Source organism: Lontra canadensis, unplaced genomic scaffold, assembly GCF_010015895.1.
Source record: "Lontra canadensis isolate GAN:19392208 unplaced genomic scaffold, GSC_riverotter_1.0 scaffold122, whole genome shotgun sequence".
Lineage (NCBI taxonomy): Eukaryota > Metazoa > Chordata > Mammalia > Carnivora > Mustelidae > Lontra > Lontra canadensis.
This window is the reverse complement of record NW_022631116.1, coordinates 120911-265089: the sequence shown is the minus strand read 5'-3', so window position 1 is coordinate 265089 and position 144179 is coordinate 120911. Positions and strand designations below refer to the sequence as shown.

The window sequence follows — 144179 nt, the reverse complement described above, 5'->3', positions numbered from 1 at the left end:
ATCTCTGTCAGCTGTCTTTTCTTTGGAGAATGGGTTGCATTTCCTTGTTTAATCATATGTTCAGTAATTTTGGATTGTGTCCTAGACATTGTGACTGATCTGTTGTAGGGAGGGCGAATCCTGTTGTATTGCTCTAAAGAGTTGTTTTGTTTTGTTTTGTTTTTAGGTTTAAATCAGGCAATTCATTTGGCTAACTTTAACTGTAAACTCCCACCCCTGGGATGGGCCCAAGTTTAAGTATCAGTTCAACTTTTTTCATTTTAGCTGAACTTCTTGGAGTCTGTTCTCCATGTTAGTGGCTCAGGACTCAAATTAAGATTAGAGTTTATACACAAAATATGGGACATTATCCCTAGGGAACCTTTAATTTCTGGGATTTCCATCCTGCTTTCTAATGGTTGCAATTGCTCTGAACTCTGTTCGTAAAACTTCTACCTAGTAATGATTACTATTAATACCTCACTTTACTTTCTTCTGCCCTTCCTGCATTCCTCCCTTGCTCTCTCTCTATATAAATGCCATACATTTTAAATTGAAATTGGGTTCATATTACAGATATATGTTTTATTTCTTGCTTTTATTAGTTACCAGTGTATTTTGAGCATTTTCTCATATCCTTCTATTCTTCAAATATTTCAATGTAGATATTTCCATAATTTGTCCATATTTTTTAATTGTCATGAGTTACAATGCAACCAATTTACTGCACATGAAGTTTGTCCATATCTCTGAGTATTACCTTAGTTCATACTTCTGGCAGTAGAATTATTCAGACTCGGGCTCACTAGCTATCTAGTCACTGCATAACATTGAAGCTGCTGTGTTCATCCTCCTAGAAAAGAGGAAGTACTAATACGAATAAATGTGGGACATTTATTGGGTCAAATTTACTATTATCTAGGTCCCAAAGTTTTAAAATGTTCGATATGTGCAATCCTTTCTTTAGAAGCTTTCTGTATCCTGGAAATTCCTAACCCACCGTTTTGCTCATCTTTCCTCTCTGCTTTGCATCCATTTCTAATTTTCCTTGTTCTTGCTTTGAATTGCTGTACCATATGGATTGCCAGAGGGTGGTAGAATGTTAATATCTGTAAATATAAAACTTAAGGGGCTAAGAGATGTCTTTGAGGCATTGAATCTGAACCACAAACTCTAAACCATCCCTTTGAGGGTTTCATAGGAGGTTCCTGGCTCCCAACTAATAATAAAATGGTACATAACATCTTTGACTAAAGGGCTTTGACTTATGAAGTTTCATAAATACAACCAAAACCGCTTCGAGAGCAAAAGCATGTCAACTCTACCCATCACCAACAGGTATTATCTTGTCATGAACTTGTCTCAGCTGTACCCATGGGAATTTAATTTGTGGAGGTGACTGAGTGACAACATGGAGGGCGAATGCCATTGAAAAAAGAATTTATTACTTATATTCCTTGAGAGGAGGAGATGTGATATGCCGAATGAGAGGCCATATGGGGAAGCACCAGTTTTGGCCAGAAGGCAGGAAGGAGGAGTGAGGGAAGAGCCCAAGCCAGAGCTTTAAAGAGTATGGTGTTGAGAAATTGTAAAGTGGGACGCCCCCTATTGGGCAGGAAGTAAAACACAAGTGTGGGGGTTCGAGGTTAGAGAACTTGTAACATGATTTGCATCCTATGAAAGCTGGATGGAAATGTATGTGTAAAGAATTTTGGTTGTTTGCGTCTGTGGTTATCAGATGCCAAATAGATAAGGACAGAATCTAAGAAAAACACAGAACACTTTTTTATAATGAAAAGGAAGCCAATAAAATGCAAACACATTTAGGTAAAGAAATGTGCCTTTGAGGGAATTAATACTTAGGATTGCAGGAATTAACATTATGTTTAAGGGAACTGAAAAGAAGCAAGAAGACCTTACATGACCTGCCTCCTCCCAGTCTGACCACATGTCCCACAACTCTGTAGCTTGTTCACACTTCCCCGGCCATGGACATGTTGGAGACTCTGGAACAAACTAGGTATGCTTCTGCCTCAGGGCCTTTGCATTTACTGTTCCTTCTACCTGGAATGTTCTTTCCCAGATACCAGCGTGTCCCCTCTTGAAGGCCTTATTCAAAAATTACCTTCTTCACCAATCCTTCTAAAATGAACCCCACATGACATTGCTAATACCCTTTCCCACTTTTTTTTTTCCTTTTGCCTTTATCAATGTTTAACTGGCTATATATTTCACTTTTCTTTCTTCCTTTTCTTCTTCCTTCCTTCCTTCCTTCCCTCCTTCCTTCTTTTTTTTCTTTTCTTTCCTTTCCCTTCTTTTCTTTTCTTTTCCATTTTCTTTCTCTCTCTCTCTCCCTTTCTTTCTTTCTTCCTTTCTTTCTTGTCTACCCTCCACTAGAATGCATGCTCTCTGAGGGCAGGGAATTTTTTGCCTTTTTCACTGATGTACCCTCAGTCCCTGTGTCCTCCAGTCTAGTATTAAGGGGGAAATGTTGTGGGATGGGAAACACAATGTTAATAGGGAGTAGAAAAATAGAAAGCTTCCCCTGTACAAAGAAGTTTGTAGGTTTTACCATAAGTTTATACAGTTATGCAGAGAGATAGATATATAGATAAAAAGAAGAATTTGGATATAAATCTATTTCTGCTTAAAATTATATACATATATAACATAGTAATACATGTAATATATATATATACTTTCTTTAATTGTTAAACCTATAAACTTCATTACATAGGATAAGCTTCCCAAGCTTCTTTTTAGATTTATTTATTTTAGGGGTACCTGTGTGGCTTAGTCATTAAGCCTCTGCCTTCAGGTCAGATCATGATCCCACAGTCCTGGGATTGAGCCCCATATCGGGCTCCCTGCTCAGCAGGAAGCCTGCTTCTCCCTCTCCCACTCCCCCTGCTTGTGTCCCCTCTCTTGCTGTGTCTCTCTCTGTCAAATACATAACTAAAATATTTTTTAAAGATTCATTTATTTTATTTTAGAGAAAGAGAGAGCACAAGTGGGGAAGGAACACAGGGCTCAATCCCAGGACCCTGAGATCATGACCTGAGTCATGATTTAAGACGCTTCACCAACTGAGCTGCCCAGGTGCCCCTCCAGAGCTGTTTCATTCCTAAAAGACATATCATCATTTGCATCATATATATCCAAACCTGAACAGCATTTCTTTCTTCTGATTTAATGTCTACCTCAAAGTCTGACATCTTGGAATTATTAAATATTCTGAATCTCAGTAATATTTGCTAATACCGAAGTAACTTGTAAACCTGTATATCCTAATATCACCAAGAAGGCCTAATCCCAAATGTGATTCCATGGCTCCACATTTAATGTAGGTGATAACAAGAACTTGAGTGTTAATTAAATGTCTATACATTAATGTTCATAACACCATTATTCAAAATAATCAAAAGATGGAAACAACCCAAATGCCCTTTGACAGACGAATGGATGAACCAAATGTAGTGCATACACACCATGAAATATTATTCAGCCTTAAAAAAGAACATTCTGATATATGCTACAACATAGGTGAACCTTGAAAACATTAAGCTAAGAAAAATAACCCGGTCATGGGAAAGAGAAATACTTCATGAATTCATTAATGGGAGATACCTAGAATAATCAGTTTCATAGACAGAGAGCAGAATAAAGTTGAGCAGGGCCTGGAGGAGGGGAGAAAGGGGGAGGTTGATGTTTCATGTTACCTTTCAGGCTGTTTCTGTTGATATTATGAGAAAGTTCTAGAAACAGATGGTGATGATGGTTGAACAACTATAAGAATGTACTTTGCCCCATGGAATTGTGCACTTAAACATTGTTCAAATGGTAAATTTTATGTCATATATATTTTATTTAAAAAATTATTTATGGGAGCACCTGGGTGGCTCAGTGGGTTAAAACCTCTGCCTTCGGCTCAGGTCATGATCTCAGGGTCCTGGGATCGAGCTCCGCATGGGGCTCTCTGCTCAGCAGGGAGCCTGCTTCCCCCCTCTGTCTCTGCCTGCCTCTCAGCCTACTTGTGCTCTCTGTCTCTATCAAATAAACAAATAAAATCTTTAAAAAATTATTAATGGATTAAATTCTGTACCTGGTTCACAAACATTATATCTCTTTGCTTCTTTCTGGTTAAATGGTAATATCTTAATGAACTAAAGAGATAGGGTGACCATCATTGGACAGGGTATCTTAAATGTCTATGAGAACAAAGCTTGCAATGCAGTCTCTATTATCACCTGATTTCACTGCTTTCCCTTCAGTTTTACTGAAGGAAACATGGTCTTCTCTTCCCTGAGGCTGGCTTCTTAAAATTTCCTTTGCTTAAAAAAATTCAAAGTTTTAATATATGTCACCAGGGACCATCAGAAGTGTAGGTTCCACAAATTTCTATCTTGTATTGTGTTTTGAATAAAGTAAAACTTGAAAATTCTTTTTTTTTTTTTCTTTAGAGAGAGAGAAAGCATAAGCAAGGTAGAGAGGGTCAGAGAGAGAAGGAGAGAGAGAAAATCTTAAGCAGGCTCTATGCCCAGTGTAGAGTCTAATGTAGAGCTCCATCTTGCCACCGTGAGATCATGACCTGAGCTGAAATCAAGAGTCGGATGCTTATGGTTCAGCCACTCTGGAAAACAGTATGGAGGTTCCTCAAAAAATTGAAAATAGAGCTACCCTACCACCCAGCAATTGCACTACTGGGTATTTACCTTAAAGATACAAATGTAGTGACCCAAAGGGACACCTGCACCGGAATGTTTATAGCAGCAACGTTCACAATAGCCAAACTATGGAAAGAGCCTAGATGTCCATCGACAGATGAATGGAGAAAGAAGATGTGGTATATATATATATATATATATATATATATATATATATATATATATACACATACACACACACACACACACACACACACACACACACACAAAATATACACAATGGAAAACTATGCAGCCATCAAAAAGCGAAATCTTGCCATTTGCAACGAGGTGGATGGAACTAAAGGGTATTATGCTGAGCAAGATAAGTCAATCAGAGAAAGACAATTATCATATGATCTCCCTGATATGAGGAATTTAAGAGGCGGGGTGAGGGCTCATGGGGGGAAGGGAGGGAAAAATGGAACAAGATGGGACCAGGGAGGGAGACAAACTATAAGAGACTCTTAATCTCAGGAAACAAACTGAGGGCTACTGGGCATGGAGGAGGGATATGGTGGCTGGGTGATGGACATTGGGGAGGGAATGTGCTATGGTGAGTGCTGTGAATTGTGTAAGACTGATGATGCACAGACCTGTACCCCTGAAACAAATAATACATTATACGTTAATAAAAATTAAAAAAAAAAAATTCGGCCGCTTAACCAACTGAGCCACCCAGGCACCCCCTAACTTGAAAATTCTTAAGTTTATTTACCATCACTTTACAACAATACTCTGAATAGCCAGTTCCTTAATATGTAATAGCTACACATGAAAACACATTTTAAATAACTCCAGATGTGGGCGCCTGGGTAGCTCAGTGGGTTAAGTCTCTGCCTTTGGCTCAGGTCATGATCCTGGGATCGAGCCCCGCATCGGGATCTCTGCTCAGCAGGGAGCCTGCTTCCTCCTCTTTCTCTCTGCCTGTCTGCCTACTTGTGATATCTGTCTGTCAAATAAATTAATAAAATCTTAAAAAAAAAAGAATAGTCCGTAATTGATATGATGGGTCAGAACACTGCCTTCTTCATAAAAACTCTTAAGTCCAAGCATACCAAGCAGTATTATTAACATACATATATTTCCCTTTACTCCTTTTTTTTTTTCTTTCCCCTGAACGGGGCATAAGGAAATAGTCTTTTCACATGCAGAAAATATAAAACATTTTAAAAAATAAGGAATCTGTAGAACTAAATGATCAGGTTCCATAGGTTGATCTTAGAATTATGGGTATTTGGAGAGGGAGAGGAAATTCTTTCATTTAGTGGTTTCTGCATCACTTATCTGGACCAGATCTCTGGAGTGTCATCTTTACAACTCTTCAGAACATAAATCACACCAAATGGATAGTAAAAAATGATAGAAGCTATTAGGCTGATTTGTACCATTCTCCTTTCTTTCTTTCTCTCTTTCTTTCTCTCTTTCTAAGACTTTAATTATTTATTTGAGAGAGAGGGAAAGAAAGTGAGCACAAGCAGGGAGAGGGACAGAGGCAGAAAAAGAAGCAGGTTTAACTGACTGAGCTGGGACTTGGCCGGGGGTTGGGGTGGGGGTGGGGGTCCAACCCAGGACTCCAAGATTGTGACCTGCCCAAGGCAGATGCTTAACTGACTGAGCCACCCAGGCACCCCAACCCTTCTTCTTTCTGACCCTTCTTTACTAAGTCTTGCACTGTGATGGCTGTAATTTGGAGTCCTGGTTCAGCCAAGAGCACTTGTCACATACACTCCTAGTTGTGCAAAAGGGCACATCGGGGCCCACCAGAAGGCAGAGAGAACCGTAAGGCAGAGGACAGGGTGGCTGGGGTGCTGTCGGTGAAAGAGCCCCTCTCCTATCCGTGTGAGCCCCTCCAAAGTACTGCTTGAGCATCTTCAAGGCCCGGGAATTAGTTTCCCCCAGAGACAGTTTAAGAGAGCCAAGGTAGAAGCTGTAATCCCCCTTCTTATAGTCTTGGAAATCACACATGCTCATTGCCACCTGTTGGGTCTCTGTTCCGCACTACAGTATGAATGTCAGGAAGTGTAGGTCATTAGGGGCCACGCTGGATGGAGCCTGGTTTACACTCAGGGCACAGCCATACACTACTTCCTACTGGGGTCTCGGTTGAGCTGCCCCACAATTTCTTTCCTCCTCCTGCCCAAGAGAGTCTCTTAGGCTAAGGCAGGGCCAGTAGGGAAGTCCCACATTTTCTGCTCTGATACAATTGTCTACTGTACCCAAATACTGACTCATAAGTACTCTACATTCCCAAAGCACAGGTTTTCAAATTTGGCTGTTATGTAGAATTACCTGAGAAGGGGCCCCTGGGTGGCTCAGTCCGCAAAGTGCCTGCCTTCAGCTCAGGTCATGATCTCAGGGTCTTGGGATGGAGCACCATGTTGGGCTCTCTGCTCAGTGGGGAGCCTGCTTCTCTCTCTCCCTCTGCCCCTCCCCCTGCTCATGCTGCTCTCACTCTCTCAAATAAATAAAAATCTTAAAAAAAAAAAATCACCTGAGGAGTGTTTGCATGTGCGTGTTTTATATATATTTTTATATTACATATATGTATTTTATGTTCATATTTACATATATTATATATAATATACACAAAAGACACACACACACGTAATATCCTAACAGCGGTTTTGCCCCATCAGAAACTAGTGCTTCACCTCTACTGTTCCTATAGGTTCTGATTTCATTGGTTTGGAAGGGATCCTACCAACAGTAAATTTTCGAAGTGTGCCTCCATGATTCTAACATGTGGGTCAAAGACCACTATTTTATGTTTTTCAAACACAAAAGCCAGAGAGACTGTCGCAGGTAAAGGACACAAATCTCATTTACAAATCCAGTGCAGCCTCTGCCCTCCAACCAAAGGAAGAAAAGACAAGAAGAGTAAATATCACAGATGATCAGAACTGCCCTAGCCCGCAGGTGCCCGGCCAAACCTCACATCCCCATGGACGAAAGGGAAGCAAGACACCTAATTCGTGGGACAGTCCTGATTTGGTCCCAGGACTCATGCCTTCCAGTTCACAGACCCTTCCAGTATCTCAAAGCCTCCTGGAAAACCCCAGGGGCTATTTTTGAAGAATCCACGTGAATTTCCCCTTCCATTTCTTCAGTGTTGACTCAGCATGTAAGCAAAAGAGGATGTAGGTTTCTTATGATTTCTCTCTGTTGAATTACCAAGAGCCTTAGAGAAACTGAAACATGGTAAACTTCCGGGTGGGTTGGTGGGAGGGTGCGTAGGGGATGAAGAGCTGAGAGAAATAAAAAAAAGATGAACTTGGGTCAACATGACCTTGGCTTCAAGGCCCTCATGTTCAACACCAGTTTTGCAAAGGCCCCCAGTTCCTTCTGGGCGATCTGTGTTAGCTCCCACTTGATTCCTCTGCTGCCCCTTCCTTCAGGCCAGGTAACAGATCCATGAAGATCTCTGATTATGGACACATTTGCTTTTTATTTCCTTCAGGCAAAAGCATTTGTTTAAAGCAGAGGTTTCAAATCCCATGGGCTGGATGAGGTCCTATGTATGTTTTCTTTAAGTTTCACTGGGGGTGGGGTGGGGGGTGGGGAACAACCTTCACGTTCTCTGGAGCAATCAAGATAAATAACAATCTTGGGTTTGCTTTTCAGTTTGGCAACAATGTGTTAGGGTCATATCCCTTTCTTCTTTCCTCCCCAGCTTCATGCATTTTTTTTCTTTTCTTTTTTTTTTTTTTAAGATTTTATTTATTTATTTGACAGACAGTGATCACAAGTAGGCAGAGAGGCAGGCAGAGAGAGAGGAGGAAGCAGGCTCCCCGCTGAGCAGAGAGCCCAATGCGGGGCCCAATCCCAGGACCCCGAGATCATGACCTAAGCCAAAGGCAGAGGCTTTAAGCCACTGAGCCACCCAGGCACCCCGAGAGCAGACTCTTACTACAACTTAGAACACATTCCTTGACAGTCCTTTATCTGGAAGGTTCTGAAATTTTATTATTATTAGAAAACAAACAAATACTTTTTTTCTTTTGTGAGAAAACAAGATTGACCTAATGCTTCTACATCCATTCTCACCCTGGGGCAGGAGTGGGCTGGGGTGGGGTGGGGTTGGGTGGGTTGGAGGGGGAAATATATTGTTTGAAGGTTTTTACTTTTTGGAGCTCATTCCGCGGATGCAATGAACAAGGCTCAATTTTGCGGCTGTACTTCATGAAGTGTCATTATCCTTCTGCGACAGCAAACTAATGGATGGCTGGGAGGAAAGATACAATTTGGAGGCAATTAATTCTGCTTCGAGTCCCAATTCACCCAATGCTAAATAGCACTTGAATCCTGATTCAAGATTTAGAGCCCAGCGGCCGGTGGAAGTCGGCTGGGGCTGCTCTTCCAGGCTCCATTCTGCAAAAAGCCTGCCTTTTGTTTTACTTCCTCTTGGCCCTGTGCGTGCGGGCAATTAGATCGGTGATGGGGCTGGACCTTGTTCAGTCTGCTGGGGCCTCAGGCTGCTTTATGCCCTGATTTACAGCAGGAGCGAAACCTCTGGTTAGTCGATGCTTGGTACTTGCTCAACTTGTCCCAGCCACAACAGGACCCATGCTGCCATCTGCTTGCAACACTGGGGACAAAAACACACAAGGCAGGAGCCTGTTTTTTTTTTTTTTGTTCCCCTCAGTGATGCTGCAGCTCCGTACATACTCCACACTGAAAATGGAATACATGAGCCAAAGATGCTTCATGCCTCCCAGAATCATCTCAAATGGGAGCCATGGCCGGCAGCTGGCCCGCAGATACCGCAGCCGGGACTCCAAAAACATCCCTCCATTTATGATTTATAAACCCCAGGGTAAATGGTTGTTAAGGAAATAACTGCTGAGAGATTAGCCCTCTCCCCCTAGGAGAGAGGGGGCTGCAAGCAGCTCTCTGGGAGCAGCGGAGTCTGATGATAAGAAACCAACCCCAGGTCACCTGGACTCCCTTTCCATCAGCGCCTTCTAAACCCCTTGGCTCAGGAAACCTCTGCTTGCTCTGCCTCTATGGTCTCACACCAGGCACCTCGGGCAACTTAGTCAGCATCTCGGTGCCTCTGGCTTCTCATCCTCATGCTAGGGACGTTGTGAGCATTATGATGGGAAGGTCATAAACAGTACCTGGCCAATCCTAAAAGCCCAATGTTAATTATCACTGCCGTTGTGGTGTCTCTGCTTACTCTGAGTAAGCAGAACTAGAAGCGGGGAATCAAGCCAATCCAGGTCACAGAGCCCTGAGTTGGGGGCTTAAACCCAGAGACCATTGCTTTGCAACCCCGGACTGAGCTCAGGAGGAGATGGACCGTCTTCACCGTGCAGGGACGAAGGCTGACGCTTGGTACCCTGAGTGCCTGGCACGGTACATAGCATTGCTTGTATGAACCCTTCCCAGATGCCAGATGCCGCAGAAACTCTGGGAGGTCTGCTGCTATTTTGATCACTATCTCTGTTTCACTAATGAGAAAACTGGGACATGCAAACACCAAGTAACCTCCCCAAAGTCGCTTGGCTAAGAGCCAGGATTCTAAGGCTGACAGACCAGCTCTGCTCCCAGCGCCTGCTCTTAACTACACCTCTATCCACCACTCAGAACTAGGGAAATGTATACAGCCCCGGACCACAGATGGTCTGACTCCACCTTCTGGAGCTCCTAGCACCCAACTCCTTCATTTTGCAAAGGAGGAACTGAAGGTGAAGTAGGGTATTTTTGGATAAGGCAGTGCAATAGGGCAGCCTGGAATTAGAGTCTGGGAGTCCCAGCGGTGTCACCAAGCAGCTCATGTAGCCTTTCTAAGTCGTATCTTGCCCTGCTCCCACATCCTGGTGTCCTACACGTGCCTGCCTCCCAGACCTGCAGACAAGGTCATCGGGGATGACAGGCTTGGGCACAGGGAGCGCTCTCTGGATGATGGTGAGGGCAGCTGTCCTTGCCTCCTCTCAGGCAACTTAAGTGGTGACACCTAGGGACCCACCCTGTGCCTGCCTCCAGCTTCAGGATTCTTCCCACAGCATTCACCGGTAGAAGGAGCGACACCTGGAGGAAGAACGCTCACCTGTATGGAGAGCCCCACCTGGAGGGAGGGCACTAACCCATAGGAAGGGCGCCACCTGTAGGAGGAGCTCTCCCTGATGGCCCAGTCCAGAGTCCTGCCCCCTTGCCACCTGTTGTGCCTGCGACTTGTAAGAGCAATCAGTGAGCCTCTGGGCGCTCACTGACCTGCCTTTCCCAGATCCAGGGCTCAGGTCAAATCGGTCCTGGTCATTACCAGATGTCCATTCTCTTAAGGCTCAGTTCAACTCAGAGTTCATTGCCAGATGCCAGGCTGGGGATACACAGATGCACCATGGGATTTTTTTTTTTAAGATTTTATTATCTATTTGACAGAGAGAGACACAGTGAGAGAGGGAACACAAGCAGGGGAGTGGGAGAGGGAGAAGCAGGCTTCCCGCTGAACAGGGACCCCGATGCGGGGCTTGATCTCAGGACCCTGGGATCATGACCTGAGCCAAAGGCAAGTGCTTAATGACTGAGCCACCCAAACGCCGTGCACAGAGGGAATTGAGAGGGAAATGGAGAGGCTGGCAAGTATACAGTGATCGCTCATGGCGGTTGGTGCGGAATTTCAAGCCCAGCGATGTGGGAATTCAGACAATAGTGTGGTTAGGACAGTCTGGGGAAGGGGGAATGATGGCCAGCAAAGTGTTGAGCACTTCATGTATATAATGCCGTGTAATTCTTAAACCATTCTCAAAGAGATAAATACATGTAAATTAATTTCAAAAATGGAGCTTAAATGAAGAAAGTCATGTACTCAGAAGGCTGGAAGTAGAAACTGGGTCTCTGTGGAAGCAAGAATCCAGACCTTTACTACTATATTCACATTGCTTCTAAGCATTTATGAAGCGCTAGCTGTGTACCAAGTACTCTGTGACGCTTGCTGAGCATGCTACCTTATGCAAGCCTCAAAGAATCCTTTTGAAATAGATGTTATTAGTCCGATTTCTAATAAAAGGAAGCTCAAGTAACTTGCCCAAGATCATATAATAAGTAAAAGGGCAAGATTTGAACCTGACTTTGCCTAGCCCCAAAACTTGGTCTCCTTTTACTGCACCCTGATTTTTCCCTCTTTCCCCTATAATTTTTTAACAAAACATTTCCAAATTTGACCAGGAGTTTAATGATGCATTGCCATCTATGCAAATTAGCATATTTCTCAAAGTCATTACCAGACTTTTCCTTCTTGGGAAACAAATACTACCTCTCTAACCCATTACAGATGCCTGATCACATCACTTCCTGGGATAGCAGACTCCTGGGTCAAGTAGCTCCGCGATGCCGTGACCTTCACATAGCTTTCTCATAACCACCCCCTCCAGTCCAGAGTGAGACTAACCTCCCCTCCACCTGTATCCCACAACCCATTAGCTAACAGATCCCTGACTTTCAAAGGCAAGTCTTCTCTTTTCAGATACTATCTCAGTTTCAGGAACTCCCCCAAACTATATCTCTGTCTCCAATCTCTCCTTTGACCCTAAGATCCATATATATAACGTCCTATGGAGCGGCACAGGAGATAAATCTGGACAAAGCAGCACGGTGCCCTAACTGAAATATGTAGAGTGCAGACGTGTAGACTTAACTGCTTTAGTGATTCTCTGCTGAGGTTAGAGAAAGGTGACAAGGAATGTACAGTCTCATGCTGAGTCTGGAAAGAAGCTTCTGGGTCTTTTCTTTAAAGGCAGAAAACACTTATTTGTCAAAGGAGACTTTTTTAAAAAATGCAAAATCCTTGGGACTCTTCAAAGTTGCTGTGTTTTTTTTTTTTTATCTCTCTCTTTTTTTCTTTTTTTAATGGGTTTTTTGTTTGTTTGTTTGTTTTGTAGCTCTCTGTTGTATTTGCATGATTAAAACTCTCTCCTTTGGCACTCTCTCTCTCTCTTTTCCTCAACCCAGTAGGTGTTGGGACATCAAGAACAAGGCCAGCCAGATAAGAAGAAAAGCAGATCAGTCCAGAATATCCAAATTGGCCCCACACCTCAGTTAGGGTGACCCGTTTGTCCCAGTTTGCCTCTGGGAAAATTTCTCAGTTTTAGAATTATGGGACCTGCTCCCTGGGAAACTCAAGACAGTGACATCAAGACAGTTGGTCGCCCTATCTTACTGAGATGATAACATACAAGGATCTGGATGCAGAATTTGTGTGAAAACTCAAAGCCCTTTGCCTAGATTTCCTTCTGAATGAGGAGAGCAACTCCGGATCAGAATGCCCCGGGAAGCGTATCAAAGACACCGATGACTGAGCCCACTCCAAAGTCTGGATTCAGGAGGTCAGGGTAGAGCAGAGAACCGACATTCCTGACAAGGCGTCCTCCAAGGCTGATGCTGCTGGTCCAGGCGCCAGGCTCTGCGAACCCTCACTCCCCAGTTCCCAGCACTTTCCTGCAGAAAGTGCAGGACTCCTCCAACTGGGATAACGCCGGAACCATCTTGCCACTAAGCCTGACCTTGTACATGCCCACCGAGCCATTTTATTCTTGCTAAAGTCTTTATTGTTCGCAGACAGAAGAGTGAGAGCTAGACCCGCAACACGGCCACCATTGATTAATGAGCCCCCTGCCGCCCTTGTGGCTTTGGGAGGCTCTGGCATGAAGCTTTTGCCCTCAGAGCCCTGCATTTGGGGGGAAAGAAAGAAGAGGTCTCTTTAGAAAGGCTTGGGGGTGAAGGCCGGAGGGGCTGGGCAGGGCTACAGCTCACTGGAGAAATACCAACCTGACCCTCTCCAAACCCACAACAAAACCTTCTCTTGAGTGATTAGCCCCAGAGAAAGGTGATTTGTTAAAGCCCTGGGTTCACCGCTTTTGTGTCCTGGGCTTAGGACATCTGGCAGGAGCCAGAGAGCTCTCTGATACTGGGCTCCATCTCCATTCTCATCCACTGGACTGTGCATCATTGAAACACTGGCTACTCATTCTCATGCTAATCCATGAACCCGGAGAGCAGATGTGAAACATTTCATTCTGTTTCTGCTCACTTGTAAAGAACTAATGCCACTTTTTTTTTTCTTTTTTTTAAAGGCAAGGGCCCGAGTTGGGCTGAGAGAGGGGTGAAGGTGAAGGGGGGAGAGGGAAAGGAGGGGACCGGGGTGAATTCCAGAAAGGCATAAAAGTTTCCTTTAAATGATGGTCTCTCCTGGTGGGCAAAGTGCTACAGTTTGTGAACTCGGGGCCAGATCCACAGAAGACGGGAAATGCAAACTCATATTCAAGGAGTGGGTACCTCCATCTTGCAATGAGGGTAATGGTTATAGGATGCAGAGACAGAAAGACTTCGAAAGTTCTCTGCAATGGGCTCCCATGAGTCTTTGCCTCCCTGCCTTGTCCCAGAGCTTTATCTTGTGGGGCACGGAGACATCATTGCCTCCCCCAAAGATTTGCTTGACAAAATACTGGCTCATTTCAACTCTTTCTATTTCGAGTGCCATTGGAGAATGGAGGCAAGTTTAAGGGCAAGGGGGGAGTGGTTCAAAGGAATATATCTATATTTCTCTTTGTCTTTCCTCTTCTCTATGGATAGAAAAACATGTATAGATTTATAGAGAGAGGAACAGATAAATAACTCCTTAAGCTGTCAAGCATTTCATACTGTTACTCCTATGCGCTCCATTGGACTGAAGTGCCTATACTATTGATTACATTGTAAATCTGGTAATGACAACATTGATTCAGTGGAATATCTAGATTTGTTTCCAACACTGTCATCAGAAAAATTCTCGCGGAGAAAGACTTATGATACATTTGCTGATGGCAGACTGTCCCTCTTGCCCAGGATTTGTGGCCTGTTTAATGCATGCCACAGACACAGGCTGACATCTGCACAGCATTGCCAACTCAGAATTGTTTACAGCTCTCACCCGAATGTCCTCTGCATGCCACCCCTTGCATCACTCACTTGAACAGATCCGCTGTGTCAGGAGCCTCTCTGCATGCTAAGCGACCAGACCTCCACCTTCCACCCTTTCACCTTTTGAGAAATCCCTTAAATCAGTGTTGTCCTAACTTCCTTGGGGATAAAAGTAACCCAGAGGGCTTGTGAATCAAAGACCTTCCACTGGACATTCTTAGTGGACGTGGGCAGGCAGGGGTTCTAGCTCGTCTAATGAGCGTCCCAGGGGAGTCTGATCGACAGAAAGTTCTGGGTCACATTGTCCACGCTCTTCAAGTGCATTTGTGGACAGCCTCTGGAGTGAGCAGGGTTCTAAGCTCCAACCTGAGATGCTTACCCTCTGCCCCTTCTCTCGTGCTGTCTGTCTACCTTGGCAGGTCAGGTGTTTTGGGGATCGCCTTTGACCTTGGATACCTTGGGATGCCCGTTTCTGCTGTAGGGTCCTTCCCTGCCCTTCTTGGCTTCTTGTCTCCTGGTACTTGGCGCTCTGTTCTTTTTCCTATAGGAGGCTCTATGATGAGAAGGGGAGGCACAAGGACATTTGATGATTACGTTGTTTCTTCTGCTCCGAAGATTTGCTTTTGTTTGTTTCGCGTCATTAAACTCCCGAAAGGTCTCAGGTGGTTTAGGCTGATTCTGTTCTGGATGTATCCATTCTAGAGAAGACCTTGAGAACACTAAAGATAGACATGATCAGTCTTTCCATTCTTTCTTCTCTGTTTCTTTCGTCTTCTTTCTCATATTCTCAATTATCCTTCTTTTTTCTTCCTGCCACCTTGGAATCACTTCTTGACTTTACTCTTAATTTTCTAATTCTATCTTCTTGAGGGATGAATTTCAGGGTTTTGTTTTTTTTTTTTCACTTCTGGGAAGCAATGTCCCAAGGAAAGTTACCACCCAGGGAGACCCCAAGAAGAGGGTAATTGGATCACAGTGGGACACAGTTGTTGGAGTCACCACCTCGTGATTGCTCTGTCCCCGAGTGGGGCCCACACATCAGAGTCCTTCTTCCCTCATGGTGATTGTCTCTCACTAGCCTCCTTCATCTGTACCTGTAAACTAGGTACACAGACACACACAGACCCCTTCCAAAATTCCAGAATTCTCAGACATTTATAAACAGTTAGCCTTACCCCTGGAACAGGTGTATGCTACTTCTCAAAATGGCTCATCTAAACCGGAGGATGTAAGGAGGCACCTGTTTAGGGGACCCCAAACATCCATACATAGATAAGGAGACCTCTTCTCCATCCCGGACTCAAAGAAGATCTCAAAAAAGGGTGTCTGCAAACTTTACCCGCTAGGACAGGCAACTCAGCCAAGGTGCTCTGTGCCACACCCATTATGACAGTTGTCTTTTCTTCCTGGACCCTATTCATCAATATTTCTGCCCACATTTATTCCTACCTGGATGTCATTACCCATGTCATTCCCCTTGCTTGGAAGGCCCCTCTTCTCCCTTCCACCTATCCAGACCCTAAACTTTAAAAAACAAACAAACAAACAAACAAACAAACAAAAAACTATTCAACCTTCAGATTCTTCCAGACCTCAGAAAGCAAATTCCCTGCATTTCTAATCCTGCATACTTTTATCACGTAATTTGTATTTAATTACATATAGTTGGTATCATAAACTATCAGTTCAGGTACATACTTACATTAGATTCACGAACACTAGAAATTCCATTTTGGCATTCCTTTCACCAAATTTCATTGCTTTGATGGGCATTTATGTTCTTACTTTAGTTGTTCTGTATCTTTTAAAATTATTTATTTATTTGAGAGACAGAGAGAGAGAGCATGTGAGCAGAGAGAGAGCAGGCAGAGGGAGAGGGAGAGAGAATTCCTCAAGCAGACTCCCAGCTGATCATGGAGTCTGATGTGGGGCTTGATCCCAGGACCCTGAGATCGTGACCTGAGCTGAAATCAAGAGTCAGCCCCCCACTTCAACCGATAAAGCTGCCCAGGTGTCTCTATTCTGTATTTTTTAATTAACATATAATGTATTATTTGCTTCAGGGGTACAGATCTGTGAATCATCAGTCTTACACATTTCACAGCACTCACCATAGCACATACCCTCCCCCATGTCCATCACCAGCCACCCTATCCCTACCCCAATCCCCCAGCAACCCTCAGTTTGTTTCCTGAGATTAAGAGTCTCTTATGGTTTGTCTCCCTCCCCGGTCCCATCTTGTCTGCTCTGTATTTTTTTTTTTTTTAAGTCACTTCTAAACCCAACATGGGGCTCAAACTCAGGATCCCAAGTTCAAGAGTCCCACACTCCACTGGCTGAGCCAGCGAGGCACCCTCTTCCTTTCATTGCCAATGAGCTTTTCAAGTGTCCGTCTTCTGGCCCAGCTTGATTGTGGGTTAGTACATCATGTAGCAAAGACTCACTGAACACCAGCCATGTGTTGGGGAAGCACGGTTAGTGGGGCAAACTTATTATCACTGTCATGGGGCACATGATCTTCCACTTCTCTCCAACCAAAAACCATTGTTTTTTCAAGTATCACCACATGCTTTCAAGTCTGGTATTTCTGTTGCTAAGACAGCCTTGAAACAAGATATAAAACACACATACCGTGAGTTTGGCTAGAGGGTGTTCCCATTGCCCTACCTAAAGAGTAAGTAGAGTGAAATGATACTGGTTACAATATTTACCATTTACTGAGTACTTGCTGTGAGTCAGGTGCCTTATGAAGTTCTTTATATGTATAAACTCATTGATTGCTCACAATGACTCACTGAGCTGTTAACACCCAGACGCATGAAGAGGTCTCTTCTTTCCTTCTCTCTAAATGCATATGTTAGAACTTCGAAGCCTTGATAGGCTTCCCGAATATAACTTTTTGATTATTTCCCTTATCCTAAGAACCTGCTCTGACTCTTGTTCGGAGTACAGGACATGGATTTAAGAAATATCTTTCCCCTCCAAAGAAGTACAGAAAATGTTATCTCAAAGAACAAAAAGATGCCCGAATTTCAAACACATTTTCAAACAATAAAGAGACTTTCCAGGTTAGCAGCATTATAATTTCTCCCGTTTTCTTCCTTCCTTGTTTAAAAGGGTAACACACACAAGTCAGGGTACTGTTAACGGCAGGAAGGGGGAAAAGAGGAAAGGTGGTGTGAAAAGCTCACCACCATGAATGGTTATTTCCACTTTGCAGGTATGGAGAAGGCAGTGTAATATCATGGAGTGTTTAAGGACATGACCCTGGAGCCAGACCGTGGGGTTCAAACCCTGACTGTCTCCCCATCACTTACCTGCTTGCACCTCCGTGGTCCTATCTCAAAATGGGAATGATGATTATTTCACAAACATCGTTAATAAAGATCAAAAGACTTGGTATGTGTGAACAATCTAGAACAGCCTTAGGTAAAAGTAAGTTATTCCTTTATATAACTCCTCAGTTCCTCATCTGTAAAATGGGAATGTTAGATTCAACCCGATATACCCAAGTTTATTTCTCCCATGGGCAGGTGATCAGAAATTCACCTGTGTCTAAGTGCCAAGGATTTTTTTTTTTGTTTTAATTATAACTTTACCAAATTGAGAGTGTCTACACTTAGGAATTGAGTATTCACTATGGCTGAACCATGATTAAAGTGCACGGGAAGGTATACTTTATACCTATTTTCCTTCTGCCCGCCATCCTCATTATGTCAGTTTGATGATGTCAGTTGAATGGAGTTAGACTTCAGCAGCTTAAAATTCTTTGAGGAATGACATTGCACTTCCGTTATAATTGCTACCTGATCCAAGTCTGCTAGAGGCGCATGTAGCAAGGTCAAGCTCTGCACAGGAGGTGTGGGCCAGTGGCACATGCTTCCTGCCCTGTGGACTCAAATGCAGTGGCCAAATGCGTAAAGAACATTTGCTAACAGGTCTTCTGGGACACCTCTGTGGCCCTCGGTCTACCGCAGGTGCAGTAGAGGGGAAAGAGCATAGCCAGAAAGACCTGGAACGCATCCCAGCTCACCCTGGTTCTACTTTCTGGCCCTGGTCTAGCATTTCCAAGATTCCCGTAGAAGAGCTGTGAGGTTGAGAGTTGGCAAAGAGAGAGAACCTAGCATACAGCTAATACCTAGTGCATGCTCAGTGCATGGTCCTAGCGTGTGTTAAAGTTAAATGTAATCATGAATAAATATTAATAACAACAGGAGGTGGGGATCGTGTAGACTTGAGTTTTCGAGTTATTCAACCGGAGGTATGTGTTCACCTCCACCATTTTCTAGGTCGGTGACTTTGGACAAGTTACGCTAGATAACGAGCCCTCGGTATTCTCATCTGCAGACTGGGAATAATCCCTGGAGGGTTTACGGTGAAAAAAAAAAAGTTGGAAATAATACATGTAGCATGATTAGCTGAATGTGTGTCATAATCAATGTTCAGTAGAAAGAGATGGTCATCTTTGACTCTTCTATCTTGCATTGTCCTTTCCCCTCCAACCTCTGCATATCACTGGTCTATATTATTTTTATTCATAGAACCCATTCAATATTTGAACTTATTTATTTCTTGTCTTGTATCTTTCTTCATGCCACCTCTTTGATGAGAGCCAGATTTGTCCATCATATTCATCATTACTCCATCCTGAGCACCTCACATGTGTAAGACACATGATAAATCCTGGCTAAATAAACAAAATAATAATAATAATAATAATAATAACTATTGTTACCAATATAGATACACAAGACTAAAAGAATCCTGAAGATTTTCATATATTTAACTGTTTTTTGTATTAGGAGTTTTTGACATTTCCACGAGGATGATTATCTCAAATATTTTACACTCTAGCACAATGTTGGCATGCCCTTTTGCCTAAAATTCAGCAATTCATAATGTATGCATTCTTCTGTAAATAGGTCTTATTAACATAAAATACACTTAAACATCTGTTCTCATACCTTTGTACTTAAATAATAGTGATCTGCTTTTAATCATTGAGTGTTGATGACAAAGGGACTCATGAAGGGGGACTTAATCATGGTCATGGATAGATAGGATTAAGTAGAAAAATCTAGCTTTGCTTTCAAGAGATTATTGGGCCAGTCATCATACCCACCAAGAAATTTAAGTGGAAGTCTTCCTTAAAAGACTCCTGACTTCTGACTTTGGCAGAGTCGCTAAGAAGCAGAGGACCATGGGAAGGTGAGAATGTACAAAGAAAATGAATGGAAGACATTCCAGTTTTAAATTTATTCCCTGCAGAGAAAATACTATTTGGCATTGAACAGCGTCGATTCAGTGACAGTTTGTTTCATTGACCCTTTTTTTGGTCTTGTTATGCCCCAAATTTCTATAAGGTCACATTGAATTTGACCAATAGTAGCATTTGAGCTAATTGACCCCAGCAATTGTCCTTAAAACAAGCTCTTTCTCCACCTTATCATGCTAAGCTCATTTTCCTCCAACCCCACTGGTTCTTTCTTCTCACATTTCTTTTCTGACTCACCTTCCTTTACACAGTCTTTATGGGAAACACCATATGGAACATCAAAGGTCTCAGAGCCTGGTATTCTTCATTGTTTTAATTTATGCTCTTTCTTCAGGCCCTGATTAAATATACTTCCATAGTTTTAAGTATATTCCATAAGCTAGTGGCTTCCATATTTATGCCTTCTGTCCCAACTTCTCCATTGAGTTCCAGGTGTGTGTCTGCTTCACATCTCCTTGCGAATGTCCAATGAGCATCTCAAACTTGGCAAGACCAAAACTCTACTCTTGATTCTTGCTTCCAGGCCATTGTGGAATCCTTGTTTCCCCATTTATGTAAGTAAAACAATCACTCTCTGAGTTGCTTAGGCCAAAGACCTAGAAGCCAACCTTGATTCCCCCCTTTCCTTTGTGCCCCACATCAAATCCATCAGGAGATCCCATTGGCTCTACCTCCAAAATACATTTCAATATCTTCTCTTATTAGTACCTTCACCAGTAATACTCCACTCCGCAGAACATGATTTATGTCCTGGAAAACGATAAGAGTCTCCTCAATGGTATTCATGTGATTTCTCTTGTCCCCCAGATTTTATTCACCAGGCATCACTAGAGTAATTAAGTATGTAAATAGTATCATATTACTTTTACTGAAAATCCTCAATGGTTTTCCTATCACACCTAGAATGAGCTCCATATTCCTCTCCCTGTCTTAAAAGATGCTAAATGATCTAATCCATATCTCTTCAATGTCGTATGTGTTCAATGAATGAATGAGTAGGTAAATAAATAAATGAATAAATAAAAGGAAAAGAGTTGGTGGTTATGAGTGTGGCCTCTGGTGTTAGATTACCCGTGGTTGTATCTTGGACCCATCAACTAATAGTTATGGGGTCTGTGAGATTTAACTCTCTAAGGACTGTTTCTGATTTTAAGTGATAGAAACTAGCTGAAATCACAAAAGAGAATTTATTAGCTTGCTAAATCAGGAAATTCAAGGGGTTCTTCTGGCTTCGGGTATATTTGGTTATAGGTACTCAGATGCTATCATTAGGAATTTGTCTCTTCTTTGCCATAAACCACCACTGATACCTCATTATTGTCTTCAAACTTGGGCAAAATCTACCCACAATGTGGCAGAGATATCTCTGTTTTCATTTTGTCATGTAGCTGACAATTCTATAGGAAAGAACATTTTTTATTTTGGGGGAGTTTTAGCAAGTCTCTAGAGTTTTAGAAAAACTCTAATTGGTTTTGGGTAATTTCTTAATCCTGAATCAATGACTATGGCTAAGGGATGACTAGTGTTGGCTCCTGTACCTATCCCTCAAAGTTAGGCTGGATCCATTCTTCCTAAGGATATAAAGGAGCGTCAGCTCCCCAAAGAACAGCTTTGGGTCCTTCACATGCAAAATAAGGCAAGAGTTCCTCCCTTGTATATATAAGGCTCATAACACAATGCCCCGCATGCAGTAAGTAATCCATTAGCCAGATACAAACACCACATAGAAAAACTTTGGGGTGTGGACCAAGTTCTACTTAGATAAAATATTATCGTCCTAAAAACTCCTACCACTGAGCAAGAAAGACATGAAAATGAATAAATATGATTTCTGTGTTTGCTCCATGTTCTAGAACATCACCACAAAATGTACCTAAGGAAAGAAGAAAGGAAAAAACAAAGTTACAAGCAAAAATCAATGAGTCAGAAAACAGAAAATGGTAGTTGTACTTCTCAGTTGCCTTTCTGAACAAAAGAAATAAATGCACAGAACTCCAGCACACTTAATAAAAGGAGGGGGGAGAAACAGGGGTGCACTAAGTAAGAATTAGAATTATAATGTAAAGAGATACCATGTTTTTTAAAATTAAAATTTCATGTATATACAATTTGAATAACTTGATAAATAGAATAATTTTAGCCTGTTCTTCATGTTTATTACACAAATATCGTACCGATAAAGCATGAATACATTATCACAAAAGAAATCATTAAGTACAGCAAGAAAAAGAATGTCTCATTTTTACATTTCTTTGCTTGCTTTCTTCTTAAAAATAATCACTTTCAGGAGTTGGGTGTTCATTCGTTTTCCCCATGGATCCATTTACAAATGTATGGATTTATGCCTTCTGTGTTATATGGAAAAAATCCACATGTGAGTTAATATTATCCATACCACTCTGAAACGTACTTTTTCGCTTAAGCAAATGAGTTGGTGATAAATCTAGTGCTGACATATGGGTCTATCTCATCCAACGTCCCAGCCTTAGAGCGCTTCTCAGGAAGGTCTGCCTGTAAATTATTTAACTGCTTCTTTGTTGATGGACATTTCGGATGTTAACAATTTTGTTATTACAAATATGGAAATCGAGCATCTCTGTGCATCTCTGGGTATAAGTGCAAATACTTATTTAGCATAAATTCCTGGAAGGATTTATCATTTCTATTTTGACAGAGGGTGGCAACTTGCCTTCGTAGAAATCAACACCAATACAGTTTTCATAGAACTGTTTCAGATTTTCTATTTTCCGCTCATTCTTGAAAACACTTTCTATCACCGATGTTTTTTCTCTGCTAATTGGATGAGGCCACCCCATAATTCATTCCGTGCATTTCCCTGCTCCCCAACAGCAATCTCTACTCCTCATTGATCAGAAGAGACAGGGGGAGAAAGGTGCTCTCCTCCGTTGTATTCCCTCCTGACTTGGGAATATTTGTAAAAATTCTCAGGATTATGTCTGTTCACCAGGATGGGTTCTGGGGATTGAAAGGCAGAGACAGGAGCAGAATCAAGCTTTATTATCCTGTGCTGTTCTGAATGAATCAGATTTTCTCTTTCTTTCTTTCTTTCTTTCTTTCTTTCTTTCTTTCTTTCTCTTTCTCTCTTTCTTTCTTTCCTTCCTTCCTTCCTTCCTTCCTTCCTTTCTTTTTTAATTGATGAAGTTTGGAATGGGAGAGAGGTAGGTTATTTCTTCATTTTTTATTCATTTCTGCAGGTATTGGGAAACAGATTTTCTGTGAAGACATTTCACTTTTTTAAAAAGATTTTTTTATTTTCCTTATTTGAGAGAGAGAGCAAGAGCGAGAGAGAAGCAGATTCCCCGCGGAGCAGGGAGCTCGATGCTGGCCTTGATCCCAGGACCCCGGGATGATGACTTGAGCAGAAGACAGACACTTAATGGACTGAGCCACCCAGGGACCCAAGACACTTCAATTTTAAGGCAGAAATCTAGTTGATTTTTTTTCTATGAATGCAATAGTCTCTTGATCTTCACCGATGGTATTAATTTCCTTTTTAAAAAAAAAGATTTTATTTATTCATTTATTTATTAGAGAGAGAGAGAGCACAAGCAAGGGGTATGGGCAGAGAGAGAAGCAAGCCCCCCACCAAGCAGGGATCCCAATGCAGGACTGGATCCCAGGACTCTGGGATCATGACCTGAGCCAAAGGCAGACATCCAACCAACTGGGCCACACAGGCACCCCTTAATTTTAGTTTTTAAAGTGTTTTTCAGGGGCGCCTGGGGTAGCTTAGTTAGTAAAGGGACTGACTCTTGATTTCGGCTCAAGTTATGACCTCAGGGTCCTGGGATGGAGCCCTGAGTTGGGCTCCTGCTCTGTGTGGAGTCTGTTTGAGACTCTCTCTCTCTCCCTCCTCCCCCTCCTCCACCGCAAATAAATAAACCAAGTCTTAAAAAAAAGTAAGAATGGTCTTTGTAGATATTTCCTTGGTCCACCATTTTACCTACAGATATTGTTTCTTCTTTTAATGTGATTAAGTATTGATCTGTCCCAATGGTTCAAAGCAGGTTAAACCAAATGTCATTACTGATATTCAGCTGTTTTGTAACCTACAAAAATAGCAATTTATATCTGGCTTATCTTTAAGAATCACTGTTTTTCCACCTAAGCTTTTCTCTGTGGTTTGGCCACTGACGGGGGTCAGGAGCTGTTTTCCAGGTGAGGTGGGCTGGTCCTTTTGTGAACCAGAGCCTCTGAGGGTATCCCCACGGCTGGGCCACACAGCAAGCAGTGTGGGTGGAAGAGGCAGAGGAAGAGGGTTGAACGTCATTTCCCATTTCATCCCCCTGATGAATTGCCCTTTGCTTTTTGAACCTACTTGTTGCCTGTGACATTGGGACTACGTGGGACCATTCTCATCTCCGAAACTATTCTTCCTACAATATTTCGGACTGGCTTGGCTCCACGTAACTAATCTATTTTTCTGTCTTGCTTTCATCCATTCGGCAACATTTCCAGTCTCCTTGTTACATTTTTTCCTTTTCAGGGTGGGGTGGAGTGGGGAGGGTGGGGTGGAGTGGGGAGGGTGGGGCGGGGGTGGGGCTTAAGGTAATTGATTCACTTTGGGTGAAAACATGGATGAGCCTGCTGTTTACCATCTTGATCTCATTTCTCATGAATGACTTTAAGGAATAATTACTGATTCAAAAAATGCTAGAAATTCGGAATATAACAGCCATGAGGAAAAGTTTGAATCATCACTGAGTACCTTTTCTATTAGGCTCTCGATCTGAATTGTCATAGGGATAATTTTGATATTACTGTCAGGAAATATCTAATCTCTAAATGATTTATACTCTCGCAGACCACTTAAAAAATATAGAAAGTTTTCATGTCATTTTAGAAATCCAGCTTACTCACACTAGAAAACACCTGACAAAAATGGAACACAATAAAAGGCTGGCCCATTTTTTTAATTTATTTTTTAAAAGATACTATTTATTGGGGCACCTGGACAGCTCAGGCCATTAAGCAACTGCCTTCGGCTCAGATCATGATCTCAGGGTCCTGGGATCAAGTCCCTGCTGGACCCTCCTTGTTCAGGGGGGAAGCCTGCTTCTGCTTCTCCCTCTCCCTTTGTCCTTTTCCCCCACTTGTGCTCACTTGTTCTCTCTCTCTCTGTGTGTGTGTATCTCAAATAAATAATATAATCTTTAAAAGAAAAAAAAAAAGAACTAAAACTGTCTTTAGGAAAAAAAAGATCTAGGCGCACCTGGGTGGCTCAGTCTATTAAGTGTCTGCCTTCAGCTCAGGTCTTGATCCACAGTCTCTGGATCCAGACCCACATGGGGCTTCCTGCCCAGTGGGGAGTCTGCTTCTCCCTCTGCCCTCACCCTGTTCGTGTTCCCATTCTCTCTCCTTCAAATAAATAAATAAAATCTTTAAAAGGAAAGAAAAAAAGAACTAAAATTGCCTTTAAAAAGTTTCTTTATTCATTTTAGAGAGAGAGCATGCACACGAGGAGACGGGGACAGAGGAAGTGGGAGAGGGAGAAAGAAATCAAAAGCCGATGCCACACTGAGTGTGAAGCCCAACCCCGGTCTCGATCTCACAACAGCGAGATCATGACCTGAGCCAAAACCAAGAGCCTTCACCTACTTAGCCATCCAGGTGCCCCAAAGGGCTGGACTTTTAAATGACTACAGATGCAAGAAAATAAAACCTTAGCAAAAAACACGCAATAGCAAAACAAAATAAAATAAAATAAAAATACCACCACCACCAAAGAGGCAAATGTGAGTACACTTCAACATTAAAACAAATAATGTACCATAAATATTGCTCGATCACACAAAAATAAATAAATGAACCAAAGCAAGACATTCCCCGCCCCCCACCCAAGTATCTTAGTATCTATATCTTAGTATTAGTATCTGCAAAGGGCCCTAAATAAAATCCAAACCAATTTATAATGAATGTGTATTTTTAATAATAGAAATAAAGTTAGCTAATTCTTTAATGAGAGGAAGAATTCATTGTGGGAAAAAAGACAAATGCCATATTTAATGATCAAAGTATAGAAGCATTTCATTAATAACATAAGCAGAAGAAAGATACATGATTTTTTACTATTATTTCCCATTATTCTTAACAGTTTTTTAAAAATTTTAAAAAGACTTACTTAGTTAATTCATTTAGTGAGAGAAAGAGAAAGAGAGAGATCAAGCAGAGGGCAGAGGGTGAGGGAGAGAATCTCAAGCAGACTCCAGGCTGAGTGTGGTCAGGCATCCCATGACCCATGAGTTCATGACCTGAGCTGAAATTGGGAATCAGACACTCAATCGAATGAGCCACCCAGATGCATTGTGTTCTTAGAGTTTGAACCAATGCAACATGGCAAGAAAAATGAATGAGTTAGATTTTTGGGAAAAAGGATTTAAACATTTTTACCAACTAGAAATTAGGTCATTGTCTACTGAGAACATTGAAAGTAATAGGTGTGCCCAGTAAAGATGCAAGTTACTGGAAGTATTTAGAAAAGTTCATAGCCTGCTTAGATTCAGGGGGGAAAAATCATGAAAATATCATGGGGGAAAGATTCATCCCCAGAAGAGTCATTCATCTAAATCACTTAGGAACAACCGCAGCAAACAATGCAAGGAATTTTATAAAGGCAATGAAAAATTGTCCTGTGTCATACAATAGAATAAAGTGTTCCATGTTCCTTGAAGGGGTCAGAATATATTATATTATAAATAGGTGAATTCCATCCTCTTCCCCCGCTCCAAGCAATCAATAAATGTAATGATAGACCAATAAAAATGTTAACAGTCTGTTTTGGGAATGACTGACCTAAGAAGCCTAAAACTGGGGGGAGAATAAATATGTGAGAATAATCAAGACACCTGAAATGATAGTATTTGGAGTCTTCGAGTGAAAGTATATAATAAATACCAATATTGTGTAGTTCTGATGACAGTGACAGATCCATGGACCGAAATAAAATGTCCCAGCACAGATTCAAGTACATACCAATTTAAATACAAGATAAATGTGTCATTTAAAGTCAGCTGAGGAAAAGAATGGGTATTAGGAAAACTAGTTCATCATTTGGGAAAAAAAAAAAAAGTTAGATGGTTATGTTATTAAAGACAGAGAAACATATTAGTTTAGAAGCTCCCTCAGAGGATCTCTTTCTTGGCAACTCTCCCTAGCCTTGCCCTTACTCCCCATTTAGGAACAAAAACAAAGAGATCTAATCATATACAAGCAAAGAAGGACTGTTTCGGAAATGACTATACAGCCCTGTCTAAAAACATTGTTTTGTCCTGTATAAAGGGTCTTTAAAAGTCACATTCTTATATAGGCTGGGATATGGGTTCTTCTAAGTCCTTTAACAGAGGGACACCTGTGTCATAGGTCGAGCTATAAAAAGTGTAGAGGTGAGCTTGGACATCCAGTGTTTTAACTAGTAAAAATAAGCAACTTCTTTGCAGTTTCAGCTTATATGATTCCCACAGTTAAAGGACAGAATGCTAATGGAGAAGAGGCGATCAGATTGGACGCGATGCTCCTTTACCCCCCAGAGAAGTGACATTGGCAAAATCTGTTTCTGTTTCTCATCTTCTCTCTCTCTCTCTCTCTCTCCCTCTTCCACCTCCCTTCTTTCCTTCTCTCTCTCTTTCCCTTCCTCTTTCCCTCCCTGTCCCCATTCTTGTCCTGGGAAGACTGCAAAAATTACGGAGGTGATCAGGGACACAAGAAGATAATCTTCCGGTCCTAGGAAATGAAAAAGGTAAGAATGATCAGAAGCTCCCAGAGGAGAAAGCCTGTAGGAGTTCTAACACCCGAGGACTTTTCTAGAACACCTACTGGTGTGAACAAGACACAACAACGCCCTTCTGAGCTACACAACTTAGGGCATGTTTCCTCATCTTCCTCAAGCCTCAACCTTTCCATCTGTCAAATAGGACTAATAAAACCTACTCTCTTGGGAGAACCAAGGGAAATGCGGTTGCGAGTCACTTAACACAGGGTAAGAGCTCATCAGTATTAGCTATTATCAGTAAGCCAATTGCGTCGACGCATGTCTGTTGTGGTTTAATTGCATCCTCCCAAAAGTCATGTTCAAGTCCTAATCCTTAATACCTGTGGACGTGATCTTTTCTAAAAATAGGGTCTTTACAGCTGTAATTAATATTTTGGAGGGAGTATGGCTCTGCTGACACCTTGATTTCGGACTTTTAATCTCCAGAATGAGGAGAAAATAACTTTCTGTTAGTGAAAACCACCCAGTTTATGGCCATTTGTTATGGTAGCACTAGAAAAATCATAGTGTACGGTAATTAATCTTGTGCTTTTTAATTAATCTCAATGAATGAAGAAGCTATGTTATTGTGTAGAAAATAATAATCAGGACTAAAAAGAAGAGGAAAAACCATCTGCGGAAAGATGTGCCATCCATGGGTGTTTGAAGGCATGCCTTCTAGGGTCTCATGAGAAAACCGCAGGTAGGGATCTATACCTACCTACGTGAGTGCTTCAGGGACAAAAATCTCTGGCTGGGAAGTCAGGTGTGCCAAGGAGAACTTTTCTTTGCTTTTGAAAACTGAATTGAGTTTCCATTCAAGCATTTCTAAGTGGTAGAAATGTACTCTCAGTCCATTCTTAATAATCTCAGGGTCACTTCCTGTTCCCTTGTCCCCAAAACCCTTGTCAATCTCTCAGCTCCCACCCAGTGTCTCCTGTTTGGTCTTGGAGAGCCCCCAAGATGTCATAAAGAATAGGGGCTTTGGCCATCCTTACCCATTCATGGGGCAACTGATGAGCTGCCCTTTTGCCCTATCCCTCACTAGCCCCTCCCATCAAGGTCATGTTTTATGCCTTGTTCTAGAAGGCCAGCCTTCTCAGTTATTCTGGGTCCTTCTCTAAGCCTCTAGAGCTCCAAGGGACCCCCAAAGAGTTGTTGTGGGTGCTTTGTGAAAAGGAGCACCAAAGCTTTTCTGAACTCTCCTTTGCTCTCAGATTCTCAGGCTCAGTCCATGTCTCTCCTCCAGGTCCTACTGAATGGGCACCTTGGAGTGGAAGGGACAGGACATTGGCTCTTGCTCAAAAAGCACCAGCATGTCACTCTCTTCCTTTCCCTCTGATTTATCCCCCTGTAAGGCGCAAAGAAAAATTTTGAATCTCCTATAAAGGTGGGGAACCAGGGAAACTCATTCAGAACCCCCATTACATTTCAGTTGTACTATTTATATCCTACATCCTTCTCAAGTTCACTCAAAAGATTAACTTAATTTTACCTGCTATGAAAAGTGAATATTATCTTTAAAATAGAAGAAAGCGGAGCACCTCTGTGGCTCAATGGGTCAAAGCCTCTGCCTTCAGCTCAGGTCATGATCTCAGGGTCCTGGGATCGAGCCCCGCATCGGGCTCTCTGCTCAGCAGGGAGCCTGCTTCCCCCCTCTCTCTTCCTGCCTCTCTGCCTGCTTGTGATCTCTCTCTCTCTGTCAAATAAATAAATAAAATCTTTAAAATAAAATAAAATAAAGCACCGGTATTACCATCAAACAAACAAAAAGTTATGGACTCAGTGTCTTCCATGTTGAGAAAAGAAACTGAGGATGAATAAAATAATCACATAACCCTCCATGAGCCAAATTTTAGCTCCATGTCATTTATTTAAATAGGTCCCGTTTTTCAACAAACAGTTGTTTCTTCTGATGCTTTAGCGGGATGGTCAGCCTATAGCACAAATGTCTCCTGACGCTTTTGCATGCTAATTCAATTTTTGGTAGGGCGTATTTTGAAACCTGCACCCCTTTCTTTCCATCTGGGAGAGAATCTGAAATAATTGAGCCAGAACAGAAGCAAGAAGCAGCTCGGGGAAATCTTTATGTAATGATCAATCTTCCCTGTTATTTTTGGCCAAATCAATAATTCATGAAAATTACCATTTGTCAAGTCCTTAGATAAAATCCCATCCCCTAGGGGTGGTGGGCCCCTGGAGAAATTACAGAACAAAGGAAATCCCAGATACTTGGGGAAAGGTCCTCCACCTGGTCTCGAAGTAAACCAGGCTCTCACTATAGGCAGCTGAGACCCCACCATGTTCACAAAACATGTGTCCTCTGAGGTTCCTAACAATATCAGGCTCCATACAGTTTAGGATTAGGTTTTCGGATCCGTGTTCCTCAGAACAATGAATGTCACTAGATAGGACATGGGTAAAGGGAATCGCGGTCCTAAAGGCTTGAAAACATGGGATTAAGCGCAATCTGTCTTCTTTACTGAAAAGTCATCTCAGAAACTATAATATGCTAATATTTAACAGGAATCCCCCAGACTTCTTCATAGTGCCCTGTAATAATTTTTGTTTATTTCTCAATCTGGAACAACCACTGCGGTCCTCTCCCGTTGCAAATTCATACTCCTTCTTCAACAAGGACCTTCTAAATTCCACCTACTTTGGGAATTCCTGGTCATCTCTCTATCTGATTTGAACTCTCAATAACTCACAGCATGGAAATCACAAATCGTTAGTCATCGTCTCACTCGCAATTGGGAAAACCAGTTTTCCCCCGGTGTGAGATGAGTGAGGACCACATCTGACTTAGAGGACAATCGAGAGTCCCTGTGACCTCGTTTCCAGCCTGCCTCATCCTTTGCTGAGAATTGACTCGACACCAAGGCTGTATTATCAATTCTGAACAGGACTTGACCCAGCTTCCTTTCTGGATTATCCCTTTGACCGCTACCTCTCCCACCCCATCTCTCCAGTCCTGCTGGCACATCTCCAGGTCAATTTAGAGTGAGGAACCAGCCTACATGACTGCAGAGATAGAGAGAAAAGCCAACTGGCAAACAAACACCAGACCAGCCAGGGATGGAACAATTCAATGGCAATACTTCGGATCGATTCTGACTTCTGTTTCTCCTTCATCTGCTGTATCTACTCTATCACGTTTCTTGCTTTATGAGATATTTCAGATTTTCTCTTCCTCTTTGTGCCCCCTGCAGACACTGTATTTTGGGATTCTATGATTTTACGATAAGTATTTATTTAATTTTAGCTTCTTCGCTGGCTTGTCTGCTTCAAGCTTTTCTACCTTATCCAGCATTCAGATCTCAAAGTCATTTTCTAAAATGCTACCTTGATGAGTCCTGGGGCTGCGAACAAGAAATCAGGCACTTGAATTTGAGGTCTGAAGATCCTGGACCTTCTTTTTTTTTTTTTTGCCTCTTTGTTTTTCTCTGTTTTGATTAGAAGTAAGCCCAAGTATATGGGACCAGGTAGTTTTATGTCCAAGCAGGGATGTATCAACCTTCTATTCTCTTAATATTGTTGTGATTGAAATCAGTTCTGAGAAGCAAAAGGTTTCCATTCATGAATGATAAAACTTTTAAAAACTATATTGGAATGATGCCCACATAAAAGTCAGAACGATCCATATATTTGTTGCATAAGAGTCATTGATTATTGGGTTTCGATAGCAAGCATTTCTATAGCACAGTAAAAAAAAAAAAAAAAAAGCAGTAATGTGTCAAACCTCTCATCAGGCAAATACGAAGATGACTTAAAATATCCAGATTAGCCTACGTGTCAGAGCTACACTTTCTGGAATCAGGCTAGGTGGTGAACAGTTGAGGCCTGGCTGGTGTGTGGGGGCAGAAGATGAGGGACAATCCGACACCTGGTAGGTCTCACCTGGCAAGCACTCTAGGTACAGGCCGGGGTCATTAATAAGATCACCAGCGGGACTGTCTGGTCAAATGGCAAGAAATTCTGTACGGTGGAATAGGAAACGAGATCTGATTCTCTTGAGGCAAGACATTCTGCCTAAAATCTCAAAGAACATTGGACAGAACAGAATTTACTCCAGTGTGGAGATGAATCAGGACTCAGACCAATTCTCCCGGAACTGATCTCTCTCCCTGGCTCATCTTTGTTTCCAGTGATAATTTCTTCCTCAGGCAGGTTCTTCCCTCCCGGAATAAAGGATGGTGGCCAGATTATCTCCTGCCCACCTAGGGCAAGGGCATAGATTTCCAGGAATCCCACCCAAGTCCTGTCCTTGAACCTCTGGGTCTGGCTTATTTACTTACATTTTGGAAAACCAGGTGCTGCCCAGACCGGAAGACAGATTGCTCTGACATCGAGAAAGTTGCAAGGGGTGAGTTTAGCGGTATTGAGATTTTCATGGCATGAGTGTAAGAAGGAGTTTTTGCCAGGAGGACAACCCAGATGCCAGTTTTAGAAAAAGGGCAGACAAACATCATAGGTGACCACTGCCCTCCTACCTCTGGTCTGAATGGTCAGAGGTGCTTTCTGGTCCTTCCCAGGACCTTGTACGTGTCACAGGCAAACTTCATCCTGGAGACTTCCAGCACCCATCTAAGTGCCCATTCACATTGATCAAGGTGCTTTGTCCCCAAAACACTGTCCCGCCTTCTGACAGGAAATTGTCACCATGAGTTACAAAGCGGCAATGACTACTATGCTGATGATGTCTCCTGGGATGAGTCAAGGTGGGTCAGACCTATACACCCCAAGTGTGGCCCATTGCTAACAGTCCTTCAGTCCTCACGTTCCCCTTTCTGATGAACAGTGCATCTTTTAAAAAAGATTTTATTTATTTATTTGACACAGACACAGTGAGAGAGGGAACACAAGCAGAGGTGGTGGGAGAAGGAGCTGAGCAGGGAGCCCGATGTGGGGCTCGATAGCAGGACCCTGGGATCAGGACCCGAGCCGAAGGCAGATGCTTAACGACTGAGCCACCCAGGTGCCCCATAACAGGGACATTTTTTGAGGCTATTTTGACCAAAGTTGATCCTGAGGGGACTTTAAGATAATTCCTGGATGCAAAATGTCTGAGGCAAGTGTTGAGAGGGAGACAACTGAGGGTAACAGCAATGCTGGGTGAGACCATGATAAAAGGAACATGGCCTCTTATCTGGTGACGTCATTCTCAGGAAGGGTGAGTCCCCCAGAGAAAAGACAAGAGATGCGTAGTTAAACAGAGACTAGCGTAATTCAGAAGCCCAAGTGGAGTCGTGAGGCTACCAAAATCACGCTTCTGCTTCTAGGAAACTTTTCTTAAGTGAAGAGATGAATAGAAATGCTTTCTTGGGGGCTAAAATCAGTCTAAATAAAGATTTGGTCCGTTATTAATTCAACATTTATTACCACCATTGGTTGTGACCACACTTGTACTTAATGCTCTGCGATCCCCGCTCCCAACAAATTCCTCAGGACCCATTTTGAAATCCACCACCTTCCCCAAGCCCCGCTCCTAATTTCCAGCTAATTGTGGACTGTCACAATGGCTCTGTTCTAGGAGGGTTCAGTGACTGGGCTGGCGCAGCCCGCCCTCCGGTCTTGACCCTGCTGAGAAAGCTTTTATGGGAAGAAGTCTTCCTAAGAAAGCAAGTGTTTCCCTGTTGATCTCCACAAATGTCTGATAAAAGTAGACTCTTGAGAAAATCACACAAGGCCCTCAGCATCTGGCTGCTGCTTTCTTCTCTGTCATCATTTCTGGATCACTTCTGGCTCCCTCCAACGGCTTCCCCAGGCCAAGCCCACACTTCATTCATGCTGAAACACAGTTAACCACACACAGTGCCCTGTCTTGACTTGACCTTTCTGTGAGGTGCTCTCAGACAGGAATGCCCAGCTCCATATTTTCCTGGGGTCCTTAGTTCGCCCACATACCTTTCCTGGGCATCTCCTTGTAGCAGGAGATACTACAAAGGAATGGTTCAGGCTCTGTGGGGTGCTTACATTCTCAGGGGTAGACGTAGCACAAGTGCTCTCTGATAACATTACAAAGCCTCATAAAATCTGTAGGGAAACTACTGGGGACTGGGGAATCTGCCCTGGGAGATTTGCTCAAAGCAGGGGCGGGGGATGGACACGAAGGGATCCTTGAAGATGTGTTGTTCCAGCTGATAGCTGAAGGGTGGAGGGGATGCGTATTATAGGAAGAGACACCGGTGGATCTTGAGACAGTAAGGGGAGGGCGTAACCAAGCACTGACAATGAATTTGGTGAACACAATGTCTTAAAAGCTGAGTTGAACACAATGCCAATTTGCATTCTAAGGACTGTGTGTTTGTGTTTCGTCTCATTCAGGTTATAAGCTCCTAAGGCTCCTGTTTCCCCATTTGTGGGACATACTCTGCTCTCTCGGATGCGTTTTACCCCCTCTTCCTGCACCTGTTATGTCAGTGGGCTCCCGGCCTCTCTGGCTTCCATCCTGGTGTGATGAGCGGGGTTGGAAGGACATGGCAGGAGGGCTGGCAGTAAGGGACAGACAGGAAAGGAATAGGACAATGGAGGGCCATAGGAATGTCTTCTGGGGTAAGGGGAGGTTAAAAAAAAAAAAAGGTCCAAATGAGGCACCCAGGTTGAGCAGGACCGTTCATGGGTCTGTTATTTCAGGCTAAAGGATGCTCTCTGTATTGTCCACACTGCTAGAAAGTCTTAGTATTTAAAAAAATTTTTTTAAAGATTTTATTTATTTGTCAGAGAGAGAGCGTGAGAGACCATGAGCAGGGGGAGGGATTGAGGGAAAAGCAGTCTCCCCACTTAGCAAGGAACCTGATGCAGAACTCGATCCCAGGACCCCAGGATCATGACCTGAGCCAAAGGCAGACGCTTCACCAACTGAGCCACCCAGGTTCCCCAAAAGTCTCAGTATTTTTAAAGAATTATGTTTAATTGGATGCCTGGGTGGCTCATTGGTTAGGCGGCTGCCTTCAGCTCAGGTCATGATTCTGGAGTCCCAGGTTCGAGTTCTGCATTGGGCTCCCCGCTGGGTGGGGAGTCTGCTTCTCCCTCTGACCTTCCCCCTCTTGTGCTCTCTCTCTCTCTCTCATTTTCTCTTTCTCAAATAAATAAACAAAATTTTTTAAAAAATAATTGTTTATTTATCTCAGACATACCTACATCTACCTCTCTCTATATACATTTATCTCTACACAGAAAAAACTTATGTATATAACATTTTATAGAAATGCATATAAATAATGTATATGACATAGAAATAACTAGCCAATATATTAATCATGGTCATCTCTGGGCAATAAAAATGGAAATTGGGGATATGATTTGTTTTATTCTTGATACTTTTTTATGTACCGCATTTTTAAAATAGCACACATTCTTGCTTCTGGGGCAGGTAGGAGAAAGGCATTTGTAAAGATATTCTTCATTCTAAAGTGTAAACCCTCTGTGGGTGGGGCATGAGAGAAGATAAGAGGGGGTCCTCTGTACAGTAGAGCGAATGGGTTTATGGGATCCAGGGCTGGGGGAGGCCTGAGGGTAGGACACTGGGTGAGGATGCTGACGCAGGGGTGGGTACCCACTAGGGAGAGAAAAAAGGAGGCTAGAAGTCAACCTCACCTATTCAACCCTGAATACAGGATCAGCTTCTATGGTAACAAAAGCTTTTCCTAGCAGAACCCTATCACTTTTTTTTTTTTTAAAGATTTTATTTATTTGACAGACACAGAGAGAGAGATCACAAGCAGGCAGAGAGAGGGAGGTAAGCAGGCTCCCTTCTGAGTAGAGAGCCTGATGCGGGGCTCTATCCCAGGACCCTGAGATTATGACCTGAGCCGAAAGCAGAGGCTTAACCCACTGAGCCACCCAGGCGCCCCCACCTTGTCACTTTTATGGAGTAGCTATGCACGCTAACAAGGAGGGATGGAAGAAAGGGAGAAGTAAGGAGAAATTGCAACACAGTCCATTGTGCTCCTTGGTATTTTCATGGCCGTTGTTCCTCTTGGAAAGCGCCCGTTTAATAATGATGAGCTGGAATTGTTTTCCACTCTAGTAAATGCATCGAGTGGATCAAAGACAAAGCATATTATAATGAGTCGTAGGGGACTATGATTCTCAGTAATGTTATCCAGAGACTTTAATCAGTCTTCTCTATGTCTTTCTCATGATCAGACATAATGCCACATTCTTTTCCCCTGATGTTTTGTCAAGAATCTTTCTTTCCCTCTTTCCCTGAGACATTGTACTTCTTTTGCAAATACTCCCCTCCCACCCCGAGTTATCCTGATTTGAACGTGCTGTTTTCCGTTTAGATGCTGAGAGATACATGTCTTTCACCAAAAATAACATCCCCGTTGATGTTGCCCAGCATGGCAGCTAGTAGCCACCTGTGGATATTGAGTATCTGAAATGTGGCCAGTCCCCATAAAGATGTGCTGTGAAGGTAAAATACAGACTAGATTTCGAAGCCTTGATAAGAAAAGAAAGAACGTAAAATGATCTCAATCATTTTGTATTGGCTACAGGTTGAAGTCATGTTTTTAGATGTGCCGGAGACATTATTAATATTGACTTCACCTGTTTCTTTTTTTACTTTTTTCAAGGTGGCTGGTAGAAATTTCAAAGTTGCCTTTAAGACTTGTATTTGTGGCTCAGAATTTATTTGAGAGGCACAGTGCTGCCTTAGACTTTGTGCGTGATCCTGAAACCGTGTCTCCTCAACACTGTAGGTCTTCAACGTTCCCGTAAAGAAAATACCTGTTTGAAATGGGAAAGCATAAATGCATGATCTTGTATCCTGTTGGAGCTTTGGAAGAGAACGTGGAGACCATCATTTTCCCAAGGAGGAAACCAAGGCATGTTTGTTGGCACCTACGAGACTCTATAGGCTTTCAGCTTCATTTTAAACGGGTCTTTGTTTTTATGTCTTCCTTCTGCAAATCAGACTGAAATATCTAGAGAAAAACTTCACAATATATGACAGCACAAGACCGTATTAACACAGAACTGGTTTGTCGATATCCAATTTTAGGACACAAAGAGACAGCAGACCCTGGCAGTTTGTTCATCCTTGTAAAAGTTCATTGCTTTAAGGCATCGGAAGCTAATAAGCTCTTGGCTGCTTTGTAGAATACGGTGGGATTGGTACTTCATAAACATAGAACCACGTCTGGCAAAGGCACAAATACACCAGCGCCACCCGCCCACAGAGTTAAAATCACTGGATGTTCTTTAGAAGGGTCGGTAGGACCCCCCTGACTTCCACTTCCATGGTGAAATAGAGCACAGGGCGCAGGAAGGCAGGCGAGAACAAGGCTGGGAAGTCTCAGCAGCGGGCAGCTTAATTCCCTGTGAGGCTCAGGACGCGGTGCCTGCTGCGGGGGGGGGGGGGGGGGGGGGGGGGGGGGGAGTGGTCAGCGTCTACACTGGGCCCAGAAAGCTGCCAGTGTAACTTACACGGGTTGGTGCCCAGCTGTCAGGCTACCGCCCACATTGCCGGGCGTCCTGCTGAGACAAGGAAGCTAAGAAATCAGTAACAAATGGAAATGGAATAAAAAACCACCCCATGCAGGGTCCACGGGCCACCTCCCTCCATTAAACAGCAAGGTGATTTGTATCCCTTCCTGACCTACTCTCCGAGGAGTGCGTGAAGAGGATATAGGGTCAGGGGAGGCAAGAGAAAGAGGAAACCGCTGTTTGGGAAAGGATATTTAACTCCTTTACTCGGACGCGTGCGCACACGCCCGCGCGCGCGTCCACACACACCCCTACAAACACACACGCTAGTACACACAACATAAACAAATTCCTTCATCAAAAGGCATATGGATGTGAAATCGGAGCTATTTTTTTTTTTCTAAAACTCTTGATTTCTCTCCTCGATTCGTTTATTGGTTCGTTTCCTAAGAGGTTGTTCCTTTCCAGGTCCTGGGGAAACTCTCGATCATCCTGAACTAATACAAGGCAAGACCGGCAGAAGGAAAGACAAAATAAAATACTGCCGAGAGGCTAAAAGGCTTGCCTCCCGGCCCGCTGCCGACAGTTGGGAGTAGGTGCAAGCCGGAGCAGCCGGGAGGAATTCAGTGCGCCCCAGACAAACGGGGGCGTGGCGTGCCTCGGGGACTGGCAAAGGCAGCACAAAACTTCCAAAGGGCCCGGGAGGTGGCAGGGGGCGGGGCAGGGGGGGGTAGGATGGAGCGACAGAGGCGGGAGCAGGGACTCCGAGGGAGTCAGGGCTGAGCGGAGGCTGCGGGGTGGGTCGGGTGGAAGTCAGGCCCCGGGGATCCGGCCGGCCCTAGCTGTCACTCAGACTACCCCGGAGCCCCCGCAGACGCCCCGCTCGCCGGAAAGGGGGCGAGGCAGCTGCGGTGCGGGGAGGGCGGAGTGGGGAAGGGGCGTCGCCCCGGTCGCCCCCGCCCTCTCCGATGTCATTGGGCCGACGCTGCGGGGTCCGCGCCACCTTTTCTCCATCCCACCCCGTCCGCTCGGCTGCGCTCGTCCGGGGGCCGGTGCGGCCCGGGCCGTTGACGTCACCGCCAAGTTTGCTGCCCTCCGCGCCCCACGTGTGGTGGCGGCGACGGTCGGGAGGCGGCGGGGGAGCGTCTGCGAGCACAGTGGCGCGGCCGCTGACAGGTCCCGCGCAGCCCGGCTCCGGCTCGCCGCTCCCAGGTGGGGACCGAAGGCAGTTTGGAGCAGCCGGGCGCGCGCAAAGAGGGGTGCACGGCCCGCCGCGGGCCTCGGGTTCCCGCTGGGGCAGAGAGAGTCGGTGGGACCTCGCAGCGGGGCGCAGAGGGCGCGCCCGGGCGGCCACGGGCACGAAGGAAGGGACTATCGCTCGCAGCTGTCTGCAGCGCACGGAGCTCCGCGGCCCGGGAGCCTTGAGTGCCCTCCCCGGGACCGAGCGAGGGATGCAGGATCGCTGAGCGGGGGACCCGCGCCGAGAGGCCGCTCGGGGCCGGCGCTGAGACGCACGCCTTTTTCGCCGCCGCCAGGACCCCGGCGACTCTCAGAGAACCCGGGCGTCGAGCGCGACCCCAAGGCTCGGGACTCGGGCGAGTCTAAGACGATGGTTTCTTAAGCACCGCACCACGATCCCCTCCCGCCCCCTCGACCGGAGGCAGGGATCCCGCGCGGGGCGCCCGGGGCTCAGTCCCCCTGGGGCAGCTTGCACGGCTGCAGGGACGCACGGGCGATGCGGGGCCCCCCGCAGGAGGTCGCGGCACCCGGCGGAGTCCCGGCCTAGCATGGCCCGCGCGCGGCCCGACGTCGCCTCCGGCTAGGATGGCCCCTCCGGGCCCGGCCGGCGCCCACCCCGCCTCCGCCGAGCCGCTGTCCCGCAGCATCTTCCGGAAGTTCTTGCTCATGCTCTGCTCCCTGCTCACGTCCCTGTACGTCTTCTACTGCCTGGCCGAGCGCTGCCAGAGCCTGGCGGGCCCCGCGGTGCGGCCGTCGGGCGGCGGCGACGAGGCGGGGGCGCCGGGACGCGGCGCCCTGGCGGGAGGCCCGAGGGAGCTGGCGGTGTGGCCGGCGGCGGCGCACAGGAAGCGCCTCCTGCAGCTGCGGCAGTGGCGGGGACGCCGGCCGCCCGCGCCGCGCGACGACGGCGAGGAGGAGGCCTGGGCAGAGGAGCCCCCCGGGCTGGCCGGAGGTCCCGGCGGCTCCGGGGCCGGGAGCAGCGTGGCCGAGGCCCCGCCGGGGACCCTGGCCCTGCTGCTGGACGAAGGCAGCAAGCAGCTGCCGCAGGCCATCATCATCGGCGTGAAGAAGGGCGGCACGCGGGCGCTGCTCGAGTTCCTGCGCGTGCACCCCGATGTGCGCGCCGTGGGCGCCGAGCCCCACTTCTTCGACCGCAGCTACGACAAGGGCCTCGCCTGGTACCGGTGAGCTGGCGCGGGGCACAGCCGGGGGAGGGGTGGGGCGCAGCCGAAGCGCGGGGTGGGGGAACCCCGCTCCCTTCCCTCCGGGTTTCCTGCAGAGGGCAAAGGGTCCTCAGTGGTTGCTTTTGAGTTGAGGGGTCTCGTCCCCCGCCCCCGTGCCTTCTGCTTCCAGGGAGGTGGGTGTCGAGGAAGGCGGTGGGAGGGAAATTCTGGCCTTCGTGATTTTTTCTTTAGTCCTGGGGACTTCCTTTCCGTCACGCAGCCAATGCCATCTTTTCCTCCTGCTCCCTGAAAGTGACCCTGTTGTTAGCTAAAGGGGGGGGGGAGGAACTTCCTAAGTGAGAAACCTGTTCCTCAATCATTAGCCTTGCAGTCTACTCCATGCGCTCCCCAGAACGCCTAGTTTTTATTTCTTACTTATCTGCGGAACTAGCCCCTGGGGCTCCCGCAGCCTTTGCCCTCACGTCTTCATTTACCTTGACCCTTGGCCAGATCATTGTCCTGGGTGGTAAGTAATATCGAGACTTAGTAAAAATGTCAAGAACTCGGTAGAGTCTCGGTAGTTGGGAAATATATGTTCGCGCAAGTGCCAACAGCCAGTCAGGGGCTGTAAGGAGGGGCTCCTGGATGAAATAACTTTTGTTTGTGGTGAGGAAATGAGTTTTGGAAAATGTTCTCTAAATTTAAAGGGAATGCTACCTTGTGTTTTTGGCCTGGCTGAAACTTTCCTAAAGATCTTCAAATAATTCTTTTTACACAAGAGGTAGCCATTTATTTTTTTCCTTAGAAGAAGAAAAGGGGGAAAAATAAGGATACTGGTTACATTGTGAAAAAGCCTCCTAATAAAAGTTTAGGAAACAAGTGTGATTCGGATCTTAATCTTAAATTTGCCAGTCTTCTCAAATTTAGACCACCTTTAGTAATGGAATCAGCCAAACGCCAATAAATCCTGGTGTCACCTGGATTTTATTTGCCATAAAATATTGGCCTGTTTCTTTCCTCTGAGAACAACCAAAAATCACGTGGCCGGAAATTTCATTTTACGAAGTTTCATCTTGTTCATTAAGCATGCATTCTCTGTTATTTTAACTGAAAGAACATTGCGAAAGTGACAGCACAATTTAGATATATTTCAAAAGTCCACTAAACAAATAATTCATCTCCCAAACAGAAATGGACATGATCTGACAAGCTTATTTACTTGAGTCTGGTCAGGCCCACCCCCAGGTTGATTTCGGGAGCCGAATTTACAGTAACCCAACTTAGGAGAAAACATTGGGTCCTAAAAGTCAAGTTCAAACATTAAATACTTTTAAAACAGTAACTTTCCATTTGTTGGAAAGAAAAACAAACAACCTTCCCTCAATATAGAATATATATCATTTAAAATCATCAGGCACTTAAAAAATCCCCCTGTGTTTCTATCATTTATGTTGTATCCTCTGGGAAGTTCTTATAAAAATGACCTGTTGAGTCTGAAAACAACAGGTCCTTCTTTTTAGCACAAAGGCAGCTCTGTTTTTTCCATCAAGGACACAAGAAAGAAGTGATTAAAGACCCCTAAAACTCTTATCTATAGTCGTTTGCATTGAATTGGGCCTCGCATAGTGCTGGAAAGAACACATTTCAAGTCAGTTTCACGAAAGGTCTAAGACAATGTTTGGCTGTGAGGTGCCATTAAATGCGGTGAAATATTTAGTACTAAAACCCTTTATTTTCGTTTTGCCATATCGACCCTATTTCCATAAAGTAGGATTGTTTCTTCTTATTCCAGAAATGAGTATTTGAGGGCACAGGATATCTACAGACCTGGATCTTATTTTCTGTGAGCCTTCCTAATAAGCTCACGTAAGAGAAGGAAGGTTTCAAGGTAACTAGAAACACAAGTACTAACCAAAAAAAAAAAAAAAAAAAGGAAGAAGATGAAGAAAGGAAAGAGTTATAAACTTTTAGGTCACTCTCTCTTTTGGAAACTAGATGCACGCTGTAAAGTAAATCTCTCCTTGGATTGTTTCTGCTGGATTCCAACAGAGGAGTGTTATAAAGCAATTTATGGTAGTTACAAAAATAACTGTACGGTAGACTTCATGGTTTGCTGAATTTAATTTTCTAAGTGTCGGAGCAATGTCTTTGTTTTACCATTTGCAATGGTTTTTATTGGATGCATAAATTTAAGTTTAACTCAATTACATATAAAACTCTTACTTAAAAAAAAAAAACCCTCCACCTATGCAGCCTGGATTATGCAATTATTTAATGAAATTTTGCCACAGTTCTCTTTCATCTTGGCTCTGAACTTGGGAGTTTGACGTTTGTGAGAGAAACTGAAGACTAACTATGAAAAAAAAATCTCTTGCACGGAATACTACTTAACCTATATTAATCGCATGTTACTGCTTGCGTTTAGCTGGTGTTTACAGTTAGGGATTTGGTGAGGCCTTCCTGAGTCAGCCCCAAATTTGTAGTATGGGATTTTGACCACATACTGCTGACTCCCTGTCCCCGCCCCCCCAACCAACAACATGAACAGAAAGAAAACTGCAGCATTTGCACCCTGAAGTGAATTATGGAGGGAAAAAAATGTGTAAAATATTTTGTAGATGCTCATTGACATGGGACAGTCCTATATGTCCACTCGTGCGTTTTTTTCCCCTGGTGACATCTCACAGTTGGCTGTAATAGTTCGTTGTGGCAGTGCCCCCTACTGTCCAGACAGAGGGAGAAGTGTGTTGTTAGGAAGGCAGAGGGAAAAGCCATGGAGAATGAGTTTGAGAATGAAAACAAGGAGGACACCATGGCTGGGATGTTTTGGTAAATTTCCCTCATCAATTTCCACTGGGAGAAAACCTAAAGGACTTTGCAAATTGCACTGGGAGACCAGTATAATCAATTTCTTTCTTCCAGCAGGTTGGTAGTAAAGGCAAGAAAGTGAGTTTTTTTCAAAATCCCTTAAGAAAGGAAGTTACTCTGAATTGGTTTAAGATGTCCTAATGTTATTCTAGAACAAATGAAAACAGGCCGATATTTATATGCCAGGAAGTTTGTTAACGATCACAGGGGATGCTTCACCCCAGTCTTCTGCATGTGAATGAAACTCCACCCTGATAGGGTTTTAAAAAACATTCCACATTACTTAATTTAGCAGACATGATACCAGTGCAACAAATGTTTGTGGCTTGCATGTCATGGGAAAGCAATGCTTTGCAGTGAACAATCTGCATTTCCATTGTATGGGTGGCTGGTTCATAAAGGAACGTAGGGGATTGTTGCATTTGCTTTAAAACTCTGGATCCTTTTCTGGAATGTCAAATGCCTCTATGGTAGTTCAAAAGCAGGTTAGAAGTCAATAAGAAGGCCTCCCTCTCCCTGTGTATTTCTGCGCCAGCAAGGTGTGTTGTGTTGGGTTTTTTTTTGTTGTTGTTAGACCAACGACACCTATTTATAAAGTATTAAAGGTATGTGTGTACCCACACATATATGTGTATATATAAATAACGCTATTATTTTCTGTAACGTTTCCATCTCGTCTCGAATTTGGGGGCAAGATAGTGTTCCGTGTTTCTGAAAGTGCTAGTACTTTATGTGTTCATGTGTTTTCTTTAGGAATATTGGATAATTTGAGTGGAGAAGAATATCACTAAAATATTTTACTCTATAGCATCCGGGAAGATCAAAGATCACTCAACTTGGGGTTTAGGAGTTGGTTCTTTTCTCCCCCATGTCCACCCCAACTTCATCATAATTTTAAAATTTTCTGGCCTCTAACGATCATTGCCTTGTTTTCCAAATCCATTGAGGAGGCAGATGGAACGGAGGAACTTTCGGTTCCTATCAGGAGAAACCAGCCTTTCTTAGCAGCTGGGAGCAGCTGCAAAGTACCTCCATGTACAGTTTCCCACCCTCCCGAGCGATGAGCCCCTTCTGCACGAAGGGGTGGAAATGAAATTCGAGCCAAGGGAGCTGCAGAGTCTGGCCACCCATGCAAGGTCATAGGGACTGAAGTCCAAAGAGAGCTCTTCTGTCCTTAGAGCAGCATTAAGAACAGTGGGATGGGATGTGGGGTGAGGAGGAAAGCGGGCAGAAGTTGCTTTGGACTGCGGGTCTAGGGTGCTCATCTACAGGGGGAGAGGGTGCAGTTTCACTTGGGCGTAAGAGTTCCCAGGAGCTCTCAGGGACGATACACTCTCTATCCCCCCAGAGGCTGCAAACAGCCCCTTTGAGAAGCCGCCGTGCTGTCATTTTGTTAGCTGAATGTCTCCCTTCTGGGCTTAGCATCCCAGTAGACGACTCCCTGTCGTCTGTCCCAGTTCAGACAGCCCAGTTCCCGTGAGTATGTGTGTGTGTCCAAGTGTGCGGGTAAGAACAGGCACCGCATAGGTGTGTAAAGTGATGGAATTAGAAACAGGCAAGTTACTAAGTTACTGTCAAACTCCCGAGCACTATCAGCACTCAGGATATGCAACAGGCATATGCAAACAGCAACAACAAAAACCATGTTTGTTATGGCCTGGAACGGGGAATACCTCGCGTGCTCCAATATTCCTTTATAACAATGAGATTTATCGTGTGTGGATACGTTTCATGTGAAAGGCATAACTGTCTTGGAGCAAAAAACCCTCCATAATATGGTCCGCTGCCCTCCCCTTGAAAAGAGAACCCTCTGGGCAAAATATGTGTCTCGTATACATAAGTCTGTTGATTGGCCAGCAAGGCATACATGCTGGAACTGTGTTTCGGAGGGGGTCATGGGAATAAAATAATAAGCCTGTGCAATTAATGACACCAGGGGGCTAACCTTACATAGACCAGATGCTCACATTGCGAGGGGAAGAGTGTCACAGAGCAAACAAACCTCCTTGATATAAACAACGAAAGGGCCTCCCATCTCTAAGGGGGGAACCATGTGAACAACTGCAAATTGCAATTAACCATCAGTCCAACTGCCGGGTCCCGCTGGGAACTTTACGCACTTAGCACTTTTCCTTAGGGGGAGGACGTCTTCCTCCCCCACGTAATAGCAACTTGGCTGATAAAAAGTGTCCTTTCGGGGCGCCTGGGTGGCTCAGTGGTTTAAAAAGTGTCCTTTCTTGGTACATTTCCCGGTGATCCTAGACTCCCTGCTTTTCGCAAATTGGTTTCTGCTGGGGTGATGAGTTACAATTGTGAAAAGATTTCTTTCTGAAGCTATGCCTTTAATAGGGAATCAAAGTGGTACTGTAACTACATAATGTTGTAACTCCCTGCACCTCGCATTTGTGACAGTGTCTTAAGGTGCTGCACAGCACCTTTGCTAATTTGATACAGTTTTAAGAATCTCTGTGTTAGATCATGATACAGTTAACAGATAAACCTGTGTGAAACCAGAACTGAGAAATTGAGGAAATGCAGAGTTCAGTGACCTGACCTGAAGCATCTTCCCAGTTGCTGGTCTCTGGTGATGCAACACTTGATTTTTTTTTTTTTTGCATTAGTCAGAAAGGTCATGACCACTCTGCTGCCCCGTGATCCCTTGAGGATAGTATCCCAAAAGTCCAGGCTTGACCTGTTTCAGAAGCTGTCAGATGACAGTGAATGTTAAAAAAAGAAAAAAAGAAAAAAAAGAGGGAGTGTTCATTATGAATGAAATCTAGTACTTGCCACGAGCTGTGTGATTTTCTTGCATAGTTGAAAAATAGAATCCTTTTCTGCAGATGGTGGAGGGCAGCCCACTGTGGAGGTGACATGTAGCGCCACCTAGTGGGAGGGAGAGTCAGCAAGGGACCCAGGCCACCGCTTGAACTTGGAAAAACCTCAGTTATCAGAGAGAAAGTGCTGTCTTAATTAGGGAAAATGGGACAGGTCACCTTGGGAAGCACCTGGAGTGTGGATTGCCTGTCTAGCGTGGCTGAGCTGTGCTTTGCCTGTTTGAGCTCACTCCTTCTAGGCAGAGTTTATTCTTTGGAGAGTAATAAAAGAGACTTGCCTTCACCATAAACCTGAGAAACAAGAAATAAATGATTAGGAGATTTTTATTAGAAATGCGCATGAGTGAAAAGGAATGCCAGATGCCCCAGATTAGTTTTGTTAGTGTATCTTGCCTCTGTTTCTGAAAGCCGGCCTCAAATGAAAATACTTCCAGATGATTTTATTTTGACAGCCTAATGCAGCCTTATTCCTTCCCCTGTGGTGTACAGGCCCTAGAGGAGGGTCCCCAGATTCCTAACAGGCACCACATAGAAGCATGTTTAATCCCGAATGCACGGAGACACACTATGAAGATCCCATGCACAGGGGATGGTGTCACAGGAGGTTGCTTTCAGAGTCCCAAAGAGAGAATCCTTCCCGGGACTGCAGCTCCTCTGTGCCCGGGGAGGGCAGGTTGGGGGGCAGGGGCAGTGGTCAGGTGAAAGTTACGCAGGGAGGAGTGGAAAAATAGGAACACTACAGAGGAGACCCTGGCAGACCCCATTATAGCCAGGTGTTAAGGTTAATACCGCCTTGTTATCACACGGAGATCGTGCATATCAGAGACAAGAGACTAACCACTAGTGACCAAACACTGTGCGGCACCCTTGATTAGATCCCGATGGAAGAATGGGAATTACAGGGCTAGTCTGTTCATGGAATGATACCAAGATCAGTTCTGGGGTTTGATCATGGTACGAGAATAATGTGAGATGCTAACTTTAGGGGAGTCTGGGTGGAGGGGTATCTGAGAATTTTCTGCACTTTTTTTTTTTTTTTGTAGAGAGAGAGCGTGCGCGTGAGCAGGGGGGAGGGGCAGAGGGAAGATGCCCAACAGTCAGGGGGCTCAATCCCAAGACCCCGGGATCATGACCTGAGCCAAAGGCAGACGTTTCACCAACTGAGCCACCCAGGCACCCTGGTGCTATTTTTTTTTAAAACAGTCTTACTATCTAATGCTACTTTAAAACCAAAGGAAAAATAGCCACATCCACAAAGGGAGGAGATGCCTTATGGCATCACGGGCGAGGGCTCTGATCGCGGGACTCCTCTGCTCTGCCCGCCGGCTCCAGTCTCCGCCCTGTCCCTTCTTTCCTTCTGAAGGCCCCCCCCCCCCCCCCCCCGGCGTGGGCCTACTGGCGTCCCCTGCCCCTGCCAACACCTGTCGCTTCCAGACAGGTGCTGATCCTTCCCTCAGCTCATTCCCCAGTAGAACCGGCTCACGGCTCCCCTCCTAGTCTCCTGTCCCTGAAACAAACACAGAAACTGTTTCGTGTTTCCTTGCTTCTCTTCTCTTAGGGCTGGTGCATGTTATAGTGAAGGCAAAATAAAAAGTCACCCACCCCTGACCAAATCCTGCTTGTTCTAAAACTTTGGTGATGTCCAGGACAGGTTTGGAGAGCACAGAGAACGGCAGTTAGGGGTCACAGGCAAATCCGTCGTGGGCGTCTGGCTGTTTGGCTGCAACATAGGAGAAGCAGTTGTTGGGTAGGGAAGCTGGTCATGGGGCTGAATGATTGCTCTCGTGGCTGAGGTCCGGCACATCTCAGATCTTCTTGCCAGCTTCCCTTTTCTGTCCGCTCACTTGACCTGGTGCCTTTGGTTTACACACTGTGGCTTAGGAGACCGGGCGTGGGAGCAACACAGACATGGAGTGATCCCAGGGTTCAAGGACAAGGAAGGACCGGAGAAAATCCAGCTTCTAGAACACTGGAGAGCCAGGACCTGGGCACCCAGGGGGGTTCTTCCCGCTGGGACTACTGAGCCTGGATGTCCCGCGTCATGAGATTCAAACGTTCCGCCTGGGGGACACCCTGGCATTTTCTGCTTCTGGTTTTAAACACACAGTTGTGCATTGGAGATTCTGGTTTACCAGAGTAATGAAAATCTCCCTTGAAACATTGCCTTTGATGTTTTTAACAACTGTAAAAATAGTGTTATCCACATTACATCTTTACTTAAGCAAAACAAAACCGGGCGCACTGACTCTTGAGACACGAAAAACCTAGTGTTTCCTTTTAGTCGTTATTCTCTTTCTTGATTGGATCAGTTTTTTTTATTTTTAGAGACTGAGAGAGTGGTGGGAGGGGCAGAGGGAGAGGGAGGGGGAAACTCCTATTAAACAGACTCCACAGAGCCCAGCACAGAGCCCCATGCAAGGCTTGATCTCAAGACCCTGTGACCATGACCTGAGCCAAAATCAAGTGTCAGGAGGCTTAACCAACTGAGCCACCCCGGTCCCCCACCGATTGGATTAGTTTTATGAACCCGTTTTGTGCAAAGAGCAGGCTACTAATGCTTGTGTAGATAAGACAGTTTCTGTGATTTAATACCATTCTCTACTTGGTGTTTGGCATTTTTCCATCTTAGTCGCTCTATACTTTTCTTCGTGCGTTTTGAACATTTCTTAAAAATAGCAAAATATTTGAACCTTGAAATGGACATTTGATGAAATATAGCCTCCTAGTCTCTATTCCATTGATTTCTGCTCTGCTTTTTGTTTCCTTTCTTCTGCTAACTTTGGGTGTGGAGCTTCTTTTCCTGGTTTCTTGAGATATCACGTTAGGTTGCTCATATGAGAACTTTCTTTCCTCTTGACGTAGGCACTCGTTGCTCTAAACTTTGTCTTAAAACTGCCTTAAGAGCACGGTGTTCTATCTCTCCATATCCATGATATTTCCAGTTTTCCCCTTGTTATTGATCGCTAGTTTCACACCATTTGGTTGGAAAAGATACTTGACATGGCTTCAGTCTTCTTAAGTTTGTGAATACTTGTGTCGCGGACCAGCACGTGATGCACCCTGGAGAACATTCTGCGTGTGCTGGAGATGAATGTGTATTTTTGCTACTCTGGTTGGGATGATCTGTGTATGTCTTTGAGGTCCAGCTGGTCTAAAGGATCATCAAGGTCAGTGTTTCCTTTTTGATCTTCTGTTTGGAAGGACGATCTTTTATATTAAATGGACAGGAACGATTTAGTGACGTTTGGTGAGGCCTTACCTTGTGCTGGATGTTACCGCATGTAGTCTGGATATCTTATTAATATGATGACTGTTATTAGATAAATCCTATCACTTTTTGCCTTCTAGAGATCAGGAAAGAGAGGCCCAGAAAGGTGAAGTAATTTGTCCAAGGTCATATAGCCAAGTCAATGGTAGGGCTGTGCGGGATCCTGGGCCAGCCCCTCCCCACCAGAGTATTTTGTTGGGTTCTCAGAATTACCCCTGTGTGGTTCTGCCAGTGGCTCCAAGATTGTGGGGATGGAAAGGCTGCCCATGGGATGGGACATGTCTGATCCTGGTCTTGGACCTTTCGTTAGAAAATTGGGCAATGTACTGATACATGGTTGGAAAAATAAATTTTTCAAGGTAGTTCTAGACCTTTGTGAATCTTTTAATCCATATGGAAAAACTAAACCACTTGCGTGTTTGCTCAACTTCTCTCTCTCCATCTCTTTTTTTACAAAAGTAATCTGATGACAAAATCCATCTTCCTGAGCGTAGCAAAATCCTGGCCGTTCACTTGGTCCCCCTCTGCCACCCGTTAAATACAAACAATTTAACTCTGAAAAAAAACCAAAAAAACAAAAACAAAACACAAAACCTCTTAACTATGAAGTGGTCCACATGAGTAAGTTTCCTCCTAAACTGCTGTATGGGAAAGCCAAGATGGTGTTGGACAAGCAGTCGGAAGGCTGGGAAGGCTGCTTGCTGCTCCTGGCAGTTGGGGCCTGGTAAGCTGGGGGCTGTGTCTCGTGGCTCCCCTCATCCCGTCATTACGTCCCGTCATTGCCTGTAAGAATCCACTGAACACGTGCCTGATCCTCCTGAGTACGGCTGAGTCACTGCCAACGTCCTGTTTTCTCACTCTTCCCTGTGTGTGTACATTTTTTTCTCCCTCCCTCCCTCCTCCTTCCTTCCTTCCTCCCCCCTCCCTTCCTTCCTCCCCCCTCCCTTCCTTCCTCCCCCCTCCCTTCCTTCCTCCCCCCTCCCTTCCTTCCTCCCTCCCTCCCTTCCTTCCTTTCTTCCTTCCTTCCTTGATTTTATTTATTTGAGAGAGAGGCAGAGAGAGCAGGAGTGAGGAGCACGGGGAGAGGGAGAAGCAGACTCCCCATGGAGCAGGGAGCCCAATGATGCCGATGATGCCGGGGCTTGATCCCAGGACCCTGAGATCATGACCTGAGCTGAAGGCAGATTAACCAACGGAGCCCCCCAGGAGAACCCCCTTGTGTACACCTTTTGATTGACGTTTCTTTTTTTTTTTTTATTAATTGAGGTATGCTAATAATGTCCATTAGGGCACAGCCTAATTGTCACCCCAAAGCATGATTCTGTCTATCTTCATTATTATTTTATTAATCACATCATCTAATTGCTTCACTGGCAGCCGGTCATCATGAGCGCCAAGCCCTTTACTCTAGTGGTCAGGTCATTGCTATGTAAGACATCGCTGGTGATGTGAATTTCCTTTGGTTCCAGCCAGATAGGATCATAGACTCTAAAGGTTGCTGGAGTCAGAGGGTATCTGGGAGATAAAGACTGTCTTGCTTACAAAGGGTCTGCCATGCCTTGCTCAATGTTCAGCTAAAAGACAAGAAGGGGCTTCTAATTCTGCAGTACTGTTCTGGAGAGTACAATTAAGGAACAATTCCGGGGCGCCTTGGTGACTCAGTGGGTTAAAGCCTCTGCCTTAGGCTCAGGTCATGATCCCAGGATTCTGGGATCAAGCCCCACATCCGGCTCTCTACTCAGCGGGGAGCCTGCTTCCCTTCCTCTCTGCCTGCCTCTCTGCTTACTTGTGATCTCTGTCAAATAAATAAAGAAAATCTTTAAAAAAAAAAAAAAAGAAAGAAAGAAAGAAACAATTCCGTATCCAGAAGATACAAATTCGCTTTTGGAGACTTGGCAACTATGACAGAAACGTTCCAAAGAATGGAACAAGTTATAGCATTACATTTTGCTCTTTCCAGAATGCATGATTTAAAGCATTGAATTGAATTGAGTCAACGGTCAATTTGTCTTTCAGCGGCTGGTTTTCATCTCAGATGACTTACTTCCCCAATATTTCGGTGCGTATAGATTTGGGGACCCAGCTAGCATGATTGGCCTGTGGATCCTCATCAGTAATTTGTATTTTATGGTTGGTGCCTGCTTGGTAAAGATTAGTAGGGGAAATCCCAGTACAGACAGGAAGAAGTTTGCTTTTTCTTTCTTCTTCTTCTTCTTTTTTTTAAGTTTGCTTTTTCTCTCTTGAGTGTTCAGAGTAGGAAGTAATCAATCAAATTATGGGAATAAAATTCCTTTACCCCTTTTCAGTGTTCTTACTTGGATTAGATCTCTCCTTTCGATAAGAAATATCAAAGTTGCCAGGCAGGTTTGAAGGACAAAGTCAAAAACGATGGATGTGTTTGGTATGGTCATAAATCTTTGCAGATTCTTACGAAGTTCATGAAGTTTAAAAAAAGAAAACCAAACAAAAAAAAGGGTTAAGCTATAACCAAAGCTAACTGTGTGCCTCATCATCTTTCCAAACAGGAGCCTCATCTGTTCTACCTTGATAGTTTAGAAGGTTGTGGCTCTAGGAAAATGCTGCAGAGATGACATTATTTCATTTCCCAAACAAAGCTTTTGAGTAAACAAAATCTGGCCTCTGTTTCTTTTTCTTTCTTTCTTTCTTTCTTTCTTTCTTTCTTTCTTTCTTTCTTTCTTTTTTTTTTTAACTTCCTGGTGGACTCTTAATTATTCTTGTTCTTTGATCAAATGCTATGGGTTTTTCTTTGCTTTCTTTCTTCTTCTTCTTTTTTTTTTTTTTTTTTAGAAGAAGTAAAAGCTACTTGTTTTTCTTTCTAATGAGATCTCACTCTTTCTTCTTGGTGTGGAAGGACTTGGGATACAAAAGTATCTGTTAAAAAACTCTCCCCAATGCCTGAGGGTTACTAGAAAGCCCTGCTAGGGTTTAATGATGGAAACAAAACAAATTGGATCTGTTTTATATTTATCTTGGGGGGGAGGTCATGGGGAGCTAATGCCTGTGATGAAAATTCTTGGGATTTTCAGGTGCATTTGCCCTGTGGCAGAGGGTGGCGAGTTGGCAGCAAGCGGGGGAGAAATCGCTTCTCAGCTCTAGCTGGTGGTTACCAAGTAAGAAAGTAGACTCATTATTTCCATGCCCTCTGATTTTTCAAAATAATCTCAGAATACTGGCTTTTTAAAAAACATAATTGAGAAATGATATAATGATCATGAGAAACCCAAAACAATGCTAAAAACAAAATTGTGCGTCGTGGGGGGAGCTGACCAGTCTCATCTGAAGGTGAATGGTGGCTAGTTTATAACCTTCGGTCTGCGGTGAAGATGGAAGGAAGACAATCAAAAAAGCTGGGGTTAAACCAAAAGTTTCCTAAACTGTGAATCATAAGACATGAATTTATAATGAAATCCGTAATTATTTTTTAATTTTTTTTTTAAGATTTTATTTATTTGACAGAGAGACACAGCCAGAGAGGGAACACAAGCTGAGGAAGTGGGAGAGGGAGAAGCAGGCTCCCCACTGAACAGGGAGCCCGATGTAGGGCTCAATTCCAGGACCCTGGGATCATGACCTGACCTGAAGGCAGGTGCCCAATGACTGAGCCATCCAGGCACCCCCATTGTTAATTTTTAAATGAAAGCCACTACGATAGGATGAAATAGGAGTGTTGATCCCATGTAGTAATAAGCAAGACAAGGATTATCTTGACAAAGTTGGTTCCGATGTTTACATAGGCATAGATGAGTGGGCGCAGAGAGGGTTAGTTGTAAAATGTATTTGTTACAGTGGCTCTTGATGGGGAAAAAAGTTCGGAAGACGCTGGCTATTGTGAACAGAAGTCCTGTTAGAGAAATCCAAAATGCATGTGCTTCCAGGTCTCTCGAGAAACTAAGTGGGAGTCGTGCTCCAAGCTGTGGAATCACCACCTTAGTCTTCTTCAACCTTGTATCTCCAGGGTGTGAATCTCTCTGCCTGCCTCAAGAGAGACTGACTGCTAATTTAATGAAAAACTGGCCCTTGGGTCAGAGGTCAGCAATATACTATCAGAGGGCCTGATAGTAAATATTTTAGGTCCCCGCGGGCCTCCCCCCACCAACACCATGCCGGGGTGGAAGGTCTCAACCCTTGAGCCATGCTTTTGTCGTGGAAAAGCACCCTTAGTTAGTGTGTAAATGAACAGGCTGGGCTGTGTTCCGATAAAACTTTATTTGCCAAAACAGACCTTTGGCTCACTGCCAATAGTTTGCAACCTTCTAGGGTGGGCACAAGGCTTCGAACTGGTTGATTTCCCTTTCTTTACTTAATCTTGTTACTGGCTGGTGAGTGGCCTCCACCGACCTTCATGGCCGCCGTGTACGCGTGGTGTAGAAGTAACCCTGCAGAGCTCCTACCTGCAGAGCCGTGAACTGCGGAAAGTTGGGTGAGATCTGCAGGTTTAGGATGGTGGCATTTCACGTCAACGGAGTTGATCATACACTCACCTACACACATTTTTTTTGGAAGAGAGACCACATGAACAAAAATCAAAGGGAACCTTTGGTCGTTTTCCCAAAAAGCTTAAGAATCTGTTCTGATGTTTCCTTGACCTTGTACTTGAGTGCATTTTCGGTTGATAGATCTACCCCTGTGTCTCCATTTTCTCTTTAGTCTTCTGGGTGCCCGGTGCATCCTGCAAAGCCTTTAAAGGGAGGACGCCAGGAGGTCATACTTCCCCAGCCGTGTGGTTGAATTCAGTATTGTCTTTACAGATGAGGGGTGAGACATCACGGCTGGAATCAAGCATGGGGAAAGAGTTGTGAGGATTAGTAATTGGCGTGTGGGGAGATGGGCTTTCTTCTAGATCAGCGCTAACAGAAATAATGGGAGGGGTGCTTGGGTGGCTTTGTTGGTTAAGCCTCCGATGCTTGACCTCAGCTCAGGTCTTGATCTCAGAGTCATGAGTTCAAGCCCCACACTGGGCTCCGTGCTGGGTGTGGAGTCTACTTAAAAATATATGTAATATATTTATAATAATAATATCAAATTAAGTATTAATTTATCATTTAATTAGAAATATTAATATTAGTGATCATTGGTTGATTGTTAAATTATTGAGAGCAATTAATATAAATGCTTATTAATATTATAATGAATATTATACATAATATTATATATATATAAATGGGAACCACATTGGGCATATTAAATTTTTTCAGGGCCACCTTATAAGTAAGACGGAAGAGGTGAAATTAATTTCAATAATTCATTGAAAGCTGAGACGTCAGAAATATGATAATTTCAACAGGTGATCAAAAACGAAGTCTTCTAGATGAGATATTTTGCATTTTTCCTGTGGAGTCTTCCAAATCTACTGTGTGTTTGATGCTTGCAACATGTTTTCCTGAGCCCCATGAGGCTGGTGGCTGCCATATTGGACACTACAGCTCAGGAGGTGGGATTGGGAGAGTAGGTAGTGGGGGCTTCTAGCGGAGGACTGAACAGATGGCCTCAGGTTCTGCTGTGGACACCAAATCCCAGGTGGCGTAAGAAAAAGGGGGAAGATGCAGATGGAGCTGGGTGGCTGTCTCAGAATCCAGAGGACAATGACGGAGGCTTGATCTGGAGCTGGGCAGTGGGTATGGGAAACGGGAGAAAGATTTGCCAGAAATTTTGGTAGTAGGGATTAGAAAACTTGGTATGGACTACAAGGCATGAGGGAAGGAGGAGAAACTGGAGGGTATTTGAAGATTTCTGGCTCAGCTGTATTCCTGAGGACCTGCGACAATGGTAAGGAGCTTGGAAAGAAGTAACGGGCACCAATGAGAGCAAACATCTGTGTGTTAAGCCCTACCCCGAACGGGAAGGGCTTCAGGGTAATAAGCAGGAGCTCAGGAGTGAGGTCGGACTTGGGAGCTACGTAAGGCATGACTGCTGAGGTTTTGTCAGCCGTCACACAGCCGAGAGGTGAAAATGTGCAGCAGAACACAAGGAGTGGGGCAAAGAGAACAGGACCAGGAAAACGTGTTTATATTTTTAAATTTTTTTTAAAGATTTTATTTATTTATTTGACAGACAGAGATCACAAGCAGGCAGAGAGGCAGGCAGAGAGAGAGGGAGAAGAAGGCTCACCGCCGAGCAGAGAGCCGATGTGGGGCTGGATCCCAGGACCCTGAGATCATGACCTGAGCCGAAGGCAGAGGCTTTAACCCACTGAGCCACCCAGGCTCCCTCGTGTTTATATTTTTATCCCAAGGGCATATAGTTTCTATCATTTATGCCGTGCATGCAGAAAGTGTAGAGTGGGAACCGTGCTGATGTCTATTAATTTCCTTTGAAACACATTAAAAAAGATACAAGCGTGGATGGATAAGGTGATGATACAAATAGAGATTTTTAAGGAAAATACATATTTAGAATTCAGTTGGAAGGCAGAGGGCGTTTGCTGCAGCATTCCTTCCAGTTTTTGGGGTGTCGAAAATTTTCCCAACAAAGTGTTAGCAGTGGAGGGGGTGCGTTTTACAATCAGCGGTATCAGATGCTGTGAAAAGGGGGCAATAGAGGTTTGGGATGATGGAGGAGTGTTTGTCTCGTCGGGTAGGAAGTTACTGGTGACCCTGCCCCTGCGACCTGGTGGGTGGCTGTCACATGACAGACGACAGCCAGCGGTGGGTTGATGAGTACATGGAAATGTGCCACAAGACGCAAGGTAGGTAATGAACTTGGCCCCTGTGTCTGTCTCCCTCTTCTTGTCTGGAATGGAGTCAGCTAGTGGGGTCTTCCTACAAGGCTTTCTGGCCATGACAGAGAGTCCTCATGTAGCTAAAACTGACCTTTGTGAAAGGAGGGCTTAAAACGTGCTCTGTGGGCTTTTCCTTTGGTGGTTGTATTTGTACATCCTGCTTTCTGCCTGGGGTTACTTAGGTGTGGTGACCTGATCATGACTTTCTTTTATCAGAGGCTCTTAGCTAAGACTTTTTTTTTTTTTTTAAATGGATGCTTAAGGCTCTCAGCATTGATTATGGAACACAAGCAGTGTTGATATGCCTGTTTTCTTGGAAATCTTGGTAACTTTCCAAGGCAGTGCTGCACCAGCCTATTCGAAACTCCATAGCAAGTGTGGAAGGGAAAATGGACTTGCTTTACGAGCCTCCTTTTGCACACTCGCTTGAAAGTTCCGTGAGAGAAGCAAGACATTTAACTTCTTCGTGTTTCCTTGCTCTCTCATCAACGCTGAATTTTTTTTTTAAGTTTCAGCCATCGAATAGTCTTCCCCATCAATGACATCATCTCATTTTTTCACTGTGCACACCAGGTAACAGACGAGTCGTGTCCCGTTCCTAATACTGTCTCCATGGTCAGATGATGATTCTTTAAGCCAGGGGTTTCCAGGAAATTTCCTGAGACCCTCAATTTACTCCCCTTTCAGTTTCCCCCATAACTGTTGTCCACTCGATCTTTTTCGAAGAGAAACATTGCCCCTGTTTCTGGATACTGAATGGCTACACTGTCTTCATAGGATCTCATGAACTGTGTCATCTATGTACACATTATCAAAGTCGGTGCCCAGGGTTATTCTGTGTGGTGATGCTAGTTTAAACATAAGGCGTTCGGAAAGATAGGTGGTATTTCAAATATGGTTTCTTATAATGATTGATTTCTCAGGGAGAGGAAACATGAAAATTACTAATCAAATCATACGATGTATGAGTCATGCACTGCAAATGTTAAAAGGTGATGTTTATGAAATGCTTAGAAATCCGCTGGACATTAACCTTCTCATTCACAGGCATCCCCTTGATCGTGTAGCAGACTGCATCAGATGGATACATTGTAGTTTGGCTCTATTTTTAAAATAAATATATATAAATATATAAAATAAATATTTATAATAAAAAAATACAGAAACAAAAACAAACAAACAATAGTTCATTTAAAGGACTCTCTCCCCATATATCGGCTTGAACATATGAATTGTTTGTGCCTGTTACCATAACCGTTGGAAAGGTTGGGTGAAATCATTGCCCTTCAAAACAGGAAGTTCTTAAAAAATTGAAAAGTAGTGAGCTATGGAAGCAATTTCGGTATATTGATTTGGACATCTGACTTATGTATGCCTGTTATCAGCATGTTGTAGAATATGCTAGCTTTGTTTTGAAGGGTTGGGCAAAATCATTTTCCTTGAAAACAGAAAGTTCTTTTTCTTCCTCCCCAAGGCCTCTAAAAATCTGAACTATTGAACTCAGATTTGAGTAATGATGTACGATACTTTGCCAAATGAGTCTCTTCCCTTTTTATAACATCCATCAGGAAAACGAGGAAGTGTCTCGCCGGACAGACTGTTTCCCAGGAAAGGCCTTTTTGTGTGTTTGCTTAAGTCAAGGTAACTTTTTTAAAATCAAAGGAAAACTTGATATGGTTCTCGGGTGACATTTACGGAGCAAAAAGGCTGGAGTTTCTGGCTTCTCTTCTGTAGCCACAGAGAAAGTAAGACAGTAGTTAAAGGAAATTAGTGTTGTCTGTAATCAAAAGAAAGCAATTTGCACTGTTTCACAGCATGTGTTCATATAAAAATGACAGAGATAAGAGATATTTCACATATTTGTGGTTGTTTAAAATGCTACTTCAACAAAACATCAAATGTATTTTAAATATTTTTGTGTGTGTGAAAAATCTGAAATATTTAGGCTCAGAATGGCATGACTGGACTTGACCGTTATTATACTCAGTTCCTGTTTGGAATGCATGGAGCTCGCTAGTACTAAATTGCCACCCCCTGGAACGTGAGCTTGTTTATTCTTGGTGCCCAAATAAATACCTTGTTATTAAGAAAAAAAGCGTCCTGTCGTAAAATCTCATCATTAGCATTGGAAATGACCCCCCCCCCCCGGGTTATCTAGTGCAATAGTTATCTGATAGACCGAAGTTTATTAAAACAGCTTCAGGGCTCTTATCAAGGAGTGCTGTACAGATAGGGCTTCAGAACACTGATAAAACACAACTTCTTTGAAGAACGAAATATTTAGTCCCTCCGTTGCTGCTTTTGCACACCCGGCTGCCAAGCTGATTCACATCTGTTTATTCTTTGTTCCTGGGACTAGGTGTTTTGAGACAGTGTAGGGTGTGTAGACGGCTTTACAAATAGGAATTTATTAGCTCGTATTAAAGTTTATTTGCCTATTAGCAAGATAATACGGTCCGCTCTGCTGTGAGGCTTGTTTTGGAAACAGGAACGTGTGCCAACGGAATTAATACATTAGGAGCCCATTGTCAGATGATGCCAATCACGTTTGCTTATGCAGATTTGGGGGCACGAGAAGCGCAGGATGAATGCAGAAAACAGCAAGCGCTCAGCTGACGCCAGCCGTGCAGGAACGGGTGTGCCCGGGTGCACACACATGAGCTCAGCTCTCCCCAGCTACGTCCGTTCACTGCCCCCCACCCCAGTCACACACACCCCTGCCTGGTAACCCGCTAGTTGCAGCCCTTTGGTGCCCACAGCCACAAGCAAACTTTAGGGCTCTGTCAAGGTCAAGCGTCCTATTGTAGGAGTATGTAAGAAAGTATGACTTTCTTAACCATGGAAGTGTGTAAAACTGTACTACCGTTATTACTGGGTTCGTATCTTTTTAAAAATGTGGCACGGATAAGGTTGAGAGCGTAATACTCTAACTCCGCTATCCCCACGGGCCCTGTGGTTTTTACTGTGTGATTTTATATAGTGCGGTGATTTTAGGAATGCGCCTGTTGGAGTTCACAGCGCCCCTGTGTGTGCGCTTACCCATTGCAGAAAATGCAGCAAAGGCACTAAAGACTGTCCTTGCAGCCAGTCTGAAGTGCTGACTCCCAGAATCCCAGACATTTTATTCATTGTCCCACAGTTTTAAAAAAATGGTTTACCTAATTTGGTTCAGGTTGTATGTGTAATTTCTTATGATTTTATCATTTACAGGAACAGTTTAAATATTTTCTTTTAAAGATTTTATTTATTTATTGGGGGGGGACATGAGCTCTGGGGCTAGGGGAGAGGGTGAGGGAGAAGCAGACTCTCGACTGAGCAGGGTGCCTGATGTGGAGCTCGATCCCAGGACCCTGAGATCATGACCTGAGCCGAAGGCAGACGCTTAACCAACTGAGCCACCCAGGTGACCCTAAACATTTTCTAATTACATTGTTAGTCCTCTTATAAATACTGTGATGACTTCTAAATCCCCCTTTAAGAACATATCATAGGGGTGCCTGGGTGGCCTGCTCTGTTAAGTGTTGGACTCTTGATTTTGGCTCAGGTGGTGATCTCAGGGTCCTGGGGTTGAGCCCCACCTCTGGCTCCATGCCCAGCATGAAGTCGTCTTGGGATTCTCTCTTTCCCTGTCCCTCTGCTTCTATCCATGCGCTCGCTCTCTCTCTCTCAAATAAATACAATAATTTAAAAAGAACACCTCATTTACTTGTCATTTAGCCTTCAGGTACTTTTTAATTTGGGGCTACTATAAATAGCACTGTGATGGCTATCTTTGTTTACAGTTCTGTTCGTTACATGGAGTACAAGTTGTTTAGAAGGAACTCCCAGAAATAAGATCAAAAGGTCAAAGGCTATGGATGTTTGATACATTTTGCTAAGTCGACTTTTCAAAGTGATTGCACAAATGCATACTCCCAACAGTATTGAACAGGTGGAGTGTGGCAAACTTCCTATGTGTCCACCATTTTCAAACAACAGAGAGAAAAATTTCATTTAAATGGAAAAAGGTGTTCAGTTACACAAATGTCTTACATTTATTTTTATAAAAAGAGACACAGTGCTGGGCGTCTGGATATTTTAGAGTGTATAGTTGTGCGGGATGGTCAATGAGTCTCCAACATATCTAATATTAATATTAAAATATTTTTCTAGGTATTTAGACATCCTACAGCTCATACATTTTGTATACTTAATGTAAATGGCGAATTTCACTACCATAATGATGGAAAATCAATTTTTTTAAAGATTTTATTTATCTGAGAGAGAGAACAAGTGAGAGAGAGTGCATGAGCAGAGGCGGGGGGAGCAGAAGCATAGGGAGAAGCAGGCTTCCCGCTGAGCAGGGACCCTAATGTAGGGCTCAGTCCCTGGACTCCAAGATCATGTCCTGAGCTAAAAGCAGATGCTTAACCGACTGAGCCACCTAGGTGCCCCCAATTTCTGTTTTTAATACATGAACTAATTCAAATGATTGCCATACTTGCAAATAGTTATTTATGTTGCCATGGTGTTAACTCGATTCTGGTATTTTACTATAACAAAACTGGTGAATTCTTCTTTACTAATCCTTGAATGTTCACCCATGATTATTTCCTTAGGATAATTTCTCAGAAGAAAAATGTTGGGTAAAATGGCATATACATTTTTTAAGGGTTTTGACAGAGAGTGCAGAATTAGCTTTGGGCAAAGTTACACTAAATGCTCCTGGTGGGGGTGTGAGAGAGTACGTTTGATAGGGTTCTAGATTAATGGCCATTCTGAGAAATTTGTGGGTGTGTATACAGAAGAAATACATACATACACAAAAGCTGTTGTCAGTATTTCTTGGGATCTTTACAAGAGTCATCAGACATGAAAGTTGAATTAGACTGTACCTGAACTTGATGTCTATGGCAGTCATACTGACTGAGATAGAAAATCATTTTGTGGTGAAGAAGTCTGGGTCTACTCCTGGCTTTGTCATTAATTAGTGAACTCATACCAGGCACTTGGTTTCCCTGGGACTGAGTTTTGTCAAAATAATGTCAAACTATGTGATTTCTGTTCACTCCCTTGGTCTACAGTTGGACCATTCTATGGGTATTCTGGACTGTGCTGTGTGAATAGAGGGGAAGCTTCTAGATTTTTATCTCTTGACCAGTATTCTCAAGCTCCCATTCTTCCTTTCTCTTAGGAGGGCAGTTGGCTTGGCTGGTTCCCTCCACAGCCAGACCTAAAGGTTCTTCGAGGTGAAAGGCTGTGGGGAAGACATCTGGAAAACAACCCTGTGGACCTGTTGGAAACACAGCCCATAGTAGCTTAAAGGATCTCTCGCCTAGTCCAGGCTAGGCTGAATCAGGAGTAAGATACCTCAGTTCCACTAATTACCAGCATGCTGGGTGGGCCATTGCCCCAACACATGCCTGTTCTAGCATCTAATACTAGATAATGAAAATTATGTTAGTGGCACTGGTCCATTTAATGGACAAAAAAGAAAAAAAGAAGAAAAAGGTAAAGTAATTGCTTGTACTCAGAGTAACTGAGACTTACAGCGTCCCTTGATCTCATATGCTGGAGAGATCTTAATTAAAATGGGTGCTGGGTGCTATTAATGGTTGTGGGATACGTCCAACACTGCTGTGGTGGTTTTGAAGATAGGTCTACAGATTCTTGATACTCCTTCCTTTAAGAGATGGATCTTGGTCCTCTTCCTCTTGAATGTGCGCTGGGCCCAGTGACTCACCCACAACAACAAATTCAGTATGGCAGAAGGGATAGAACGCTGCTTCCGGGGTTTCCTCATTCAGAGACTACACTTTCTAACTTGGGTGTGTTCTTTGTCTCCGATGACTTGACATGGGGAAGTGAGCTGCCATGCTTTGTGAGTAACCCTGTAGAGATGCCCATGTAGCAGGGAACTGAAGTCTCCTGCCAACAGCCCCATTAGTGACTTTAAAATGGATCTTTCAGCATAATCAAGCCTGTGACCTACCGCAGCCCTAGCTAATAACTCGCCTGCCATCTCAAGAGATACCCTGAGCCAGAATTACCCAGATAAGCTGCCCCAGGACTCCTGTCCTGTCAGAAACCGTGTGAGATAATCAGTCTCTGTTATTCTGAGTCACTAAGTTCTGGAGTCATGTTATGTGGCCGTTCCTAACCCAACCCTCCCTTCCCCAGCACCATTCGTGAAGCCAGGATTTCTCAGATCTAAGTGGGCATCAAAATTATCTAGAGAGTGCCTTAAAACACAGATTCCTTTGATGAAAGAAATTAAAGAAGACACAAAGAAGTGGGAAGATAGTCTATGTTCATGGATTGGAAGAATTGATACTGTTAAAATGTCCATATTACCCAAAGCAATCTACAGATTCAGTGCATCCTGTATCAAATATCAGTGGCATTTTTCACAGAAATAGAAGAAACAATTCAAAAATTCATATGTAGCCATGAAGGACCCTGAACTGCAAAAGCAATCTTGAGAAAGAAGACCAAAGATGGAGGCTTTCCAACTCACTCTTTACCAATACAGTCTCTCTCCTTTCTTTCCTTTTATTGGCAGGCTCCTCGCTAATCCTTGGCATGGTCTTGCACTGTCTGGGAGTGGCTCAGGCAAATGCAGAAGGAGCTAAAATCTCTGAATGACCCATTGAATAGGCTATCAGGTGCATGGGAGAGAGTTGAAGGTTAGGAAAGGTTTTCTAGGGCGCCTGGGTGGCTCAGTCGGTTAAGTGTCCACACTCTTGATTTTGGCTTAAGTCATGATCTCAGGGTTGTGAGATCAAAATCCGTGTCAGGCTCTGTGCTCAGTGGAGAATCTGCTTGAGATTCTCTCCCTCCACCCCTTTCCCCCCACTCACGCTCTCTCTCAAAAGAAAAAAAAAAATCCGACTTTTTTCTCTGACAGAATCACCATAATTAGAGAGAGAGCAAGAGCTCCCTGACTGAACTAGGAATCCACTGCGTGTGAACTCCTTTACACATTTCTGTGGTCTGGCTCTTTCTTGAGAGTGCACGCGGTTCCACTTACGATGTCTTGCAAATTTAGCAAAGGATAAAATCAGAACGGGAGTCTGGGAATTTCATTTCCTTCTGATCTTAAGCGCCATGACCCAACTTTTTGAGCCTCCAAAAGATACCTTCTGCCCCCTCAGCACAGAAGCTTGCCATTCGGTGGGGGGAATTGGGGAAGAGTCACAGTACGGGGTAGCATACGCAATGTCAGGTGAGGGGGAGCAGAAGGCAAATAGAGAATTTCAGAGCTTGAGTGAGCAGGAGAGATCCCTGTGTGGTGGGGCATTGAGGTAAAGCCTCCTGAAGGAGGTAAGATCTTTAAAAATGGGTAGAAAGTAGATAAGCAAGGGGACTTTGGGAAGAATTCCGGGGTGGGGGAGGCAGGTACACGCGGGTGCTGTTGCACTGTGGAGGCAAGAAGATTCATGTAACTGGGTGGCTGTTTTGTTTATGGAGAGGATTATGAGATAAGACAAGAAAGACATAAATTAGAACCTCATGGTGGGGGATCTGGGACGTCCGTTGGAAAGTTCTGAAATTCTTTTCTACGGAAATAGGGTAGCTTCAGAGCAGGGTAATGATGAATGCCCTTGCATGCCTTAGAAAGATGGATAGGGCCGTGAGTGTAGACTGAGTTAATCAAGGGGGTGTTGGGTATGGGGTAGAGCTCCCACCAAGGAACCACTTCTGTCTTCGGGGCTAGAGCTAGTAAAGCGCGCCGTGGTAGGATACCTGTTGCATGCAAGAGGGCAAATCATCCCCATTTTGGGGTCTAGTTGGCTTGGGAGAATTACAAGGAATTAAAAGCAACTCTTCCCAGTTTTTCATCCTAGAGGTATGGCGACGGGTGAAGGCAAGTGAGCATGGGTAAAAATTTGTCGTTGTAGATGCACAGAGCGGTCTGGGGGTGAGTTCCAGGGGGAGCCTTCATCAGATAGAGGGGTCACGCTGCAGTGCAGACTCGGAGCGATCTGTTGGAAGTCTGAGAACACATCAGGCATGGATCGCACTTTGAAGAGAGGACGAGCAGGAAGCCTTGTAAGAAGTCTTAGTGGAGCCATTGGGGTATTTTAAAATGCGTCCAGGAGGTCAGAAGGAGGCTCAGTGGGATGCCAGGGAGGACGGTGTTCATCTTAAATGCAGACAGGCGGGAGCTAGGAGAACCAAGAACAATAAAGATCCAATGGGTCTGGCAATTAGGAGGTCAGGGTGAGCCATCTGAAGGGCATTCAGTATTTTGACTGAAATCCAAGTGTAAGAGGAAAACCTTTAATGGAGCGGGTTGTACTCTCCCCAGGACCTCCCGAACTCCAAGGCCACACATAAAAATCCCCTCCTGCCCACTGGGATTGGGCTACTAAATAAGCAGGATCTTATGAAAAGGGTCATCACTGTTCTGCAATTCAATATGTAACCTTTTAACTCACTCTTTTCACATCTCCTATAGCCTTAACACGACGGTGAGTTCCTCGAGTCTGTGTTTTGCTCAGTTTTTCTAAAAAAAAAATATGTTTCCTGTGGTTTCTGGCCCAGTGCCTCACACCTGGTAGGAAATCAGAAACTAGCTGTGGAATTCCCTGGCTCCTTTATTCCTGCAAAATAAGAGCTTGGTCTGAAGATGAAGCAGGTGGGGTGACTTTAGCAGATGAAGATGACCTTAATCACTGCTGGGCAGTCTGGACATCTCCTCTAGGGAGTCCAGCCTCTATGAACAGAAGCCAGAGGTTCAGTAACAGCCCTTTATTAGCCATAGAATCGAATTCACTGGGGCAGCTCTCCCATCCCCTTGGCTAGCTCGTGACTTTTCCTCAGCGTCCACTGAAAGTTTCCAAACACGTTAGTTCTCCAGTTCCCTTCAGATTAAAGTCCCACAAGAAGGAGGTCCAACTGCTCATCCCCTAGGAAGGAAAGTGTACAGGGACACTGTGTCTTCTGTAACACAGGACACCTGTGTTCTGCTCCTGAACCGGCCTTGGCTTGTGCAATGGATTGATTTGGGACAAGTCAGTTCCCCTCTTTAGGACTCACTTTTGTCCTCCCCAAAAAGGGTTTGGCTCAGTACTTATGGGCCACATTCGGTCATCTTTAGGGACACGGTCCGAAGAAATTCAAAGAAGTCAAAAGAACAGGGTAAGAGGGTGAGGAGAACAAAGCTGAAGAAACGTGGGAAAAAAGTACCCAGCAGCATTTTGTTACTTAGGAAAGCATTTTCCTGGGAAGCTCGCTCTCTTCTCTTCACTTCTCTTTTCTCTTTTCTTTTCTTCTCTTTCTTTTCTTACCTTTTCTTTTAAAGATTTTATTTACTTATTTGTCAGAGAGAGAGAGAGAGAGAGAGAGCACAAGCAGGGGGAGCAGCAGGAAGAGAGAGGAGCAGAGTCCCTACTGAGCAGAGAGCCTGATGTGGTACTTGACCCCAGGACCCTGAGATCATGACCTGAGCCGAAGGCAGAGGCTTAACCCACTGTGCTACCCAGGCGCCCCTTGTTTTCTTTTTTTAAACAGTATTTTAGTATGAAAAATTGCAATATGTAGCAAAGCTGAAAGAATTTTACAGTGTGTGTGTACCAACTCATTGTCTAGATTGTCCTTAACATTTTATTTTACTTGTTGTATCACCTATCTTGCCATCTATTGATCCTCTGTCCAGTGAGAATTCTCTTCCATTTTCATGATCCCTCAGGGCACTGGGAATCCTCAGGGCCATTGGAAAATTAGGGAAAGTTGTCAGTGAATCTCTGAGGCAAATTGGAGTTGGCAGATGGGCCACCAGCGCCATCTTGGATGTCCTCCGAGGGAGATTTTCTTCGTGCAATCTTCAGAGAGCGTTTGCTAGAGTAGTACATCAGCTGTGTATATAAAGTATAAAAATAAAGAGACTGCATTTTTTAATAATTTGTCATTTTAAGTGAGTGAAGTTCACCAAAGCAGCCTCCAGTAGAGATATATATCTATTCCAATATTGCTGTTATGCCTATTGGGGTAGATTTTTTTTCTTCTCACAACTGTCCAGCTCACAAGAAAACCAGTTTCATTGCTTCTGGATGGGCACACGCTGATTAGATTCGTAATTGACACTTCTCAAAGTCACCCCCCATCCCACCTCTCTTCCCTTAGTCTTGGTGGTGGCTCTCCTCTCAAAACCCATGAGTTTGTGTGGGCTGCAGTAGCAAATGTGAGCTCCCTGGGCTTGCAGTTGGCCAAGAAGAGCTTTAATAACAAAGGGACACCTCCTGTCTCCTTCTGATGCCCGGCAAAGGTTCAAATGCCTGCATCTCCATTTCCTTTTCTGTAAGCTACGGCCAAGAATTTTTACCTTGTTCTAGTTTGAGGGTTGTTGTGATTGAAGAAAGAAAAGAAGGAAGGGAGGGAGGAAGGGAGAGGAAGTTTAGGAACCCAAAACTCCTGTAAATACATGAAAAATTTGAACAGTATTGAAATAAAAATTATAAAGGAAAAAAATGACTGATGTTCATTAGGAAACTAGTACGCTAGAATTAGTGGATGAGTGATTATTTCCTCTTCTGGTTTCTAAAATTATTTATAATGTGATGCTGTCATTCAAAAAAAGATAGTGCATGAGGACTAAGCATCTGTTCTTAGCACTTCAGGACAAAAAGCAAGAAATGATCTCTACAGTAGATAGTTGAAGAAGAAAATGACCAGTCATTTGGGAGAGAAATTGAAATATTATAGAGATGAACCTTCTTTGCTTAAGAGTAGAAGTGACTGCTGATTTATGGCTTCCATACCCTAAGAACATTCCTTTACTTGAAAGAGCGGGAATCTCTCAAATGTGTTGAAAATATTTGAATGTCAAAACTTCTAGCAGATTTTATCACTTTTGAGCTATAAGAAGACTTTTGTGAGGTGAGGTTAACTGTTGGGTAATGGGCTAACTGCTGTCTTCTGCCCTGAGCTACTTTCCGAGCAGGATTAGTGGTGACTCCCAGAATAGAATTTCCAGTGTACCCATCTAGGACACAGTTTATGTGAGCAGGAAGGTGGGAGGAATGTGGAATGTCTAAAGATCCAGTTTAGATTTCTAGAACACGCAACGCAAAAACCAGGGCAGGTCCCAAGGGAGGTGTCATTGAGATTCTTTGGGTGTGTATGATTCAGAAATTCCATTTTTACCTTTTCCCCCCACTTCCATTTCCAAGGGATTGAATTTCCATCCGAATCTTACTTTCGGTCTTGTCTTCTGCATTAAAGTTTTCAGAACCCGAGAGCTGTGAAAAACGAATGTCTTAAAAATCGTGAATGGTTTTGGAGGGAGCTAGAAATTGCCGGAGTGGGCAAGGCATAGCTTAGGAACATGAGCAGTGAATCATCTGATTGATTTCATATCATCTCAGAATATCAGGCTTTGTGCTCGGAGCTGCTGGATGCTTAGCCTCTCTGTTTCTGAGATGTGGGACAAATATAACCTTGTAATCAAAACCTTTAACTGTCTCAGAAACACTTCTGGCGATGAGATGGACAGAGCGGAGGAAAGATGCTGTCTACTTCCCGCCTCCCTCTGACTATTAACAATAAACACATAGGAATGTTGCATAAAATAGAACAACAGTCACAATAAAAACAAGTACACCCAGTCAAAGTTTAAAGAAAGGGTATTCTGCCAGAACAGCAAAGGAGAGCTCGGGGCTGCAGGAACCCACAGGGGATAAGCGGGAAAAAGGACCTACAGGCAGAAGGCTGGGGTTCTGGGGTTTGACCTGGGTTTGCCAGGAGATACAAATTTTGCCCCACACATAAAAGCAAATGCTTTGACACACTCCATGCTCTTTCACCTCATGGCTCTCCTGTTGGCTCAGACAAAAATGCCAAGGAAGCTTTCCCTCTCTATAGGGTTTTGGGCAAAAGAAAAAAAAATTCACCCACATGGAATTAAAACCACAGGTAATAAGTGTTGTATATTTGCATGTGGTCTGACTTTATACTTCCTGTAAAGTGGTAGAACCACAAGTCGAGGACTCAGGACCATGGAACCCTCCCTCCCCCAGCCCTGCCCCCATATCTTTGGTAGAAGAAAAACTGAAACTATTCTGGATGATTTTCACAACTTGGTTCCCTAACTTCCCCCAGATGAACAACCATGATTGAGGATGCACCATTAGCAATTTCAGTTACTTGAGGGAAGATACCAACCATGAGGGAGAGGTTGTAATTCTAACAGATACTCTAGAGTGCCTGGGAGTCTGCCTTTGGCTCAGGTCATGATCCCAGGGTCCTGGGATTGAGTTCCCCATTGAGCTCCCCACTCAGCAGGGAGTCTGCTTCTCTCTCTGCCCCTCTCCCTGGTCATGCATACACATGCTCTCTCTCTCAAAAAATAAATAAGATCTTTTAAAAACCCAATACACTAAAAGATATGAATACACTTATTTCAAATTATTCAAGAAATGAAATATAAAAACCATAGTGAAAAAGCTGACAGCACAAAGAGGATTGGAAAAAGAACCTGAGAGAATATGAAACAAGAAGTAGACATGAAATGAACAACTCAATGGATAGGATAAGCTGCAGATTAAAAGAACAGAAAAACCCAGTAATAATGAAAGATGAGTCTGATAAGTTTCCCAAACAGGAAAGCCAGACAGTTGAAAAACAGGAATAACTGAAAGATTTGATAAAATTATCAAAGAGATAAGGAGCTAGAAACTAAAAACGGGCAGTTTAGAGGCAAGAAGAGTAGGCTACATAGATCCAAGATCCATTTAATAAGATTTCCAAGGGAGGGGACACAGAGAACATGGACAGGGCGTTAACTACACACAGCCATTGACCGAGACCACTACTAGATGGCATTCTTTGGCAAGAAAGACTTGTATCCAGAAGGGAAACGTGATGTCATACAGCAATGTTAAGGCAAAAAATTGTTAAATATGGTAGTACGTCTAAATGAGCCATGAGTATAAAATTAACAAAGGGAAGAAATTGTCTGGATTATTAGTGAGAATGAAAGAAAGGTGAAGTGAGGGTCAGCATCAAGGCATCTTAAAGTCTTTGTGTGGATTACAAGAAAGATAGCAATAATTAGCTTTTCGATTTTTTAAGTCCATCATCGTACACAACATTATGTGTACCACTAAAAGAATTAGAAGAATTGCCAGCTGGAGAGACAGTAGAACAAAATACAAATAAACATGATCGTTCCAATAGAAGTTAAGGAAGGAGCAAAGAAAGAGACATAGGAGATAAAAAGCATCAAAGAAGATGGTAGAACACCAGTGCGGATTTATAACTTATCGAAATAAATGTAAATGGGTTAAACCCAAACATTGAAAGATTCACAGATTGGGTGATTTCTGTAGAAAAACAGGTCGCTGTCAAAAAGAACCTGGGTCTTTGGGGAAGATCCTTAACTCCCTTCACAGTTTGGCAATGCCTTCCACTTCTCGTGTTTTCCACACCGAGGGATAAAAATACATGTTGTGCACAGGCGTAATAAAATCAGCGTAAAAAAAAAAAAAAAAAAAAGGCACTAACGCATGTCCTGAAGTGTTGCTGATGGAAGAACAGCTTTTCTTGGATTAACATTAAAAACTTCCTAAAACCAATTCCAAACTCAAGCTTCCTACAGAGAAACGGTAAGACAGCTTTTTGGTCAGTGGGACAGGTCCAAAAGTTTCTTTGCATAAAAGACGATTGAGCTCCAGCTCTAATAGTTGACATGTTGTGATTTTCGCATTGCCCTCTGACCGTTAATTAAGAGCATTTAAAAAGTTCACAGACATATACTCAGGAAAGGAAGGAGCTCCAGCCATGTTGTCCAGGGAGAAACATCCAGAAAGGGAGGGAGAAGAGAACAGTGGTCTTCAGCATCACGGACATATATCTTGAGGGAAGGACATTTCCTCATGCTCTGATGGGCTTTAAAAAAAAAAAAAAAAAAAAAAAAAAAAAAACAACCTCTGGATTCCACTTACTGATTCCTAGAGGCAGAGAGCATCGGAGCCGGGAAGAACTTTCTGAATTTCCAACCCACCAACCTGCTATTGGGATGAAAAAAACTGTATGTCCTCCTACCCTGAATGCAATCGGCAGAACAGCTGGACATAAATGACATGTTCTTTGTTTACCCAATGCCTACTACAAGATGACCTGCGAAAAAGTCCTCTTCGGCTGCCCTGTCTCCAGCTGACCTAAGGTCCTCTAAGGATGTATAGGGACAGAGTGATTCATGATGTTGGTACAGACCCAACACACAGACGCTTCAGGTTCCTGAAAGAGCAGAGAATTTGCTGCCTCCCTTTGAGGGCTGGTGGCACCCCTGTCATGTTCCCTCTCACATTGTGTTTTGATTTTACCCCCTTTGAGTACCCCTGCCACCCTGAAAAGATGATCGTGCCTCTGATCTGTCCCAGGGTTCCGGTGGCATGTTTGAGACATCCACAAACTGCCTTTCTTCCTTTCTAATTGGGATTCACGCGTCCCTGGAGGAAGGGGGGTTAGAAAGATTGGGGAATGTGTTTCCCTTCTCCCCACCTTCCCTTCCCTCTGCAGCACGCCCAGAACAGGTACATGTTTTCCCACTTCCAGCTCAACCCCTGACAATCGTGGATTCTTGTTGAGGGACCGTTTTAAGTCTGACTCTGACTCCTCTTCCCCCAACCAAGTGAGCCAACAGCAGCTGGCTGACTGAGCTTCTTAGGCTCTGTATCCACTCCTGATACACAGTCTCCTTGTAAAAAGAAGCTAAGGCCTTCCGGGCAACCGAAGTTCGACAAAAACCATCTTTTTTATGAACTCAAGTACTGTCCTGTTGTCATAAATATAAGACGGTTTACGGTCTCGGGGTCCATCGATGGGCTTCATAAACCCTGCCTCCCGGAGCCCAGCTGGGTTCCTTGATATTTGACTCTTTGGATGGAGTTTGGGCCAGTGGAAATGTTTGCCAGCGATTTCCATCAATGTAGAAAAACAGGACTTACAGCCCATAAATTCTCTTTGCCCAGCCGGGGGTTGGGGTGGGATCGGGGATAGGGGTTGGGTAGGTATGGTGGGGCTCCCAGGGAAAGGGCCTGAAGACAGAGGACGTTCAAGGACTGCCATCAGGATAATGTTTCTTTGGTTTCTGAATCTGTCTTTCACGCTGGACATTTTTATAGGGTCATTCAATCCCAGGATGTAAGGGAGATCAGAGGGGGCGGGAGGGGGCTGCAGTGTCAGGAATCGGATAGGGTTACTGTCCTGGCTCCGCTGTTTTCTCTGTGTGTGCCTGGGGCTGTCACACTGGGGACAGGATGTGAGGTGTCACAGAGTGGCCTGGGGGTGTCCCCACCTCTTGCTGCTTGAGGCCACGCCAGGGTCTGACTCATCTCCTGACCTGTTTCATGGTGCAGAGCTCCCCTTCCCTGGAGAGGGAGCCAAAGTTACCCCTCGCCTATTCCAGAAAAGACAGTGTGGCCGTGGGGATGGGCAGAAGGGAAAAAAGGGACAGAGTCCCATCTGTCCTGTGTTCTCATTTTTGGGTATTTGAAACAGCACAAACACGGGTCTTTGCTGAGGGATCCAACTGTCCGTGAAGGACACTTGGGTGCCTTTGTCAGCTACCGATTTCTCCTGCGGCTGAGCTCCCTGGCCCAGGGACCACCCATCATGGCCAAGGACTTCTCTGTGGAAGCTGTCCCTGGCCCCACATTGCCCAGTACACGCTATCCTCAGTGGGCCCTTGGTTCCTCCTGTTCCAGCCTGCAATCCGACCCCGGTGTGCAAAAGGGCTGCCATCGGCCGCCGTGTCCGTCCATCCTGCTCGAATTCCCCAGAGTCTCCAGCCTGGTGGGAGGTCCGCGGCCAACGTGTGGAGGCATGGCCCTGGCCTGGCACCCGGTCAGGGTGAATGCTTGCGAGAAAATCAGCAGCGGGGAGAGAAGAATGCAGGCTGGTGTTACGTCCTGAGACAAGAGACTCCACACTTGTTGGAGACGGATGGAAACGCACAGCTGTGCCCTGCCCGTGCCTGAGCTCCCGGTCCTCCAGGGCCTGGGGTCCCCGTGCTCGATGATTAGTAAAATCCCCTGGGACGCCTGTCAGTACTGATGTCCTGGCCGGGGACGCCTATTGAACGGGCCAGACGTGGGCTCCAAGGAGCCTGTGTGTCATTGACAAGGTCCCAAGACAGCTCCAGCGTGCACAAGGGACAGGGCCCCTCTGCATAGATGAGTTAAGAACCAAAACAGGGACCTGGCAACAGTATGCTCCCGGCCTCGTCACGAATCTGTTACACCCTCGTCCCCCCAGTTCAAGTTTGGGGCTCTGCCAGATGAATTTCAGTCCGGGTTTCGCCTCAGCCAGAGACCTTGAGGAATGTCCCTTTAATTTCCCGAACGTTGGTGTCTTGGTCTTGGAAAAAACAAAAAACAAACAAAAAAAACATTTACAAAGTTGTCCCTGAAGTGCCTGAGTTCGAAGTCCGTTTCTTCCATGGGATTTGTGCTGTAGTAGTACGTAGAGTAAGATAGAATTATAATATTTAATATTATATATAATATTATTATTATATATTGTATACTATTTAACTGCTTTGAGGTTCTTCTCCTTGGAGAGATGGAGCCGTCTGGTTTTGCCCCGAAAGAGATCAGCTTTCCCTAACGTGGGCAGAATACACAAGGGTATCTTTTTTTTAGTTGTAAATATCAATATTTATTTATTTTATTCTTATGTTCACTTAGCCAGCATATAGGACATCGTTAGTCTTTGATGTAGCATTCCAACAATTCATTAGTGGTGTGTAACACCCAGTGCTTATCACAACACGTGTCCTCCTTAATGCCCATCACCCTGTTACCCTATAGTTTAAACACAAATCCAGACACATGTTATGACAAATAATAATAATAAATTGTCTCGATGTTAAATATCCAGAGTAGGATCATGGTGTGGTTATGTGGGAGAATGTTTCTGTTCATCAGAGATACACTCAGGGGACAGCTCATGGATGGCTCATGGGGGCTCGGTCAGTTAAGCATCTGCCTTTGGCTCAGGTCGTGATCCCAGGGTCTTGGGATCAAGCCCTACATTGGGATCCCTGCTCAGTGGGGAACGTGCTTCTCCCTCTGCCGCTCCCCCTGCTTGTGCTCTCTCTCTCTCTCTCTCTCTCAAATAAATAAAATCTTTTAAGAAGAAGATGCACCCAGAAGTATCTAGGGGTGTCTGGGTGGCTCAGTCGGTTAAGCATCCAGCTCTTGATTTCAGCTCAGGCCATGATCTCAGGGTCCTGGGGTCGCGTCCAGCCTCGGACTCGGTGCTCAGTGGGGAGTTTGCTTCTCCCTCTCCCTCTGCCTGCCCCTCCCCCTGTTCACTCACTCTCTCGCTCTAAAAATAAATAAATAAAACTTTAAGAAAAGACCATTAGTGTTGGTGGAATATAGCTTTCCTGAGCCGTCAATACTTTCTCCAGAAATCCTGCCGAAATCAGATTTCCGGCCTTAACAGCACTTAACCTTGTGCCAAAGATGCCTCAGACCATTTGCTGTGTCTTCCTTTCAGATAACTTGTAGGATTCTGTCTTTATTCTTAAAACTCGGAATGTTCACCGGGATACATCATGTGATTGTCCTTTTTCAGTAAGTGTGCCTCGTCTGTGACAAATCTCTTCCTCTCTGAGATCCCAGATTGTGAAAGCTTTTTCCAGAACATGAATTTGGCCTCTGATAGTTACCTTTTCCACTTGTTTTGTCTCTTTTAATGATTTTTTTAAACCTATCCCCTTTTTTCTTCACTTCCTTCCTTCATTCTTTCCTTCCTTCCTTCCTTCCTTCCTCCCTCTCTCTCTGTTTCCTTTCTTTTTTTTTTTTTTTTTTTAAGATTTTATGTATTTATTTGAGAGAGCAAGCGACAGAATGAGCAGGAGGGAGAGGGGCAGAAGTGGAGGGAGAAGCAGGCTCCCCAGTGAGCAGGGAGCCCTATTTGGGGCTTGATCCCAGGATCCTGGGATCATGACCCGAGCTGAAGGCAGATGCTTAACTGACTGAGCCACCCAGACGCCCCTCACCTATCCCCTTTTCATTTTTGTCTTTAGTCTGAGCATTTTGCATTTTCTCTCTGCTTTTATAAAGTCCTTCCTCTATCTGGGCACGTTGGGCAACTATCACTTAAATCTCATTTCGGGTTTTGTCGGTTTGCTGTACACTCTTTTTTCCTTTCCAAAATGTGCCTTTGTTGTCTTCTTTCTATTTAGGTAGGGCTTTGTTCCTTTCCTTTAATTCCCTTTCTAGAGCTCATGCCGGTGGTTATCTCTTGACTCATACTTGACGGTTGAGCCTTTAATTTGCTCAAAAGACGGGGTGCGTGATTCACCTCAGATAAACAGGAGGTCTAGTTAATGGAAAACATTCTAATTTGGTGATTCAGCAGCGGTGAGGAGGGGAAAAGAGGCTGCGGCCCAGAGCACCCACTGGGAAAACATTTCTGGCTGTCCCTCTGACCCCTGGCCATCTTTGTGACTCTGCTGGACAAGATGACGGGTTTCTGCTCAATAGGGATGTGTGGGTTTTGTTTGACTCGCTTGGCTGAGCCCTGTCCCTGGATATACGGTGTCGACTACCTGATCTTCCTATCCTGGCTGCTCCCTTGAATTCCGGGACAGTTTCTGCCATTCTGTGGATTTTCTGCTGGGTGCAGACCCCAATACCATTGTGTTTCTGAGTGTGTGTGTGTGTATGTTTTAGGACTTCTCCCTGCGTTCTAACCCTCCTTAAATTGAGGGGGATTCTACATATCGTTCTAAGGTAGACTCTGGTTCACTGCTGGCCGCAGTACACTTGATGTTCAGGGAAGGTATGAGGTATCGAAACCCCACGACCAACCCCTAGCTTGAGTCCAACTGTGTCCACTCTGCAGAGGGACCTGGACATCGGCTTTCTATGAGGAGGGAGGTTTCCTGCATTTTGATCTTCCTGTGGTCGTTTTGCCTAGAATGGATGAAGGATGTGAGAAGGAGGCGTTTTCACGAAGCCAGAGGTCTCTTCTACTTTCGAGGCTTGTTTCTGTGCCTTTATACTGAGAAAAACTTCTCCAAGAATATCCGCGCCCTCGTCTCTGTTTCCAAGTCCTTGTATGTTAACATACTACAGGCACATGCGCAGTTAACTCTTCACACACCTGCAACTCAACTTTGCCGCGTGCTTGGAGGGGCAGATGGAAATTTGTTTCTGATTTCACAGTTTCATGGTCATCCCAGCACCTTGGGCTGAAAAGAAATATTTTCATTTTTATTATTACACTAAAAAGTGCCATATTTGGGACGCCTGGGGAGGCTCAGTCGGTGAAGCGTCTGCCTTCGGCTCAGGTCATGATCCCAGCATCCTGGGATCCAGCCCCGCATCGCATCGGGCTTCTTGCTCAGTGGGGAGCCTGCTTCTGCCTCTGTCTCTGCCTCTGCCCCTCCCCCTGCTTGTGCCCGCTGTCCGTCAAAATGAACAAATAAAATCTTTTTTTGTTCAAGTGCCACATATATGTCATAGGGGATTCATGTCTTGTTGGGGTGTTAGGTCTTAAACTCGTAGGTAGGGGAAGTTCTTAGAGACTTAGACACGTACCTGAGACTCTCCTTAAGGTCTGGAGTGCTGGTGCGGGAGGGGATCCCCTTGGAGGGGTTCTGCGGGAAGCCAGTGGGCCTGCCAAGGAGGCGTGGACAGCATCAGCTCCCCTACCTGACTTCCTAGGGTCTGCAACCCCAGCCGAAGGTCAGTGTGGATCCCCTGCCCTATTTCGCTTGTGCTCTTTTGCTGCCAAGTTGAATCTAACTGAAATGGGTGTTATTTAAGGGGAGGGTAATGCTTCTCTGTCTGCCTGTTCTCATCTACATACTGCAGGAAGCGATGGGTTTAGAAGAGCAGGGAGCTGGGGGAGGTCTCTCGGAATGGAATCGGGGGGATGGGGAGCTCCAGACAGACACAGGGCTCAGCAAAGAAGGAGGGTGAGGGTTCGGTCTGCTCTCAGGGAGCCGTAGGTGTTCTAGATCAGCAGAAATGTAGGTCACACGCTGGGGAGGGGTGCAAGATAGGACTAGAGAGGGGCAGGCAGTCTGGGACTCCGCTGGGGATAACTGTGAATTCCAGACTGAAATGTTCCATCAAGATCTGCTCATCATCGAATGGTTTGGAATAATAATGCCCTCCCCAGGGGAATTAAGGAAGACAACTTTGACAGAACCCGGATGCAAGACGGACTGGAAAGGGGGGTGGTCTGCCTGCAGGGAAGCCATTTAGGAGGATATTGTCATAGTTTTGTTTCAAGATAGTAAGGCTGTCCTGGAGTTGGAGGGATGGGAGGGCAGTGATACCTCGTAGAACCTCAGGGATGGCATCTTTTCCCACGCTGGCAGGTTTTGGAAAATCTGGGTGAAATTTTCCCCTTTCTTGGTTGAAAACTGGCACCCTGGCTCTCTCTCGAAGGAAGGCTGAATGTGCTTCAAACTAGATTGGCATCGTGGGTTTGGGGCTTGACTGGTTCCTGAGTCGCCCGCGCTCAGCAGGGAAGGCTTTGATCACGGGCCGGGCTGCTCACTGATCCCTGAGCCTCTGTCCGTCAGGGACCGCACCCTGGTGACATCAGTGCCACGCAGGACCTCGCCTGGCGGGACGGCCAGTCTGGTGGTGGTGGTGGCGTCTGGGAGAACTTAGTGGATTCGCCATGTCCCTTGTGATCACTTGTCTTTCTCATTTTTATTTTTAATAAGCTTGATACGTTTTTTACATTGCTCGTTTGCTACTAAAGTTGGAACCAGTGGAGCAATAACTGGCAATTACCTGTTCTTCAGCCATCAGCAGAAGGCTTGGAACTGGGCAGACTGCTGTCCTGCCCGGAGCACAGGCTCCAGAAATGCCGAGAAACAAGCAGAACAAACACTCTCCCCCCTCACCCCCCTCCACCGCTCCCGAAATAAACCTACAATCGGATGGATAAGATGTCTTATTCATGAGGCCAGAAATCCCCTGCTCTGGTTAATTCACCAAGAATGTTGTTTTTCCTTCTGAACCTCTGATTTTCCTTGCAGAGTCCAGCCCCCCATCCTTGCAGGCGATCATGTCAGCCACGTCGTGCGTGCATCTCGGGGGCTCCTTTTCCTTGAGATGCTTGCCTAAATTTTTCGTAGGAGAATGATTAGGTCATCCATTGCTCTGAAGAGCCTATCTGTAAAGGGCATCAAAGGAATAAAATTCCCTCTGGATATTGTGTTAGGGGACGTTTGATAAAGATGTGGACAGGTAGGCCAAGAGTCTACTAACAGTTTTAAAAGGAAGTATTTGGGGGCCTGGGTGTGTCTCAGTCAATAAGCATCTGCTTTCAGCTCAGGTCATGATCCCGGAGTCCTGGGATCGAGCCCTGCATCAGGCTTCCTGCTCCGCTGGGAGTCTGCTTCTCCCTCTGCCTCTGCCTCTGCCTCTGCCCCCGCCCGCCCCCACCCTGTGCTCTCTCTGTCAAATAAGTAAATAAATCTTTCACCAAAAAAAAAAAAAAAAAAAAAATTTTAAAAAAAAAAAAGTAAGTACTTGAGGGGGCGCCTGGTGGCTCAGTCGGTTAAGCATCTGACTCTTGATTTTGGCTCAGGTTATGATCTCAGGGTCATGAGATCGAGCCCAACATTGGGCTTCGTGCTGGGCGTGGAACCTGCTTGAGATTCTCTTCTTCTCCCTCCGCACCTGCCCCTTCACTTATGCTGTCTCTCCCTCTCTCTTCAAAAAAAAAAAAAAAAGAAAAAGAAAGAAAGAAAATAAAACGAAGTACTTGAATGAGTAAGAGTGGGGGTTAGGGATAAAGAGCTTGATTTTTAATTTTTTAATCTTTTTAGAAATCAGTCCTATTTCATGTGCCTAGAAAGAACTCCAGGAGCACTGAGAATAGCAATGAGCTGTCCAGAGCACCTCGGACGAAAAGTCTCCAAAGCCAAAGTGTGCTGTGGATGGGAACTTGGAGATGTCATTTCCGAGATTTTTAGGGAGACTTGAACTGCTGCTTAGAATGTTGGTCCATGGGTGGTTTCTTGAGGAAGCAGTCTGACCTGGAGAGGACGTTGTAGCAGGCACAGAACACAGGATCTGAGTTTTGGCAGCTAGGAGAGAAAGCAAGCATGCAAGGAATCTTCCTCAGAGGATCTTTACTGGTGGTTTTGTAAAACCACCGAACAGTGATGGCCTGTGGGAGCTCCCACATCAGCAGGTGCAGCGGCAGAGAGGTGCTCCTTCCTGCAAACTGGGGCTGCACCTGTTGGGGGTGGGAAGGTAGCAGGGTTTTTCTGGACCCAGGACTTGCGGTGCCCCCTGCTGACTCTCCTGTCCCACGTGCACGGAGAGTGCCCGGAAGGAGCCAGAGGAACGGGGCTCCAGCTCAATGGCGGAAAATCTACTCACTTGTTAACAGGGCTCTGAAATTTGTATGTGCCTTTGCGCCAATAATAATTCGTGGTTACTGTGTAGACCCTGCCTTGTGGGAATAAAAAAAAAAAAGAAGAAGAAGAAGAATTTAAGTTAACTAAATTGTGGAAAGACTAGGAAGTCTTAGACCCTGGGAACCAGAAGTTCCAATGACACTAAAAGGCCTCTTTTAGAGGCAATCGATAGATCACTGCTCTCCCCAATAAAGGGGAAGGATAATGGCAGAGTCAGGAACCATGGAGGGAAGAACTCCTTGACTGGGTTTGCTCAAGGTTCAGATTGTTTGCTTGCTGTGAAAAGGTAACCCGTGGGAAGCCCTCACCCTAACCTACTGTTTTGATTCCGTCTTCTCAAGGACAAGGGCCGCTGATGAGGCTGGAAGTTGAAAAGTTTTAGCTACACTTTTCTTTGCTTTCATTTGCATTTGAAAGGGTCCCCCAGACCCGCCCGCGATGTTCCTAACAAACTGTGCACTGAGAAATCCTGAAGGTGAATTCTAACACTGTTTGTCCAGCCAGTAGGCAGAGTTCTGGAGAAGAATGCATTTCCGTACATATGGGAACTCTTTTTTTTCCTTTGTTTTTTAATGTATATAAATACATTTACAAATGAGAAAACAGAAACAGGCCCTCCCCCAGTGCACGTATCCCCTTTTGACATTGCCCTTGAGAATGCTTTCGTGGGGAAGCTATATTGATCAATGCCGCGATTGTATTTTCCCTGACGTACTCAGCACTTAGATTATAAGTCCTGTGGCCAGCCAAGGGAAAAGGAAAGTGTTCAAGAAGCAAATCCAGCAGTTTCCAGTCAGACAGCCATGAACTGAAGGCGAAATCAAATCAGTACGTGCCGATCAATGGGCATCTGTGGGTGTGGGGAAAGAAGGAGGACTGAGACAGGATTCTTGACTTTCTCAAAGCCTTCAGCCGAGTTGGATAGAGTAGACTCAGACCTGGGATGTTAAATAGTGATTCCTGAATTCAATCAGATATGGAAAACATGAAAGCAAGCAAGGAAGTGCCACAAGGCAAATAGATGATTATGATAAAGTTGGTGGAGGCTGGTCCTTCACTGAGGAGGGTTCCATATGATGGAGAAGGTTAAGAAGGAGGAGCTACGGATGGGAGGCAGTTCACGTACCAACGTACCACATAAAGATGGAAGCAAATGCAATTTATTCAATAGAATGTCTTAAAAAAATTTTTTTTTCAGAGAATGAGAGATCTGTGTAAGCAGGAAGAAACAGTTTGGAGCCTGAGAGTGAAGGAGTCTGGCTAAGCAGTTTACAGTTACCTGGGTGCCCTTTGCAAGGGACAGTTAACCTACAGCTGTGTGCACGGTGGGAGAACCCTCTCTTAGTTTGGGAAACAAGCTGCTGGAGCAAAGAAATGGGTGATCCTGTCTGTCTTTAAAATGTTGATAGTTTGCCCCCGATGGGTAATTTTTTGCACCAATTCTGATTTTTTTTTTTTAAATACTGCATTCAAATCTTACTTTGATCGCTGAATTTTTGGGTGCCTCCTCATAGGGTGCACCTGTGGAAAATTGTGTACTCGTCTCAGCCTGGTCCCGGCCTCGAATAAATCCCCAGATTTGATTGTCTGCGTGAAACGGGGGTTTATTTTTCACTCAGATACCTGACAGTGCGGGTGTTTCGAATCAGGCGACTCTGCTCCACACGGTGATTCAGGGACCAAGGCTTCTAATCTGACACATGCCTCCAAGCTTGCTCTGGGGCTCATCCTCATTCCAGGAGCCAGAAATGGAAGAGCACGTGAAGGATAGTGGAGAAAAAGTCTTCACAGGCCAGGCTCGGAAGTGATGCACGCCATCTTTGCTCTCCCACTGTTGGTGGGCGCTCAGTAACTTGCCGTACCATACTGGCTTGGGTGGGTGGCAAATGAAGAGTAGCCATATTGTCAAAAAGTAAAGGGGTTCGGCTGGGTGAACTGCTAGCAGACTCCTGTGTCACAAGTTCTAGAAAGAAAATGTAACTGGAAAGAAAATACAAAATTTCAAGAGCAAAGTAAAGAAAATTTAAACTAACGCTATTCCGAGTTTGGTTCTTGCCTTCTCAGTTTTTTAAAAAAATTCTGCTACCACCAGGTAGTAGTAGTGTCCTGGTAGATTACTAATAAATAGGTTTGAATATCAAATAAACTTCTAAATGTTTCATACTGCTGTATCCGTTAGCAGATTCATAATGCATGTTAGCATTTTAAAACTCTGAGAATAAATGAAACAAGCTTGTTTTAATGACTATATGTTCCCCCAAACATATATATGACCATGGAACCTTCTTTTCATAGAATATCTGTCAATATCCTGTGGACATTTTGGGAAATGGTGTGTCTAGAGAAAAGGGAAGTTTTCAGATAAAATCAATAAGAAATGAATAGAAGGCCTTCTAAATACCATTAGCCATTAACAGTCCTGTTACATTTGTTGAAAAGAATTTATGGAGGGGGCACCTGGCTGGTTCAGTTGGTAGAACGAGTGACTCTTGATCTCGGGTTGTGAGTTTGAGCTCTGTGTTGTGAGTAGAGACTACATAAGAAAAAATAACAAAATGTTTTTTTGTTTTTTTGTTTTTTTTTAAGAAGAGAATTTATAGTGAGTTAAAATAGGCAAGTTTTGTGACTTTTTGCAGTAAGTTTCCTAGAGGCTGGAATGGAAAAAGACCTGCCTAGCAAGTTCCAAGTACGACAACTACTAGAGCAAATAGTAAAGTCTTCATGGGGGTTGAGGGGATTTGCGAATTGTCCAGCTACAGAACCCAACAGAGTGAGGAACAATGGAGTTGGTTCGTGGAGAGGGATCAGTGGCAGGGAAATCTCCCTGGGTCAGAGGATTGTTGAATGTTGGGGAGCCAAGGGAATGCAGCAAGAGAAAATACCCCCATAAGAAGCAGAGACTGAGCAATGCTGTACATTATTAATTAATTAATAATTAACATTATTAAATTATTAACTAAGTTTGTGCTGTTGTTGATGGGTGATAGGTGTAGAGTGGAGGCTATTAGGGAAGTCTTAGTCAAGATGGTGGACTAAAAGTCAAGGTTGTGGATGGTTCAGTCAACTGAAACTAGGATGTTAAGAAACATGGCGGTTATATGTTATGGACTGAAGGTTTTCATCGCCCTCCCCCATCCTGTAATTCATATGTGATGATATTTGAAGGGAACCTTTGGGATGTGATTAGGTTTAGATGAGGCCATGATGGGGGAACTACCCAGATTGGCATTAGTGTCCTTATGAGAAGAGGAAGAGACAGAGCCCTCTGTCCCTGTGCCGTGAGGGGAGGGGTACAGTAAGAAGGTAGGTATCCACAAAACAGGAAGAGCACTCTCACTAAACACCAGCTCTCCTAGCACTTGATTTTGAACCTTCCAGCCTCTACAACTGTGGAAAAGAAGTTTGTGGCTTCAGCCACCCAGCCTGTGTATTTTATTATAGTAGCCCAAACTATTGAAGACAATATATAAAAGCAATACAGGTAGAGAATCATTAAAGATGGTGGAAATGGCTATTGGAAACCATCAGAGTATGAAAAGGAGACTTGGACTGGTTAGTATAGTTCAATAATAGGGACTTTAAAAGGCAAGATGTAGGGTTAGATGCTGAAAGGAGAGATTGAGCTAAAGACTCCTTTCCTTCCTCTCTTATGGATGGGGATGGAGAGGTCACCTCTAGGTGGGAGACATGGTCGTGGAATCCAATAGGTCATAGAATCTACTAAATAAGAAATTTGGTAATCACTGAGTCCAATGCAGACTCTAAGAGGGCTCTCTATGGAACTTGCAGAACATGAACTCCCAGTTCAATATGTTTGCTAAATGTTCCATATCATATGATCTTGGAGTTTCGTGTTGCTTATTAGCCCGCTACAGGGTCTGAAAGCCCGAGAGTCAAGATTAAACACATTTATCTCACCTCTCCCCAAACTTATTTGCCTATGAAATCCATTTTTTTTTCATGGTACATGTATTTTCACTCATTGAACACATTATTTACTAAACCTCTAGTCAGCACTATCACTATGAAAGGCTGGTGTTCTAGAGAACACAGTTTGAGAGATGATGATCTTGTCCAACCTCTCCATTTTTCAGATGAGGAAATTAAGCCTGTGAATAGTCAGTCAAGAGAGGTAAATTTCCCTCCCCTAGGGAAGTCAGTGGGGTGGGGGGGGATCAGTGGCACGATAATGGAAATTTGAGACATGTGATACGGAACCAGTAGAAACAAAATTTGGGAAACAGCTACTTTTTTTTTTTTTTTTTTAAGATAGAGGGATTAGACAAGGTGAAAGTACATACATCTTATTGGTGAGAAGAGGGTCTGCCTCTTAGTGTCATGAACTTAGTGGAAAAGGACTGGTGGAAATTAAGTAGAGAACTACACCTACGTGATCACCCCAAATGACTAGAAGTTGGAGATAAATATCCGTTTATCTGAAACTTTTTGAGGTACTCTGCTAGATATTCTGTGTGACAAAAACACGAGGAAGAGAGCATCCCTTCCGTGGAAGAGAGGTCTTTTCTGTGACCTTCTGGAAGATGTCATGCGGCCTCAGGTCCAGGCTCGCCCACCTTCTGTGTCCCAAGCACACCTGGGTCACTGGGGAGATCACCAGACCCCCAGTTCTAGGGCTCAGGGGACTGAGACAGAAAATAAAAAACCTCTTCCCTCCAGAGAGATGCTTCGTTTCCACGTGGAGATAGGCCGAAGGGAGAAAAGGTTTCTCAGATGGTGAAGGCAACCCAATGGAGGAAAAAATTCGAGAAAGGAAAGCTCTGCCATGATGACAGGCAAACCCCTAGACGAGCCGCGGAGTGAGCAGAGAGCCTTGACGTCTCCATTCATTGTGCACGGTCTCTCTCGTGGTGCTTTCATTATTTGAACACTACCTGGTGTCATTAAGATATCAGTGTTATTTAGGTATATCTGCATTGGCAGTTTAATTATGTCTGGGCAAGGCTTGGTATTTATTCATGGGGATCTTGGGGAGTTGTCAGACACCAGCCTGGAGATAAAGACGAGGTGCCTGGAGAATGCTAATGCCCCCCAGCTTGCCACTTGACAAACCCACACGCCAGTTATTACCAAACTGATTATTTCGATCATTAACAACCCATACATCAGCCTCCTTCACCCGAGATCGCCACACGCATTCATCTTTTCATAAATGGTTATCTGACAAGGGCGCTGAGAATTGATGTTCTGGGGGGTGGGGGGATTGCCCGGTGCGGGTCAGCCATGGGGTGCAGCGAGCTAGACACCCTGTTAGCGACACCCTTTCATTAATCAGATTAGGACAATAAACCCGTGGAGGGGGCACCATGTTCCTAAACAATAACCAATCTGGGTGCCTTTGTGTTGCCCGCGGCAACGGCTGCCTTGCCTTTTAAGAGGATGTTGCTTTGCAGATCCCCGTGGAAAACCCGCATCTTTGCTCATCCTATCACTGCCTGCTCGCAATCATTACTCTTGTTCCAAGGAGCGGGGCACGAGGAGAGGCTCCGGGCTTGGGACACACCATCTGCTCCTGATTGCTCACCTGAGTCAGAGCTCCTGACATCACTTCTCCGCAGTAGTGTGAGCCAAGCAGAGTGAATAAAGAGGCTGGGTTTGCACCAGACACTGCGGGGCTTGCAAATGATGAGCGAGAGAGCCTTGGGGGAGAGCAGAACCGCTGCCGGGCAGGGAGCCCTTTCCTTCCAAGGAAAAAGGCAGAACGGGCGGTTATGCCCGAGTTAGAAAGGACGCCCTCGACCCATCTAATGAAGGACTCATGTGTGTTTGCTCTGTGTCCACATCTGGTTTGGATGGTTCTCAACGGGGAAGAACCCTCCGTCCAATTACATTTACAAGGATGATGTTTCCATTTAGACGAGTTCCGCTAATACGGTCTTCTTTGATTTTCATGAGAATTGGACTTGCTTTAAAAAAGAATTTTTTTTTTTTGGAAACTAAGTTTAAGAGACTTTATGCAACTTGCCCAAGATCACGGGCTCGTTAGTGGTAACTATTCCCGAGAGATCTCCTTAGTCTTCTTTTACCACCTTGACACTGTCATAGAGTCTTATTAGTGCAACATTACAAAATCCTATTAAATAGTGACTCATGTCAGGGCATCCTGCTTTTTTTGGGTATATAGCTTGTTTTTCTTTTGGATACCTTCAGCAGTTAAATACTCTTGTTTTATAATAAAGCCAAAGTCAGGGCGCCTGGGTGGTTCAGTGGGTTAAAGCCTCTGCCTTCGGCTCAGGTCATGATCTCAGGGTCCTGGGATCGAGCCCCACATCGGGCTCTCTGCTCAGCAGGGATCCTGCTTCCCTTCCTCTTTCTCAGCCTGCCTCTCTGCCTACTTGTGATCTCTGTCAAATAAATAAATAAAATCTTTAAAATAATAATAATAATAATAATAATAAAGCCAAAGTCTTTATCCTTCCCCGCTCCTTCTAGATTTCCTCCGTGGGACACATAGAAAAATCTGATTCTCCACATGGTAGCCCCTCAGACATTTAAAGACAAAGATACGAGTCTAGAATTGTCTCCGCTTTAGGCTGATTCCAGGTATGGAGAGACGTGGTGCTGTCTCTGTCTTCTACGGTGGCCATAATGAAGTACCACAGAGATCTGTTGTCTCCCAGCTCTGGAGGCTAGAAGTCTAAGCTCAAGGTGTCTCCCAGCAGGGCTGGTTTCACTGTGTCCTCACATGGCTTTGCCTCTCAGTGTGGCACCCTGAGGTCTCTCCCCCTTCTTACTAGAAGAGTCTCTAAGTCTTATTAGGACCTCATTTAACTTTAATCACCTCCTTAAAGACCCTATTTCCAAATACGTCACATTGGGGGTTAAGGGTTCAACACGTGAATTGGGAGCGCCATGACTCTATCCATAATAGGTACGATTAAGTCAAAGCCTCCCATTTCTTCAGCCTAGTTTGTTACCTGTACAGGAGGCAGAAAGCCAGCCCCATTCACTGGTGGAGAAGGACCTTAGCTGTCTGTCTGTCATTTGAGTAGCCTTCCGGATCTGTGTCCACTGCATGCATTCTGTGTATAGCCAAGGGATGGCTACTTGGGCGTGACACCCAAAGGCTCCACCTAAGTCAGCGTTGAAAACCGTCACCCCTAAGGAAGGGGGTGTGATTCAACGAAGGGAAGAGAGCTGTCAAGGAGTGCGGGTCTCCCAGAGCAGGAGATTTTGCAGCGCAGGATGGAAAATAGGAAGACTTGCCCTCTCATATCTCAAAGCAACTAAACGCAGGCCTTGTTTTCTCAGAGTCCATTTGGGAAGGTGGTGAGGGTAATTTGAGCTACTGGCCCTTCCATTCCCATCGTGGATACCAAGAGTGAGTGAGACAGTGATGAATTACCCAAGATGAGGTTAGAATAATTTAATAAAAAGAGGTGGAAATGGGGTCTTTAATTCCTAACCTTTGGAGCTGTGGCTAGAATCCATTAATAGAACATGGATTAAGAAATCCAAAGTAAGATTAGTCAGCATCACCCACCAGTGAATCACTCTGGAGCTCGGGTCAGAATTAACATCTGAAAATTCTTTAAAACTTTACGGCTGAGATTGCCCCCCCCCCCTTGGCCTGACTTCTTTTGTAGTCTTGGCCTTTTTAGCCGGGGAGATAGAAAATGTTTGGCATCCATTCAAAGCTCATTCAAACCACAGGGTGGAACTATAAAGGAGGCCTTTGGGGATATGTAGGGTCAGCGTGAATAGTTTATATCGTAGCTTTCAGTTAAAAAAAAAAAGAAAGAAAAAATTCTTTTACAGCATCAGTAGGGAGAATTATATCACAATATATAAGCAGATTTAGCAGAATTTACAAATCCACATGTGTTCCCTTAAGCTGTAGTTTTCAAATCTTTGATGACCTTGGAACTCTTGGCTCAAATGAAATTTTACACTGAAGGAAAACGGAACAGAACTCATACAAAGAAGTTGCTTTGCTCACAGAAGGATGTGGGGTCTCAGAGACCCTCGTGTTTCCGTTGCACTCTTTTGGGTAGCCCTTAATGGGAACAAATGCCAAGATCGTCCAAGAAGACAGATTGAATACTTTTTCTCTTGGAGAGTCTTACTCTACAGTGAATTTCTCCCCGTGAACCACAGAGTTTGTGTGAACGACAGCCGATCATTAAATAGTAAGTCACACCTCTCCTTGAGTTTTGAAAAATATTTTGAAAACGATGTGGTCTTCCAACAAAAATGTAGACATTAAAGGTGATGACTTTTTCCCACAGCAGGAACGTTTAAAATGCAGACTGTTTAAAACAAACTGCTTAAAAAAAAAAAAAAACAAAAAAAAAAAACGAATTTTACCAACCAAGCATGTTTCTTAGATCATCAAATCATATACCGTCGAAGATGGAAGAGACCCTGTATATTGAAATCAAATGAGATAATTACATAAAGGTGCTTTTAACCTATAAAACATTTTGCAAGAGTAAGCGTTGATGGTGAGGATATCCATCTCCTTTCCTTTAGCCAGGGCTTTCGTATTTCTTTCTAAACCCCTTTACTGGAGCTCAGAAAAGGCAAAATATCATGGCCAGCGTCAAGCGGCCAGACACAGATAACGCTAGGATATAGATTTTTGTTTGAGGACATTTAGATCGAATTACAAAAGCCTGGTAATCAGGGGCCAGTCAGAAAGTACAGTACTTTCTCTTGCGTAAAAATGCATGTTTGGGCACCTGGGTTGGCTCAGTCGGTTAAGCGTCTGCCTTTGGCTCAGGTCACAATGTCAGGGTCCTGGGTTTGAGCCCGCCCACCGGGGGTCTCTGCTCAACAGGGAGTCTGCTTCTCCCTCTCTCTCTGCCTCTCCCCCTGCTTGTGCTCTCTGACTCTCTCTTTCAAATAAATAAGTAAAATCTAGGGGGAAAAAAGGCACTTTATCTATACCTGAGATGGATCCCAAGAAACTGTTCATTATTGGCACACAAAACACAAGTCTGTCAGTCTGGACCTGTAAGTTTAAAACATGTTCGTGGAGGGAATGAAGGCTTATTTGCCTAACCCCAGATGGGGGTGGGGCAGAGGGACCCCTCCTCTTTATAGCTCTTGAGTGAAATGTTTGGAGAACACCAAGTGGGCTTTCATCTTACATAGTTGGTGGTGAGTTTCTAAAATCAATACAAAAAACTAAACATGAAAATAAAATCAATATAGACCCTGGTTCCATCCGTGGAGCATGCGATTCTTGATCTCGGGGTTGTGAGTTCAAGCCCCACGTTGGGCGTGGAGCCTACTTTAAACAATCCTGAACAAAAAAATAAATCTATGTTCTTTGCCACAGTGTAAGTGGCAGAGATCCTACAGAATCAAATGATCTCCGAGAATCCTTTGGGCTCTTACAAACTCAAAGACATATCATCTATTACTTTTGTCTTTGGGAATTTGGCTGAGATGTTCCTTTTCCTGTGATGTTGGAAGCCAGGGTCTCTTTTGAACCAAGCAACATGACCTACATATGTTCTGTGTTTTGTTCTGTGTGACCTTGATCGGCTGACTATGTGGAGGGAATTGCATAAGCTCTGATTCTGCTGTACAGATTTTCTGCTCTAGTCGCTGATTGATGGTGATCGAACTATCTAGTAACTTAAATAAATTCAAAATGAGGACATGATAACAAATACACAGTAATGTTTATGTTTATGTTTATGTTTAGTTCTTTGGTAGTGTTTCTAACTTGTTAATTGAAATTATGGAGAATCACTGTGTCTTCCCCTTCTATCCCCCACAAACTGGTCATTAGTACTCTCCCCTGAGCTAGGATCTGGATTCAGAAGAACACTGAGGATGGTTATGGGCTTATCTCCAAGGATGGCCACTAGCATTTCCTGCCGTCCGCATTCGTGCATTCTACTTCTCCCATCAAGAATCGAATTATTTCCTCCCCCTTGGAGCTGAGCTGGCCTGTGACTTGTGATCCGTAGAATGAGACAGAAGGAGTGCTGTGTTGGTTCTTGACTTAGCCACGTGGAGGCCAGGTGATTTTCCCTTTTGCTCCCTTGGAGCCCTGAGCCACCATATGTGGAGGCTGACCACCCCGCTGGAGAGAGAGGTTGGCTGTCCCCCAGCTCTTCAGCCTCCCTGCTGAGGCGTCAGATGCATGAGGGAAGCCATCTTGGTCATTCTCGCCCCACCCGAGCTCCAGGACGAATAAAGCTCAGTGACTACAGTTGACATCCCATGGAGCAGAAGAACCACTTGGTCCAGCCTTTCCTACAATACAGAAACATGAGCAAATGAATGTTTTGAATTGTTTCTTATTTCCGAGTGCTTTGTTAAACAGCGGCAGATCATTGAGACAGTTGGCCAGGAAATTTCTAGGACATTGAGTTTTGTAAACTCTTGCCAGCTATTTTTCCTTCTTCCAGATGATTCTTCTGCTTTTCTAACCTCTGCTGCTGCCCAGACTTTTGGTAAAGAAACGTAAAACAGACAAAACAAAGTAAACCAGAAGGGACTTCCCCAGGATCCTGTAGAAGCTTCCCTTCTGCTCAAACATGGTGGAGCCAGTGCTTTGTAGGTCACCAGTGCTGGCGTGGTTTCATAAATTTCATTTTCCGTATTATTTTACTGGTGCTTGGTTTTCAATTCCTAGCGTGGAGGGAGACAGGGACAGGTGGCACACAATTGCTTGCCAAAGGGTTAAAATCCTCGGGGAGAAGGAGGCAGTGATAAGGATCAGAAATGGGAAATTGGACACTTAGAGGGAAAGGAAGGGTAAATGAGTTTCTAGGAAAATAAAGAACTACCACGAAAATCTCAAAAAACAACCTTTCCTTGGCTTGCATTTAAAATGGTGTATCCATCTCTCCTGGGCTACTCCGCTTTCCATCCCGATAGCTGGGAATAAGTCAGTCATAGAGCCACGTCAGCCAACGATAAAACGTATTTTTTCTTGGGAGGGAGGTGGAATCACCATCTGTAAACACAAAGGATGGCTTACTCATACAGGACCCCAGTGAGTTTAATTCCATGAAACACAGTTGCTGGATGTCTGAAGATTAACTAAGGAGACATGTCACTTCTGCCGGATAGGAAAACACTCCAAAATTGATGTGTCACTTAAAATACACAAATGTAGCACTTACAGGCCAAATAGATATTTCTTGATAGAAAACCTCTTTTAAGAGCTTGGCAGGGCCAAGCAATCTGCCCACGAATGTTTATTATATTAGTGGGAAACTCAGTCAAATTCAGCCATGTTGTCACCCAAGGAAACACCAAAGCCCAGATTTTAACCTTACTGAAATATTGATGGCATAAAGTGGAGGCTGATAAGATAAATAATTCCTATGACTTTCAGTGCTTTGGAGTGACCTACCTGTGCAGGAGAGAAAAATGTTTCCCTCCCCCCTCCCCAACTCCTCCCCCTCCTCTCTATCTGGGGCAGGAGTTTACCCTCTGTTGACAAGTGTCTGGTGGAAATTTTATAAGATTTTTTTTTAGCGAGGCACCAGTTGTCTTTTAATACTTGAAAGAAAATTGAAGAGCCAGATCCAGTTACTTCTATGAAAAATGAACGTTCTCCCCAAGCTTTGGCCACTGCTGGTAGGCTTGTTTTAAAACTGAATTATAGGCGTAATACATTTGCCAGAGACAACAGGCATTAATTTCTCTTGAGCTGTTCAAGATCGGGAGGACAGAACAGGAGGGAGCAGAGAGAAAATAAGATAATCAGAGTTTCACGTTGATTTATTCATCCGTGTGCAAAGGAATGGGGACACGAGGGAGACTATACCGGGGGCCTGAAGGAGAGAGGGGGGTACTGCAGAGAGAAAGCAGAGCGAAGGACGGCGGGGCAGTCTGCCAAACCCCAAGTCCCATTGTTGTTCTTAGATGATATAAGATTACTTTATTTCTCGAACTGCTTTATAAAAACCCATATGCATAAAACATGCCACACTGTGGATCCAGGAAACGACTGTGTTCCTAACCTGCCTGGCTTACTCCTTGAATAAAGATCAAGTGGGTCTGTGCAGAGCTGGGTAGAGGCTACGATTCCAGCGTGTTAAAGAGAGATTGGCACACAGCCCGCCCGGGGCAGATGGGTGGGCTCTTGAGGCCCGAACTTGACTCTGCGCAGAAGTCTGTGTGTGTGACCTGTCTCGCAGACCTAATGTCGAATCACTTAGTGGAGGTGGGAGAAGCCCTTAAACCAGGGATCTGTGGCATCCTCCCTCAGTCGGCGATGAGCTGCATGCTGGACCAGGTTTCTAATTTGCGAGCCTCCGTGCACGATGAAAGTGCAGGGCTCCTGGTTAAAAAACTGAATTTTGGGGGAGGAAGGGATGGCAGAGCATGAAACAAAGAGGGGGGCTCTTCCCAGCGTGGAGTCTGAGAGGTGATATTGGATTCCTGCCCCGAAAACCCATCCAGGCTCCAAGACGTTGTGATAAGAATCTTCTCTATCTCTCTCTCTCTTTTTAAATTTTATTTTTTCAGTTATTTATTTTTCCAAGATTCATTGTTTATGCACCACACCCAGTGCTCCATGCAGTTCGTGCCCTCCTTAGTACCCGCAACCAGGCTCACCCAACCCTCCATGCCCCTCCCCTCCAAAACCCTCAGTTTGTTTCTCAGAGTCCACAGTCTCTCATGGTTTGTCTCCCCCTCTGATTTCCCCCAATTCACTTTTCCTTTCCTTCTCCTAATGTCCTTCATGTTATTCCTTATGCTCCACAAATAAGCGAAACCATATGAAAATTGACTCTCTCTGCTTGACTTATTTCACTCAGCATAATCTCCTCCAGTCCCGTCCATGTTGATACAAAAGTTGGGTATTCATCCTTTCTGATGGAGGCATCATACTCCATGGTATATATGGACCACATCTTCCTTATCCATTCGTCCATTGAAGGGCATCTTGGTTCTTTCCACAGTTTGGCGACTGTGGCCATTGATGCTATGAACATTGGGGTACAGATGGCCCTTCTTTTCCCTACATCTGTATCTTTGGGGTATATAAATACCCAATAGGGCCATTGCAGGGTCCTAGGGTAGCTCTATTTTTAATTCCTTGAGGAATCTCCAGACTGTTTTCCAAAGTGGCTGCACCAACTTGCACTCCCACCAACAGTGTAAGAGGGTTCCCATCTGATGTTGTCAGTTTCCATGTGTTAAATAAACCGATGGCGGTGGGGAAGGGGGGCGTGGTGGAAGCTTGGTGAAGTCAGTTAGCAGTCATACCAAGTTGGATCTTCTCTCTTTTAAGGAATTCAGGTCTTCGTTCCAAAGAACCTCTCCTCATCCTGTTCTTTAAACCATGTATCTCTGCAGAGAGCTGTGCCTTTGGGACCTTCTTAGGGACCCAGGAGGTGGGAAGCAGAAAGCTTGTGGCCATTGTTGTCTTCTAGAGCAAAGAAGAACTTAGGTTAAAAAAAAAAAAAAAAAAGCATTGGGGTGCCTGGGTAGCTATCGGTGAAGTGTCTGCCTTCAGCTCAGGTCATGGTCCTGGGGTCCTAGGATTGAGCCCCACATCGGGCTCCCTGCTCAGTGAGGAGTCTGCTTCTCCCTCTGCCTCCTGCTCCCCTAATTGTGCTTGCTTTCTCTCTGATAAATAAATAAATAAAAATTTAAAAAATTTTTTTTATCATATCACTCTGTGTCTGACAGCTGAAAAGTGAGGAACGCTGTGGTTCTCCAGGTCACTTGGGGAAGGTTCTGGAGTCCCCAGAAAAACGTGCTTTTTTCCGTTTCTGGTCTTGAAGAGAGACTCTAACACAGTTCTGCGTATCTGCTATTTTTCCCCCTTTTCTTGCCCCGGAGAATAGACTATGAGGTCAGTGAACTCACTCGTTAGCATAAAGAAAGCAGTTTGATGTCAACTTGCTATTTTGTAGGAATAAGTGTGTTTCTGATCTGTAGCTGTTTTGCTTTTTTTGCAAGAAGGGAAAACCCGATTTGGAAGAACAGAAGCCCCGCGATACATTGGGTCTACTTTTATACATTTTTAATTTCTTTTTGCTCTTCTGCTGTCTAATCAATATAGCTGACCTTCACTACCCACAGGTTTGTCTCTGCGAACTCGTCTGCTGCTAAAATTGATTTGCAACCCCCAAAATTAATACCTATCTATCAGTTTTGGACATGCCCAGAGCAACAAGAAATTTGAGTCACTTGAATACACGTTCCCAGCCGAGGTCAAATAAAGCGACCTTCTGCCTTCCTGTTTTCAGCTCTCCTATTGTAAATAAGAATCCTTTTTCCCATCTTACGGAGTGCTGTGTTTTTCACATTCTTGTGGGTTTTTTGGTTGATTGTGATTTCACTATTCAAAGCGTCCCCCCTTCTCCCGCCCCGCCCCGGAGTGCTGAAGAACGCCCTTCTGTTTCTTAGTAAAGGATGGCTGTGTTGTGTTCTATGGAGAAAATACGTGTGTTAGATAAGCTTTGTTCAGCGTGAGTTACAGTGTGGTTGACTGTGAGCTCCCTGATAATGGGTCAGTAGTGTGTATTAAATAAGGGGGCTTTAAGCAGAAACGCATACAAGATTTTGTATTAATTGGTTGGCAAAAGTGTGACCACGGGCTCATGAGAACCTAACCCTACATTTCCCCTGGGATTGATGGTTCAGTATTCAGCATATCCGGGGACTTTATGGAATACAAGGACCTCGGATAATGAGAATAGACTATATGGGTTGAGAGCCCATCTTGGTCAGGAACCCTAAAGTGTCACAGAATGAATCCCATCCTCAAGGAGTGTGTCTAATGGCAACAGGGACCGTGTTTGACCATTACTTATTCCAGGTACCTGAATACAGTATCTGCTTTAAATTATCTCAGTGATACCGTAAGCTGGGCATTAAACCATCTATAGGAACAAAGACTCAAGCTGGCCTAGCTCCTAAGTCGAACAGCCAGGATTGGGACCCGATTCGATTCATTGACTCCCCAAACTCATTCTCCCACATGCTTCTACTGAACTAGTCGAGAAGAAGACAAGTCAAGTGCGGTCACTCTTGGACACAGAAAGGGAAGGGACCAAAATAGATATTGCTGCTTGGTTTTCTCGACAACACCAAGTCCATCCTAATTTCTCCCTCTGGCTTGCTTTGAGAGAGCTGCAAAAATGTTCTCAGAGAAGCTTTTCTAGAATTTACAGTCCTTAATATAAGTCCTTTGTCTTCCGATTTGTTGCAGTAAATATGAGACAAGAATTTTAAACAAGAAAAGAACTTTATTCTCTAGTCTGTGACGCTCTGTTACAATAAATAGCATTTAATGGTTTGTTTGGGTTTTTTTTGGTTATTGTTGCCCTGTTCGACCCATTTATAGACCACATCTAAAGCATTTAGGGAGTTGTTTCTGTGAAAGCAACATCTTCTTATTACATACAGATTGCTCCTATTACTTATTATTTTGAATTAACCTATTTGCAATGGATGTAAGGAAGCTCCAGTAACAGATACAGAGTGGTTTCCGCTTTAAGAAAAGTTGAATAACTTTTCAGGTCATGAGTTATTTGGGGGTTTTGCTGTGGTTACTGTTGTTGCCTTGAAAAGTCTGGGAACACTTTTTTTTTTTTTAAGAATTTTTATTTATTTTTATTTATTTATTTGACACAGAGATAGACAGCACAAGCATGGGGAGCAGCAGGCAGAGCGAGATGCCAACTCCCCACCCAGCAGGGAGCCCGATGCGGGACTTGATTCCAGGACCCCGTGATCATGACCTGAGCCAAAGGCAGATAGTTAACCGACCGAGCCCCCCAAGCATCCCATGGGGTTTTTTTTTTAAGTAGGGTCTGCGTGTCAGACCTTTCCCTTCCAAACAGAACTTAGGACAATGCCACTGTTTCCGTGTTCTTCAAAGGTTGCTGTAAGGACAGAGCGGGATACATAAAAATCACCTTCAGCACTCCCCGTGTCAATAATGGGGCGCCTTCCATATTTGTTCCTTTTCTATTCCCCTTATTAAATGGTTATTTTTCTTTAGGAGTTAGGGTCCTTTATAAGGCTAGTAGTGCACATGAGCAAGCCTATCTTGTACAGCTCTTAACATATATAATAACTTCACACGTGTAGAATTTTCTATAGCTTACAAAGCTTCCTCTCACTCTCAGATGTATTTCCTTCAATGTGATCCTTGCAGCGTCCCTGAGAAAAGAACAGAGCAGATGCCATTGCCTTCTTCTAAGTAAGATGACCAGGCAGGGGTCTAGAGAGGGAGAGGTTATTGATTGCTGATGTCCCTTAAAATAACTCGGTATCATTCTTCCGTGATCATTATGGGTCCAGGTAAATAATGTCACCGTACTGCTCCCTCGCCGCAAACGTTTCTTGGACACACAATCACCAAGACTCTAAAAACCGCCAGCACTGGACTGTAGCCTGCTACTGTTCTTATCTCATGCTGCCCAGATGGCCCAGATTTCAGACTCGGATTCGAGGACGCCCGAGCACGGCTGTCTCTCCCCATCCTGCGTAGCCTGTCTGCAGAACCCCGAAAATTTCTTAATCCTCTCCTACACTCTGAAGATCCAGCTTCCTCTTCTGTGTGGATCGCTGCTTTTCCACGTTCATTCTGACCTCTTGGGCTGTGGAGGCTCCTGGAAAACTTCTTTCCTGCCATTTTATGGTCTCCCCATCTCCTCGGTGCCAGGTCTGCTGCCTGCTTCTTCTGGAATTGGCTTCCGGTCCCCCGACGACAGCCCAAGGACCGTTTAGTGGCCAATTTGAGATCTTAACGAGGGCAAGGGAGCACCGATGCTCCCCACCCCCTCCGCTCTAGGCTCCCAGGCTCTTGCCAAAGAAGTCACTGCCGGGTCCATGCGGTCCGTGGCCTTTCCAGTTGAGCGTGGGCTGGCTGGGCTCGCAAAGGAACTTGATTCTCAACTCTAATTACAGCCGCTAATTCAGGCCTGGCCTTCTGATCATTCATCTTTTAAGTGTTCAGCTTCTGAATCCCATTTGGTTCTCTGTCCCCCTCTCTTTCCTACTACCTCCCCTTGATGTGGGCAGAATAGTTAACTCAGACAATTAGTAAATGCTGAATCATTGAGTCAGTGAATAATGCAAGTGTCTGTGTGAGGTATACAACTTCCTGAGTGGGTTTAATGGAAGTCTAAAGAGATTTTTCACAGATTCATGGGTTTTCAAAGGAGAAATTTGCATATTAATAAGAAGCTGTTCAGACTGATTCGCTTAATGTGTTTGGAGTAAGTATAATTAAATGTCAAGGGAGATATATCATGGAGTAATGAAGCTGAAGCCAATTTATCAAAAATAAGGTCTAGGGAGAGACATTTCAAATAATAAACAGTTCTCTAACCTTCCTTTTTAAGGTGATTTGCTTAGTCTGGGCCAAGATTTACATGTTTTTTGAGGCTCGTGCAAACAAAGATTCCGGGAACGGGAGTTGGGGGCGGGGAAGGAGAATGGACATTTTTCCTATTCAAGTTTATAACAGATTCAAGGAGGTCTTTCCTGGCTGAAACACTTTTTAAAAGGGACCAAACCTATTTAGTTTTTCCCCTCGCAGATCATTGAGATGTGGTTAGGATCGGACCCCCACCCCACCCCCTCACATACGGCTGCCATTTGCAAACCCAGCCGGGGGAAAGGCCAGATAACGGGGGTGGCTGACCACTCAGAATTGCACCTAAAACAGAAATTGATGGGAAGTGGAAAACCCAACGCTGGGTTCTGGATTCTGAGCCCCGAGCATGTCCGAAGGGTTGGCCATTCTTGGAGCAACACTCAGTCCACGTTGTGCTCTGAATTCACTTAGGAGAGAAGTCATGATAAAATTACACGGGGCCTCTTTGCATCCTTTATTCCTTAAGTGTTTGATTGAGTTAATCAGGAAGTTCGGGCTCATGCAGAAGATGGATTCTCTTCAGTCGTCGATGACACCGAAGTGACCTCGGGAGAAGCTGCTTTCAAGCTGGGTCCAGTGGAAGTAAATACTCACAAGTGTTTCATTCTGTCGATGTGCATGTAAAAGCCAGTGAGTTGGGTCCTGGGCAGAACTGAGCCATCAGGACCCTCCCTGAGGTCTCCGGGAAAGAGAAGAGGGTTTGAGTCAATGTTGTAAAACCACTGGGTGGAGGACAGCAGATGCCTCCCTCATACTCTCTTGTTCCACTAACCATGTGGAAAGCCACATTTAAAAACAGACATTGAGGGGTTCCTGGGTGGTTCCGTGGGTTAAGCCTCTGCTTTTGGTTCAGGTCATGATCTCAGGGTCCTAAGATCGAGTCCCGCATCAGACTCCTTGCTCAACGGGGAGTCTGCTTCTCCCTCTCCCTCTGCCTGCCGCTCCCCCTGCTTGTGCTCTCTCTGTCTCTGTCAAATGAATAAAAAACAAAAACAAAACAAAAAACCCAAAACCCTGAGAGATAGTGAGCCGACAATCCATTTTTGTCTTATGTCTGGACAGATCATGGTACCCAGGGCTGTCAAAAGTTAGTTAATGTGACCCATGTCTTTGAAATCTGCCTGGCTTGGGTTTAAGTCCCAACACCCTTCCTGATCCCCTGGGGTAACTCTGGACAAGCGACTTAGCCTCTGTGAAAATGAAAATCATGATGTCTGCCTTGCTTGGCTTTGGTCAAGAGTACAGATGGTGTGTATGAATTACATTGTTTTGATTATGGTGGTTTTTATCATTTGACCCTTGAGCCCACGAAGCCATCCTTTTTGGACACATCATTTGCAAGCGTCCTTCCCTCTTACAGTGACGAGAGACATTGGACCCTGCAAACTCAACTTATGTTCAGAGTTAAAGTAAGAATAATATTGTAGGTGGGATTGTATATATGGAACCAGGAGAATTCCTTGGGAACTTTGTTTTGGATCAATTCAGAGCAATGAGAAGGAGGGCATTTCTTTGCCAGTGATCAAGCCCCTGGTCACGTCTCTTTTTCCAATGACTGATTTACCTTCCTCTGTGTTTGTGTAGATACATAGATTAAAGTTGTGGTTTTCAGTGTCTGTACCACTAGGACTCATTCTTAAAATTAAAAACAAACCCTGTTGCCAACTCCATATAATAGAATCTGTGCTGGTTGGAGGAAGGAGGGGATGTCTAGAACCCACCTGCTTATCCACTCTCTTCCTTAGTTGGGCTTCCCAAAAATATTTCCAGGAAGCCTCAGCCTGGTTTGAATGCATAGCTCACTGGCTTGCATTTTCCCTAGCTTTCCCTTGTCGGACAGATTTGTATCACTGTTTTAGTAGTGCGTAATTTTTTAATCACATCACTGAAACTTAAAATGAGCATAAGAATATGGCACTGCAGTCCTAAAAGTCCCTTAATTTTATAGAATAGGAAATTCTTTCCCTAGATGGTTGTTCAGTACCTCAGCAAACTGTAGGCCTGGAACTTCTTCAAAGTGGGCTTTGGCTGTGAGCTTTTCTCTTTTGATCACAGAAACAGTAAATGGAACATTCCTGTGTCACCATTCACTGGACCTTCCACAACATGACCCGTTGGAAGGACTGTCCTCATATCTAGCTAGAGACAAATCCCTTTAACTTGCTAATCCGTGAGTCCAAAGGCAGCAAGTTCAAGAATAAGTTCAATCCTTTTGTTTATTGCCATCCCGTTTTGATATGAAATGCTTTTGAAACCCTCAAAGACAGCCTATGAAATGTATTCCTTATAATGTTACTTCTATAGTCTTTGTAGGTTTCATGAAGGAAGAGGGATTTTGCGGTCAGATATACATGGGAAATGAATTCTTTGTTGAATGAATTTTTTTGACAGTGGGCTTTTCATAGTTGTGTTTTAAGGTTCACTGTGACAAGCCAAAAGGGATTCGACGTGGGCGGTGTTTCCCCAGGACAGTGACCATGCCAGACGTTTGTCATGAAAATCCGTAGGGCTGTGTGTTCCTTGGAACACAGTTTGGGAAATGCTACCTTTTTAAAAATTAGAGCAAGTTGTGATTTATAAAATCACAGGATGGTTAAACTTCGTTGTTGGAATTTGATGCTGGTCTTCAGGAGGTTAATTTGGGACCAATGCAGGTCCTTTTCTTCCCCTGAATAAGTAGACAGAGATAGGAGTATTAACTGCCTATTTCTTTCCTGAAAACATTGGGCCTCGGGACTGAATTTTACATGATAGATTGGTGTGATTCTATGATGGATTTTTTTGTACCATGGGACAAGCAATTTTTTTTCTCCCTAACAAATGGCAGGTGCTATTAGTTCAAGGAAACCACCTACACAGAAGTAAAATATCATTTTTTTTTAGGGCTGTCAAAAGTACTATGCTATGAAATTTTCCGTATTTTTATTGCTTTGGGTACCTCATTATTCTCCCACAGTTACCATTTCCCTATATCGGAGTCTGCAAACCATTAAGACTGTATCAATAAGGCGGTTGTGACAGCTGTATATCTTGGACCCCTACTTTCCAGCCACATGTCCCCAGCCCACCCTTCTGCCCCCACCACTGCACACAGCCGTACTCCCTTCCTACACATGGCCTATGACCCCCATATCCAGCATCTTTATATCTTTGTGGCTCTGTGCATGTGTCCATCCCACTGACTGAAATCCCTGTTCTCTTTCTTCTACTCCCCAACTCCTCCTTCAAAGATAAATTCAGATGCCACTTCCTTCGTGACTTGGCTTGTCCCAGTGTGGTTCCAGTGGTTGGCCTTCCTTTTTGGAGTTGAACGCCACTTTGTTTATAATTTATGCTTTGTCGACATTTGGGTTTTCCACAAAGCAGATCCCGAGAGGGAGTGAGGAGTATAAACAATGTCTTGGAACACTGGAACAGGAAAAGGGAAGGAAGCTGGAATGGGCAGACCCAACCCCAACCTGACAGTCTCTGCAAGCCTTGCTCCTCAGGGGCGGTCCCAACTTGGGCAGATGGGGCTCAGCTCCTGTGCCGCCATCTTGTTCGGTCACTAACCAAGAGCCACTTAGAGCAAAGTAGGTGCTCGTTGAGACTGGCCCCAAGGAAGGACTCCGGCAGCTGGAGTCAGTCAGCTGATTACACCTCCCATAGCTGGGCTACAAGTCCTTTCATGAAGGGAGATCAGAGTAGCCCATCATTGTCTTCTGTCTTTTTGGTGCCTTACTGGACTTTTTATTCCACGACCCATATACCCGGAATGGTAGCTTCAAAGGGGCTTTCAAGGTCATGCAAGCAAGGCTCCATCCACATCTTACAGACAAGGAAACTGAACCCTTTGTCACCCCACTGGATCATGATTTCCTTCATTGTATCATCCATCGAATCCCCAGTTAGAAGCTGGTGATCAGCCCAGCTAATCCCATTCCGGTGACACCCAAGCATCCATTTATCTGGTCACCCAGGAAGCACCATCCTTTCTTGGGGGCCAAACGGAATAAATGCTGGTGGATGTTGGTTAGAAAATGAGGAGATTATTAGTGATATTGGTAGTAGGCTGTAGTGATTCCATAACACATTAAACAAACAAAAAACAGCACCGACGCTTTAAATATTAGGCTTTTACGACTCGAAGTCCCCAAATTACAGATGACGAAGGGACCTGAAACTCACAACAGGTCAGCAGCCGTTGGGAATCTGAACAGATTTTTGTTTGTAGAAGGAAGGAAATCAGTGGGCAGAATGGGAGTAAACGGCAAGAGAGTGTCTGTTTTCTTTTCTGTTTAACAATCGCACTTTCTAGAAGCCACCGTGGCTCCAAATGCACTTTTCAAGACTCTGCCCTCACTGGCGCTTGGTGCTCTTTGCAAGGGTGGTGGGGGGGAAGGGGGGCTCCCCTCTCCCACAGGGGTCTTCCCCCCTCTACTGGTGACCCATAATGCCTTAATTACCAAACCCAAAGCAGGTGATGTCTGTCTCCTTGGTCCTGAGGGCTCTTGATGACTCAACTCCCTAAAAGGCAACACTTTCCACATCAATAATTAAACAGAGCAATTAGGGGAATTTAAAAAGTATAATTAGACAGAATCAACTCTCCAGTCCCTTGAGCATTCTGTCTTTTTCTTTTTCATGCTCCGTTCCCTCCCTCCCCTTCCCCTAAAGTGTTATTTTGTGGACATAGGAGGCCTCTGTTCTGTGTTTTTAAAGCCCGGGCAGAAAAGGGGGAAAAAATGTCGATCGGAAGGGGAACTGCCGACCCAGACTGCCCGTTTCCAGTTCTTGTGGCTTGTCACTTTCTCCTCCCAGCCGGCTCCAGCTCTTGGGGCTGGAGGAGTGGAAAGGGGGTAAAGTGTTTCAGGCTGACCTATCCAGTTGTGTCGGAAGTCTCTGGAAAGGGGACCCCCTCCCCACCGTCCTTGGAATAGTGACACGTACAACCAGAGTACGGTGTGTGGCCGCCCCAACGGGGCACCCATAAGACCACTCTGTTCATGACCTTCCAGTTGACTTTGCTGCGATCTGTCGAGTGTCCTCAGGTGGAGAGAATCCCATTTTAACCCCATACCTTGAGGTCGAGGAAATCCGCCGTGGGCCAAGCAGATAATATGAAAAATATGAAAACTGAAGATGTGTCCTCGTTCAGTGCATTAATATGGGTGTACGTTTCCCCTTCTCCTGAGTCCCTGGTGGAGGGGCCAAAGAAATGGTCAAACGTTGTCAGTGATGGAGCAAGGGAAGGTCACCAGCAATGCAAGTTCATACACCAGCAAAGAATTCGTAAACTTCTCTAAGATAGAATGTGGGGAAATTGGGGCTGGGGAGAGGACAGCCCGTGAAGGGAAGAGAAGGGACCTTGTGGACATCCATGCGCTCAGGCACGGGGACTTAAGGGAAGGCCTGATGCTCTGCAGTGACAGGGGCAGACCCATGCCTACTCCGAGGACCACTTGGTCTACACCAAGTGCGTTCATGTCTGCAGACCACAAAGTCAGCCATGGGGCCCTGATCCTGTCCCCGGCCTGTGGCATGCCCCGGCTCAGCACAGCTCATTCCTGCTGTTGGCTTCCCCTGACTTGACTTTCCAGTAGGCAAAGTAAAGCCCAGATAATATGTAGCATTTATCTTCTCCCTTCTTCTGGCCCTGGCGGATCTCAACGGGAATCCAGAAAAACAAAAGCCATCTCAGCCCTAACTAGGGACACATACAGATTTCACCTCCAGTTCGCTGTAGGGGCAGCCTGCAGACCCAGGATCCAACCCAAGTCTCAGTCTCTGAAAAGAATCTAACCAGTTGGGGGAATGGGAACGAGCATCTCCCTTCCTGCTCCTCCATGATGTAGAGAGCTTTAGCGTGAAACAGGAGAAGACTTGAAAAAAATCTCTTATTTATTTTCTCAACAAAATTTAGTCTTCCAAGGCCATCCAGATACCACACAGAAGTAGTGAACATGGCCTTACGGGTAACCTATAAGAAAAGTTTCCCAAAGGAGGAAGGGAGAAAACAGCAAAACAAAAATCTTACAGTCATCTAGATGACAAACACAGGTTCCCCCAAAAGAAGATAAAGGAAGCTTCGGTGAGAGGTCTTCCTTAAAATACCATCTTTCGGAAAGCACTGGACTCATGTTACAGAATTTTGAGGGAGAAAAAGGTTGTGACCTAAGAATTTTTAACCATTCAGATGAGCTCAAATGCCTAATGTAAAGAAAGTTAAGTTTACAGTAAAAACGAGTGAAGAAAATTGTATAGTAGAAAAGGGAATTAATAATCTGTGATGGCTGTTTGTTGTTTGCAAGAGACGTATGGAAACAGTGTGAAATAATGTTTGCAAATAGAAGAACAGCCAAACCCAACTCAGATGCATGGGCGAATGTGAAAACATGGGCACGCAGACACACACGTGTACGCATGTGTGCGCGGACACATACATGCGTGCGCACGTGAAGATATACACGTGTGCACACACATACATGCGTGCACACACACACACTCCCTCAAAGAAGAAAGAGAAAGGAAATAAAAATAAGCAAGCTGGCATGACAAAACTCGCATCAGACAATGCAGAAATCCAAGAGAAAACACTTAAAATGAAACAAAGAGATCCGTTTTTAGTAAGCGTTCAACCCATAGCTTAATTTCCATGAACCTTTATGTACCAGGTGGCATAACCACGTAGCATCAAGATAAATGAAGGGAAAGCTGTTAGTTATGCAAATAGATGCCATGGGTTGGGTTTTTAAATTTTTTTTATTATGTTTAAAAATTTTTTTAAAGTTTTCATTTATTTATTTGACAGAGAGAGACCGCGAGAGAGGGAACACAAGCAGGGCAAGTGGGAGAGGGAGAAGCAGGCTTCCCACTGAGCAGGGAGCCCAATGCAGAGCTCGATCCCAGGACCCCGGGGATCATGACCTGAGCTGAAGGCAGACGCTCGACGACTGAGCCACCCAGGTGCCCCTTTACTTTTTATTTGGAAATAATTATAGATCTGCAGGATTGCAAATAAGTGGACAGAAAAAGTTCTGTGTACCCTTCACCCAGCTTCCCTCAATAGAAACATCTTGTATGTTGTAGTACAATATCATAACCATGACTGACACTGATAAATTTCACAGAACAGAGATTGCTTAAAAGATCACAGTACTGGTAAAATATTCCAACACATCCATCTGAATCTTTGCCAGAGCAGTTGGGGAAGTATGAATAAACACATGGAACCCTTCAAAATACACTTACTTTTTATTTAAAAAAGAGCTATCAGAAGGCTACCTATCCTACAAACAGAAAACAGGTGGTCTTTTCAAAAAGCCTGTGAAACATTTGCAGAAGTATTTATATACGTGGCCATAGTAAGTATCTTGAAAGTTTAAATAATATTAAACTCACACTTTGACCACGAGTGAAAAATAATAAAAGGGAAAATAAAATTAATAGAATGTCGAGATTAAAAACTACTTTCTTTAAAATCCTTGAGTGAGAGAGGAAATCAAATCTTTGGTTAAAGGTCATTAAGATAAAAGCCAAATGATAAACTAAATTCCTACCATACTTGTGTAGTCAGTGATGTAAATAGAATGAATTCATGTCTGTGTATTTTAAGATCACACTCGGAAGGAATGAGCAAAATCAGCATTCAAATCCAAGACCTAGAAAAGGAACAGAATTCAATAATGAGCAGAGATACAGCCAGAAATATCAAAGACATTAGAAATCATCCAGCATTAACATTAGAATAATGAATTTTAAATAGACTAGACATAAATTCTCTACCAAAAAGAAACCCATCAGCCAAATCGTCTGCAGGAAACAGAATGGCTTCACCTATTAGTGAAGGACAATCCAAATTCAGTTAAAAACAACCACATAAGAGCAGACAAAACTAAGCTCCAAGGAAACCATGCTTTCTGAGGGCGACAGCATTCGCCGTCTTTATCATGACTTTGCTGCATTTGGTATTTGACACTTGATCAGAACGAGTTTTTAAAATGCACCCCCTTGGTTTTTTCCCCCGTTGACTTCGCCCTCCTTCTGTGCTGTCTTCTTCCTGAGTTCACCCCAAGTGGACCCTCAAAGGTCCAAGCTTCGTCCTACCGGTTGTTAACGCCCTTTGTCTCAAGGAAACCATCCTGTTTTCCTCTCGAGAAAATAAGGGGGACTGGCCTGATTCTTTGTCTCTTCCTTATTATTCACCCATTTTCTCTGTAACTACACAACCAGATCTTGAGATCATTTTTTGCTAGAAAGGAACCTACAGAAGAAGGGAATGGACAGAACTTCCCTTGATCTTTTGCCTAGATCTTAGAGGCTGGACCCTTGAGGTCCAGTTCCTTCTCTCCTTTATGAACCTCCTGGCTTGTGTAACTTTTTGCTTTGACTACACCTTCTGCCTCTAGTTCCCATCTCCACCCCATTTCTGTTTTGTTTCCAAACGCTCAACATTTCTCCTTCATTCCAGATGTCTGTTTCAGCGTAAGAACGTGCTCTACCGCTGCCTACAAAACTCCACTTCCGTGTTCTACAGTAATATGGCGTCAGCCAGGAGTGTCCCTTCTGTACTCAGTGTGTGTGTGTGTGTGTGTGTGTGTGTGTGTGTGTGTACACACGTGTGGTCTATGAAGCTTGACTTGAAACAAGCTTTGGTGTTGTTAAACATTATTTGATCATTCTACACTTGTTTCAGTGTTTACAGGTTTACGTCCTATGTGCCTAACTGAGCAAAAACTATTTCTTATATGACTCCCAATACTCACCAGCAAATTCTGTGTGATTTCTTGGCAAAGTCAGGCATACATATGTGTTACTTACTAGATTTTTATATCGAAATAGATGATAAATCCTGACACAGAGAGGTCCAACTTCACACATTTTCCTTTAGCACATAGTAGAGACTCACTAAATTGCTAGATGATCTGTGACATTCTGTTTTGGTAATTTTGTGTACCTAAGGGGCACATATATTACCACAGTTGCCTTAATATGACAGGAAGACTAAATTTCATTAGTTTTGATAGAAAACTATATTAAATTAAAAACAACTCAAAGCATGCAGTAAACTTTTGAGGAAAAATTGGAGATTTTTTTTTTTTTAATTTATTTGACAGAGAGAGAGAGAGATCACAAGTAAGCAGAGAGGCAGGCAGAGGGAGAGGGGGAAGCAGGCTCCCTGCCGAGCAGAGAGCCCGACGTGGGGCTCGATCCTAGGACCCTGAGACCATGACCCGAGCTGAAGGCAGAGGCTTAACCCACCGAGACACCCAGAGATTTCTTTTTTTTTAAAGAATTTATTTATTTGTTTGACAGAGAGAGAGATCACAAGTAGGCAGAGAGGCAGGCAGAGAGAGAGGAGAAAGCAGGTTCCCTGCTGAGCAGAGAGCCTGATGTGGGGCTCGATCCTAGGACCCTGAGATCATGACCTGAGCTTAAGGCAGAGGCTTAACCCACTGAGCCACCCAGGCGTCCCAAAACCGGAGATTTCTAAGTGGGAGACAAATACCCATCTCTTAAGCAGTAACACAAATAAATATTTTTTGAGTCAAGATACTTTATCTGTATTTTTCAAACTTTTAAAATTGTGATTCATAAACATCCAAACAAGTATTAAATATATATTTATGAAAGAAAACTTACTCTTACTTGATTCTGTCTGATAATGTCTATCCTATCCTATTTTTTTTTAAATTCTGTTCTTTTTAATGCAGGTAATAATCTTGTAAAGCAATGATTCTGAATGGAGGGTAGTTTGCTTCCCGGAAGGGGACAGTTGGCAGTGTCTGGAGACGTTTTTGGTCGTTGTCATGCTCTGGGGATGGGAGGGAAGAAGCGACTGGCATTGGCTGGGTCGAGGCTGGGGAGGCTGCTGAAACCCCTCATTAAACCCCACATTACACGGCACAGCCCCACAACAAAGAATGACCCATCCCAAAATGTCAATAGCGTTGAGGTTGAGAGACACTGATCGTGAAAGAGTTGTACCCACAAACCTAAAAACATTTCTTTGCTAGCGTTAACCAAGAAAGGGGGAACATGGCTTATAATAACATCTCGGGGTTCTTTCCAGGGGAATCATAAGTTGGGCTCCCCTCAAAGTAGACCCATTTCTTCTTACTATAGTGCTCAGTGGACACTTTTTTAGCATTTATGCCAACTTGTGAGACTTGGGTCATCAAAGCCATGCAGGGCACTTTGAGGTTAAAACGTTAACAAATGTGTCTCTTAAGTGTCCCTGAAAGCTGATTCAGTGTTCGGGGCGATTAGCAATGTTGGGTCAGAGCTAATGAGCTCTGGGTGCCAGTAATTGGTATTTGAGCTTAAGTGGGGGCATTAAGACCCAACGGCAGTCAACTTCTTTCTGACCTGCTTGGGCCTCTGTGTCTTCAAAACCCAGTAGGGAAAAAAATCGCTGACATGGCAGTTTATTCCCCATCGGGCTAATTACTTCTTTTCCCAAGATCAAGACTATGGTCTGGCAACGCCGTGACCCATCTGAAAGCAGAGAACATCCTGCCTACTGGGGTGGGGAAGCCGAGGCAGGTTTTGTGCCCTTCAAAAGAATCAGGCGATTAGCAAAGAATATGAAAGCGGGGCACACAGTGGAGGGACTTCTAATGTGGTCTGGAGAATGACACGGCCAGCGGGCACATTGTGGCTCTAACCCAGAAGCATGGGTTTTGGGACCGTGCCACCGTAGACAGCTGCGCCGTGGAGAAAGGGGACAACAGTTTGTGTGTGCACAGTGGAGAGTCTGGAAGGAAGCATATGAAGTTGCTTTTATTTGAAAGGTTTGAGGCTGTCTCAACAAGCCCAGTAGAGAGGAATGTTGTTCTAGTGCTTCCTTGAAAAGCCATCTATTTTATTTATCTAAATGGAAATGTTGGGGCACGTGGTGGCTCAGCTGGTTAAGCAACTGCCTTCGGCTCAGCTCATGATCCTGGGGTCCTGGGATCAAGTCCTGCTTTGGGCTCTCTGCTCACTGGGGAGTCTGCTTTTCCCTCTCCCTCTGCCCCTCCCCGATGTGTGCATGCTCTCTCTCTCCAAAATAAATAAATAAAATTTTTTAAAAAATGGAAATATTTTGCATCTTCTTTAGCGTTCTTAGCTCTCATCACCATGGATCGCTTCTGCAGACATATACTGGTTGGGGAATGTTGGAGAAGCTGCTCTGGCCTAGAGGATGGGGTCCTAGACTTTTGTCCCTATTTGACTTGTATTACGTTGGGCAAATTATCTCTCGTCTCCTAGTCAGGTACTTGTAAGTATAAATTTACCTTTATGTTTAAATGCAAATGTGAGTGTATGGTTGGGTGGTATCATCCATAAAGGTGTCTTCCCCCTTGACTATATTACGGATTTAAGAGAACTGGGTCTCAGTGGAACTGTCCTGACTACAGCAGATCTTTTATAAGTGGACACTGAAGATAAAAGCATGGCAAGAAAGGGTCCTTAATAATGAGTCAAAACTTTCTGGTTCTAAGAGATAGGGAGAGGGGGCACTTGGGTGGCTCAGTCAGTTGGGCAACGGACTCTTGATTTTGGCTCAGGTCATGATCTCAGGGTCCTGGGATCGAGCCCCCTAGTAAGCTCCACACTTAGCAGGACATCTGCTGGGGATTCTCTCTCTCTCTCTCTGTCTGTCCCTCTCCCACCCACACATGTGCTCTCTCTCTAAAATGAATAAATAAATCTTTAAAAAAGAGAGAGAGATGGAGAGTGTCAGTAGCACAGTGCACCAGTTTTTATTGATCCTTTGCCAGACTTCTTTTGAAGGCAGAAGTAAGGAGATGATGGCAAATGAAAATGAATTTGATTTTCATAATGAGAGTACTTTGGTTATTTCCATTAAATGGATGGGGAAACTGAGCCTCAGAAAAATTAAGACACTTATGGGTCACCTGCCTGCTAGAAAATGGGGCCATATACTTTTAGTCCCCAAACCTGACCCATTTCCAAGGTATTTTCCCATCCTACTACCTCTGAGTTCTGTGCTTCTCAACAAGGGATGATCCCTTGAGATTTTGGATTTCTGAAGTTACTTTAAATGCCCTGCAGGCAGCTAACTGTACTTGTTGAAGCTTAATGTGGGAGAGCAATCCAAGCAAATTAATAGTGGTTTATAATTACTTTCTTTTTTTAAGACATGATAAACGTTAAGCATTAACCACATCTTCTCCCAGAGAGTTGGTATGAATGAATGAAATGATGATATACATCAGTATCCAGCCACCTGTAAAACATCCGATTTAATTTGATCATCTGAAAGTCCAAACTAGAAGAGATCAGTTAGTTGACTGTTGCTGGGTCTAAAAATACACATGCCGTCATCATCACCATCATCACCATTATCACCATCATGACCATCATGACCATCATCACCATCATCATCACCATCATCACCATCATCATCACCATCACCATCATCACCATCATCATCACCATCATCACCATCATCATCACCATCACCATCATCACCATCATCACCATCATCACCATCACCTTCACCATCACCATCACCATCATCACCATCATCACCACCACCGCCACCACCATCATCATCATCATCACCATGCTCAATACTCTCAGATTATTTGCTCATTGGTACAGATTTCAGGTAGCTTTAACACTTTCTCATCATGGCTTCTCCCATTCATAGCAGACAATGATGATTATCTCAGTGACCCCACTCCCAGCAGAAGCCACTTTCCGCTTTACAAAAGAAAAATGGGCTAAAAAGTAGAGGTCAGTGACTCATTCACCGATGTTCTATTAATGTTGCAGACGGGAGCTATTCTAACGATTTTAACACTTCAGCGAATAAAGTAAGTGCTGTAACCATTTAGACTTACTCTTCTGGCAGCTTCCAGAATCAGGACCTAATTTCTTATCTAGCCCACTTTTGACATTGAGAGAACAAGTTAAAGAAGGCAAATGAATCAGATCAGGAGTACCAGTTCTGTTTCTTAGAGAGTACAGCAGGCCTTTCAGTGTTTGGAAGTACAGGCTGACCGTCAATTCCATTCCCTAGAGGTAACCACTATTAATAGTTGGGTGTGCATCTGTCCAGTCATTTGGTAAGCCTGTATTATAGACAAATGCAGTGTATTAGTTATCTATGGCTAAAATAATACTCCATGGCATTACCACAAAACCTCAGAGACATAGAGTTCTTTATTTTACAAGGCTGCTGGGTTCCATGCTTGGTTTGAGATCTGAGCCGGCCTTGTTCATGTGTCTGTGGTCAGCTGTGAGTCAGCCAGATGGCTCTTCTGATCTTGTCTGGGTCTGGTCACATGTATGGGAATCTGCTGGCTGAAGGCTGATTTCGGGTAGTCTTTGCTTGGATAACTTGGGTGATTCAGCTTTGTTCTATTTGTCCTTCATCTTCCAGAAGCCTGGTCCAGACATGTCCTCATAGTGATGGCCAGGCACAAGAGCATGAGTGGAATAGACAAGAGGCTTTTTGAGCCTCTTCTTGAAATAACTGTACACTCGCTGGTGTCCATTGGCCAAAAGCAGGTCACATGGTTGAACTCAGTATCAGGAATGGGAAAAGAGATTCCACCATGTTGAAAAGCTGCAGAATCCATGGCAAAAGGCAAGGATTGGAGAAAGGGGCAAAAATTTGGGGCCATCAACACAATCAGCCTAACAATCACTGAAACATATTTAAACACACAAGTATTTTTTTATATTGTATGTTTTTAAAAAATTTATGAAATAATATCCTGTTGCTTTATGGCTTATACTATTGTGAAATTTCAGACTCAGATTTTGGTGATCTTACTTAACTTGAAATTGATTTGAAAAGATCTTAATTTGAAAAGCTGTAACTTGATCTTTTGAACATTGCAAAATGTTCCATTATATGGGTGTACCAGAAAATTCTATCCAGTCTCCTGGTGGTGGACATTTAAGTCGTTTCCTGTTTTGGAGACCTTTTTGACAGTGCTGTGGTGGATACCCGTTTGCATTAATGCTTAGGTATTTATACTGGTATTTCTGGAAATTTCTGAACCAGTAGATGTAGAACAGTGGTATCCCTCACACTTCATCCTCCAGTAAGACTAAGACACTTGGAACCCCCCACGCCATGATCTCTTACACCTCTGTGTCTTCAAATGCTTTCTTCTAGAATCCTCCTGCCTCTCCTATTGACTTTGATAAACTGTCCTGAAAGCCATGATAAAGAGAGTCTGTATATAACTGGTGATGGGTTCCCAGGCTCCATATCATGCTCACTCTTCAATAACCTTAGGTCCCAGCATTTGCAGTTGAAGGGTTCTGCAGGCCACTTAGAGCTCTGCTGTCATCAACATTCTCATCTGCACTCAAGCACCACTGTATTTGGGGAGATTTCTCCACAGTCTTTAGGCAGATCCAGTGCTCCTTCTCTGAACTTAATGAATGGAGATTCCCATTCCAGAGCTTCTCCCACTGAAATACGCTTGCTGTTATGTCTTTCTCCTTGAGAGCAGAAACATTGCCCTTTTGTCCATAGAGTGCCATATTCTACTTGGGTGCTTGGCCAAAGGAGGCACTCCATAAATGCTAAATAAAAATCTTAAATTTGAGGTCAAACCTAAAGTTTTACTGTATCATAATAGTTCAAGAAACATTTATTTGTTCAGTCATTCAATAAATATTTGTTGAATGTGTACAGTGAGTTGGATATGTTTGAAATGAGAGAATGGGGAGAACATGAGTGTGCCTTCTTGGAATGGAATGGTATTTTTAGAGAGTCTGATGAGATTTCAGACTTTTTACCCAGCATAATGCACATATGCTCATGTTCACATTTTTGTACACACTTAACAGTGGTTTCATTACCTCCCAATACTCATTCTTGGAGCTTAGGTTAAAAACCTCTGCCTTCAGGTGGTGGCCCTGTGTCACCTGCCAAAGGGCAGATCTGAGGACTTAAGGTTAGACCATCATCATGACTGACCCACCCATCACAGTCCTCATTCTTACCTCATGCCAAATGTCCAAGTGGCCAGATTATATGGATTCTGCCATATCTATATCTTCATCTATATTTTTGATATCTTGCCTATCCCTAAAATATTTTTTGACACTCACATATTATTTTTATAATGAGATACATATGAATGGAAACATCTATCGCAAATATGCCTTTTTTGCCATTTTTTTTGCCATTTGCCATTACATTTGCCATTACATTACCATAATCTGTGTAAACACATGATCTGTTCAATTTATTGGAAGAAAGAGATTTGAAAAACATTGCCAAATAAGAAATATGATTTTGCATCTTCATAAACAATTTAAGGTTTAGATAAATAATTTTAAGATCTAGATAAAATGAAAAATCAGTAATCCACTTAAAATAGCATGAAATAGAAGCTATTCAGGGATAATAGCAACAAGAAGTATACACAACTAGTCTGTAAAAAGCTTCACTGAGGATTTGTAACCAAGAGTTCGTAGATATGGTACCAAAAACATAATCCGTGAAATACATGGGTAAATTGAACTCCATCAAAATTAAAACTTTTGTTCTGCCAGAGACACTGCTAAAAGAAAGACAAATGCTGTGTGGTATCACTTTTATGGGGAATCTGAAAAGAAAAGTCAAAATTGTGAAACAGTAGAAAAGTACTTACCAAGGGCTTGGGTTGGAGAAGTAGGGACAGGATGGCTAAAGGGTACAAACTGTCATTTGCAAGATAAGTAAACTCTGAGAATCTAATGTAAAACATGGTGACTATGGTTGGTAACACTGTTGAAACTTACTAAGAGAGTACAACTTAAATGTTCTCACCAAAAAACAAAAAAAAAGCGGGGGAGGGATCTAAAACAGTGTTCAAAATTTAATCATCACAGAATAGTCAAGCAGTTATGAAAAAAAATAACGAAAAGACAAATTGCAGACTGGGAATACATTTCAAAATTCTGTTGCCAACAGAGGACTTCTAGTTATAATATACAAAGAGCTTTCAAAATTCAGCAGTAAGAAAATTAACAGCCCAATTTTAAAAATGGGCAAAAGGCTTTCACAAACATTCAACAAAGAAGGGTATTAAGTAAAGGAAAAGATGTTCAATAGCGTTAGCCGTTAAGAAGATGTAGATGAAAACCAGTATGAGATATCACTGTGTATCTATAAGAAAGGAAAAACAAAGAAAGCCTGACAGTACCAAGTGATGGCAAGGATTAGAGCAAATGGAACTCTCATACATTGCTTTGGGAATGTGCATGGGAGGGCCACTCTTTAAAAATTGGCAGTTTTTTATGAAGTTAAATACATAACTCATCAGATAACCCAGGAATACATCTTTTTGCTAGTTACCTGACAGAAAAACTGCTATTCACACAAAAACCTATATGCCAAATGTTTTTAGTAGTTCTAGTCATGATTGTTGAAAGCTGGAACCAAACCAATTGTCCTGAATGTGTGAATGAATAAAAAAAAATGGTATGCCCATACAGTGGAATACTATGCAGTAGTGAAAAGGAACTGACTCTTGATGCATGCAGGAGCTTGAATGGATCTCAGAGGCATTAAGCTGAGTGAAAGAAGCCAGGCTTAAAAAGTTATGTGTCATAATTCTGGGGCGCCTGGGTGGCTCAGTTGGTTAAGCATCCAACTCTTGATCTCAGCTCAGGTCTTGCTTTCAGGGTGGTGAGTTCAGGCCCTGTGTTGGGCTCCATGTTGGGCATGGAACCTAATTCCAAAAAAGTTACTTGTCATAATTCCACTTATATGATAGTCTCAAAAAGTCAACACTATAGTGATGAAGAACAGATCAACATTTGCCAGGAGGTGGGGAGGAAGAGAGGGTAAGACTACAAAGTAAGAGCACAATGTGGGAGCGATGGATCTGTTTTACACTCTGATTGAGGTGGTAGCCAAACAGACCTAGATACATACTGAATTTGATAGAACCATCCTCCAAAAAATTCAGTTTTCGTACATGTCCATTTAAATACAAAGTTTTATTAGGAATGTAAAGATCTGTGCACATGAAAACCATGTCGTCTTTCTAGACTGACAGACTCAGTATAGCAAGATGTCCTTTCTTCCTGAATCAGTCCTTAGCGTGTAATGACATTCCAGTGCCAACTGGAAGTGAAGAGGGGAAGGGGAGTTGATGAAAATATTTTTTAATTCCTTCTTTTGGAAGAAAACGCACTTACTAAAAAATACTCAAGAATAGGGGCACGTGGGTGGCTCAGTGGGTTAGGCCTCTGCCTTTGGCTCAGGTCATGATCTCAGGGTCCTGGGATCAAGCCCCACATTGGGCTCTCTGCTCAGCAGGGAGTCTGCTTCCTCCTCTCTCTCTCTGCCTCTCTGCCTACTTGTGCTGTCTCTCTGTCAAATAAATAAATAAAATCTTCAAAAAAAAATACTAAAGAATAGAATATACAGGCAATTTCATGTGAGATTGGAGACATAGCCTAAAATTACAATAATTGAAAACGTGTTCTCCTGGTGCAAAAATAAATCTAGAATAGGTTATAAACTTTATGTATAATACGAAGGTTACATAGGAATTCAGTATATGGAGTAGATGGCCTATCAGGACTGGATAAAAAGCCAATTATCTGTCATTTTTTAAAAAGGAAAAAAGTCTAGAATTCAGTATCAGCAAGCATTTCAAATGAATTTCAAAATAAAAATCAGAGGTGAATATTTATTTAACGTTAATGGAAGAACAACCTTACTTAGAAAACATTGTGAGGGCAGAGGGAATGTCATAAGAAAAAATCTGACAGATTGGAGAACATTACAAAAATGTGAAGTACTATAAACAAAGAGGACATGAAAAATGATAAACTGGAATTTTTGCTACATTAAAATGTGTAAATATTGTAAAGAAAATTTAATGGTGATTAAATTAAATCTTACTAATAAACATTTTCGGAAAATTGGAACTATTCCGAAGTCTAGCTTTCCATGTCCTATCTGGCTGCCCAGGGAAAGGCTTCAGCATCGTGCTTTTCTGCCTTTTTGACTTTGACTTGTATACACATTTAAAAAGTTTTGCATAGCCCCTTTTGCTTAATAGTACAAAATGTCCCCCTACCTCCGGGTGTAACTGTTGCGAGCAGCAGGCTAGTGTGTGAGCACCTCCAGGACCATGAATTGGAACAGGAAACAAAGCAAAGGAATGATCGCTCAGTCACACTAGCAAATGATACTTCACACCACGAAGGTATGCCATGCTATTTGATCTGCTCTATTTGATAACTGACTTGTTCTTTCCCTCCATGACCCACTTCTCTCACTCAGATCTTCCCCCAAAACGGATCCGTGTCCCCCGTCCAGTGTCTGCAGTGACTCAAAGCCATGTCCCGTGTCAGCATTCAGACATTTGCTTGGAAGACACAGGGCAAGAGTTAGGGAGAAGCTTTTCCCTGGAACCTGAGTAGGGTTAGTCATGAGAGTGGATGCTTAGGGTCGTGGGTTGCCTAAATGGAACCACAAAGTTAGGTCTGTCACAGGAGGACCTCCTGCATGGCGGGGCTCTGAGCAAGGATGCTTCTTGTCCAAGGGCACTGCTGATGCTGTGCCCCAGGGTCCCTAGTAGAGCGGCGAGAGTGCCCTATGGCATATCCACACTGACGGACTGTGTCTAATGGATGCTCACTGATTGCTTTTCCAAAGTTTGTTTTGCCTGCATGCCTCATTTCACGATGAGGTCATATTCTGGAGGCTTTCTTTATAGCATACAAGTGAGATGATTTGGGAAGTTCTGTTGGTGGGACAGAAGGTATATCTTTTTCTGCTGTACGAAACCAGGGAAGCTGGGGACTGGGTCACCTGCTGGCAAATTTATTTATTTGTCTATTATTTATTTATTTATTTGAGAGAGAGAGAGGAGAGATCACACAGAGAGGGAGAAGCAGGCTCCCCGCTGAGCAGGACCCTGAGCCCAATGCAGGACCCGGGGATCAGGACCTGAGCCAAGGCAGATGCTTAACCCACTTGAGACCCCCAGGCACACACCTGCTGGCAATTTTAGAAAGAACATCCAGGCAGTCTGGCACCCTGGACCATGTTAAAACCACAGGTTCGAGTCGCCTTTCCTGTTTTAAACTTGAAAGACCTACTGACTTGCAGCTACTCTGCGTCCAGAACCTAAAACAAAACAAAACAATAATAGAAGGAAAAAAAAAAAAATCAAAGATACCAAAAGAAGCACACGCCCCACTGTTTCCAAAATGTAAAAAAGGACCTTCCTTCAGGTTTCCCTGCACCTGTCTTAGTATCCCCCACTGTCCTTCGTTTCCATTCCCAGGCAAGGAAAGCACGATTCTTCCCTTATCTCCAGCAACACATCTGCAAAGAGCTGATAATTCCGGGTTAGGAGAGGGCTCTGCTCGGAAGCAGCTGTCCACAGTAGCATGGAGCTGATAGCCCGGCTCTCCCACGAATCATTTATAAAACTCCCGTCGGGGCCAAGAGGAGCCTTGATGGGGCTTTGTCGGGGCGGCTGCCACAGAGCGGGGAGGGGGTGTCCACCCTCCGCCCATGCCTGCCACGTCCATGAGGAACTCCTTATTCCCCTTCTGGACCGTTCATCTTCTACTGTCGGTTAAAGTACCAGATGGGAGGATGAAGAAAACCCGATTCTCCTTCTACTCAGGGCTCAAGTTCAGTGTCACTTTCTGGCGTCAGACACAATGGAAGGGAATTCACCCTCCACGAGGGAAGTTTCTTTTCCAGGGGCTTGAAATGTGAAGGTGGTCCAGCCCGGTGCATCTTGTTCCTAGAAACAGGGAAGAAAGCTCTGTCACAGAGTGAACCAGTGGCAGCGGAGGGCGGCCAGTGGACCAGCATCTAAGCTAAGCTTTGTGTCCCCTGGGCGGCCTGACTTCTCGGACCTTTGGCGTCTGAAATGAAGGCGCTGGATTCGGGGATTTCTGAGACTCCTCCCTTTCTCACGTCCAGGGGTTCTGCTGCCCAGCAGAGAGGTCCTCCCACTTTTTTTAATCCAGAACATTCTTCTCCTCTTAATCCCACCTTCGTCTTCTCCTCTCTGTAATCAGTGTCTTCCCCTACCCACCCCACACCTCCCTTTCCCTTTCCCTCTGTTTTCTTTCTCTCTTTCTCTCTCTCATACACTCTTCTAAGGGTTTGTAAATATTTATCAGACTTCCGATCCCGACTAATTTAATTATACTTCATCTCTGCTCTTTGTAGTCATTTCTTTACAACTAGCTGCTGAATCATTCTTTAAGACTTATTTCTATTCTGATTGTAGATGTCCCCTCGGTTTTTTTATACATGGACTTCTTTATTCTTGAGCTTTTAATTTTGCTCTGTTGTTCAACCGACGTGAAACTTCAGGGTTTTTTCCCCAAGGCCACGTCGATGCTAAGGTTTCTGAATCATTGACTCTCTGAAAATGTTATATTGATAGGACTTTAAATGAAATACAGCTTAGCTCAGGATAGGAATTCTTCTCTTTTCAATCTTTAACAACCTTTGGGCACTTCCTACAGAAGTGTAGTTTCAACCCTCCCCCTACCACTCCCGGCCTTGACCTTTGTTTTTCAAGTAGCTAGTTCTAGTGTTACTGCGTTTGCCTTTCTATATGAATGCCTATGAAATGCTTCCTTTCTCAAACACCCAGAATTTTGCAAATAGTTTTCAAAGCGTGGATCTCTACAAGGGCTTTCTGTGATGGTTGTCACTTTTTAGTTTGGTGCCTCGGGAGTGTCTAAGGTTCAGGGTCCTTGGTAGCTTAGTCGGTTGAGTGTCTGACTGGTGATTTTGACTCAGGTCATGACTTCATGGGTAGTGGGATAGAGCCCCTTATCTGTGTGTATGTGGGCGGGGGGGTTCCATGCTCGGTGCGGGGTCTGCTTGGAATTCTTTCTTGCCCCTTCCCTCTGCCTCCCCCCCCACCAGAATAAATAAATAAATCTTTTAAATATATATTTAAAAAAGAAAAGAATGTCTAAACTTCAGAGATAGACCCACTGTGGAGAGGCATATCAGGTTCCTATCTTTCTCTAGATGATTTCTTAGAAAAAGAGAGAGTTGTATGTGAATTTCAGTTTTTTTTTTAAGATTTTATTTATTTATTTGACAGATCGCAAGGAGGCAGAGAGGCAGGCAGAGAGAGAGAGGAGGAAGCAGGCTCCCTGCTGAGCAGAGAGCCTGATGTGGGACTTGATCCCAGGACCCTGGGATCATGACCTGAGCCGAAGGCAGAGGCTTTTAACCCACTGAGCCACCCAGGTGCCCTGAATTTCAGTTTTTATTGTAGTTAGGTTTTGTTTTTGTTTTTGTTTTTTTCCCCCCTGGATACTTTTTGGCATCTTGATAGGACATTGGGAGAAGCACATCAGTTCTCAAGAACCAGACCCCCTTTTAAAACAGAATTTGGGATCCATGGATATAGAGTTAAAAATTAAATTTTAAATCTTATGAATGCACAAATTCCCCCAATGGAGTAAACCTGGAAGGAGAAAATCAGGGTGAGGCGTGGAGCCTTGGGAAACACTGGTCTATTTCTGTATTTTCTCAGAGTCCATGGATGAGATAATTCGTGGCCTGGCTTGGGGAAACCAAGGCCTACAGAGACATAAAGGATTCATGCTTGAATCTATGATGTAAGATAACTCTTGTTCCTTCCCTGTCAGGGTTCTTCTCCTCTCTGACCCAGATACAGAAGTATTTTCTGCCCTATTATGATGTCCCCCCCCCCCAAAAAAAAAAAAAAACGATCAACCAAGAATACTTCTCTCTCCTTCCCTGGAGCACCAAGGAACACAATGGGGCTTTGTTTGTTTTTTTTGGTTGGTTGGTTGTTTTTCAAAGAAGCTTTCTTCCTTTGTCATAGAGCTTGGGGAGAGTTAGAATGCTTTCTCTTTCTTTACTTGATCGTACACAGTTTTACCGCGAGTCGCCTATCAATGGCCGTGGGACACGTACCAGCCTTTACACGTGATGTTGACATACCTTGACGAGGGTTGGGTTATTAGAATTGTACATCTAGACTGGGTCAGTGTGGGGGCTGGTTCAGAAACATAAGCCTTCCTCCCCGACAGAAGCCAACTCAAACAACTCAAGGGAGTTTTCTTTCCAGCCTTGCAAGTCACGTTTAGAGTGGGGTCCCACATCACAACAGCAGGAAAAGAAATACTGATGCGGTTGGACCTTGGCCCGAGGGATGGCGGGCTGACAGCGCTGGGAGTTTGCTGGAAACTTCCCCTGTTCCACGCTCACGCCGTCGGGGACCCCTGGGAGCCACCTTCACGCCAGGGCCATGCAAAGAGCATGTTTTTCCTAGAATTTCCTGCTGCCAGAGGCTTCCAAAAACAGACATGTTGTTTCTGTTGGGTTGTATAGACAAAGCAAATGTGTGCTTGCGGGAGCCAGATTTATTGACTCCTCAAGGTAAATTACCTTTGTGTTACAACTCCAGAGACATTTCCTTGCAGTGTGACCTTCCCTGATGGAAGAAAGCCTTTGACAAACATGTTCCGTCTCTTGCCTGTTTGCAAGATTCCAAGCAGAATGATTTGCGCTATGCGATGCATAGAGAAGTGAGTGCATTGAATGCTCATATGTTTTGACAGAATATCGAAGATTGCCAATAACCTCCACCACAGGGGTCCTGCTTGTGCTGCCTGGATGTCTGGGGAGGTTCAAAGAAAATGCACATGAAAGCTGAACAAACCTAGATTTTCATTCTGTCTGTTTTCCTCATTGCTGTGTGTCCTCAGACAAGTCGCATGACCTCTCTGAACCTATCTCTGCAACCGTGCAATTACGTTAGTAATTCCAGCTTTTCCCTGCTGTTAATGACGCGAGAAATCTTTATCGGATCTGGGTCTGTGGTAAATGCTTGGTGAGTGTCCATTGGCTTCTGTCTCCAGACACCTCCATTTGAATTCTTGGTTGCCCCTGCTTTGAGACCACTCATCTCCTGGACTTCCTGGTCTTCTGCCTCCAAGCACCAAGGGAACAGCAAGGGAATCTTCATTGGGACTAACCCCATTCTTTCAGATCTCATTGATTTTGAATGAATTCTGTTGATGCAGATTTGTCCTCATGATTTATACAAATCTTTTTTTTTTTTTTTAAGATTTTTATTTATTTATTTGAGAGAGAACAAGAGAGATCACAGAGGGAGAAACAGATCCGCAAATGAGCAGGGAGTCCCATGCGGGGCTCGATCCCATTTCCCCCAGATCATGACCTGAGCTGAGGGCAGATGCTTAACCGACCGAGTCACCCAGGCGCCCCTGATTTATACAAATCTTTTGATGTGATTGGTAGGGTCACACTTCAGAACAGAGCAGTTGTGAAGCTGTGCAGAGTCGTAAGCATGACAAATTAACAATGAATTTAAGTTCTGAGCCATACATGGAGTCTTGGAGGTGGGAAGACCCTAGAGACCCAGAGGACAATAGTCTTACTGTTTTGCTTATAAAGCAGCCAAGGCCCAGAGAAAGAAAGTGATTTGCTCAAGATCACACAGTTTAGGAACAGCAGAATCAAGATGGGTCCACATTCCTATTCCCAGTTTTGAGTTTCCTATAAAATTATGTTGCCTTTATAGAGACATAGATGATCCTCGGTATTATATTTTATAATAAAATCAATAATGTTTTGCACTCACCAGAATTCTTAGGCAGAAATCTTAACTTTAAAAAATAAAAAAATTAGCCTCTTGGCACCTGGGTGGCTCAATTGGTTCAGCGGCTGCCTTTGACCCAGATCATGATCCTGGAGTCCTTCAGTCAAGCCCCATGTCAGGATCCTCCCTTAGCAGGTCCTTGCTCCTTCTCCCTTCCCTGTTCCCCCTCCTTGTGCTCGCTCGCTCTTTGCCAAATAAATAAATAAAATCTTGTTAAAAATTTAAAAATATATAAAAATCAGTCTCAACTCTCCTTAAAGAGAAACATTCCCCCCCCTTTTTTTAGAGGAAGGGGAGCTTCCTTCTTTCTTCAAAACAACTTTTTATTGAAGTATAACCAAATTCAGAAAAGAACACAAATCCCTCGTTACACAGTGGGACATGCCCACCTCTCCAGAAGCACCTTGTGCCCACTTCCAGTCACTCATTCCCCTAAGGGTAACCACTGTCCCTTGACATCTAACACTGTAGGTGGGGTTTGGCTGTTTTTGAAATTTTATAAGAGAAATCATACAGTACATACATTTTTGTGACTGGCTATGTGTGTCAAACACAATGGTGTTTACGGGATTCATTCACAAATGTTGAGTCATTCATGCCAATTCTGTATTTCATATATATCTTATTTATATATACATATATGTGTGTAATACATTGATTATGTCATCAAAAAAGATATATACACACACACATATATAGACACGTATCTACATAGACATACATAAATATATACATACATCCTTCTGTTTTTGATGGGTCTTTAGGGAGCTTGCCTTTGGGGCTGTGATGATTAACTCTGAGCATTCATGTCTTTTGATGGGCATATGTATGATGTCTGTTGCATATATTCCTGGGAGCAAAATAGCTGGGCCATATGTATATAAATGGGCAGCTTTGGTAGATCATTCCAAATAGTTTTCCAAAAGTCATTATGCCAATTTATACTCAGACCAACAAAGAGTCAATTGTTCCGCATCTTTGCCACATTTGGAATTCACTGTGGTTTTTATTTTAAGCCATTCAGGTGGGTGTAGATTATTGTGTTTTAATTTGTAGTCCCTTGGGGACGAATGAAGTGCAGTACGTTTTCATACGTTGATGGACTCTTTGATACTGTTTTTCGTGTGCAGTGCCTGTTCAAGACATTTGCCCATTTCTCTTTCCTGATGTCTAGTTTTTTAACTCATTGATTTGTAGGAACTCTTTACATATGATGGATGTAAATCTCTAGTTAGGTATTTGTATTTTAAATATTTTCAATCATTCTCATGCTTGCCTTTTTACTCTCTTATTGGTATCATTTGGTGAACAGACATTCTTATTTTTCATATAGTCCATTCATCATTCTTTTCTTTGTGGTTCTTCCTTTAAGAAACTTAAGATGCTCTCCTAGGTCTCCTTCCAAAAGTTTTATTATTTTATCATTCGTATTTATATGTACCAGCCATCTGGAGTTGATTTTTCCATATGGTGAGATATCAAGATTTATTTTTCCATGTGGATAATGCAATGAAGGAGGGCAATTTTTTAAGGAAGAAGTACCTGCAGTGAGGGCTAATAGCAGTTCTGGTGGAAGGTTGCAGGTGTGGGAGGACAGTATGAGGACAGAGGGAATTTGGAACAAAGGAGTAGGGTGAAGCACATGAGGTAGGTTCTTTCTTACCCTTTCTTGAGTGTGTGGTATGTGCAATGAATATGTGTTGTTCATTGCCTTCGAGGGCTGCCTCTTGGTGGTGCCCCTGACCATGCAGATGGTGGTGACCTTGCCTCTGGGACTATCAGTGGGGCGCTGTCATGGAGGCTGATCTGTCCTGTCCACAGTGTGGCAGGAGGAAGGCCTTCTGGGTCACCTTAGTACTCCTACCATGAAGTACTCCGTCGACTTAGAGCTTAAGTAAAAATAAATTATTTGGCAGGTGTCTCTTGGTTCATACTTGGCCATTTCCTATACCATAGACCACTAGAAAACTGTTCGAATAACTGTAGGCCCACAATGATTCAACCCAATGTGATTGGTTGGATCCAAGATGAAACCCCCAGGACATCCAGGAGGCACAATATCCTGAGTCACATGGAAGTGTTACCAAGCAGTTCCCTTCCGGAAATAACTGTGCCACATGGCATGGGAAGAAATTGATTCCCCTTAAAAACTGAGCTCCCCTCTCTCCCACCGTAATAGGCAAATAACTTGATTTTGCTAGTTTGTGGCTTTCAAACCAGGCACTGTCACTGCTGGAATGTCGTACATATAAGCTCTCTAATGGACAGGTGTGTGGCTGTCCCAGGAACATTTCAGAGGGGCTCTGACCTTCTCTGGACTCTTGTGATCTGGACTAGATGGGGTTCTCCTGGCAGCTGAAAATTCTAAACACCAGGCGTCACCTTCTTAAAGAACAGTTCTTGGTATGCTCCTTACCCTAATGATCATGTCAACTCTGCTTATGGTCCAGATTGCCCAGCCCCTTGGCTTGATTTTTCAGGTAAGGTGAGCTGAGATTGGAGAGCTTGGATGACTAGCTCGCGGTCACCCACCCAGTGGTGAGCAGACGCAGGCTAAAGAACATTATTTCTTAATCAGACAGTTCCATAATAGCGCATAAATTATTATATTCCCCTTTGGTCCAGCAAGAGGAAAGCAAAACTGTAGCCTCTTTCAGCACCTTGTGCTAAATGTTTAATTATCTGCAAAATCAAAAAGTCTCTTTTGTCTAATTAAATTCTATTGATGCAATTGAAGACCTTGTCTTCTTGATGAGTTTTTTTTTTAAACGATAATACAATAAAAATAGATGTAACGTAATGTTTACCATTTTTAAGTGTGCCATTCAGTAGTGCTGAGTGAATTCACACTGTGGAGCAATCATTTTCCAGAACTCTACCTCTCACAAAACTAAAACTCCAAGCCATTAAACAACTACCTCCCCATCTCTCAGCCCCTGGTAACCGCCATTCTACTTTCTGTCTTTATGAACGTGACGACTCTAGGGGCCTCATATATGTGAAGTCACATAATGTTTGTCCTTCTGTGACAGGCTAGTTTCCCAGAGCAGAATGTCCTCAGGGTTCCCCCATGTTGGAGCAGGTGTCAGAATTCCCTTCCTTTTTAACGACCGAATACTATTCCATTGTGTGGAATATTTTGTTTCTCTGTTCATCTGCTTATGAACTGTTGGGTTGCTTCTACTTTGGGGCTGTTGTGTTCTTTGGGGAGAAAGAGCACATGTGTGCAACCCACTCTGTAATAATCCTTAATTTGCTTGTGAGATCCCTTCTTAACCCTTGCCTTCCTTTGGAGCAAAAAACAAATAAGTTTTCCTGATTTTTCCTTATCATTCTGGTTTCTATCCATTTCCACATCCCCATACCTACCCTTAACATCTCCAGATCTGCATCACTATTTAGAAGTGAAGTTACGTTAGCATCACCTGGTTAACCAGGAAATTAGGGCCTCCTAGGAGCCACTCCTCCCATCGTCCAGTCGGATTTCTCACTCCCCACCCCAACTTGTCCCATCTTTAGGGAAACTTGATATATCTTACTATACACACCTATCTTCTCCCTTATTAGTCTGACTGGTATCTTTTCCAAGCTTTCACAATACTGGGATGGCTTTTTCTCTGACCATTCGGACCCAAGTCCTGGCACAGAGTAGAGACACAGTGTGTGTCTCACTCAGGTAAGGAAGGACGATTTGCAAGTTCTCAACACTTTGAAAAACGGTATTCCAAATGACACACGCATTTCGGTTTTTGTGATAGATGAGCTCTACTCTAAACATGGAAATTCAAATTGCGGTAAGAAAATGAATAAAGAAATGAAAAAGGAGATGACGATTTAAAGAATCCTATTGTGAGTCCTTCTACAATATAAGCTTCATTAAGGATTTATTTAGACTATCACTTCTTCCTTTTTGAAAAAACCGGCTTGCAGGAAGCTTCTGGTTTGCTGGGACTCCCCGCTGTTGCCCTCTTCCCCCCACCACCCCATGCCAAACCAGTCCGTTTTCCACATCCCAGAGATGACAGTCATTAATGTGTTTTTCTTCTAAAATCCTATTTTAGCTCTTTCCTCTTCAAATGCCTATTTTGGATTGCTCTTTCCCCCACTCTGTTGGAAGGATGGAAAATATGGTTTCTTTTTTCAGAGATGTTAGTGGGATTTCCTCTCATGCAGCACAATCTCCAGCCAGAATCTGGGCTGAAAAGGGCTGCTGGAGATCTCTGTGTTCCTCTGAGACAGGAGAGAGGAAGATTGAGATCCCCAACCAGTAGCTTCTGAGCGAAGTATTTTCTCTCTATCTTATGGGCCAAAAAAGGAGGTTGAGTAGTTAAAAGTCAAAGATCACAGGAAAAGAGGCAAGAATGCGGACTTTTTTTTTCTGTTTTAATCACCAAATATTCTTTCTTACCACTTTTGCTGGTGCTTAGTGTTTCCTTTTGCTAACCCAGACTTTTTTCACAGAGTTGATTAAATTTTCTTCACCCAATTATTCCAACAATGTCTGTATGGATCTCCTGGCTCATCTCGTACAAGGTGTAAGCTAAGCTTCCACAGAGGGTTGGCCTCGCTAGTTTCTCAGTTCTCTGTGGGGCGAGGCACAGTGATGAGGCCGTGAATTCAAGTCGTGCAGTGACACCAGTGTGAGCGTGGGCAGTGACTGCTACCTGGGTCTGCTTTGTGGCAACGCTGAATTTTGGTTGCTGCTTGATCTTCCCCAGACCCAAAGGTATATTTAGGGAGTGGGGGATGGGTGACATGAAAGGTTCTTTTGCAAAAAGAATTGCAGGTTTCTGGAAACAGCAAAAAGCAAGAGAAATCAGATATCTAATTGTCATGTCCTTCCCTAAGGATAAAAGCAAACATAACCAGACTAAAATACCAAAGACAACAAAAATATGAGAATCCCAGCATCACTGAACTAGCCAAGGGTCAATGGCTTATTGCTACAGATGTTGAGGAATTTGTGCCAAAAATAATGACAATGGGAAACAGAATCGGTCTTTTAAAAGTTCTTACATAAATTCCAGTTAGGTAACATATGGTGTAATATTCGTTTCAGGGGTATGCTAGAGTGATACAGCACTTCCATAGGTTACCCTCTGCTCATCACAAGTGCGCTCCTTAATCCCCATCACCTGTTTCATCCTCCGCCCCCCACTCACCTCCCCTTTCAGTTTGTTCTCTGTATTTAAGAGTCTGTTTCTCAGTTTGTCTCCCTCTCTTTTTCCTTTGCTCATTTGTTTTGTTTCTTAAATTCCACATATGAGTGAAATCATGTAGTATTTACCTTTCTCTGATTGGCTTATCTCCCTCAGCATAATCCTTTCTAGCTCCATCCACATCACTGCAAATGTCAAGATTCTGTTCTTTTTGATGGCTGTGTAATATTCCACTGTGTGTATAGATCACATCTTTAGCCATTCAGCAATCAGTGGACATTGGGCTACTTCCATCATTAGGCTGTAAGCATGGGCATCCATGTATCTCTTTGAAAATTAGCATTTTTGTATTTTGGGGGTAAATACCTAGTAGTGCAGTTGCTAGGTTTTAGGATAGCTCTATTTTTAACTTTTTGAGGAACCTCCATTCTCTTTTCCAGAGTGGCTGCACCAGTTTGCATTCCCACCAGTGGTGCAAGAGGGTTCCCTTCTCCACATCCTCCTAACACCTGTTGGGGGACCAGAATGTCTATGAACCAGTTGATGTGATGTCTGAGACAGACTTGAAAGTAGCTCATTTGTGGAGGAGGGAGTAGAAAGGGAGGGGATTATGAATGAAATGAAATTGGCCACAGGTTGTTTTTTGAAGTTGAATGTAAGGTACACAAGATTGACATTACAATTCTCTCTACTTGGGGTTGTGTCTGAAATTTTTCTTAATGTAAAGTTAGCAAATAGTGTAAGTGGGACTAAATTATAGGAAGTCAACAAAGGCAAATTCACATAACATGAAGTACATTATTTTCCAACCATTAGAATTAAAAGTAAAAACAAAAGCAATCCTAGATCACACCGGAGTTATAAAGGAGATTAAAAGTACAAAACACAATTAACTAAGTAAATATTTATGAAAATGACAATAGTACATGTCAAAACATGAAGTTTGACTAAGTTTGTAGGTAAAGAGGTAAATAATAGCTTCAAAATGCTTTTATTATGTGCAAAAAGGGATTGAAAATAAATGAAGTATCCTGCTAAATTAATTAGGAGAACAGCAGATCGTTAGGTAGAAGAAGAATAAAGGGGAGCATTAGGAAGGTAAAGTGCAAATAAGTGAATTTAAAAAGATAACAGAATAGGGCGCCTGGGTGGCTCAGTGGGTTAAGCCTCTGCCTCCGGCTCAGGTCATGATCTCAGGGTCCTGGGATCGAGCCCCACATCGGGCTCTCTGCTCAGCAGGGAGCTTGCTTCCCCCTCTTTCTCTGCCTGCCTCTCTGCCTACTTGTGATCTCTCTCTGTCAAATAAATAAATAAAATTTTTAAAAATAAATAAAAATTTAAAAGATAACAGAGTCTAGAAAGCAGAAAGAAAGGGAAAAAACAGGAAATCCTTGGGGACTATCAAATCACAGTCCAGACTGCCGATGTAACTAACTCACTGCTCAACTGGGTAATTTTTAGAAACATATCAGTTGCCAAAATTGACACAAGACAAGGCAGAGTATTTACCAGAAACCAATTACCATGGAAGAAACTGAAAAGTTAGGTTTGAAAATTCTCCTTTCTTTCCTATCCTTACCCTCAAAAGCATCAGTATAAGATGGCTTTGAAGGTAATGCCCACCAAATTTAAGCAGCAGAAAATTAGGGCGCCTGGGTGGCTCAGTGGGTTAAAGCCTCTGCCTTCGGCTCGGGTCATGGTATCAGGGTCCTGGGATCGAGCCCCACGTCAGACTCTCTGCTCAACAGGGAGCCTGCTTCCCTCTCTCTCTCTCTGCCTGACTCTCTGCCTACTTGTGATCTCTGTCTGTCAGATGAATAAATAAAATCTTAAAAACAAAAAAGAAAGAGAAAATTATTTTGCCAGGCACTTGGGTGGCTCAGTCAGTTCAAGTTCTGACTCTTGATTTCAGCTCAGGTCATGATCTCAGGGTCTTGAGACTGAACCCCAGGTTGGGCTCCATGCTCAGCTGGGAGTCTGCTGCTCTCTCTCTCTCCCTCTGCCCCCACCATGATCTCTCTGTCTCTCTCTCAAGGAAGTAAATTTTAAAAATCTTTAAAAAAATTATTTTGCTACTTACACTCCTCTAGGATAAAGAAAAATGTGAAACATTTCTCAACTCATTTTATTGGTGGAATAATTCATATTCTAGCCAATGATTAAGCTATTGATCTCAAGAAAAACTACAGGAACATCCCATTAGTGAATATGAATGAAAAATCTGGAACAAAATAATGATGAACCAAATCCAGGATGATATTAGAAGAAAAATCTATCAAAATCAAACGGAAATGGCTTGTATTCCAGGAATAAAAGTGAATCCTGTATAAGAATATGTAGAAGTTTGATTCTTCTCACAATGGATCAGAAGACAAATTTAGTGTGGTTATTGAAATAAGTCCCCAGATATATTTATTCTAATACTGATTTGAGCCAGAGCTGTTTCTTATAAAACTTGGGATTAGAAAGACAGTGGGTTACTATCGAATAGTGGATGTAATGGTCGTATGTTTAAATTGGAAGAGTAAATAGGTTTTGTCTCTCTGGCTCATCCTTTTTGACTGGCCCTGACACCCACCAGTTCTCAGTAGGTACTGTTTGCTTGACCTAGGTGGGAACGTATGCTCTGTCAAGACGCAGTGGCGTATTTTTCTTTCCACGGGGCAAAGTGATCCTAACGTTCGTTCATCAGGAAAAATAAACAGACAAGATTCAAGAAGTTTCGAACGGCAAAGAGCCAGAATTCACTTTGTCGTGGGGAAAATACATGATAATAACAACAACCGGGCCCAGTCGAGAGGAACCAAGATCTGCAGACTGTCGCAGTGATGGCGTTTCAAGTTCGATAAACGATGGATTGTTTAATAGTTCTTGTTTGTTAACAGGAAAATTCAGAAATTCTAAAGAAAAGTGGTGTTGCGAACCAGGCAGTGGCTTTATGTTAAATAGAACTCCTTTGTTTGTAAGAAAAGTACAGAATAGGGGGCGCCTGGGTGGCTCAGTGGGTTAAGCCTCTGCCTTCGGCTCAGGTCATGCTCTCAGGGTCCTGGGATCGAGCCTCACGTCAGGCTCTCTGCTCAGCAGGGAGCCTACTTCCCCCTCCCCCTCTGCCTGCCTCTCTGCCTACGTGTGATCTCTGTCTGTCAAATAAGTAAATAAATAAATTCTTTAAAAATATATATATATAAAAAGAAAACTGTAGAATAGGCTCAGGGTATTTTAATGCCATCTCCTAGTAGTGTGATCGTGCTATTATTAGGATAGTCTAATTTACCTAAAGAATTTGATGAAGGTGACTTTCTGACAGCAGTGTGGGTTACGGATAAAAATAAAATAAAGAATTACGTAGCACTTAAACTCTGTGCCAGGCCCTCTTCTGAAATACTGAAGGATATTATATTAATTTAATCGTCCCAACAATCGTATGAGATGAATATTACTATTTCCCATTAAATACCCAAGGAATGGGCGCCTGGGTGGGCCGAGGGTCTGCCTTGGGCTCAGGTCCTCATCCCAGTATCCTGGGATTGAGCCCCATGTCGGGCTCCCCACTCAGTGGGGGAAGTTGCTTCTACCTCTCCTCTTGGCTAGTGCACGCTCTCTCTCTCTCTGTCTCTCAAATAAATAAATAAAACCCTAAAAAAAATAAATAAATAAATAAATGAATACACAAGGAACCTGAGAAGTCTGTGCAACTTCTCCATCTAGGAAGTGGGAGGGTGGGCACCGCACCTCACGCACCCCCCAGGCTCCAGAGTGTCGAGGACACTCCCCTCCCTGCAGTGCGCTTTCTCTCTGTACAGCAGGGAAGGTCGCTCCCTTTGCAGCCTCTAACAGGCCCTTTTGCTTTTTCCCCAGGGACCTGATGCCGAGGACCCTGGAGGGCCAGATCACCATGGAGAAGACCCCCAGTTACTTCGTCACCCGCGAAGCGCCCGCGCGCATCTCGGCCATGTCCAGGGACACCAAGCTCATCGTGGTGGTGCGGGACCCGGTGACCCGCGCCATCTCGGACTACACGCAGACGCTGTCCAAGCGGCCCGACATCCCCACCTTCGAGAGCCTGACGTTCAAGAACCGCACGACGGGCCTCATCGACACGTCGTGGAGCGCCATCCAGATCGGCATCTACGCCAAGCACCTGGAGCACTGGCTGCGCCACTTCCCCATCCGCCAGATGCTCTTCGTGAGCGGCGAGCGGCTCATCAGCGACCCGGCCGGCGAGCTGGGCCGCGTGCAGGACTTCCTGGGCCTCAAGAGGATCATCACGGACAAGCACTTCTACTTCAACAAGACCAAGGGCTTCCCCTGCCTCAAGAAGGCCGAGGGCAGCAGCAAGCCCCACTGCCTGGGCAAGACCAAGGGCAGGACCCACCCCGAGATCGACCGCGAGGTGGTGCGCAGGCTGCGCGAGTTCTACCGGCCGTTCAACCTGAAGTTCTACCAGATGACCGGCCAGGACTTCGGCTGGGATGGATAACCTTCTAATTTAAAAAGAAAAAAAATATCAAAATATAATATATTTTTTTACCAATCGGTAGAGGAAAGGCAGTTTAATATTTGTGCTGAAAATGTTTGTTTCAGTATTTTTTTGGTTTTTTTTTTCCCAATGAATGTTAAGAGTGTTCTCACCTCTGGGGCACGGAACATTTGGATAAACAAAAAAGGAAAACCTCACGCATTGAAATACTTGCAATTTTCGATTTCTGTTTTATGTTTTATATGCACAGTTCTAGGCTCTGAGCATGGGTCGCCATGAAAACTTTCAAAGAAGTCCGAAGGGTAAATCAGTCTCTGTTTCTGTCTCTGCTTCTCTCTTTCTGTCTCTTTTCACAGGTCCCAGATAAAACTCTCTCTCTTTATATTTCCTCCCTTTTGGTTTTTTTTCTTATCTCGAAAACCATTTCCCAGTTAATAATACTGCACGTTTGCCCACCATCTCACAGTTAACCACGGTGTTTTCAAATAAAACACCTTCTTCCATCTTTATGCGATGCAGTAGAAGAATGTAGTAGAGATGATGATCCCCATTTTACAGATAAGGAAACCAAGTCTCAGGGAGGTTGGGCAGAAACCCCATCATCCACTTGTTCCCTTTTCCATGCCCCTTTTTTTCAAAGAGAATGAGAAGTAACACAGCTCTACGTTTAGAAACGGTTGGCTAGTTTGTGGATGATTGGAGACAGGACAGAGAGGGTTTCCTGTTGCCTTCAAAAGTTCCTGGCCAGCCCTATGACGCTCTGTCATGAGGAGTCACCAGGGTTCAAGGACGCCTGGGCATAGTATCTTTTAAGAGCCAATCTTGGCAAGTTGAAATGCCCTGAGCTTGGAACTCTCGGCTTGTTTGAGGCTCAGAGAAATTACTGGATTCTTATTTGGAGAACAAAATGGACAATCACACTAAGAACAGGACAAAAAATATTAGGAACATAACCTAGTTGTGGTTTTGACTTTTTTTTTTTTCCTAAAAGAAAAACCCACTTCAGTAACCGCTTACTGAATGAATCTCATTTCCTTTACCTCTTTCTTTAACAAAGAAAATCTGCTTCTCTTTGTAATATCTCATTTCTCATCTTGGAGCTAATACTAAAAAGATGAATAAATGTTATTATTTTTCATGGGCGGAGGACTGTCACTTTGTCACTTTATTTTCCCCCACTTCCTGCTCGCACCAAGAATAACGGAATATTCGTGAATATTTGGAAAATATTCTAAGAAATACAGATGTGGGTAAAACGGAGGTTTTTCTTCTCCCTTCTAGTTCTCTCATTCCCCATTTAAATAGCTCGAATAAATCAATAGTTTATTAACAGTATTCCTTTCCTCTCTGAGTGGGCATTAACAAGATTAGCATTAATGGGAATTAAATTGGTTTAGAGAGAAGCACATATGCACAAAATATATAAAACATTTATAATTAGTCTGTCAGCAACATTTTATTACAGGTTTAAACCCAAGAGGAAAACGTCTCCTATCTCATGGAAGTTTTCCATATCTGCTGAAAATTTAAAGGCGCAGACACTATGGTATTCTTAAGTAATTATTCTTTATTTCTCCGGGGTTGTCAGTCCAAGGAAACTAAAGTTGCTGGAAAACATGCAGAGTGCAAATGTGCATCGACCTTAAAAGCTGCATCAGGTGAAATAAATCTTTCCTGAGAGGGCTAACACGGGATTAAAACGCAGGGAAAAAGGGAAAAAAATTTCTTAAGTGTCTAGATATTCCAACATTGCTCCCAACCCTTGAATTTCTGTGTGACTATTCTGTTTATGAGAAAAAGAAAAATAATTCCCAGGTCTCCTTTGCCCAGTAGATTTTCTTCCCTTCTGGTGCCGTTAGTTTTCCAATGCAACACCCTGTTTTCACTGTACTTAAATCATCACTTCTAGAAACAAGATACTCCTCTTAAACTCTTTGCATTTTTTTTCTCTTAACTCATTTTGTTTGTGCCTCTGATCCTTTTGTAAGCATTTGCTTGGCAATAGGCAGACGAGGCTTGCACAAAGAAAGGAGTGCATCTGACAATTGTATTGGGCAATCTTCTTCTTTCTGTGTGAAGAAATAATAAAAGAACAGAATTGAGTTCAAAGCACCTCTTCTTGTACGTAGATTTTTTTTTTAATTCTTATTTTTTAAATAATAGAGCCTCCTAGGAAAACTTTGTAACTTAAAGTTCGTATGAGTGTCCAAAGTTGTAGATCGCAGCACAACATCTAGAGACCTAGAGTCCCTTCACTCGAGTTCTTCCAGAACAGGAATTCTACTTAGTCCTGCTATGTGTGGCTTCAGATTTCTTTTGTCCATGTAGCTGTACCAATTAAAAGGTGTGGTTCTTGATTTGAACGTCTTAGCCATGCTTCCTCTGAGCCATCGCCTCCATGACCACGCCACTGACCTACATTCTTGGTTGGGGTAAAACATTCTTTCTCTCTAGAAGAGCAACTAAGGTCTGGAGTTTTATCCTGAACAGTTTGCCCTTGAAGCCCCATCTATGGTGTAAAAATTTGTCTCAGTCACTTAGTAACTTTTAGGGAAAATTCATTTATTCTAAGAACTGGAGGTTAATAAGCTGCTAGAGAATGAATATTTATTACCCAAGGAGTATTACTCCTCCGTAGTTTTCTTAATTTCCAAGATCTCCAAAGTCAGAATACATCTAGTGGATCAAATCGCCATTTGGCCCTCAAATCCTTTCTTTAACCAGTCGCATGGGGGTTTCGAACACGGACATGTCTGGGAATTCTCCTTTCTTGATTTTGCTGTTGTTGTAAAGAGGATCAGCTTCTCCCCCACACCGTCTTCCGGTTATGCGGGCTGAGATCAACCAAATCTGTTACACATGAAGATACTTACAACTCAACGTGTGGATACCTACAGGTGCACGTATAATAATGGTGCATTACATTCATCTAGCAGATTACCCTTTCATTGCCCCCTTAAACCGACAGCCACTCTCTGCTCTCCACGAGTTGTATTTTCCAGACGAGCAAGTGAACACTTGGGAGAACAGTGGTTCCCCACCAAAGACCACTCTGCCTCCCAAGGGGATCTCTGGAAATACTTTGGTTTTCCCAACGCTGGTGGAGTGTAGGGTGCTTCTAATGGGCGGTGATGCCCAGGAGAGCCCCCCCATAGCACGAAACATCGTACACACCACCAGCTAGTGCGTGTCTGAAACAGGTCTACAAACCAGATTCTAATGAATGCTTGGCTGGGAATTCTTAACCTCATCACCCTAAGTTTTTCCCTTGCAACCTTTTCATTCTCCCTCTCACTCCGTGAATGATTCCATCATAGTAAGCAGATGAGTGTTGACCGTCATGTCTTGCCAAGAGGAGTGCTAACAAGAAACTTCATTGAACTGGGTTTTCACAGCCAAGATCCAGGAGCCGCTTCCAACAAACAGATAATTGAGTTTCTGTGAAGTGGAATCTGTCAACTTCGAGTGGGAACCTCACAGGCTGATAAAAAATTTCTAAAAGTGTTCTCAAGTTCAAGTCCTGCAGTTTCAATTTGCTTCCACAACAGTGCCGTTGACTGTATTTCTTGCTACCTGACACAACCATCGTGTCGAGAGAGCGAGAAGTAAACACATCCCACTTCTGTTAAACAGCAGAATTCAGATGGATGTGTTAGGGCTTACAAAGGGCCCCAAGCTGCTGAGTAAATTGCAGAGGAAGGCAAATTCTTTCTGCCGTATTTTCTAGAAACTCCAGGACTTTGTGTCTAATTTCCATTGAATCAGGGAAAGGGAAGAGCTTATGATCGCCAAACATGGGGAAGTGTTGCTGGGATTCGGTCCAAGAAAATTCTTTTTGTAGAAATAAAAGACCTTACCTATTCTCCTGGTGTATCCTGTAATCACGGAAGAAAAATGACTCTTTTCAAACCCAAACCTCAAGGTCTGTTGGGGAAACATCCCCATTATCAAAGCCTGTCTGGTCCTTAAAACATCTTCAATGTGCAAACGGATTTGCATTTTAGAGTCTCAATTCTCTGGGTGAAAAATAGAGAGGGGGAAATCTATAACCCCGTGTGTCCCATCATGGAATGTTAGAGTGGTAGGCCTTCCCTTTAAAGCTTGAAGAAAGGGTGAATTTGGAGAGTTCACAAGGCAGTGCAACTTTATACGCAGTCATAAAGTTGTGGATCTTCACTACGCCAGGAGGAAAGAAAACTGAAAATAGAAACTGCTTCTAATATATGGACCCATTGTGGGGTATTGGGAAATGTCAGTATGTCTCAGACTCTTTTCAGTTCCTTTTAACTGTCCATTGTGTTCTTTTAATAGCTATACGCTCAACAACTTAGCCTCCTTCCATTTTACCGTCAAAATAAAAGCTAGCAATAAATGGGGAACACGCTTTCTGCTAGGACTCCTTTCCATCCCACAGTTCCTGGGTCTGATGTTTTAGGTGGTTCTGAAGGACCGGATGTGATCGGGCTGGATTTTTAGCGTGGTGTTAGCTGATGACTCCGAAGACGTTTAGGGCACCGTCTGGTTCACGTAGGGACAAGATCTACTCTCTGCTTCACGTCCCTCCCAAAGTCACTTTCTAGTAAGCCCCAAGGGTTTAGACACCCCTGGGGTGCTGTCTTCAATGAAAACAGGACTAATGTGCCTTTTTTCCTTCTCACTTCCTCTCCGTGCTTCCTACGCTTTCTAGTGCCTTCTCTCCATGTCCTGCCTGTGTTCTGTGATTGCTCGTATCCCAGCCTCTACCGACCTAAGCCCTTCTGTCTTCAAACGCACTGTGCTCTATGGTGTCTACTTCCTACCTCAGATTCCTGGGAGAAATGGCTCTCAGCTTCGACAGCTCTAGAGAAAGTAGTGGGACTGATGGAGACACTGGGATGGGTGGAGAGCAGTTGGATTTAACTTGCCCCAAGAGTGTCTATATGAGGAGAAAGGGGCCCAGAGGAAGACGAATGAAGCCAAATAAGAACCAGCGTGCTTCTTTTGACAGGGGATGGAGGTGCTGTTCGAAGGACACTTCCCAGTCCGGTTTCCAGCACCCCACTCCTCACCACACACCTGAAGAACAGGGTTGGCACCTTGGCTTTCCCCTTCTGAAGGCCTATTTGCCTCCGGTCTGGCCAGTGGCATTTTTCTCCCACCCGTTTTCCAAGAAGTCTTATCCAAGCTCATTATTTCTTTATTTCAAACCCACAACAGCTGGTCAGCCAAAGAACAGGAGGAAGCAAGAAAACCTTCACTGCCATTTTTCAGCATGAACAAAAGTTCTTGATTGCCTTCCATCAACTGATGCCTTTAGAGCTCCAACCCGATTCTCCTCTCAGACTATTTGATACTGCTCTTCAAATCCCAGATCAGTGCTCTGTTAGGAGAGACGCGACTAACTATTCTGTCATAGCAATAACTTACTTTATATAAAATGATTCAAAGCATTTTTATATCCAACTTTAGCCTGGAATATCTTTTCCCTTGTTGGTTTTCCTCTATTTTCCAGATGAGAAAAAAAGAGTTTATAATTATCACATTTTCTCATTTCTAACAAACCACATTTCCCCTCAACTGAATGACTTGCAAATCATATCATTTCTTCTGACCATATCATTTTTCTTCTGCCTGAAATTTTACCCTTTAACATTTTCATATTTTCCTGTACTCAAACCCTTCAGTGAAAAGCCATCTTGCATCTTTATTTTTGTGTATTCCTCTTTGCTTTTCAACGAGACCGGTAACTGTGCCTTCCCCCACTTTTTGCTAACCATCTGGCCCCAGAATTATACCTTATTTTTCATTTCAAAAGTTGGCCATCTTTCTACCTGCTTGGATTCCCTTTTACTTTTTCTCAGATGGTGCCTCTCCATTTTAGGGCAAGTTCTCTTTAGAGAACCATCTCCTTTCCACCAGTCTTCCAGCCTATGGCATTTGGAACACTCTGGGGCTGGAGATGCGTGACCCCCTCCTTACCCATGAAAGCACAGAAGAAGCAAACAGCATTGGCTTCCAACTATAAAATGATTTCCATTATTGAACACCCTAAACTCTTCTACCTAGCCATAAATAATAAGCTCTTTTTCAGGACTCTTAAGCCCCTGCTATTTGAGGAGGCCATCAAAAAGAAATTCTGTATCAAACCCTACTCGCCCAAGCCATATATAATAAATATCCAGGAAAAAAATGGAAGCAGATCTGGTTCTACCAGCTGCATCTTGTCCTCTAACTTGGGTTGCAAATCTCCCACATGGGGTGGATGCCCAGTGTCTGGTTTTCAAGTCAGTCCTTCAATGTGTGTGCCGAGGTTTCCCAACCAGTCTTCTGTGCTTTTCCATGCCCATTTATTCCCACCATGTTTTCACTGAATTTACTCTAGCTCTCATTTCTCCAGCCTAATGACCATCCATTTCAGAATCATTGCTTTATTTCTACTCTTACCGCTATGACAACTTTTTAGGTGTCTGTGCTGAGTGTGCCTTTCCCTGACGCTCTCGTATCTTCACCAACACCTCCTTCATCAACATCAAATAAATAAAGTATTTAAAATGTTCGTCCATTTGCTGAGTCCTGGGATCCAACCACATGATAAATCATGTGATTATGTATTCATTAGACTTTCCTGGCACGTCACACCTTATGTACCTTGAAAGGAAGCCAGACTTTGTCCAAACCAACCATTTTCTTGATCCTACTTACTTTTTTTTCAGAAGATGATGTTCCTTTAATCCTTCAGCTCTTCCTGTGCCTTAATGATGAAACCCCATATCTTGTGGATAATTTGGGGGATAGTCTTAATTCGACCACAAATAAGGAAGTCTTACATGAATCATTCAGACTGCTGAACTTTAGTGTGTGTTTGTTTTTTTTTTTTTAACTAAATAAAAAATGCAGAAAATAAACTGTTCATTGCAATCAAAATGTCTGGAAACATTTTATGGCAGGGGTCGTCACTAATTATTTTTCTTCTCTCTTAAAACGGTTATCATTAGATCAATCACTTTACCTCTTTACCATAGGCCACTGGAAACTATAACCAAACTGTGTTTTTATTAGTAAGATTTAGTGCTGGCTGGCCACCAAAATTTTCTTCCCTCTACCACTTAGGTCACATTTGTCAACGTTGGAGGAGTGGTAACTGCATTTGAATTGTGGGTTTCTTCCTACTTTCCTTAAAGTCCAGGCATTATCATTGCTTCTCAACTCCGAGGCTGTATCTTCTCCGGATTTTGAAAAAGTTCTGTTGGGGAAAAAAAAAGTCCTTAATCACAGTTTCTAAATTGGGCCTATCTTAATCCATCCATGTTAGCCTCTTTAATTTACAGACCACCTCCCACCTGGAACAGTAAAATATAAAGAAACTCATTCCTTCTTGTGCTAACCATTGCTTCCATCATTACTTTGATCTGGTCCAGATAAAACATGTCTTCCCTTGGACATCTGCTATTTTCTGCAAATTTTTATACCATGTTTTCCCCACCCCCTGCTCCCTTCCTTGCTTTTGCAAAAGAAGGATGTAACTCTCTTCCTCTTTTATAACCTTTTATAACCACTTGAAATTGGGGAGAGTGCTTTTGGCTTCCTGGTCAACCCTCAAAATGCCTTCTGAGTCTAGGATTTGCACAAGGAGTGTCATCGATTAATAAAAAAGGCAATTATATGTTGCTTTGGGTCCTTGCCTATATGGTCCTTACAATGAAATCCAGCCAGCTTTCATTTGTGGGAATTTACTTAGGTCCCAATGTGTCTTTTGAATTCCCTTTTACAAAGAAAGGAGGGTCATTTTAAAAAATTTTGGTAAAATACACATCCCATAAAATTTACCCTCTTAACCATTAAGTGTATAATTCAGTGACATTAAGTACATTTGCCATGTGGTTCTGCAACTGTCACCCCCATCCATCTCTAGATCTTTTTCATCATCCCTAACAGAAATTTTGTACTCATTGGACAATGACTCCCCATCCCATGGCTTTCAGCCCCAGGTAATTTCTATTCTACTTTCTAACCCTAACCCTTCCTTCCTTCCCTCCCTCCCTTCCTCTTTCCTTCCTTCCTTCTTCTCTTCCTCCCTCTTTTCCTTCCTTCCATCCTTCTTTCCTTCCTTCTTTCCTTCCTTCCTTCCCTCCCTCCCTCCCAAATAATTATCATCATCCTAGTAGGTGTGAAGAAAAAAGGTGGTTTTTTTTTTCCCATTCTTATTTCTTAACTTAAAATCTTTGGATGCCCTTTTACTTCCTCTTCTTCTTCTTGATCGTTTTTCCAAAAACAATACTATCCAGACTCACCTCTTATTTTCCTTGCCTTTTTGTGTCCTCCTTCCCCTTCCCTCAGATGAAATAAGCTTCTCCCTTTTCTTTCAACAGCAGGAAACTGCAGCTGCTCTACTTTTTAAAAACTGCTTCCTCCACTTTCTCTCACACTTCCCACACCTTGTAACCTCCCCCCTGGTCATCTATCATGAAAGCATGTGGTGGCTTCATTTGGATGGACCCTGATTTCACCCCATTCTGGACTCCTGAAGCTGACCAACTTGTCCCTTTTTCCTTCTCATCACAGTAAGCCTGTGGTAAGGGAACCCACATTCATGAGCCCACACACAGCCTTCCCCCAAAGACCACATTCAGTCTCACTTTTACTCCAAGTATTGCCAGATTCTTGTTTTGAACATTGGAGATGATTTTTTGTTGGCATAAAACACTCAAGAGACCTCTTCAGCCTCCTCTGGACATTGAGTCCATTAATGGACTCATTAATTATGAGTCCATAAAGGTCTAGGTCTTTGACTACCAGCCACGACCAAGCAAGTTCCAGAGAACAGACATGATTTCCTTCCTGCCACAGTCCTTTTGCATGTAATACATTCATCAATACAGTCTCGGGGATGACTTCTTGACCTCACCAGAATTGTAAACATAGTCAGTGCTTCTTTCCTGGGTCACAGTATCTCCTTTATTCTGAAGGGATAAGCAAACTTTAAACCTACTTAGTAGGATCACTATGAATAGAAGCGATTCATCATTTTCACTTAAAAACAACCAAGTATTACCATGAATAAAGAATCTGCATGAGGGGTGCCTGGGTGGCTCAGTGGGTTAAGCGTCTGCCTTCGGCTCAGGTGGTGATCTCAGGGTCCTGGGATCGAGCTCCGCATTGGGCTCTCTGCTCAGCAGGGAGACTGCTTCCCCCTCTCTCTCTGCCTACTGCTCTGCCTAATTGTGATCTCTCCGTCAAACAAATAAAAAAAATCTTCAAAAAAAAAAAAAAAAAAGAATCTGCATGAATTCTTGCTGCTGTCTCTTGAAAAATGTATCTCAGAAAAATGCCACTAGGAACAAATTCAGAGCCACCCCAGGTTCATAGCCCAATCCTGTCTTCAGATGGGAATAGATGCCTATATCCTAAGTAGGCAACCACACCCACTGAGGTCCTACCTGCCTTGACACTTTGTTCAACTTCTAACAAGTAGGCTCATTTTGATTTTCTGTAGTCAAGCTTCCAATCTCAAAATTCAGCCCAGTTCCTAAATGTTGTCTTCTACCTCTACGATTGGGTGTCTGCCTTTCTACCCTCTATCTCCAGTTAGTTCAGGCTCAGGAGGTGTGTCCAAATCTGTCTCTTTGACCACATTCCTGATGTCACCTTCCTGGCTTTACCTACCTAGGCAGGTCAGGTGATGGGACAGTAAATTTCCATTTGAGTTTGCTGGCGCACCTGACCTGTGCCTTTAGTATTCTCTATTTATTTGATTATCTAAGTGATGTCACTGTTGACCTGTGCTAAATTCAGGAAGCCTAATTCTAAAGAGCATGTTTCAATGACCATGGCTCATTTCCTTTCTCATACATTTTCTATCCGCTCTCAAGATGAATGTTTCTTGTAGGAGTTTGAAGGGTAGCTTATGTGGCTTTGGCTCCTCCCAAATTCGTTGATATTCCCTGGGAGGCTGTTGATTCTCTTGAAGGGTGTTCTTGCAGAAAGCTCCTGTCTACCTGGGTGCACAGACTGCAGTGCTTTCTGTCCTCTCTTACCTTTACCCTCGAGTGGGTGAATTTACCATGAAGGAAATAAAACTCAAGCTTCAGGTCCCTCAGTGGTGGTAAGACCCTTAAAGAGTCTTTACCCAACTTTAGATCTACAAAACTGTCTGAGTTTCAGGCCCCATGAAACGTGTCTCCACTTCTGCCTGTGTGATTCTTGGGGAGGATACATTTGCCACATCAGCCAGATGTGACTTCTTTCCCATCACCCCCCTCTTGGTAGCACACCTCAAATTCAACCCTCCCCCAACCCCTCAGTTATATTGTCCAGTTCCTCATCCTCTCTCTATAGCACCTAGAGGTAGCTCTGACTTACAGAGAGACCTATGGATCCATGTTAGAAACAATGCCAGGGGCTCCTTGGGTGGCTCAGGTGGTTAGGCATCTGCCTTTAGCTCAGGTCATGATCCCAGGGTGCTAGGATTGAGTCCTGCATTGGAATCCCTGCTCAGCGGGGAGTCTGCTTCTCCCTCTTCCCCTCCCTCTGTGATCTCTCTTGCTCTTGTTCTCTTCAAATAAATGAATGAATCTTAAAAAATAAAAAAAAGAGTGTGGGTTTTTTATTTGAATTCTAAATTTGCCAGTTTCTAGCTGTGTGACTTTGGGAAGCATATTAATCTTTCTGATCCTCAGTCTTCTAACGTGTAAAGAAGGGGTGGTAATAGTAATACTCACAGAATAAGGATGGTAGGAGGACTGAAGTGTTAAGAGAAGTGCTTATATCAATGCCTGGGACATAGTAAATAAGATAGTAGTTCCAGCTTTTATTTAGAAGATTTATGTGGGTTCCAGAGGATGACTGTAGTTTGCATGAATATATTTACACACACAAGCATCCTATCTTCCTGTGCACTCCCAGGCCACTTCGTACAGAGATTACACAACCAGGAATCACTGCATTACACTTTAATATTGTTTTCCCTTGAATTAAAAGATGGCTCAGATATGCACCAAAAGTTTCCAAATCTTAAATCTGCCTAATAACTAAGTAGAAATCAAAAGGAGCAGGATGGGGGAAAAATAAAAGGAAAAACAAGAGCAAGTAATAATTTAAATTCACAACAGAGTTGATGTTTGTCATTCTATATTTACATCCCCATATTTTGCAGAAACAAGTCATGGGCAGGAAAGACACCAGCTAGGCTTCTTTGTCAAGTCATCCAATAGAAGGGGAACACCTGGGGCCTCTGGCTCGCTCCGTGGGGAGAACATGTGACTCTGAATCTCAAGAGTTGTGAGTTTGAACCCCAGCGTAGGGGTACAATTTATTTTTAATTAAAAAAAAAAAGAAAAGAAGGCAAACACTCGGGGTTACTTGGTAGAGTGACCCATGGTTCTCCCCACTGCGAAGCTGTGAGGCTTTGGATGGAGAAGCCTGTAACCAGCCCTGGAGTTTTGCTCTGTCTGGCATAATCCTGTGACTTCCCATAAATCCTCAGAGTTTCCGTTTGCTCATCAGGGAGTAGATTAAATAGTTTCGAAGGTCCCTTCCAGCTGTGAGCAAATATAAATGCAAGTTTCATCAGACTGTTTGCTTGGGGAATTCTAGTTGATGACACATTTCATTTGTAGAACACTTCAGGGTTTGCACAAGTCTTTTAATGGCACAGGCTATGCTTTTTTCTTTCTTTAAAAAGATTTTATTTATGGGGCGCCTGGGTGGCTCAGTGGGTTAAAGCCTCTGCCTTCGGCTCAGGTCATGATCTCAGGGTCCTGGGATTGAGCCCCCCATCCAGCTCTCTGCTCAGCGGGGAGCCTGCTTCATCCTCTCTCTCTGCCTGCCTCTCTGCCTACTTGTGATCTCTGTCAAATAAATAAATAAAATCTTAAAAAAAAATTTATATTTATTTAAGAGAGAGCGTGCATGAGCAGAGGGAGAGGGAGAAGCAGACTTCCTGCTCAGTGGAGAGCCTGATGCAGGGCTCTATTCCTGGGATCATGACCTGAGCCAAAGGCAGATGCCTAACCAACTGAGCCACCCAGGCAACCCCCACTCCCTTTTTTTCTTTCACAGTCAGTGTCCCTAAAGGTGGGATATTTCCATCTCCCTCACTCTAAACTCCTAAAACACCTGAGTTCAATATTTCCCAGTCACGCCTTGGTAGCAATATAGCAGAGTATTTTCTTTACTTAAAAAATCACTTCATGTGCACATCAATCAGGTAGATTAAACCGTCCATGCCACACCGTAGTTCCGCAATCATCTAGTCTAGAAACAACTTAAAGGCAGATTGTATATGTTGGTTAGCAGAGGAAGAAAGATGGTGATACTGAAGTTAAAAATCTGTTGATTTTTCAAGTGATAAGCTTTAGGGGAAACATGAGTGATGGGATGTGATTCATACTCTGGCAAGGGTGCTGTTCAACCCCAACTACTATAAAAAGTACATTAATTGGGGTGCCTGGGTGGCTCAGCGGATTAAGCGACAGATGCTTGATTTCGACTTGTCATGATCTAGGGTCCTGGGATGGAGCACGCATCCCGTCGCCTTACGTCGGACTCTATGATCCATGGAAAGCCTGTTTCTCCCTCTGCCCCTCCCCCTGCTAGTGCTTACTCTCTCTCTCTCTCACAGATAAATAAATAGAAATCTTTAAAACTAGGTTATTCAAATGCAGATGCTCTGTTTGTCAGAATGTTTGGAGGTCATGGAACAAATTCACGCCTACAGTTGCACAATTTCCACAGGATGAAATAGTTGTTAGCAGTGGTTTCATAAGATGACAATATTTACCATGAAGTCAGACTTCTATGCTGTGAAATAAAGCTTTACAAGGCTCCCAGCTTTATAGACTAGGGAGATTAGCATTTTATGTATCTATCAAGTTGGTTAAACAGTTTTAGCTTCCCTCCCTTTTTTAAAATTTAAAGTTACAGCTTTCCAAGGGCAAATGTGGGCTTCCCAGGGATTTTTGCAAATATATTAAAGTTCATAAAAAAACAAGCAAATTAATAGTTTCTCTTAATGGTTTGGTTCAGTTAAGCCAATTGTGCGTTTTTGTTTATTTTCTTCCCCCTGTAGTGGAAAAGGAACTGAAAGATCGTTTGTGGTGGTGGATGGTGATTTGATGCAATTTGTTTTCTCATATTTGTTGAAGTAGTAATTATATTTATGCATATGCTATATTAAGGAGGCACTGTATTTGAAGTTCCAAGTTGTTTGACCATATTTGATGATGATTTACATTTTTAAAAAGCTCTTTTCAAAGCTCCTTTAAAATATTTTTCTATGACTAAGTCATCAAAAAGGTAGCTTTCATGTGTTTCAAGTCTTTGATTTTTTTTTTTTTAAGTATTGCAAATTTTGTCCCATCTGAGAGAACTCACCAGTTTCTTTCTCTGAGGAAATACAAATTCTTCTCCTGTTTTATGTTGATCATTCTTGATTATTTCTTACAATAGTTGCAAAGGTCTTTTATTCAAAATGCTTCTCTGAGAATGTTCTTAATTCTGTGACTTTTCCACTCTAGTAATTTAAACTGGGAACTGTTTCATCTATTAAATGTAAATTCACTGTGACAAAACTACCAAGAAAAGTATAGACAATAGCAACAAATTACAAATTTAAACTTAAAATTGGAAAAATCCCATTTTAAAAGTATTTATTAAATTGCATCATGACACCAGGTTTTCTGTCTTCTCTTATGTAAACAAAAATATGTATGTTTTCTATGATAAAGGTTTAAAGAGTTTAAAACATGTGTCTTCATATAATGTTTTGTTGGACATTTTCCCTCAGTGTTATTTCTGTTTAAGAAAATAAATTTGACTTGTGTTTCTATTTTACTTAATAAAAGGCACCTGTTCAATACAACACAGTTTAGTTGCTCTCATCTATTGATTCCTGTTTATACAACATAATGCTTAAGGATCCTAATATTACTGCTGGGGTAAACATTATTTCAAAATTAAAATTAATCTTACGTTCTTTAAAATGAAAATTACCAGAACTTTAGACTTGCATATATTCTTATCCTTCCTTAAAATCAACTGTCTAATTTTCCTTTGACTCAAAAGCAAGACATGGGAGCGTTTGGGGTTTTCGATAAAGCAATAATGTTGATTTATTTATTTTTTGTTCATGTTATTCTTTTGGATTTCAAAAATACTTTTTAACAGTTCTATTGAAATACAGTTGAACGTAATAAACTATGCATATTTAAAGTATTTGACCTGATAAGTTTTGAGATATGTAAAAACCCATGAAATCATCACCATACTCAAAATAAAAAATATACCCAACATTCCAAAAAGTTTTTTATTTCTTCTTGTAGTTCTATCAGATTTTGTTTTATACATTTTGAAGTTCTGTTATTAGGTATGTGCACATTTAAGATTATTATATACCTTTGATGAATTGACCTTTTTACCATTATGAAATAGCTTTCTTTATCCCTGGTAATATTATTTTCTTGGAAATATATTTTGTCTAAAATTAATAGTCATTCAAGTTTTATTTTGATTAGTTTGGTAAGCCTTCCCCCCACCCCAATCTTTTTCTTTTAATCCATTTGTGTCAAAATATTTCAAATATTTGTCTTGTAGGTAGCATATTGTTGGGTCTTCCTTTTTTAGCCATTATGTCAGTCTCTGGAGTTTAACTGAGATAGTTAGACCATTTACATTTAATGTGGTTATTGATATAGTTAGGTTTAAATCTATCCTCTTGATATTTGTTTACTATTTGACTTTTCTTTATGTAGTTATACCTTCTTTTGGATTAATTGACTATTATTTATGATGCCATCTTGTCTTTGTTGGCTTTTGGAGTGGATTATTTAGCATAATGAGTCTTGTTTTCTTCTTATGTGAGATGTCCAAGAAGTGGGATTGTCACATTGTCTAGTCTTTATAGTTTCATGACAAAAATATTTCTTCCATGTGACATCTGGTCTTAAATCCTACCTTCCCATCTGCTCCTTATTGAGGTTGATCGCATGTGGTTTAAATGAACATGTGTACATACACATGCATGCACACACGCACACACTTTATCTCTCCACTGCTCTCATTTGGTCTTGCAAATCTCTAACTTTATCCTGGGATCTCATCACTTTAAAGAACTCGGACTAAGGAAACTTGAGAATTTGGGTCAGTAAGCTTACTAACAAGGTATTAAGGCTGCCCTAACAAATTACCACAAAACGAATAGCTTAAAACAACAAAAATTTAATTTATTCTCTTATACTTAAGGAGTCCAGAAGTCTGAAACCAAAGTTTTGGCAGAATTAATTCCTTCTGTAGACTCTGAAGGAGAAACTGTTCCATGCCACTCCTAAGTTCTGGTGGTTTCCAGAATTCGTGTCGTTCCTTGGTGTATCACTGAAATTTCTGTTTCTGTCTTCATATAGCCATCTTCCCTCTCTCTGTGTCTGTATCCCTCTTTGTCCAAATTGCCCTATCCTTAAAAAACACGAGTCATTATATTCAAGGCCCACCCTAATCTAGTGTGCCCTTAGCTTTGCTTTTTTAATATATATATACATATATATATATGTATATATATATATATAATTGATATATAACATTATGTTATTTTTAGGTATACACCATAATAATTCAATAATTGTATATATTGTGAAATGATCAACACAATCAGTTATCACACAACCGTTATCAGTTAATCTAGCTAACATCCACCGTCATACACAGTTAAAATTTTTCTTATGATAAGAACTTTTAAGATCTACTCCCCTAGCCAACTTTTAAATATATAATACAGTCTGATTAACTTAGTCACCATGCTGTAAGTTACATCTCCATAACTTATTTATTTTATAACTATAAGTTTGTACCTTTTGATCACCTTCATCCATTTCACTTACTCCCCACCCCATGGCCTTGGCAACTATCAATCTGGTCTCTGTATCTGTGGGCTTATTTTTTGTTTATTTGTTTGCTTGCTTAGATTCAACATATAAATGAAATTATATGGTATTTGTCTTTCTCTGTCTGACTTATTTCATAATGCCCACTAGGTCCATCTGTATGGTCAGAAATGGCAAGATTTCATTC

General features: G+C 43.6%; 1 protein-coding gene across 1 annotated transcript; it reads left to right on the top strand.

Annotated features, from left to right (window-relative positions):
• Positions 1-38761: 38761 nt before the first annotated feature.
• On the top strand, positions 38762-128260 carry HS3ST3A1 (heparan sulfate-glucosamine 3-sulfotransferase 3A1). Its single transcript, XM_032841304.1, has 2 exons — positions 38762-39483; positions 127520-128260. The coding sequence occupies exons 1-2, from the start codon at positions 38885-38887 to the stop codon at positions 128139-128141; spliced, it is 1221 nt and encodes a 406-aa protein (XP_032697195.1). The 5' UTR covers positions 38762-38884; the 3' UTR covers positions 128142-128260.
• Positions 128261-144179: the final 15919 nt, after the last annotated feature.

What these genes read in the sequence shown, in the direction of transcription:
- HS3ST3A1 (XM_032841304.1), top strand. Translation starts at nt 38,885, where the DNA reads ATGGCCCCTCCGGGCCCGGCCGGCGCCCACCCCGCCTCCGCCGAGCCG. An exon ending in AAGGGCCTCGCCTGGTACCG is followed by an intron (nt 39,484 to 127,519) that starts GTGAGCTGGCGC and finishes CTTTTTCCCCAG; the next exon opens with GGACCTGATGCCGAGGACCC.